The sequence below is a fragment of the Mesoplodon mirus genome, assembly GCF_964341445.2.
Source record: "Mesoplodon mirus genome assembly, chromosome: 20".
Lineage (NCBI taxonomy): Eukaryota > Metazoa > Chordata > Mammalia > Artiodactyla > Ziphiidae > Mesoplodon > Mesoplodon mirus.
The window spans coordinates 30,709,234-30,853,412 of record NC_138996.1 but is presented as its reverse complement, the minus strand read 5'-3'; the positions used below and the strand labels follow the sequence as shown (position 1 = coordinate 30,853,412).

The following is a 144,179-nucleotide window of genomic DNA, read 5'->3' as shown; positions in this document are numbered from 1 at the left end:
CGCAGCCCCGAGCCGGCGCGCCCTCGGGTAGCCGCGTCAGCTCGCGCCACTCGCCGGCCGCCTCGTGGAAGCAGTAGACGGCGGCGTCGCCTCGGCCCTCCGCGTCCCCCGACGGGCTCTGCGGCCGGCTGCCCGCGCGCTCCCCGGCCGGGCCGAGCGCGGCGGCCAGAAGACGGGAGCGGCCGGCGCGCAGGCGGCGGCGCAGCAGCAGGTCGCGCTCGGCGCCCGACAGGCGCCCGAAGACGGCGGGCTCGCGCAGCACCTCTAGGTAGTGGTCGCTCATGAAGCGGTAGGCGGCCTCGCGCAGCTCGGCCAGCCGCTGCCGCTTGGCCGCGCTCAGCACCTCGAAGCAGTTGGCCAAGCTCAGCTGCGGCGCCACGGCGTCGGTGGCGCGCTGCGCGGCGCAGGGCAGCTGTAGGCGGCGCGCGCCGGCCACCACGTCGGCCACGTTGTCGGGCCGCACGCCCGCCATGCGCCCGCTGTACGCGTAGGCCAGCAGCAGCCGCAGCGCCGCCCAGCCCACGCCCTGCACCCGCAGCACGTCCCGCGACGCGCGCGCGCGGAAGTAGTCGCTGCGCGCCGCCAGCACCGCCTTGTGCGCCCGCAGCCGGCGGCCCGACACCTCGATAAGCAGGTCGGGCTCCCCGTGCTCCGGCCCGACGCCGGGGGGCACGGGCGCGGGGTCCCCGGGCTCTTCCGGGGACGTGGGCTCCTCGGCCGGCGGGCGCTCCCCGGGGGACGCGGGATCTTCCGGGGACGCGGACTCTTCTGGGGACGTGCGCTCCTCGGGGGACACGGGATCCTCAGGGGACGCGCGCCCTTCCGGGGACGCGGCGCCCGCGCTGCCGACTTCCCACTGCCTCTGCACCACCCGCCGGCCGCGGCGACAAGAGGGCGGGGAATCGTTCCCGGAGCTGAAGCACAGGGACGCGCTGAGACTGCAGGGTGTCTGCGCCGGGGACGCAGCGCCCTCCCCCCCAGCCGCGTCTGGCGGCTGCAGGCCGCCCTCTCCCGGAGCCTCGGGAGCGTCGCCCCGGCCCCCGGCCTGGCCGCACGCTCCGTCCCCCGGGTAGAGGACGCAGGGGGCCACCGGGCTCTCCATGCGAGCGCTCGCTCCGGCTGCCGTCCCCGCTCAGCAGCCCGGCATGACTTCGCCCGGACTCGGGCTGCCCAAGGTCGATGGCTCCTCCGGGGCTCCTGGCTTCACACGCTTCTGCTGGCGCGCGATCAGATTTCACTTGTGTCCACACTGGTTTTCAATCGCACGCAGCTCCCCTCGCTCCCGCCCGCTCTCCTCTCCGGCGAAAGGGGTGTGTCGACTGGAGCGCGCTCCCGGCTGAACTTGTGAACCTGGCAAGGTTCCCGCCCGGCGGCCGTCTGCAGGGGTCTTTGTGGCTCGGTCTCCGCGCCGCGTGGTGATGATCAGTCCACGGACAGGACCGCCCTGCAGCCGCACGCGCGGCTCTGTCTGTAGCTCCTGCGCTGCGGAACTGAGCCGTCAGGTGCTCCTAAGGAACTGGGCCTGCCCTTTCTTCCTGAGTCAGTGTTTATCCCTCCACATTCCATCACATCTCTGTCTCCGAGGACCAACGAATCAGAGACGGGCTGCAGTCCACACTTCAGAACACTGACTTTACGGCTGTTTTACAGGGAGCCGCCCCAGGGAGCTTTCTTTTTGTGCGTGACTCCCATGTGCGATTAAGGTTTATGGATGGTCAGCCGGACAATATCTGTGTGTGTCCTGGCATCGGCAGCGCTCCTGATGGGCCTGCCTCGACAATGTTCACCTGGAAGCAGGGAGGGCATGATTCAGTCGCCAGGTGGGTGTTAGGAAGACACAGCTACTGCACACACTAGACCGGCTTTCCTCCTTCATCCATCGGGAGCCTTCCTCTGCGACTTCCTTTGTTGGAATATCAGGTGTTTCCATGTCATGTCACCACGCTCTTTGTGTTCCTGTTTATAGGAGAAAGAGACAGAATGTTGGGATTTGCATTTTTCCATAGGGCTATTTTGTGTCAGTGGCATCTACCCCATTTCCCTCCACAATTTTCAGGTTATAGGATTCAGATACGGGGGGAATGGGGATCGTGACATTTCAGTGCTGGAAAGTTTGGTGAATAAAACATATGGGATTATTTAGATACTAAAAAACTGTTCCTCCCCTGATTTTTGAGGCCTATAAAGAAGAACCCAATTCAGCCATGAGCCTTAAATACATTGGGTTGAACCATACGAAATTGCTGGGTTTTGTGTGTCAGTGCAATGGCAGTCAAATATCAACCACTTCCTAATTTCGACCTAACGAGATGTATATGTAAAATTGAGAACTTTTAGTGAGAAAGCATGGCCAGCCTATGAAACCTCAGTTTTATTGTGTGACAGTTTTTCTGAAATCTTTTCCAGCCAACTATCTCAAATTCATTTACAACAAATATTTGGAGAAAGGTGCTGAGGACTCTTCTCTGGAGTTGGCCTCAGAGGCTCCAACTCTGGAATCTGTTTGAACTGCTCATTCCTGGCTTTGTAGCTCTGAAAAACCTCGGAGAAGCAACTCTCCAAATAGCACACGTGTAGCAAAAGAAAAGCCAAGGCAAAACAAAACAAAACCAAAACAAAAAACAAAATCCACAGAACTACTTGGAAGGCAGAATTGAGCACCTGCAGATGAATTATAAAAAAATAATAAATTATCTTTCCTAATTGGCAAAACCTTCACTGAGACTCCCCAGCCTAGAAGGGGGTCTTAGCACAAGGGGAGGGGCAAACTGTGCTCTGGTTTTCCTAAGAAGAGGCTGCAGACAAGAGAAACGGACCAAATACATACAGCTCAGATGTGTCATCGTTATAGGGTATGTTCACCTCTCAAATGGGATAAACTGATACTTAACCACCTACCCTCAACCTCTTCTGATTTTCTACTAGTCGTACTTAATACTGTTACCTGATCCCTATAAATGCTCAGGGTTGAGAGAATGGGTGTGTATAAAAATATACGCTTGCCCTGCTCTTCTTGCTACAGTGTTACGAAAAAGACTTGCCCATTATTCTCAGAAATACAAGTGTCTTAAAGGTGGAGATTCAAGACATTCAATTCAGTCTCTCCCTTCCTCCCCACCTCTCTCTCTGTCTCTCTTCCCCTCCCTCTCTCTTTCTCTCTCTGTTTTCCAGAAATCTTTAACAGCAACCTTTGGGGCATATTCACCAGGTGCAGGGCACTGTCTAGGACATGTGGAAAGGCAGCATGGAGACAGTCGGGATGAGCTGAAGCTCTGACCACGGGCATGTGGGTCACGGAGGTGCCACATGTTTACTCAGCTGTGCCCCAGCCCGTGATGCTGCTGGGGAGGTCCTGCATCCACTGAGATGGAAATGCACTCTGGCCCACAGAGACCGGAATGTGATGACAAACTGGAAACCTGCACAGATTTTATAAGCAAAGCTTCTGGCCTCTTCCCAAACGCCAGAGGTGCTTTCTTAGTCAGCTGAGTCATTCAAGGGAAAGTCAGATAAAAAGTAAGACATATACATATCTTTCCCAAATATACATATAACTGTCAATGTCTGAAATAAAATCAGAGAACTGGCTCTCTTATTTGCTTCATTCTTTTCACACTTTCTCTGTATGATACAGAAGACCTTGGACCTCAGAAAACTAGTTTTTTTTTTTCTTTTCTTTTCTTGGCCAGGAGAAGGGTTTCAGCACTTCCTGGTTCTTTCTCTGGCTTGACTCTCATCGGGACGTGCAGAAGCCCAACCTCTGAGAGTTCTCTTCGTGGAAGTCATCACAGACTCAAAGGAAAGGCAGGGAATAGGACACACTGAAAAGCCTAAGTTTGCAACTCTTATGTTCTCAAAGCTCTACAGAATCCGTTTAAAGCCTGAAAGAATCAGGCTAAGTAGGCATTTTGTCGTAGCTACAAGAAGCAAGAGCTGCATGTCCACAATGACACAAATATGACCCAGGTGGTCAGGGGTCCAAGCAGGCACATCCTTGCCAGCTCCCTGTGTGCCCCTGGCATGGATCACAGACCAGGCTGGCAGAGCAGGGGTTGGCCCGAGACTTGGGCGCAGCCATGTAACCCCATCCAAGGTGTGACACCTGCTCTCCCACTCAGCTGGCTCTCTGCCCCGTGACCAGGTCAGGAGTCCCTGTTCACCCACACAGCCACGGTGATGGTGAACACCTGAGTGTTGTCAGGTGAGACAGAAGACCGTCTGTCACTGTGATGCAGGCGGCAGTGATGCTGGATCCCAAGAGCCGGGAGGCCACCCAGCAGGTCCACTTTGTGAACAAAGCTTCTGCAGCATGACAGGTCCTGGCCCCCGCCCGCCTGGCAGGGTAGAGGGTCAGCTTCCACTGGAGAAATGAGGAAATTAAGCAGAGGGGCCACTTCCTTTTTCAAATGATGTTAAAGAAAGTCAGCATTCGGAGCTATATCTTTTTTCCCCAGCATGGCCCATTACTGTGATTTGGCCTTAAAATGGATGGGAAGAAGTCAGCCCGTTTTGTGTATAACAGTCCTCTGAGCACCACAAGTCTGCCAAGACACTTAGGGTCAGATTCTTTGGATTGGAAGTCCGAGATTTGCAAGGGGACGCCCCCCCATGTTGCAGTTGGCTCCAGCATCAGAGTCCCCCTAAGGGGCTCCTGGAGGACTCTGTGCCAGCACCCACCCTGGTGACGGCAAAATAACTGCAACGCCCCACCCGACTGAGACATTGGGAAGGATTTCTTCCCTGAGCACTGCTTCTGGGGTCTGTTACAGTCAGATGAAAGGCAGCGTCTTCGCCCCGTGTAGCGACAGGAGGGGATCTATCAGTGGAGATGTGGGGTGTAGTAACAGGCTCCTTCCTGACGGTAGTGAGAAAATATTTTAACAGGAACAAGTCTGCTTTAAATATAACTTAGGTAGCATTTCCCCCTGAAGGCTATACATTTCTTCTCCACATTGTAAATACCTAAACAGAATTTTTTAGTCTATGAATTTCTTCGCTCTCAATTTGAATTTTTAAAATAAATTTATTTATCTATTTTTGTTTATTTTTGGCTGCACTGGGTCTCCGTTGCTGCGCATGGGCTTTCTCTAGTTGCGGCGAGCGGGGGACTACTCTTCATTGTGGTGCGCGGGCTTTTCATTGCAGTGGCTTCTCTTGTTGCGGAGCACAGGCTCTAGGCACGTGGGTTTCAGTAGTTGTAGCACGTGGGCTCAGTAGTTGTGGCACACGGGCTTAGTTGCTCCGCGGCATGTGGGATCTTCCCAGACCAGGGCTCGAACCCGTGTCCCCTGCATTGGCAGGTGGATTCTTAACCACTGTGCCACCAGGGAAGCCCAATATGGATTTCTTAAAGATTGTCTATGATTTCCCAAATGTGGACATTATTTTTGTGCTTAAGGTGGATATAAGGTTATTTAAAATTAAATATGCTTCATTAGAATAATATAGGTTGCTAAACAGACTCTCCGTTTCAAATAATCTGTCAGTTTTTTTAATATTAATGAACAGACTTAGGAAGTTTATCTAAACGTCGGCAGCACCTATTGTAACCGATTCCTCCTCGGTGTTCTCCGAGTCACGCCCGACACGTATCTCATCCGTGTGTCCAGCCACACGCTTGTGATAGCAGAGTCCTGGGACCACCACCTGTGTCCCGCCCGCCGCCTGCTTCCCATACACCAGCACGACCCTGTTCACATAGTGACCAGCCAATAACCCCTGGGGTTAATTCACAAAGAAAACCACAAACAGAAGAAACATCATCGAGTCTTAGAAATTTGCAGGGAATGTCAGGATATGTGTTTGATCATAGAATGTGTTGATTCCCTTCAGCTGTTCCTACAAACATTGCTGGTTCCTTCTTCCTTAGGCCCAGTTAAAATGAGGTGGCGGTTCTGGGTGCACAGGGATGCCCGTAGGTGGGAGCGGATGCCTCGGTGGGGGTGGGGAGGGCAGCCAGTGACCTTCACCCCAGCCCTGATTCCCACGTTCTCCACACTCATCACAGCCCGCGGTCTGGCCCTAGCAAGGCCATCATAGCGCCGTGCCTGGAACACGGAGTCCAACGCTGCCACAAGGAAGCATCGTTCACAAAATAGGTTTTCATTCCTCAGTCATCCTGGGAGCTTGGCCTTCTGGCTGCTAAAAGCCGGGTGCCGCGTGGTCTTGGGAGACACGTAGGGCGCAGGGCCCGGGTCCCTGTGTGCAAGGCTCTGTACACGCTTCGGCCGAGGAGACACCCACCACCTGGATGAGAGGACCCCCAGGCCGGGTATAGGCCGTATGTTCCGTGAGGTTTGAGGATGGGCGGGGCTGGTGAGCAGCCTGGTGTGTTGAATAATTAAGAGGGGAAGTGACGTCCTTCAGCAGGTCTGGTGATGTTAACCAGAGTCTATTCTGCCAGATCACAATGTATCATTTTTAATCTGGTTTTCATGAAGGACATTTCTAAGACTCAACGGGCTGTAACATAACCTGAATGCACGAGTAATCATGAAACAGCTCACGTCTATTTGGTCTATTTTACAGGCATTGCTGTCACGTGTGTTACATCACAGGGACATACGCAACCCTCGCAAGCCACCCTTCTGTGGGGTCGTCGTTTTTAGCCCCGTTTTACCAGAGAGGAAGTGAGATGTGAACCAATGTCACCATACAGTTAATCAGCCCCACACTTAGCAGGTGGCAGAGCCAGATGGGGACCCGCTGTCCGGCCTCGGCGCCCACGCCACCCAGCACCAGGCCCAATGCTCTGCGCCCTTCTGTTAACAGTTCTGAGCGTGAAGCACTCGGCTTTGCTGCATCCGTGCGCTGGGCTAGTGGACGCCTACGAGACACTCCCATGTCTGGTCCCCTGCCCAGCGCATCCTGGGAGCAGAATGCTGGCGACTCAGGACGCCCCCAGCTCTGAGAGTAAAGCAGATAGAGACACAGGGCAGGTCGTGGCGGGGATGGGCTCCTGCCGGCGCTGTCTGTGTGGGCCTGATTTAGGGGGTAACGGTGGCTGAATCTTCTGGCAGGGCTTCACTGGAGGAAGTAAAATGAGAGAATTTCCTAAAGAGAAGCTTTTACGTAATAGCTATTCTCAAAGTCCAAACTCCTTAGGCTGGTAAATGAGGCATTGGGCCATCTGTTCCCAAGTCTCCGCCGCCCTCAGCTCTCCCTCCTCTGCCCAGAAGTCCTCTCCATCCTTCGCACAAGCGCAGAACTGCTACCACGCCCCGGTAAAGCCTGCGTGGGGGTGTCTGTGCACGTAAACCCCATGTAGGTGTATCTGTGTGTACAAACCCTACACAGGTGTATCTGTGTGTAAAAACCCTAGAGGTGTATCTGTGTGTACAAACCCTAAAGAGGTGTATCTGTGTGTAAAAACCCTACAGAGGTGTATCTGTGTGTAAACCCTACAGAGGTGTATCTGTGTGTAAAGCCTACACAGGTATACCTATGTGTACACCCCATGTAGGTGTACCTGTGCGCGTAACCCCTACACAGGTGTATCTGTGCACGTAACCCCCGCGTAGGTACAGCTGCATATGCATTCCCACCTCAGGGTCTCTGCCCACACAATCCCTGCCACCCAGAGCCACCTCTCCCCCTTTGAGCCAGAATTCTTGCTCATTCCCAGGCCCCCAGGGACCTGCTGTCAGACACTGCCTTCCTCACTTCCCAGGTCAGCAACTGTGCAGTCCATGTTTGCACAGAATGTCTTATTTCAGCACCTCATATGCATGTGTGTCATCCTTCTGGATTCACGACAGGGAGATGCATTAATCGTTCTAAACTTGGCACAGGGATGGGCTCTGCCAGGGCCCCCAGAAAAGGCTTGATGGATGGTGAGTGAATAAATGTTAACCAGAGGACCTAGAAAAAACAGCTCTGAAAACAACCAGATAAAAATCCATATTATAGCAAGTTCTTGCACTACATACAATGTATGTATGTATGTATGTCTTATCAATGAAACATGATACAGAGCTCACAAAGAAAAGGTTCTTCAAAAGGGATTGGTGTTTGTGGACGCTGGATCAGAGACAGGTTTTTACTGTCTTCTATCTAGCTCTGCCCAGTTTCTATATTTCCTGAAATGAATATACACTGGCTCCACAGTCATAAAGGGTAGTGGGATTAAGTCACAGGGTTGCTCCAGCCCAGCCCACGCCCCACCTTCCCAGCGCCTGGTTCCGAGAGCATGGCCCCCGGCCAGGTCCTCCTGCTGAAGGGTGATGCAGGAGAAAGGCTTTGGCCAGGTGGGTGGGTCAGGGAGCTGAAATCAAGGGAAAGCTTGTCCTCGGGAGAAGGAAGTGAAGCCAACACAGAGCAAAATCTAGAAAGAGAGGAGGGAGTGCCCTGGGTGAGTCACCCCCAGCCAGGGCTTGTGATGTCTGCGAGCTAATAAGTCTGCTTCTGGCTTCAGCGAACATGAGTGGGATTCGTGTCCCTGGAAACTAAAATAACTCTGACTGTAAACAAGAAGCCACCTTGCTGGGTCTCCGCAGGGATTAGACGGGCGTTTGTAAAGAGCTTCGCCCTGAACACGCCCCAGCTCCTGGTAACCACGTGCCGTGAGGTGCCGACCCGGACAACGCCGGTCCCGGCTCACGGAGAAAGCCCCACCAGGACGGAGTGCACAGCCCTGCAGCCTGTACCCAGAGCGGCTCCCAGGCCTCATGGCAATTTTCCATTTTGTCCTCACGATCCACATATGAGGACGGGTAGAGGAATTGCCATGATCTTGATTCCAGACACGAGAAAATGCTGGAGGCCCAGAAATACCACGTTACTCGTCTCAAAAGACCAAACGAAGTTAGCAGCAGACCGAAACCAGAGAGCACTTTTCCCCTTTCCCCGTCTCTGGGGCATTTTACACGAGGCCTCAGAAAAGATGCCTGCGGCTTGTACCCGTTCACTAAGTTAGCGGCCACGTGGGTTCACAGGCCCCACTTCCCACTGCTCCGGAGTTTCAGAAGTTTGGTAGCAACTATGAGTGTCTCTGTGCCCTTAGCCATTACCCATGACAAGCTGTCTGGGGGAAGATGAAGCCCAGGGTAGAGAGATGAAATTGACGTTAATCCAGCAGGACGACTGGGTCATGAAAATCTGCTGAATAGCTTCACTGTTCTCCTTCCTTCATCAGATCATGGGTCTTTGTTGTTAATTCAAGAGACTCAAGCAGCGTTAGAGCTTCATGACTCAAGACAGCCCTTCACTGGTGATGTAGTAACACACCTGAAGTCACCACACTTTAAAGCAGGGGGACATGGGGGCATTGCTGCTGCGCTCAGGGAAGCGTGTGCCTTCAGCCATCACCTAACGTGACATCACACAGACGGGCCCCGCCTCAGTCCCGGCTATGACACAGCCCTGTGCTCCCTGAAGCCAAGACCCTGAAGAACTGAAAGGAAAATGGATGAGGGTAAACCTGTGCATTCACTCAAAAGGGGGGCTCCAAGTTACTTGAGTGCAAATCATGCCCTAGGTTCCGGACGTGCCTTCAGGGAGCAAACCCAGAATATTCTGCAAGAGAAGCACCTGCCTTTGCTTGTGGCTCGAGGTTCGGGAGTTGTTGACAAGTGCAGAGTGTGAACACTGAGATCACACACAGAATCACAGAGACTCTGCAGAGAGGCACATGGATTGCAATCCTCCCTGGAAATTTCTAGCTATGACACCCAATTCTGAGCAATATTTGGGTAATCTTAACTCTTTTAAAATAACTTTATTGTGTGAGTCCACTGAAGTCAGAGGTGAATGTCCCAGCAGTGATGCAAAGCTGGAGCCAGAAGTGAGACTGCCTGGGTCAAACAAACCCACACTTTCCCCAAGTCTTCAATCTGTTCAAGTCCCACCAACGCTGAGAAATAATTAACAATATGCAGTCATTTGCTCATTCACTGAGTGGATGTATGCTGAACACCTACAGTGTTCCAGGAGGTGCCCAGGGTCCTAGAAAGTAGCAGGAACCAAACAGACTTGGCCGAGGCCCCACGGAGCTCCCAGCGTAGGGAAGACAAACATAAGCCATTACTACATGACTTCTAGAGGAAGTACAAACCACGGCAGGAAACATAAACAAGGATCCGAGAAGTAGTGATGGATAGACCTGATGTCTACTTGGGATCAGGTAAGACCCCTCTGAGAGCAAGAGAGATCCAAACACAGGGTGGAAGAGAGAACAGAAGCCTTGCAGTGGAAACAAGCTTGACCAGTTCCAGAAGCTGAACAGGCTGGTGCAGCCAGGAGCCCCAGGGTCAGAGGACTGGGCCCCTCCGAGGCGCCCTGGCATCTTAATGACAACAGGAATCCTCTGATGACTTCAAAGAAGTGAATATGATCAGTCTTGTGTTTTAGAAAGAGTGTTCTGTGTCCTTTTGTACAGAAAGACTGATTAAACTACTTTTAGACTGATTTTCTATCACTGCCCAAACAACCACACACATTAAAATGGATGAACTAAATCTACATGTATCAATGTGCATAAATTTCAGAAACATAATTTTGAATTTTTGAAGGTCTGCCATTTGCAGAAAGATATAGTATAATTTACACACATTTAAACATGAAAAAAATACTATGTCATTCGTGGAAGTGTGGAAAGGACAGGTGTGAATTCCAGTGCAGTGGTTACTTCTGACCAGGAAGGGAGGGAGGGTTGTCTACCTGCTCTGAATCACTTGGCTTCCTGAAGGTTTAAAGCATAAACAGCAAGACGAGAACGTGTATTGTCTCACTGGGATACATGAATATTTTTATTGCATTGTTTACAGTGTTTGAGTATTTTATAATTTACCACTTAAAAATGTTTCTCCAGGGCTTCCCTGGTGGTGCAGTGGTTGAGAGTCCGCCTGCCGATGCAGGGGACATGGGTTCGTGCCCCGGTCCGGGAAGATCCCACATGCCGCGGAGCGGCTGGGCCCGTGAGCCATGGCCGCTGAGCCTGCGCGTCCGGAGCCTGTGCTCCGCAACGGGAGGGGCCACAACAGTGAGAGGCCCGCGTACCGCAAAAAAAAAAAAAAAAGTTTTTCCATATGTTCAATCAGTACTTATCAATTAAATAGTCAATCTGGCCTGCTACTGACCCTCATGGAAGCCACACAATCTGAAGCACAATTAAGTCAAGTCACTCACTAGGTAAGAAGATTCCTAAGTCACTGTATTCTTAATGCTGGAGTAGGTATTCATATGTTTAAAGTTCCAGTCAAATTGAAATATGGGAAAGTTAAATAAAAACTCACATTTTATAATTTTTAAAGCTCTAAGCTCTTGGTTTGATAACAGAGAGACTTGTCCGAAATCACACGCCTATTACTGGCCGGTTAGAACCCAGGTTTCTCTCCTATTAATCTCACTTGTTTATTTACCATTCTTGGCGTAAGTGGAAAGCCAGATAGAACCCCCTCTCTGTGGTCTGTCCTGCTTTGCGTTAGTTACGATATGACGACAGAGCCCCCGCCTCGCCCTCCTGCTGCATCTGTGTCCTCAGGCTTCTCAGAAACGATGCTGTTGACCTCGTACATCCGCCCTCCGGCTCAGCGGGTCCTGGGAAAGGGCCTGAGTCTCGCGTGGAAACCGCAGCCGGGCAGAACCACCTTCTGACTGGATGTCCGGAGAGGAGCGGCATGGTGGGGAGATTACAGGGCGAGGAATTTATCTAAATTCAACACGTGAGCTCTGCCCTCAAAGCGACGAGCGTGGCTCAATGGGACAAGAAGGTAGATGAAATGCTGGCTCAACTGTTTCTTCAGCAGAAATCAAGACAGATGTTCTGATGAGCGTGAGTTCACCCACGTGAGCCTCAAGAGAGGCCATTTCCATCAGGCCAGTCCTGACACAGCCAGGAATGAGCGGATGCAAAGACGACATATTTAAATTACCTTGAGATTGGATCCGAGGAAACGATGTTGTTAGCCTGCTGCCTTTGCAAACCCTTTTAACATCTGACTCAAAAGAGTTTACAGATGAAGGTTGCCAACCTCTTGATTTTTATTGCATTTTCCCCCTAAAATGTGGGTTTGGGGTGAATGGCTGCAGTGGGTTCAGGGTGAGAGAGGTCACTTCAGTCTCAGAAAGATGAGTATTTTGGAAAGTGGCGCTCCCCCCGGCAAATGCCACAGTAGGTCAGGCATGTGAAGACTCTGGGGGGCTTCGCAGGCGGGCGGGGCGGTCCAGTGGTTACGACTCCGCCTTCCAGCGCAGGGGGCGCGGGTTCGCTCCCTGGTCAGGGAGCTAAGATCCCACATGCCCCTGGGCGGAAAAAACCAAAACATACAACAGAAGCAACATTGTAACAAATTCAACAAATATTTTTAAAATGGTCCACATCCAAAAAAGAAATCTTAAAAAACAAAACTCTGAGGCTGTGACTCCTGCATGTGACCCTGGCACCGACATGCCCCCCCCCCCGCCCCCAGACAGCACCTTACCACAGTCTGTCCGTCCGGGGTCCGGAATTCCAGGAGGAGGCGGCCGCTCCCCCAGTGCAAAAGGCAGCTGTAAAGCAGCACAGCGGGGGTGGGGGGATGGTGTCTGCATTCCTGGTCACAGCACAGCTCCCCCCCGCCCCGCCCGGAGCACCTGCTCAGAGCATCCTCACCAGGAGAGGCAGGCTCCGCCGCGTCAGCACCTCACCCGGGGGCCCCAGGCCACACAACCGATGTTCCTTTTGGGGGCCGGGCCATGCATCTCTGGCCATGCATCCGGCCGGCTTCCTTCGCTTTGGGGGTCTCTGGCAGGCAGCTTTGCCCCTCACAGCCCAGCCCTTGGTGACCAGACTCCAGAAAGGGCTGTAGGTTTTAGAGAATCTTCCACAGACACCAGAACGGGCCCTTTCAGAGCCTGAGGACACATCATCAAGCTGCAACACCAACCCACCTTCACCCACAAGCCTATGACCTTCGAGAAGCTGTGCAGGCGGCTCTGTTCTGCTCTTGGCCCATAGCCCTCAGGTGACAGGAGACGGTCTGACCCCTCAACAAAACCCAGCCTCGTCCAGAACATCACGATGTCCAGCAACTGGGACCAAAACGCTGCTGTGGACAATCAGAGAGGCCTCCGGACGCTTGAAGACAAGGATACTGCTCAGAGCCGTCTTACTAGGAAAACAAAGGAATGACCATCAAGGAATATGACCAGCAAACTGCACTATATTCAGTATATGTAGTCAGTAGAAACCCCGCTCTTGGCAGAGGGATAAATTAGGAGTTTGCGGTTGACATATACATACTACTATGTATAAAACAAATAAACGACAAGGACCTACTGTATAGCATAGGGAACTATATTCAACATCTTGTAATAACCTATAAGGGAAGAGAATCTGAAAAAGAATATATATATATATATATATATATATATATATATATATATATATATATATGTATGTGTAACTGAATCACTTGGCTGTATACCTGAAACTAACACACTGTAAATCAACTATACTTCAATAAAAAATAAATTAAAAAATTTTTAAACACCCCGCCCAACACATACACAAACACACACAACAGGGGCAAAAAGACAATGAGAACAATACCAAAAGGTTTAAAAGGCATGTTGATTGTGAGAATTATGAGTGACTTTTTTTTCATAATTTTTGGTATCTTCAAATGTCTATAATGAATATGTATACTTTTAGAATCAGAAAAATTATATGTATATACACATCTCTCTATAGATGTGCATGTGTATATATATATACAAGAATGTGTACGTGCATATGTGTACATTTACATCTCTGTGTGCACGTGTATGTGTGTGCATCAGCGTGTGCCTAAAATAAAATGACTCAAGTTTTGGTTGGGCCCCGAGAAAGAATACTTGGTAGAAAAATATGGTCAAATGAAAGCTTTCTTATAATATCCAGGCTTTTAGGCACAGAACTATGAAATGAAGGATCCATTTTGTTAAATCCCCGGCCTGATTTAGGTTGTAGGTTTGAAGAAAAAAAATGTTGACACTGAAGACGTGCTGTATCTCAGAATTTCCAAGGGTTTGACCAGTCGCAGAATCCTTCCCCAAACTGGGAACGTTGCAGTTGAGAGATGGCAAGCACCTGCTCCAGCCCTTCCCTGTGTTTCACACACACAGGAAGAAACAGAGACCAGAGAGGGTGAGCCACTTGCCCAGGGGCACACAGCTCGTAAGTGCTGTGCTAAATTAGAAGCCACACCCTAGGACCCCTGCCCGCTTCGCTCCCTGCACTATCTCAACTCCAGAAACCTAAACACACTGAGAACAAGTCCAAGACCCAGTGATTTTCATAATTTCTACAAATCCCATAACGCTGCAGGAGGCACGGTTTCTGGGGTTGACGTCACAGAGCTGAGAGCTCCAGTGTTTCTTTGCCTTCGCTGGTGAAACGACCAGACAGAAGGACCTTGGAAGATCCAGCCACCTGTGCACCTTGTCCCGGGGCTGCCATGACTCCACAGCAGCAACAAGTGCCCCCGAGTTCACAGCCTGAGTGACCAGGCCCCGAGGCCACCCCTCACACACAACCTGGGCCACGTCGAAGCCACACAAGGTCAGCTGGATTAAAAGCCCTTGTGCAAAAGCGTAAAAGTCTTCTCAGAGCCTGTAATGCTGACCAAGAGGCTGCAGGTGCCTACAGTTCATTTCAAAGTTTCACGCAGGTATTCCACCTCATTTGGCACATAACTGGGCCTACGTCTTCCATCTCAATGTTTCTCCTCAAAATATCAAACCCTTTACAATAAGTAGTAAGAATGGTTGCACGAGAAAGGAATCAAGGTGCTGTTTGACATAAAAGAAATGAAGACAATTTTTCTTTATATCTTGACTTCTACATCAAGATGATTATCTACATGGATAAAAGTACTTAGTCTTATTCCCTACTCAATCAAACGGTGATTTCCATGCACTCAAAAGACAGGAGTTGGCACAGGTGAGAGCCTCGTGCAAACTGACGGGACCACTACACAGCAGAGCTGTGACATAAGCTGAGGACTGGATCTACTGCCCGTCATGTTTCTATTCCCTGTGTCACCCCGGTGACTTGACTCTGCACTGACCAAAGGACCAGGGAGGGTGAGACTTCTTCCATCACACAAGGTCCCCTGCAGTCAGAGCCCAGAAAGTGCCCGGCCTTTGGGAGACACAGACCTCGATATCCAGGCACCTGGGCCTCATGGGAGGGCAGGCTGAGGGCCACACACAGAGCTGCAGAGTGGGCAACACAGGCCCCAAGGAGCCGCCACAGCCCCCTGGCCAGCCAGGATGAAGGAGCTAGAGGGCAGGGGTGGCTGGAGAGTGCAGGACGCAGCCCATCCTTTCCAAGGTGACCCCTCGATCCAGCCCACCCACACGCTCTTCTCACGGGTGATGATGGCTCCCCGGATGTCTGCATATGTGCCCTGGTCTCTGGATCCTAAACACTGGTGATGACGGTGAGGTGAGGCTGTGTTGAAAGCAGCAATAATACAGATTCCTCTCTTAGGACCCAGACCTCGGATGCCCGGCGCCAACGTGTAAGAAGTCCAGGAACACCAGATGCCTGGCTGGAGGGAGAACAGGGAGAGGCCACGGAGACACTGTGCTGAGCGCCGGGTCCAGCCCCACTGCCCTCATGCTCCCAGCCGGGCTGCAGACGTGCATGTACACCTCCAGATAATCCATTTGAGCTTCCCCGCCAGACCTGCCCAGACCGCAGGTTTATAAGCCAAGTCAACTCTGTTGTTTTGAGCCAGTATGTTTGGACTGGTCCATTATGCACCCGCCTGGACGGGGCTGCCACCAGAGCAGGAGCCCGCAGCAAGCTCAGCGGTCCCAGCTGGGCAGCAGGCAGCCAGTGGGCAGATGCCTCTGGGCTCTGAAGCAGTTGCCAGCGGGGCTCCGAGGACAGGTGGATGGGGTTCCTGGACATGGCTCTGGAGGGCAGGGCTCAGCAGCACTGTGGCCACATGATGCTGGAGGCGGAGGATGCGCTTGGTGGGCTGGAGGATACTGGAGGAGACTTCCAGGCAGGGCCTGGGTGACCCTACTGACTTCTGTCTCCGTGACTTGATGAGACGAGAGAGGAGAGCGGAAGGGAAGGGTTCCGTTTTCAAGTGCGATTTGGAGGAAATATAAAGGAACCAGGCCCCACTGGGTTGCAAGATAAAGCTCTTCCCTTTCCCAGCCCTTCCGATATTGTCAAATTAAGATGGGGCCTCTGGGGTGGGATGGGGAGGGTGGGAGGGAGGGAGACGCAGGAGGGAAGGGATGTGGGAACAGATGTATATGTATGACTGATTCACTTTGTTATAAAGCAGAAACTAATAAAAAAAAATCTAAAAAAAATTTTTAAAAAAAGATGGGGCCTCAGAGCAAAGATCAATCCAGGTGGCACAATCAGATCCCCTGTTAAGACCTCATAAATATCTGAGGGGACACTAGACACAGGCCCTGGAGGTCCAAGGTAGAGAAAGGACTTATGTGGATTTGTGGATGTAGCTTTTGTCTAATGGCTTGAATCCCAACAGATCCATAGAAAACCCACAACGTTTTTAAGATAATTGTACAGGAAGAGATACTGCCAACTTGGAGTAAACGGAACAGATCAGCACAAAGAGAAACCAGGAAACAGGCTGAGAAAACCACTCAGCTGCAAACACCAGGCATTTCTTATGAAAAAAGAAGGATGACTCAGAGGGCAGGACCGAGAACCCAGAAGGCAGAGCCAAGAGCACTGGAGATCACCCCAGGAACAGGAACCCAGCCAACTTGTGCCTGACTGCACTGCAGGGCTGTCACGGGCCAGAGGTCACTGTGTGCCTCCATTCCCATCTGAACAGGACAGTTGAGATGGGTAATTTTATGTGCCAGCTTGGTTGGGCCATAGGACCCAGGTGTTTGGTCAAGTACCAGCCTAGACGTTGCTGTGAAGGTATTTTTAGATGGGATTAATATTCGCATCAGTAGACTTGGAACAAACAGTTCCCTCTCCGCAGTGTCTGGTAAGACTTGCTTCCTGGTTCACAGACAGCATCTTCTCCCTGTGTCCTTACGTGGAGGAAGGGGAGAGGGAGCTCTTGGGAGTCTGTGTTACGAGGGCACTAATCCCATCATGGGGGCTCCACCCTCATGCCTCATCACCTCCCAAAGCCCCCCCTTCCTAATACCCTCACCAGGGGATTAAGGTTCAACATGTGAATTTGGAGAAGACAGACGTTTAGTCCACGGCAGGCGCTAAGTTTGTGGGGTTGGTCGTTAAGACAACCACGCCAACCGGAATGAGCATCCTGTGACCCGTGTTGTGGACCACAGCCCACGGCACCAGGAAGCTCCTGGCCGTCCAATAATACTTGTCTTTCAAGGACCACCCTGACGACTGTAAGAGGAACCGATCAAGGGGGAAGGGCAGTTGTGTGAAGCCCACCAGGAACCACTGCAGTGGGAGCGGGAGGTGACGGTGGCTCAGGCAAAGGCAGCAGACTTGGCATCTGCACCAAGGTCCTCAGGACTAAGACTTCCCGGGAAACGGCGCTAATGGCAGCACAGTGGTTATCGGCTTATAAGACGTGTTATCCACAACACCCCACGGAATGGGGATCCCTCCGCGACTCAGTGCATCTCAGTTCTGTACAAGGCACACACGTCCTGCTCCATCGAGGCCTAGAGAGCAAAGCTCCATCAATGTACATAGAGGAAACGCCACAATGAATTAGGAACAAAAATCATATTAAGTTACAAATCTAGGACATGGTCTAGGGGCCCCTCCCAGCCTTCCTCCCCTTCTCTACTGTGCCGGGCTCCTCTGAGCACCACCTCCCCTGGGCCGTCCCCCCCTGCTGTCCTCCTTTGCCCGGCCTCCTCATCCTTCAGACCCCAACTCAAAATGCTTTCATAGGGGTTTATTCCTTTCATTTAGGCCACTTGTCTGCTTGTTATTACACATGAATTAACATGATTATATCTTTAATGCCTTTCACCTTATTGGAACCTAAGCTGCAGGGGCGGGGGGTGGTGAGGACCTGTGCCTGTTTTAGGTGCCATGGCATTCCCAGCACCTAGAACTGTGCCTGACCTGGGGGAGACATTCGATAAATGTTTGTGAAAGAAAGAAACTGGCTTTTAATCGGTCAAATATTGCAGAAGGCCTGCAATGGCTTCAATTTCCAAGGCACTGTTTAATATTCGTTCTGGCAGGAGTTGGGTTGTCCGCAAAAGGCAAACTCCTGGAAGTTTCTGCTGTATTCCAAAGGTCATTGTTCATTGTTAACTATGTCCCAAAGAGGTGCAGGTGCCAACACTATACTTTTAGCATAATTACAATAAATCCAAGAGAAAAACTGAAATCAAGGCCACAGTGGAGACACTAATCCCTTGAACTCCTGAGAAAAGCAGATTTGCCCTGAGTCACCAGGGGAAGATGTGCAAAATGACGGGGCTGGTTTCTGGTCTGCACGCTGACGGCCTCTCGGGGCACCTCTAAGGCCAACCCCGCGTCTGTCCTCCTGGGTCACAAAGCCTTGGAGGTAGGGAGGCCGAGGGGCATTACAGCTGCCTAAGTAATTCCAGCTTCACTGCAGAGCTATGATTATGGACAATTTATGCTGTCGGCGTTTAGGAAAAAAACTGAAATAGGATCCCAGATGGAGACCCCACAGCACAGAAGGCCCCCCAGTTTCAGTACAGGGACAAAAGTGTACTAAAAAGAGGCCTCCTGCCTTCCTGCTGACAACGTGGCTACTTGTATCAGAACATATGGAAATGAAATCAAGCACTGGCGACTGCCAGGAAACATGTTCAGAGATGAGGTTTCAGATCCTTCTGTTCTGCCAGGGCTGGAGCCAGCAGCAGGCAAAGTCCTCTGCAGGTGAAGGAGGGCCCACCCTAAGGAATGCCCAGACACTAGGACAGCAAGATGACCACACAAAGCCAGGCTGCCCCAACAGCTCAGTCCTGATCTAGGATGGACACTTAACGGTTTTCTCCCCTCCTCCCAAGCCCAAGACTGCCTTAAATCCTGTAAGCAAAATCTTTGGGCTATTTTCATTGTGTTCTAATTATTTTATCAGCAATGCCTGTGCAATTGACATTAAAAGCTGGAAAGACTTTCTTTCTTCAAAATTTTGCTTTGTTACGCCCCAAAGGGAGCGTTGTAATGCCAGTTACCAGAAATGTGCATTCCCTGGGCTGTCCCTGGGCAAATCTGAGTGCGATGGAGAGCTTCCTTCTGCGTTTCATGGGTGGGGGAGGGGGGAGGATTCTAACAATAGGACCCCATTAGCTGGGGATAAAAGGGCAACATCGGCATCCATTAAGGGTCCTAATTAGAGGCTGCGTAACTGTCGGTAGATGAGGACTGGAGGAAGGCGACAACAGGCCAGGCACAGAGAGAACTGGCCCCTCCACTGAGGGCAGCGCAGGGGCTTAAAAACCTGACCGTAAAGCGCCTTCAGCGCTTTGAGCGAAATAAAGCTTATTACATTGATTTGTCCTTTTTCTTTCCCTTAGAACAGATGTGAGGGTGGGTGGAGACAGAGGATGTGGTTCTGTAGGAACCGAAGAAGTGGTAGAATTTTTAAAAACCTTCCTTCTTTAACGTTACAGGCGCAGCCCCTCGAGGGAGGCTGGGGTCCCCCAGCACGAGCGCGGGTCGGGGGTGGGAGGCTTGCTGCGGAAATGCACATAACCTCCCCTCAGGCCGTGCCAGCCGGTTCCACGCAGTCTTTATGTAAATGTTGCTCCTTTTCGTGCCCCCTCGCCCCTGCGCCATCACGCTGTCAGGCACGTTCAAACCTGGGCAACAAGCACTGCTGGCGCGCCGTCTGGTCGGTCAGTGGGGCAAAGCCCCCGTGAAAAGAAAGCACGCGCTGTGCACCAGCCCCAGCACCCCACGAGCCCTCAGCAATCCCGGCAGCATAAGCAGGGGACCCTGGGGGTCGCGGGGGTCCCGGCCGGCGGGCATCGGAGGAGAGAGCGAGAGGTGCCTCCGCATCTTCCTCCCCTCCCCCGGGGACCAGGTCCGGGAGGGACCTCCCACCCGCTTCCTGTGGCTCCGCGGGATGGACGCTCCAGAGGCAGCGCGGCCCGGCCATGACCGTCCGCGAGCCAGGGCCCCGGCAGCCCGGCACCGAACCCAGGTACCCCTCGGAAAGGGGAAGCGGCCGGGCCCGCCATCCTACAGCGTGGCCGCGAGCCCGGGCCGCCTGCCCAAGGAGCGCTCAGCCTGGGCAGCGGGGCGCGGGCGCGGGGTGCGGCTCCTCTCCGCTGGGCTCCGGGCCGCTCCGCCCCCGGGGCTCCCGCTGGGCTGGGCGCGCGGAGGCTCGACTGGCGGCGGAAAGGACAGTGGCCACGCCGCCCCCGGCGCTGGGTCCTCGGAGGCGGTCGCCGCGGGCACAGCGCGGGGGCTGGCCATCACCGGCTTCCGGCAGGAGCGCCCTAGGGAGTCCCCGCGCCGCGACCCCCTCCTCCACGCGGCGCCCGGGAGCGGGACGGAGGTCCGCCCACCCCGTTCCCCACACCCCCGCAGCGAGCGGGGCCACCCCCGGCCACCGCCCCACGCCGGCCCCCGCCCCGCCCCGGCGGCCACCCCCGTCCCGACCAGCGCCCACCCCGGGACCCCCGCCCGCTTATCCTCCGCCTTCTGGGGCGTCTCGCCGCTGCCTCCCCACCTCGGGGCCCACCCCTACCTCTCAGCTCTGCGCCTCGCCCTCCACCCCGGCGCCCACCCGAGCCCGGGACCCGGAACCCTCGCTGGGGTCTCCGACGCGCATGCGCGGGGCTCTTCCCGCGCACCTGTGAGAACGCCCGGGGGCGGGGCGGCCGCCTTCCGCGCACCTGTGCGAGCGCCCGCGGGTTCCCGAGCATCTTCCCGCGCGGCCAGGCCCGGCCCGACGAGTGCCCCCTGCGCCCCTGGCCCGCCTTGGCGGCAGCGGGCCCGACACTCACCGCGTCCGTGGAGGCCGCGCCGGGATCCCCGCCGCTCTGAGGAGTGCGCCGAGGCGGGGACGTGGGCGGGAGGGCGGCCGCAGCCCCCGGCAGGGCGCGCAGGCTCCGGGCTGGAGCGCGCCGGCGCGACCCCGAGTCCAGGTCAGCCCGCCCCGCGCCCTCCGCTCGCTTAACCCTTTCCAGGCGCAGGGAGGTCCCACGGACACCCGGCTCGAGGCGGGGGAGCGGCGCCCACCGCAGGCGCATCCGTGCGCGCACGAGAGGGGCGCGGGCTGCGCGCTGGACCGTGCGGCACCTCGTAGATGCTGAGCTTTAATCCAGCAACCGCCCCAACAAGGAGCGAGGAACAGGTTACCGCCAGCGCTCTAGGCTTTGCCAGCTCTTTTGTGTCCTAGCCCCCGCCCCCCCAATGAAATAATGTAATTTAGTGTTTATGATTTGGAAAATTAGGGATGATGCATTGTTGAAATATTTAGTGGTTAAGAAAACTGCCTGCATCCTTACAGACTCCAGAATAAAAAGGAAAACATTCAGAACACCCAAGTAGAGGAAGCGCTGAAACTTGTTCTTGTATCTGGAGACGTGGCCCCCACCAGCTCCAGGTCCCTGCAGCGGGATCGGGGCGCAGGGCGACGAGGGGCCGCCCGAACCTCGAGCCACGGTGAGAAGGAAGATACTCAAAGACCTGACAGCGGAGAGGGACGAAGTGCCCTCAGACCTGGACTGATTTCTGTTCCTGCGCACAGCTGCTTCCTGCCGGGTCAGCTCTAGTTAAGACCGGACCCCTGATGGTAAATGCTATTTTTAAAGGTTTCGTGAAAAAGTGATTAAATTTCCATAGGCACAGAGAGCCTGAGCCTTTAGTTCTTTTTCTTTTTAAAAATTTTGCCGGGCCTCCCTGGTGGCGCAGTGGTTGAGAGTCCGCCTGCCGATGCAGGGGATACGGGTTCGTGCCCCGGTCTGGGAGGATCCCATATGCCGCGGAGCGGCTGGTCCCGTGAGCCATGGCCGCTGGGCCTGCGCGTCCGGAGCCTGTGCTCCGCAACGGGAGAGGCCACAACAGTGAGAGGCCCGCATACAGCAAAAAGAAAAAAAAAAAAAAAAAAAAAAAAAAAATTTTGCCTTCAACAGTCTCTGCCAGTTAAATGTTATGGGCCCTTCGGTTTTCAGTACCAGAGTTAATACCCTGAGAACATCCTTAAAAAACATCTTTGTTTACTTGCTAAGTAGAATACATCAAGATTTGGGTTAAAGGAAGCAGAAACTGAGCAAACTATCGGGAAATAACTTTTTTTAAATGATTAGTTAGGGACTTCCCTGGCAGTCCAGTGGTTAAGACTCCGCCCTTCCAATGCAGAGGGCACGGGTTCCATCCCTGATGGGGGAATGAAGATCCCACATGCTGGGTGGCCAAATAAATAAATAAAATTGAAAAAAATATATCACTTAACTCTAGCGGAAACAGACCTTTTGGAGGCTGAAATAGTTCCCATCATGCGCCATTTTTATTTTACCCATTGTATGTCAGAAATATTTTAGAATCTACTGGGATATTTTCAGTGCATCTCTCTTTACCTTTTTACATGGAGACCGCATGTAACTAGCTTACCCTCATGATTTAAAGATGTCTGGGGCTTCCCTGGTGGCGCAGTGGTTGAGAGTCCGCCTGCCGATGCAGGGGACACGGGTTCGTGCCCCGGTCCGGGAAGATCCCACATGCCGCGGAGCGGCTGGGCCCGTGAGCCATGGCCGCTGGGCCTGCGCATCCGGAGCCTGTGCTCCGCAACGGGAGAGGCCACAACAGTGAGAGGCCCGCGTACCGCAAAAAAAAAAAAAAAAAAGATGTCTGGAGGGGAGTTTAAATGCATTTCCCCAGCACCCGTGCCATCTTTTCAAGAGATACATTGCGCTGGCCCACAGCATCAGGGCTTCATCTGGCCTCCCCGCCCACCTTTGTGGATAAGCCTCCAGTGACCACCCAGCTTTCCCCAGTCACAGGTGCTGTCCCCACAGAGGTCCTGGTCGGTCCTCTCCACCACTCTGCCAGCTTCCAGTGATCTGCTAATAAGTCATATTTAACTTCTCTTCCCACTGGATTTTACAGTGCTTGGCATATACTAAGTTCTCAATAAATATTTATTGAAGGAATGAAAAAATAAATGAATTAACTTAAAACATCCATGCAACCTCTACACCATCTAGTACAGGAGTGTGGGGAACCCCATTTATTTTCAGACTTTAGATGTTTTATTTTTAAAACTGCACTCTGGCCCCAATATGGTCAATGGAAATTGCAGAGGAACATGACATTTAATTAGGAGTTCATTCAAATGCCAGGGACCTCTAGATTTCCTGAAATTGAAGCTGGGGTATAAAAATGTCAAGAAGAAGGACTAGCTATCTTAAATATTTTTAAAAAACATCCATTTCAAGAGTATTTCAGGGGCTTCCCTGGTGGCGCAGTGGTGGAGAGTCTGCCTGCTAATGCAGGGGACACGGGTTCGAGCTCTGGTCTGGGGGGATCCCACATGCTGCGGAGCAACTACGCCCGTGAGCCACAACTACTGAGCCTGCGCGTCTGGAGACTGTGCTCTGCAGCGGGAGAGGCCGCGATAGTGAGAGGCCCGCGCACTGCGATGAAGAGTGGCCCCCGCTTGCCGCAACTAGAGAAAGCCCTCGCACAGAAATGAAGACCCAACACAGCAAAAATTAATTAATTAATTAATAAACTCCTACCCCCAACATCTTCTTTAAAAAAAAAAAAAAGTATTTCAAGAAAACTATTTTACTGTTTAAATCCTCCACAGCTCAGGGAGAGCCTGCTCGTGCACGGTAGACTTGAAGCGTGCAAACATCGCCACGCGACACTGTGCCCAAAAAATGGAACCAAAGCTCATGGAATCATCCTGGGCGTGATGGTTTACAGGCCCCTGAACGCAGAGTCTGGGGACCCGGGTTCCAGGTTCGGGGGACTCTGAAGCTGCCTGGAGCAGTGGAGAGGGCCTTTGGAATTCGGCCGGCTGGATTTCCAACACCAATTTCACCACTCCAAGTCCTGTGCATTTTGGACAAGACACTGTGCCCACTGTCCTTCTGTGTAAAGTGGTGGTATGGCTGCCCTCCCCACGGGACAGACCGAGATGATGGGCACAATGCACTTCGTGCCTCGGGTCTTAATCTTGGGGGAGCACCACTCACACTTGTCGCTTCTGTCACTGCCCCCCTGGGTGACCTCCAGCAGATATTTTTACGTCCCCAGCTGTGTGCCGCCTATAGAGTTTGCATCGTGCGCCCAAGGGGGACTGCTGCTAAGTCGCAGCTGCTTGTTCCGAGCCCCGTTAGGACCCTGGATGGTGTTTTCCTACGTGTGCTACTGCCAGATAACAGATCACTTCCCCAAAGTTTTAACAGCTCATAAGAGTTCATGCACCACCCCCACTCAGCCTTCCAAAGGGAAAAAAAGAAAAGCAATTAAATTCCAGTAGCTGTCAGGAATTGATCCAAACGCTACAAAGCCCTTTGAGTCTCTTGGCATGAAAAATTAATTAGAATATCTGTGTGTTGTCGTGGAAACCGCATTCCCTGGTTCATCCTATCCATTTTGTACAAAAGGAAAGCCCTCTTCCCCCCAGTGCCCCCCTATATTCACCCAAGCCCAGCCTGACTACTCTCTTCGGCTCTGATGAACTCTGGGTGCGTCTGCATCCTTTCGTAAGCTGCTCCTGAAATACTGGAAGCTCTTTTTCTCATGTCTGAGTGTTTCCAAGTATCTTATAAGCCGGTGCCTGAGAACCCTGTGCTCAGAGTAGAGGATGCTGCCCAGCTCTCTGGAACATCACGGACTCCGGACTGCCAACGGTGCACATAGATGGCACCGTGCACCGGTCGTGTCAGCGCAAACATTTCATATCATACACAGTCCCTGGTCCAAGCTAATGCCTTAGTTACCCTGACTGGAACAGGACAACAGAGGCCTGTCTATTTAGCCTCATGCAACGGCCAGTACTGTGATGGGGCGAAGTCATCCTCAGTCACTGCCAAATCAGTGATCAAGTGATGCCTCGTTGGGCTGAGCGCCACTCTCTACTGCGCTGCACCACAGTCTGCGTGGACTCCATCAGGCGGTCCTGCACGCACTTTTCCTCAGCAGACTGCAAGCTAGCAGGAGGCGACAAATTCTCGTCAATGAGTCAATATTACCATCATTAAATGGACAATAAGTTTATTAGTATCGATCCTAGTAAATCTTCTTTTGGAAAAGAAACAAAAATTTGATAGTTATTTTAAAGTATTTTCAAGGTATGCATTTATAACGTTAGAACAAGTTATCTGCAATTAAATATGACTTCACAGAAGTCTCTATATAGTGTATCTATAGGTAAGTGTAGGCAGAGTTCTGCAAAGTACTAGGTGTAGACACACACACACACACACACACACACACATGCACACGCAGGACCCCAGGAGGAGGGGCCTCCTCCCATTTGACAGCTGAGGAGATTTAACTCTCAAAGGGTGTAATGCAACTCTTCCATTCTGTGTGAGGTGGCGCAGGAATTCTGGCCCAACCCTAAAGCCCTTGCTTATATTCACAGTGAAACACTGTCCTCCCAAGTGAATGAATGACTCCACGCTTCAGAGAGCAAATCCAGAAGGCTTATGAGCACGAGAACCGTACTCCTTGTCCCAGGAATCCGTGTGTTACAAATAAAATTGGTGTCCCAGCGCATCTTGTTGCTTCCTTTTACCACACTGACTTCCGCCCTGAGCCCAGAGAGGCTTTGCGCTGTGAGTTAAAGGTGAACCTGCAAGCTTACACTGCCCTTGCGGGGAGGGGTGCTGCATATGCATCTTGAGAGGAGTCTTGTCCTAAATGTCATTCCGCTCAAGACTCCTACTTCAGACAGTGAGCCTGGAGGAAGTTTCCACACAGGAATGTCATGATGCTTGCCCGTAACTCTAGTAGGAGACAGAGTGGGACAAAAGATGCTCCGGCCAAGGGGCCAACACAGCCTGTAAACCTGGTGCTGATACTGGTGGGGCTGGAGGACCCCAGGACTCGGGCCGTTGCTGTTATGCCGGAAAGGGGGTCCCCAGAACCGGGGTAGGTCTTGTCGTCAAATAATTCTGTTCTCAGTCACATTGCTGTCAGCTAGTAAGGAATATAAGTGATGGCTTTGATGACCTGCAAGGTTACACAGGACAGAAATCCAAATCAGAAGGTATGCGCTGTGTTACTGAATGCCCCGCTGATAATACAGTGACTGCAAACAGTTTTAATTTTTCAAGTCATCTTTACATAGTAAAGGCCTAACTAGTAAATCCTTCAAGGTATAAACTAAATAAGCACCGCTACCTGATAGCACATTCTGGTTCACCCCAATTGAAAGGTTCTTACAGGTGAACTGTGTCCCTCTCCCCCCGCAAAAATAATGTTGGAGTCCTAACCCCCAGGACCTCAGAACGTGACCTTATTTGCAGATGGAGACTTTCTGAAGGGAGCCAAGTTAAAATGAGGTCCTTACGGTGGGTCCTGATTCAATAGGACCAGCGTTCTTATAAAAAGAGGAGATTCAGGGCTTCCCTGGTGGCGCAGTGGTTGAGAGTCCACCTGCCAATGCAGGGGACATGGGTTCATGCCCCAGTCCGGGAGGATCCCACATGCCGCGGAGCGGCTGGGCCCGTGAGCCATGGCTGCTGAGCCTGCGCGTCCAGAGCCTGTGCTCCGTAGCGGGAGAGGCCACAACAGTGAGAGGCCCGCGTACCGCAAAAAAAAAAAAAAAAAGATTCAGGCACACAACAGACACACGCAGAGGGAAGCCGTGTGAAGCCTAAGACAGATCTGAGTGGTGTGGCCACAACCAAGGGATCAGGGACATCAAGGATGACAGCGAACGCCAGCCCCTGGAAGAGGCAGGCAGGACCCTCCCCTAGACCTTCAGAGGGAGCGTGGCCCTGTGACACCTTGATCTCAGACTTCTGCCCCAGGCTGGGAGAGGATACATTTCTGTTGTCTTAGCCCCTGTTTGGGGTGCTTTGTTCCAGCAGCCTTGGGAAATGAATACAGAGGTTTTGTGTCTTCTCTACATAAGCACTGCTTTTCAAACTGTTGTAATGAATCAGTTATTTCTTTCCTGTTTTCAATCTATTATAGCCTGACCTTTCCAAAATACAGTAAAAATGAATTGCTAGAAAAAGAAAATGTTTTAAATGACATGCAAAATGCAAAGCCACGTTCTTAGTGTTCAGTTAGACACACGATCTTTCTGTCCCACTGCTGTACACGTTTCCACACACTGCTTTCAGTTTTCGTCCTGGCAGGTGCTCGGCAGACGGGCAGTGGGCCACATGCCACCTTAGCAGGCCAGCTCCAAGGACGCCTGGGGATGGTGAGTGGGCAACTGTCCCTGGGAAGCTGATGCTTTTTCATGCCCCTGCTAAGACCACAGCACACAGGGTGAGCATTTCCCTGTCTTCCCAAACAATGTCTTATTGTGGAATTAAGCAATGCACCTGTGAAAAATGAGTTGGGGGTTGGCCGTTAAAATGGGCTCTAAACTACTTCCAATAAATCTACGTGGAAATCTAACAGCCGGCCAGGCGGGCCTCTCTCTCCTGCTGATCTGGGATTCAAATGGGCGCCAGGAAAACACTTTTGAAAAACCGCTAACATCAAACTTGTAGGGCCTCTCTCTTTGAAACCCCCAGGCCTTCTTCCAGGAGGTGGGGACACCCTTGATGTGTTTACAAGAGCGCTGGACACGGATTACTTGCTGTTTCCCTCAGGCCCCCAGCTTCTGCTCTCAGCCTCCTGGGAAGCAGGCCGGCAGCTCTTGGCGGGGAAGGATGGGCTCCCCCGACCGGGGACAGCTGCGGGCGCCAGGAGTGTGTCCCAGCAGCCACTTCCCCTCCGCCACCCCACCTCCACCCAGCGGTTTGCTCTGTAGCAGAAGGTCCAGGCGGCAGAGAGAAGGGAGGGCCGGCTGGGCTGGGGCTCCCTCAGACCTCAGAGCCCCCGGCCCATCTCCTGCTGTGTCTCCCCCCTACCCCGGGGGTCCTGTGGCCTCGAGGTCTGAGGCCACAAGGGCAGAGGACTCGGTTGGTGGGAGGGGACACGGGATGGCTTCTCTCCTCACCATCCTGGATAAACAGATAAAGGCCACCCTTTCCTGCCCCACCGAAGGTGACAGTGCCACCCAGCCTGGCCTGTTCTCCCTGGAAACCACCCGTAATCCTGTACGTGCCTCTGCACACTTTCAGCAAGGCCCTGTCAGGTGCTTTCCAAGCCATCAGATAAACTCCTTGTTTATCTGAACTTTCAATACAGAAAAGAGGCTTAATCTCGTGGTGGGGGCGGGGGGAGGAGGGCCGGCCTCGCCCTCATCCCCACCCCCATCCTCCACCCCCAGGGAGCATCTCCCAGGCCTCATGGCCCTTCTGCAGTCACCACTTCTCCCAGCAGGACTACCACCCCAGGGCCCAGCTACCCTTCTCCCACCTCTGCTCAAGGCCCGCCCCCTCGGTGAAGCCGCTTCTGGGGGCTTCCCACCCGTTCTGTGCCCACATCTCTGTTCAGAGCTTCACTGCTGCATTGGTGCGCCGGCCCAAAGCTATCTGGTTCCGGGTCCGTCCCCCCACCAAGGTCTCCTCTGCAAACGCAGCTCCCAGCACACAGGTGCTGCATGGACAACACTTTTTAATCCGTGTTTGTAGCTGCATATCTACATCACACCCTGTCTTCTTTGGCTCAGGCTGCGGTAAAATACGACTGTTTCTTCTCGCTCTTTCTCACGGTTCTGGTGGCCAGGACCAGGGTCCTGGAGGTCTGGATGGCACCCTCTCCCTGTGTCCTCACGCGGCAGGCAGCCAGCACACTCCGGGTGTCCTCCTCTTCCTCTAAGGACACAAATCCCATCATGGGCCCCCCCTCATGACTTCACCACCTTCCTGAGCACCCCCCTCCTGACACCATCCCACTGGGGTACGGACTGGGGGACACACACAGGCCATAGCTCAGCTTTAGAGAAGAGCTGAAGGTCGTACACCATATAGGACCATCTCTGCCTGAGTATTTTGTTCTCTGTGCTTTTTCTTATCTCCCCCTGAAAGTATGTGGTTTTGCTTTTATCACTGGAAAGAAACAGTAAATGTGCTTATTTTTGACAGGTTTGTTTGGAGAATAAGCCCCATGGGAACGCTGCTGAGCATCCAATCCCTCAGCTGTCACCACTCCCCGAATCAGCCCCCAGTCAGCAGGCCTTGCCTTACGCCCCGTCTAGGAACCCCTCCCCGGGTCCTGCTGCCGAGCAAGGCCTCCCCCTGCCCAAGACAGCAGCCAGCCTGTCCTTAGGCCCCCCAGGAACTGGAGAGTCCATAAAAGGACTCACTGGGATCTGACAGGCCCCCCGGGGTCTCCCTGCGGGTGAAACGCAGCAGGCGGGGCTGCGGCGCTCAGGGGCTGGGGGTTCGGGAGCCTGGGCAAGCTTCCTGATCACACCTCCAGTCTCAGGGACCTCAGCCTGCATCCGGGTTCTGGCCTTGTCCTCAGGCACCGGACATGGGCAGGGCCAAGGGGAGCTGTGTGTGCCCGGGGGCAGGGCTGGATGCCCTCGGGGTGCCCTGCTGCCCTGGGGCCCCCACCCCCTCCCTCGCTGCAGAAGGCAGGAGGGTAGGGAGCAGTTCCCGAGCCTGGAAAGACCCCGGCCCACGGCCCACGTTAGCAGAGATCAAGTGAGCCGCCCCAGGTGCACCTGTACCCGCAGGTGAAAGCAGCCCCCCATCCTCAGTCTTCCCCCCGGGCCTAAGGAGGACACGTCGGACGTTTCCTGGTGGCAGGCCTCCCTCCACCCTGGCGGGTTTCTGTTCTCAGCAACAGTGCAAAATGGGGGCGGGGGCTTCCCCAGAGTCCCCGGAGAGCGGCCCAGTGTGGCCCCGCTAACTGCCCCTACATGGTGTCTATTCTTATGGAAACGAGACTTTTTCTTTAGTCTACAGGACTGTATGGTTCCCTGTGGCTGCTCAGACAAACTGCCAAGAATTCAGTGGCTTAAAACAAGATAAATCTATTCCTTACTGTTCTGTAGGTTAGAAACCCAACACGGGTCTCATCGGGCTGAAATCAACATGTCGGCAGGGCCAATTCTGCTTGGAGAGTCTGGGGAGAATCCGTGTCCTTGCTTTTCCAACATCTAGAAGGGCCTGTAGCACCTCCATCCATATCAAAGCTGGCAGGCAGCACCTTCAAAGCTCTCTCTGACTTGTTCTGTCATCAGGTCTCCTTCTCTGGCCCCGACCCTCCCGCCTCTCTCCTATAAGGACCCCTGTGATGATACAGGACAGCCAGATGGCCCAGGATCAAATTCTCATCCCAAGATCTGTAATTAGTTGCAGCTGCAAAGTACCTTTTGCCACACAAGGTAACATATTCACAGCAGTGGATGACGAGCATGTGGACACCTTTGGGGCCATCATTCATCCAGTGCAAGAAGTTACTGAGATGGGGGTTGTTCAAGAAGTAAAGTGAACAGCCCAGTGGGGACAGCACGTCACCCAGGTCAGGGAGAGGCCCACCTGCCCTGAACACCCAGCACAGGGACTGGCCCACTGCACACAAATACCATGTATGTGTTGAAAGGGTGAAAACATCTAAATAAGGGAGAAACGGATGGGCTCGTGAGGATAATCGTGAATTATAGGACCTCAGGTCCAGAGGAGAACAGTATGAAGAGAAACAGCTGCGGGGCTTCCCTGGTGGCGCAGTGGTTGAGGGTCCGCCTGCCGATGCAGGAGACACGGGTTCATGCCCCGATCCGGGAAGATCCCACATGCCGCGGAGCGGCTGGGCCCGTGAGCCATGGCCGCTGAGCCTGCGCGTCCGGAGCCTGTGCTCCACAGCGGGAGAGGCCACAGCAGTGAGAGGCCCGCGTACCTCAAAAAAAAAAAAGAGAGAGAAACAGCTGCTACGTATTGATACCGACTGTATGCCAGGCACTGAATGAAGACCCTCCAGCCGTTGTTTCATCTAAATCTCCTGCCAACTTCATAAGGCAGCTTCTGCTAACTCTGTGTGCAGATGAGAAGACGGAGGTTCTAAGAAGTAACGAGCCCCTGGCTGGATGTACAGTAAACACAGCAGTAAAGCCTGTCCTCTTACCCCTGGTTTGTGTTTCTAGAAAACTAACTGAAATGGAATTCAGACGCAACACAAACTTCACGCACCAGGAAGGTGGCTTCACATAGTTTCCTGATCATCAGTTTGGACAGTGGGATGGACCTTTCTCCCGGGGGGGAGGGGGGGAGGCGGGGGCGGGGATGCAGCACAGAGCGCGGCGGTCGGCATATTCTTTCTGGAAATTCACAGCCCCTGATGTCAACCGTGGACCCTGGGGAGACACGAAGTCTAGGCAGAGGATCCTCGTCTAAACACGTTCTGTGCTTGAGGAATTCAACAGCGCGTCTGTCGTGAGTGTGAGTATGTGGGCAGCCAGAGCTCACATCCGTCGCTTGTGTAAATCTGGATACGCGTACGCTGAGCTTGCTTAAAATATCGTATATTAAGGTGTCTCCTGCCAACACGGGTTTCTCTTTCTCTCTCTTGGCCAAGTATGAATCCATATCTTCTTCAGGCTATAGAGTAGCCATTACAGTGAATCTTGCTTAAAGACTAATTTAAGTAAGGGTGTTTGAATGTGGGCTGTTTGCCCCTGTTCACCCCTGTTAGTCTGTAGGAAAAGTTCTGTTTCAGGACCTAAACAAGGTATTTTTATACTCAAATTAGAATAACACTGCTCAAATGAGACAGACCAGTGAGAAGTCGGGGACATCTGGGAACAGAACGGGAATCCTGTGTGTTCACATCACAAAAGACACCACACTGTGTGATGTCTGCAATGGGCCTCAAGGAAACAAGGAGGAACCTCCGGGACCTGACCTCAGCCCCGGGGATGTTCGGGGCGTCCTGTGCCCTGCGGGGTGCCTGGCAGCATCCCTGGCTGCTATGCTCTGGATGCCTGTGGCGCTCACACCCGCACAGCTGGTGACCAGACACTGCCCCATGGCCCCCGGGGCGGAGGGCCAGTTCACCCCGATTGAGAACCACTGAACTGAAGACAGAACAGGAATCCCATATGTTAGCACCAAAAAAGAAAAGAAGCAATTATTTTCAATGAGCAGAAGAAGATAAAGGTAACTCCCCATTACTTACGGACTGGGGCATCACACGCGCTGTCCCCTTCCTCGCCTGGCGCAGGTGTCCGGCCCTGACAGCTCACCTGCGGACGCCGGGGAAGAAGGCTTCCTGGCTGCTTCTCAGAGGCTTGCACCATCCCTTCGGGGGCTCCGCTGGCTCTGGGCAGGCCCCCACCACCTAGGCCTCAGCTTTGCTGCCCCCAGCCTGCTGCCCACGCTCCACACACGCCCTGGCTTTGCCGTCAGGCAGCAAACAGCATCCCGGACACTCAGGAAGGCCATCCCCTAAAAGGCAGCCCTACATCCTTGGCTGTACACGCCAGACAAGGTGGTCTATGTGACCCTGACTTACCAAGACCCCCTGGATGCAGGTGGACGCAACCGGGTTCGGAATTTCCAGGAGGCAAGCCGCGCTAATGGGTGCTCGATTATCGCAGCAAGTGGCAGGAAACACTGAGGGAAGAGCTCCTGGATCCCCGATTTCTGTGGGCGGCTTTTCTGAGGTCTGTGCTCCCAGCCCTTGGTCTCCCTGCTCCGTGCCCTGGCTGGGCTCCAGGCAGCCGGTCACACAGTCCTGGCCACTCCCCAGCCTCCCAGTAGAGGTTCCAGCCCTTGTCTCCCTCCTTCCTCCTCTGTGAGTCCAGCCCTGTCATCCAAGATCTGGTAACTTCGGGGAAGCACGCGGGCCTATTCCAGTCCCTCTGCTGGCATCTCCTGCAGCCTCAGTGCACCCGCCAACTGGCCTCCCCGCTGCCCGGCCCAGCCCGCTGGCCCTTCTCCGAGCCGGTGTCCATCTGCGGGGGGATGTGAGCACAGCGGTCCTGGCCCCGTGTCTGCGAGGCTGCAATGAGCTGCCCTGGGCCCCGCACTGCAGTGGGGCCCGGGGGACAGGCGAAGCTCCAGGGTCACAGCCTTCCATGTACAGGTGACAACACGGAAGTTTCTGCCCTGACTCGGCCCCTGTCTACCTCGGAACCAGGACTCGGCCTGTTCTTACCAGAACCAGGCAGAAGTGTCACCAGATACGGGCCTGGAAGGCGAAGGAGGCACCAGGAATCCACCTGGAAGGACCAGGATGGCATTTCCCCCATTAAGATGCTGCAGAAATGTGCCTTCATCCCCCGGAAGCTGTCAGGCAGCAAAGAACTCACTAACCCGCTTTGCAAGGGTTAATTCTTTCAGACTCTGAGGGCAGCCCTGCCAGCCCAACAAATGCGCTGCTGGGGCCTTGGGCGGGGGCCGCAGGGGTGTGTGTGCCCGCCCGCAGGGTGGCGGAGGGGATGAAGGGAGAAGAGGTTTCCCAGGGAGCAGGAAACGCCCTGGGCCTGGATTAGAACCGACACACGGGTAAGGAAACCTCCAGAAGAGCACCATGCAATCATCTACTCATTTTTATTTCCACATTCACTCAGGTTTTTTTTTTTTTTTGCGGTACGCGGGCCTCTCACTGCTGTGGCCTCTCCCGTTGCGGAGCACAGGCTCCGGACGCGCAGGCTCAGTGGCCATGGCTCACAGGCCCAGCCGCTCCGCGGCATGTGGGATCCTCCCGGACCGGGGCACGAACCCGTGTCCCCTGCATCGGCAGGCGGACTCTCAACCACTGCGCCACCAGGGAAGCCCTCACTCAGTTTTTTTTTTAAAGAAAATAAGTGAAGTGGCTGCAATCTCCACACACTGCTTCCCTCAGGAGCCGTGACTTGGCATCTGATGGCGGTTCTATGTCAATGCAGAGCTCCCACTACTTTGAAAGCTTTATGCCTGAAAAATATCCAGTTTTATGAAATGCTTTCATGCATGTATAAATCTAAAAGCCACCCAAAAAATGTGCAGTCGCTAGGGCTTAAATTATGTCCATTTGACAGATGAGAAAACTGTGGCTATAATTATCCCTCTGTCCCCAGGATCTAGAACATTTTTATCAAATTCAATATATGAAAATATTTACAGAAAAAGATACTTTGGGACGTGATTTAGAGAATCAAATCAGATGATTCCACTTGCAAAGAATCCCATTTCCTGCAGCGTGTCAGAGAGAGAAGCAGTTACATGTCCTAATTCAGGGAGTCCTCCAGCCCAGCATGAATTCTGTTCAGGCCCGGAGTCCTGTCACCGGAAAGAGATCGTCTGGAAGGAAACCTCCTCTCCGGGCTCCAGGGTCCGGACTCCTGCTCTGAGCACTGCAGGTTCAAAAGGCACAGCGTCCCTCTCCCACGCTGGAGCCAGGGGCTCTCAGCAGGGCCGGGTCCCGGAGTGACTGCTCACACTTTAATTAGAAGATGGGAATAGAATAAAGTGATGTTGAAAGCTTCACCACACAGCTGGAAAGTAAAAGCTGGTAAAGTGACAGATAGGCGTGAGTGACAGCAAGGCTTTCCTAAATACGTCACCAATATTACAATGTAAGTGGAAACCTCGGCTGGCACCATTTTTATTTTTTACTTATTTATCCCATAAGAAAATGTAAGTTGAGTTTTTTGAGGTACTGATGAAGACCAAACAGTCTTTGAGCATCAAGGTTTAAGTAAAAGGCATATCCAAGTACTTCTGTTTTATGTGGACACTGAAAACACGGAGAAACTGTATATTTTTAATCAGTGCAAACAGTATGGAGCTGACTTTAGACACTTCTCTTTATATTTTATATATTTTAATATATTATATATATATATATTTATAATATAAATATAAAAAATATTAAAAAATATATAAAATATATTTTATATATTTTAAACTAATTCAACTCATGATGTCACTCAAAATAAAAACAGGCAAGTACACGTGCCTCTAGAGAGTTTCTCAGCACCGACTTGGAATTCAAAGCACTCTTTCACACGTACATTGTGCCCGTCTCTGGAATCCACATGTAAACTCCCAAACCAGCACGTGGGGATGCCACATTGGAAAGGACCACCTGACCGTCCCTCGAACCTAACTGCCCCTTTGCGTTTCACAGGAAAAAAGGCAACTCACAATATTGTATTTTTAAATAAAAAGACTTTATTCATGAAGTAAGATAGCAGCTAATAGTTTAAGGAAGGCTGGGGGAGATATTTCTTTCACATGGGGGCGCACATGCACCTTGGAAAATATTTGGCAAAGTCATAAAATTAGCATTTTTAGTCACCTGTAAAGTGCTGAGACATTCATCTTGGGTGGACCTGCATTGTTTATTTAAACATCCCGTAAGTAGAACATTGATAGATAACTACACGTGGAGCATAGCGAACTCACGGATCACTCGTGCACGACGCCCACAGACGGGGCCCTAAGTGCCCGTCTACCGACCAAGGGCCACCTTTCCTGTGTCCTGTGTCCGCCGCCAGCACCGGCGCCCACCCTGACCGGCACCGTGCGTCCTTTAGAACATGCATTCAAAGCTAGAAGCGTCCCCGGTCGACAGATGCAAACACAGCAGGAAAGGATGGACCAAGACACCTTCTACATCTCCTGAGACACTAAAACACACACATCTCCAATGTGGATATTTTGGCATTGACGCTTGAGTCTAAATGTTGATAGGCACAGAGGATTTTGGTTCAAAGCAAACATTATTTGTGAAATGTTACAGATAACATAGTGGCTAAAACTTCGTTAATTTTTTTAATAGAAAAATGCGATATAAAAATACTACTTTGTTAAAAATATACAGTACACGCATTATACCACTTTGGAAAACTCAGTTCAACTGAGAAAGCATATAACACCACCCGGCCTGGTATGTGTTACCTGGCTTTCTTCATTGTTACAAATTCTATTCTGGAGTTAAAAGATATACAATATAAATAAAAGTAGTGAATCTGAATCAAGTACAATTACTTTAAGAATTGTTAATAAACCCCTCCACCAGTGAATATGCTGTATTTCCCCATGAGCTCTGAGTCTGCAAGCTCTCTAGGCGACAGGCTACGAGAACAGGTCTGCAGCGTCCTGTGTTTATTAAGGACCACGGGGGTCAGAGGTGCAGCATCCTCCCGGGACCCCCACCCACTCAAACACGGCATCCACCCCCCTTCCTCATGCGCGTTCACACAGGGCTCCCCTGCGTGGGGTGGAGGGAGGCGCTGCCGGAGAAGCCTCCTTGACGATATTGCACCTTTCGGCCCCGAGACGGCTGGTGATTCATGCCCAGGCAGCGCAGATGCGGCAGGACCGCTCCGGGTGTGTGACTTGGCTGAAAGGCCACCCCCGGATCTTGACCCTGGCTCACACGTTCAGCAGGGGAATCTGCCAGACCATGACGGACGAGGCCAGCTCCTCCGGCCGCTGCTGCCTGGCCTTCCTGCTCACCCGCCGGTGGCCCTGTCCCCCGCAGGCCACCAGCACAGAGCTGGCCTTGGCCTTCCTGGCCCGCCGCCCTCGGCCCGGGGAGCTGCAGGGGAGCCGCAGGGGGTCCTGGACCAAGCTCTCCTCTGAGCGGGGCCCCAGGGAGCCTGAGCCCTGGGAAGGCGTCGGGGACCCAGACGTGGAGGAGACGTCGCTGGCCTGGGCGAGGGAGCCGAGCGAAGACCCCAGCCAGACGGCGTCGGGGCCGCTGCGGCTCGGGCAGGGCCCGGGCCCCTCACCGGGGAGTGCGTCCCTCTGGTCTTCATCCTGGGGGTCGGCACCGGGGGGCGGGCTGTCCCTGGGTTTGTCTCTGTCCGCTTTGGGGGCGGCTGTGGCCACGACCAGGAACTTGACGGGCCCGTTGTGAGCATGGTAGGAGACCAGGCCTCGTCCTGAAAGGGCACAGCGCTCAGCAGGGCCCCGCATGCCAGGCAGGGCCCCGGGCACCCCCCATCCACACGGTAAAACCCAGCACTCGACAGCTCAGAGTGAAAACAGCTTCCAGACCACGTTCTCGTGGATTTCTAGTGAAGTCCAAGAATGCCCTCAAAACCATGGTCTAAAATACAACTGTGGTTTTCGTCAACGGTATCTCAGCTCTGGTACTTGCATTGTACTTTGAAAGTGATAAAGTAGCTATTTTCCTGTTCTCTGTATAAATGCCTTCTCGTCTGCTCTAAGATAATATATTTAGGAAAAATTTTCCTAAATCTTGGTTTTAAAAACTTAAATGCTTGAAACATGTCAATGTTAGGAATAAGATGCCTAAACTAGCTTCCTGCCATTTTTCATTTCAAAAAGATTCTGTGGTTTAGAATAAGTTAGTCCTATGGTATTGATTAAAATGGGGGCTCTTCAGTTCAAGGGTGATGTGAATTGAATTTTAAAAGGAGCACCAGAAACTCCCTGTAGGTCTTTTTTATGAAATGCAGACTCCCCCATAACACCGAGACTCCAAGGGCCAGGCGGGAACGGGATGTCCATTTTTAAGCGCCTCGTAGGTGAGGTGACAGAAATGGGGGGTAGATGCCCTTTTCACCAAATGCTTTGAGGCTGAAACAGGGCCCTGGCGCCTCCCTCCCACTCTGGCCGAAGCAGAGGACATCACAGGATTCCTCAGCTGGGCGAGGTGACTTCCTCAATGAGCTGAAGGACAAGTCAAGAACTCCACCAACAGCAGGTACTGGGGGAGGATGAAGGGATGGGGACGCCCAGACACCAGGCATGGAGGTGTGATCTGAAGCGACAGCCCAGGGGAACATCCCAGCATCACCTGGTGAACCTGAATGTGAGTGTTTCCTACACACCTGTGGTCCCCTCCCGGACACACAGCCAGAGGAACCCAAGTCCCTAAAAGAAGGGGTGACCAGAGGAACCCCCACAGAGGCATAGCACGTAACACACAGAACAGGAAACAACTAAATACCCACTGTACGTCACATGGGGAACAAAGCCACGCTACAGAGCAGTGACACGCATGAGCTACAGTCACGTGACCAGCAAGGATGCGCCTCAGAAATAATGTGGAAAGAAAGCAGTTGGAGAGGAATACATACACTATGAGACAATTATAGAAAATGCGAAAATGGCACAATTAAAGACTTCTTTTTTTAAAAAGGTACAAGTTAGCAAAACTATGGAGAAAAACCAATGGAACGGTGACGTGAGACCCAGCAGGAGATCAGCTGTTTGGTTGTCGGGGGAGGAACGTCCCCCCAGCTGTGACATGAAAGGCTTCTGACTCCTGAGCCTTTACCACTCAAACTGCCCATAGTCACCATGTACAGCTTCTGCGTGTATCACAGGCAGGTCGTAACGGAGAGAGCAGTTAAGAAATGAATACACCAAGTTGGAATTCCATGATCCTAACAGGTGGATCATGACAATAGGAATTTATCTAAAGCACAGACCTATTTGCGGTAGACCCGTGAGAGCTTGTTGAGGGAAGGAAAGGCTGCCTGCAGTCAGAGTGAAATACTCCAGTGTTGACAGCAGGAAGAAACTATAGATGGAGATCTTTATTAACGTTTCAATGAGTTTCCTACAAATCTTTTTCTCTGAGAGTTATTACATAATCGACATAAAATTTTAAGATCTTGGTTTTACTTAACTTACGGAATTAACATTTCTCTGTATCATTCCAAGCTCTCTGCAAACATCATTTTCGCTGGCTGTGTTACGTTCTAAAATGGCAACGTGACCACTGTCTTAAGCGTCTCCCTACTCCTAATTTTGGATGTTTAGGCTGTTTCTTGTTCTTTCTGCATCATGGTTTATTCCTAGATTTGGCTGCTTCACGAGACAGACTCCTGAATCGGAAACCCTGACTCCTGACGCAAAAGCATCTTCAAGTCCTAAACACCAATGTGCTTTCCAAAAAGGCTGTGCCCGTTTGAACTCCCCACAACACTGCAAAACAGCACAACTGAGCTTTCTCAGATGCTGGGCCTCCTCCTTTGCAAAACATAAAAAGCATCCATTTTCACTGAGCAAAACTGTATAGAATGATCAAAACCAACAGCTGGCAAAAAAGGTAACGTGCAAACACGTCTTGGGGATAAGGGTCTCCCTGGACCACTGACGTCAGAAACGGGAAGACAAAAGTATGACCTGATGATTCAAATTAATAGACATAATCTTTATAGTAGGAAAGAAAGGAAGGAAGAAAGGAAGGGACGAAGGGAGAGAGAAAACCACCTAAGTAATTTACACTGTTTAAGCAAAGACACAGCTGACCACAGACCCAGGGGCTTGATGAGAGTACAGTACAGGACAGAGGCCTGGGAGATGCAGGCGCTCGGGGGGTATACTCACCAGTCACCTTGGGGATCCCCTGCAGACGAGGGACGGGCAGGGCCACCACGACGCCCAGGCTGGTGCCGACCATCAGCAGGCCGTGGCAGACGAGCAGGCTGGTCACAGACAGCCGCTGGTGTCCTGGGGGACAGGAGAGGCTTGTGCCCCACAGTCTGGCCTCTGCAGCCCACACGCTGGGGCAGGGGCCCTGGGAACTGCCCGGAAACCCTACAGACCCACCAGAATGCTCCCCGGGCAGCCCCGAGCCCTCCCGGCCAGCGGGTGTCACCGGAGCCCTAGCCACACACTGCGACTCCTTCAGCCGGACGAGCAAGAGAGAGATCTGGGGGGCGTCCTGGCTGCACCCCGGCACAGCACGGCCACGGCCTCAGGACACGTGCACGGTGCTCTCAGCACCGCTGGGGTGGCCCTTCCAGAGCCGATCACACACCCCTGGCTCGAACCCTCCATGTAAATCATCCACTTCCAAGCAGAGCTGCACACACACACGTATACACATGCGCACACACGCACATGTCAGACGGCAGCCCTGTGTGAGCAAGAGCCCCCCTAGGCAGGTAAGAGGAGACCTCACAGGTAGGACGGGCTCCCAGCGCAGCCCGTGCTCAGCATCACAGGGGAGAGACGCAAGCGACCACCCAAAGGTTCTGTCGGACGGAGACCACTCACGGCCTCGGTGGGGAAGTCCAGGAAACGCGGATACCAAACACTGGAGTCCAAGGGCTTTGGAGCTTCTGGCTGTTTGCTCTGCTTTGTTTTGTTTTGCAGTCGAGGCTCTGAGGCCCAGAGAGGTGGGTCAGCCTGACAACGTTAGGAAGTGGAGTGAAAGGTGCGTGTCTCCCCGTGACTCTCGTCTCAGGGACTGAGTCTGGGTCCCGAGCATCCCACCCCTGCCCTGACCCTGCCCACAGCACCACCACCTTCGACAGGGGCTTTAAGCCCCTCCTGGCATCTCTGCTCAGCACTGAAGCTGGAGAGCAGAGAAGGGTCATGCGGGCTGACTCCCAGGAGGGACTGGAGGGCACTTCAGAACAGCTGGATCCTTCTGCTCTCCAGAAATGAGTCATTTTCAGTATCTCTGCGTATGATCTAAGTTCATCTCAGATAAAAAGCATGAAAACAAATGGTCTAAACACCAAAGCCAAAGGCAGGTCACCATGTCCACTGAAGTTATTTTATGGTTATTTAGGCAACGGAACACTGAAACCAAATCGAGACAATGGCTACAAAAACTAAAGATCTGGTTTTACCTCTAAATACAGGCATATTTTTTGAAGAAAAGCTAATGTAGTGAGTTCCCAGGAACCCAAATGCGTGCCCATGGGAGCAGCTGGGGCTTTAGAGACGCCTGGGACCTGCGTGTCTGTCTACACCTGGGCCGGGAGCTGTCATTTCCAAACGCCAGGGAGAACTGCAGAAGCCATTTAGAAACACGGCTTTGGGCACAGCTCACAACGATTGCTATCCAGGGGCAGGTGGTCCCATCGTGGGGCAGCCCTTTGGAGAGGAGCTCCATGGACCAGGGAACGTCCCAGGACACACGGGTGTGCCTTCCAGAGCAGAAGCCTCACCTGATGCCACGTGACCTAAAGATTCCCCACAGCTACGCTCGAGACAGAAAGCAAACCCGCAAAGCTGAGACCCTCCTCTCCAACCCTCCTGGAACCTTTGGTGGAAGCAGCTGGTGGAGGCGACTTTTGGAACTGGCTCACTGCTCTATGTTTTGTTTTGTTCCAGGGAAGTACGGCCTCCGCCACTGCCCTGGTGCACGGGGGCAGCAGGTTACTTTCAATCTGGATATCTTACTTTTCAACACCAACGTGGAGAATGTCATGACAACAGGATGGACAGGGGACAGAGCTATTATTTCCCTTTTGCAGCCACTTTCTGAAGCCACCCTCCTGGAAGGAATATAGAAACTGGGGCAGTGGTATAGCCCTGTGGTCCTAGATGTGAATAAATTTCCTTTTTAACACACGAAAGTACTGGGAACAATAAAAACAAGCAGACTCTCATGACGTGGTGTCAGGGCTCGGTTCAGAGGTTGGCTGTGGGTTTTTATATCATTTAAGTCCACCCACACCCTCATTTTGGCAGCCAAGTCCTGCATATAAGCGAAAACTGTTTGTATGAATAAACTGTTTTGTGATTTATTTGATCGTCCTGAAATATTTTGGTCTGGGAAACTGAGTTTCCTTTCATTCTTCTCCAAAAAAGGAATTTGTGAGTTAAATTTTCTTTCACAGAGAATATATCATTTTAAAAATATTGGCCTAGGACTACTAAAGAAGCAAATGAAATACTTTTAATCTACCACTTGCCTTTAAAGAAAACTAATGAGGAAAAGGGAATTTCAAACAGCCCACCTCCACAGTGAGGGTTAACAGATCCTCATAAAATATGATGTGAAATATTTCCAACCACTAATAAAAACATTAAGAAGATCTTACTTTCAAATTACAAAGGATAAAAGTTTACTACTTATTTTCATTCATAAATGCATTCTGAAAGTGACCTTTTATCCCCCTTAGGAATTTTCCCGCCTCTTTGCCTGTAAATAGCATATTAGGAACATCTGACTTTTCGTCCTGTCTCCAGCTTTTACATCTGTGTTACGTTATATGCAGTGAAAATCTGGGAAACTCTCTAGTCTTTGTAAAGAAACTCCTCTCTCCAGAAGTGGATCTTTCTAAAGAGAAAGGACAAAACAATTCAAAGGCACAGAAGGTGCCCTGTGTGGCGTCGGGATGGGGAAAAGTCAGCGTGTGGGGAAAGGTTACGAAACATGACGAGAAGGGGAAAAACTACATGGTCGGTGGGAAAGACCAACGGAAACAACCCCGGGGCTTCTGGGAGGTGCTCCTGGGAGGACACCCCCAAACCTTCACTTCATCATAACAAACGCGAAAGCAGGGAAAACCGGGATGTTTTTCTTTCTAACTAGTTTGAAAGCCTTCAGTTCCAGCGAATGATGGTTTGCTCCATTTTCAAAGTGGTCTAGGATTCATCTTTAATTTCACATATGAAAGTTTAACTGAATGGTAATTAGGGAACGTGGACATTTTCCCATTCCGGAGGGTCTGCAGACAGAGCTGCTGAGAGGTGTCCAGGCTACTCCTTGTGGAAGCACCAGCTGGGGCCTTCTGAGCTGGCAAGCTGCGGGCAGAGGGGCCACCCACTGAGCATCAAAGGGGGAGGAGGGGCGGGAGGGGCGGGGCAGAGACGCCTACAAAGGCTGCAGTTGGCGTGGGGCAGAAGTGAGTTAGCGACAGGAAGGGGCAGGGGGAGCTGGCTGCTGTGTGATGCGCGCTCTCCGGGGACCCCACTGTCCTCTCACACGGGGACACAGGAGCACGGGGAGGCCGGCCAGGTTTATTCAAATGCTCGCAAGAAACACACAAACAGGGGAGAGAGTAGGAGAAGCAGCCAGCCTTCCAAGTGTGCTTGGAAAGGCTATGACTGGAACCCACTCCCGGCTCCCACCCGGGACAGAGACCAGGGAGGCGGGCAGCTTAGCGCCAGATCAACTGCTGGTTAAGGAAGCTGCCGGTTAGCTCAGGATCATCTGCTGGTGAAGGGGCTGCTGGTTAGCGCAGGATCAACTGCTAGTGAAGGGGCTGCTGGTCAGCTCAGGATCATCTGCTGGTTAAGGAGCTGCTGGTTAGCTCAGGATCAACTGCTGGTGAAGGGGCTGCTGGTTAGCATGGGATCAACTACTGGTGAAGGGGCTGCTGGTTAGCGCAGGATCAACTGCTGGTTAAGGAAGCTGCTTGTTAGTGCAGGATCAACTGCTGGTTGAGTAGCTAGTAGCTGCTGGTTAGCACAGGATCAACTGCTGGTTAAGGAAGCTGCTGGTTAGCTCAGGATCATCTGCTGGTGAAGGGGCTGCTGGTTAGCGCGGGATCAACTGCTGGTTAAGGGGCTGCTGGTTAGTGCGGGATCAACTGCTGGTTAAGGAAGCTGCTGGTTAGCTCAGGATCATCTGCTGGTGAAGGGGCTGCTGGTTAGCGCGGGATCAACTGCTGGTTAAGGGGCTGCTGGTTAGTGCGGGATCAACTGCTGGTTAAGGAAGCTGCTAGTTAGCTCGGGATCATCTGCTGGTACAGGAGCTGCTGGTTAGCACAGGATGGCACCAGAGCCCAGGGGACACGAAACCCACTCCTCGGTCTGTTCCCTAACTCATAATTAACCTTGAGTCTGGTTTAAGTTGCTGAATTCCCTTATGATGTGGTTGATGGTTCTTAGAAGTTACACTGACTTTCGTATTAGACAGAAAACTGTGCCACTTCACCCCTGGAAAGCAACGTGCTCACTCAGTGGGGACCAGGTAAGGCTACTCTGACGGGGGGTGGGGGTCTCAGCACTGTTTCATCCAAATACCCTCCCCTGACTGTTCTGGACGAAGAGGAAACAGCTGCATCCTGACGTGGCTCATGCAGCCTCATGACCCGGAGGAGATGCCGCCCTCTGAACCACGGGCTGTAACCACCTCGGGGGCCGGGAAGGTTGACCGACGGCCCCTCGAAACGTGTGTGCTGACCCCAGGCGTCGTCATCCACTGTGTCTGCCAAGTATGATGTGGTTTATGGCAAAGCGCTCGAGCTAATGGTGCTCAGAACAGAGCTCCACACCGGACAGAAAGATGCAGCTCATCACACGAGTCACAGTCCACAGGGGAAAGCACACTGAGACCTCTAGGGAACTAAACAGGGTTCTCAATTCTGCTACAAAAAAGGCATGAGTTATAGTATAGTATAGTAAATTTCTTTTTCAAATTGTGTTCTTTCTGGCCTGGGAAGTCTTCATCTCTAGAACCTACTGGAATTTTATATTCCAGTGAGAGCACGAAAGGACAGTTTACACGTTATTGCCGTATATACGTAAAAAACCCACTTGGGCAACGTCACGAACACAACTCTAGAATGAGGTTTACATACGTGTGTCCAGGATGATGGGGGTCCAAGGACCTGCAATTCCACAGGCTCACACAGGGTGCAAACACGCACTGACACAAGTATCTAAGTGTCAGAGAGGACACAATGAAACACTTCTCACCGTGAAACACTGGCCCAAGGGTAAGACGATTCAAAGAAGGACAGACAAGACATGGGTGTCTGGCCTCCCTGTTACCAAAAATGTAAGAAAATCAGACCAACGTCAGACGCCTTTCTGAGGACCACATTCAAGAGCCACTGCCCGGGCGCAGCAAGAGGACTCTCATTCTAAGTGTCCCTGATTTCTGCTCTAACTGTCCACCTTCCTCACAGCCCACCAGGTCCAGCAGCTACAAACCTGGGAGTAAAATATGAGATGCAGACAAAGCACAAAATCCCCGGATATTGGTGAACTTGGAGGTATTTCGCACACAGCAGGCAGATGTGGGAGAGCACGCCACCCAAAGGCTCCTTCTGCATGGGACGCGGGCTCGGGAGAAAGAGTCCTAAGTCCTGACACAGGGGTAGGAGGCCCAGGGTGGCGGGGGCCCCGAGGAGGGAGGCAGGGACTGTGTGCAGTGATGGTGACAGCAGGCGGGGGCACACCTGCCAAGGGGCCCGGGGACATGGGGCCACCAGGTGTCCCCACCTGACCACATGGTCTCCTGGCTCCACAAGAACCCAGGCGGATCCTGACCTGAACAGTGAAAGCCACGCGGGTGGATGAGAAACAAGGGAGTCGTTAACTGGGGGGTGGAAAGAAGGAAAGAAAACAAGGTGAAGCCGGTGGCCCAGGTGCAAACAGGTTATGTGGTCACGGGTACGTGACCGCTGGGCTTTGCTCCAACGGGGACTGGGGACTCGAGCGCCCTGGGAGGGCTTCCTGCACAGGTCTGTTCACGTGGTGTGGGTGGGAGCCCACGCGCTGCACACCGGATCTTTCTCTTCTCCAGCCGGGAGCCGGGAGATGAAGCCAACGTGGGAAAGGAGGGGAATGCCGTGCGGCGTGAGCCTGGTCCTTAAAAGGCCTGTGCAGATGTGGGCCAGTACACACCAGGCACACACACCTGTACACAGCAAGCAACGCATACACATACGAGTTACACACACACACACATTTGCAACATGCTTATATACACTAGCCACACGCCCGTACATAACAAGCCCACACGTGTACATACTAGCCACACACCCGTACATAACAAGCCCACACGTGTACATACTAGCCACGCACACATACATAACAAGCCCACACGTGTACATACTAGCCACGCGCACATACATAACAAGCCCACACATAAAAAGCCCACGCGTGTACATACTAGCCACACACCCGTACCTGACAAGCTCACGTGTGTACATACTAGCCACACACCCATACATAACAAGCCCACGTGTACATACTAGCCACGCGCCCATACATAACAAGCCCACACGTGTACATACTAGCCACACGCCCGTACATAACAAGCCCAGGTGTACATACCAGCCACACGCCCGTACAAAACAAGCCCACATGAACATACTAGCCACACGCCCGTACATAACAAGCCCACGTGTACATACTAGCCACATGCCCGTCCGTACCTAACAAGCTCACGCGTGTACATACTAGCCACACACCAGCCACATGCAGCTCCCACACCCCACTCCCGCACCTTGGCTGGTTTGACACCCGCTGCCAGGAACACCCTTCCCGCGTGGGGCTGGCGGAGCCCCGTGGAGCCCCCCAACCAGAGAGTCTCTTTTTCTCTGACCTTCAACCTCAGATCCTTGCCCCTGCCCCCTGCCCCAGCACTAAACCGTCTGCGATGGGTGGCTCTGACCTCTAAGAAGGGCGCTTTAGTTCGGGTCACCCGACAGCCCCGAGCCCCGGCCCCGGGGGATGTGGCACCGCCCACCAGCGCCCCAGGGCTCACCTGGCAGCATGTGGTGGACCGGGGTGGCGACGTTGACGTCCTGGAGATGTTTGAGCGTCTCTGTGTGGAAGAGGCGGAGCGTGGACCCTGAGGTGAAGGCGATCCAGATGCCCACGCCGGCAATGGCCATGTGTGAGACCACCATGCCCTCCTCCTGGTGGGCCTCCAGCTGGCTCTGCGGAGACCAAGGAGAAGGCGATGGCGGGTCGTCGGGGGTACAGCACGGAGCTGCATCCCATGTTGCCGTCACGGACCCGCCCTTTGGGCTGTGCATGAAGCCTCGGGTGGCGCTGTCGTCCCCCCCATGCCAGGGTGTCCAGCTGGCGCCGCGGATCTCACCTGCCCTCAACCACCTACAGCAAGGGCACCGTCACCCCAGATCCGCAGGTGCTGAGCAGCGCCCCTGGACACCTGTGGACCATCAGCACCCCCAAACCTGAGCAGGAATGAGGACCACGTCTGCCTGCGAGGAGGCCTGTACAGGCAGCTAAGCCCTGGCCGAGCTCTCAGGGTTCCCTCGGTGTCCAGCCCCGTCCGGTCCCCGGGTGGCCACCTGCTGCCTCTCTGTTTGACCAGGTCCTTCCCGAGCCTCCGGGCCGTGCTCTGCCCCAGGTCTCCATCCTGACAACCCTGCTCCACGGGGCCCCCGAGAGGGAACTTCTGGAACTTGTCCCCATGGTGGACGGGCCGGTGCTGGGCAGCTGTGGTCCCTGCCTACCAGGGATGGGGGGGGCAGGTGGGGTGAAGCTCGGAGACACAGTGAGAAGAAACACTAGCCTCAAAGAAGTCCTCTTAGCCCACAGCAGGTCACAATCCTGCACAGCTCTCTAGCCTGAAAAGAGGTAACTTAAAACCCCCTAGGAAAACAGGCTTACACCTCTGTCCCCTTCCTCAAGGACTGAGAACAGTGCGGGAGGCTCTTTACGACCCACTACGTGGCCAAGGGGGCCGAAGGCGCTGTCCCTGCACGCCTACCCGTGTGGAAAGGGCTCGCCGGTTAGCCCCTCACGCTGCACCCACGCCGTGCGGCACTCCCGAGCTAGACCGAGGCGGACACGTGAGTCTCTGATTTTATAGGAAGGGAGGCTGCCCGTCCAAGGGCACCACACCTTGTTTTAAGTGAAGACTGCAGCTGGACAGGCAGGGCTGGAGAGCGGCCTGGGGGTCGTCCTGAAGCCGGGACTCAGGCGTGACAGTGATTCTGGAGTTCGCAGACGCCCCCGACGACCTGAGTGCCCAGTCCTGCCATCACCACCTGCCTGGGGCCACGCGTTCCCTCCGGGGTCCCCGCGCACCTCCCGGGAGGGAAGACGAGGACCCTGCTCTCGGGGCGGGCAACTGGCTCGGGCCCTCGGCCCCTCCCGCAGCCAAAGCTGGGGGGCCGCCGTTCCCTCTGAGACGCCCGTGCTATGCTCACCTCCACAGACGCCTCCCTCCCCGCATGTGTGCACCCTCCCACAGAGCGACCCCGATCATCACAGGTCTAATGTAAACACGCGTCAGTGGGGACGGGCCGGTGCCGGCGGTTAGGAAGGAGCCCCGGGTTCTTACAGAGTGAGACCTCCTGAGTAAACACGTATGACTGGAAACGCTGGGCCACACGGCAACTCCACGTTTCACTTTTTCAGGAAGGACAGACTGTTCTCCAGCAGCTGCCCCGTTTCACGTACCCACCAGCGATGCGTGCAGCTCTCGACTTCTCCACGTCCTCTTGGCACTTGTTAATGTCCCTTTTCTATCGCTGTCATCCTCGTGGGCGTGACGTGGTGCCTCATGGTTGCTTTGGTTTGCATTTCCCTAAGGACTAAGGATGGTGCACACCCTTCCCTGTGTGGCCGACTGTGTATCTTCTCTGTAGAAATGTCCGTTCAGATCCTTGGTCCGTTTCTGAACTGGACTATTTTTCTTTAGATCGTTGAGCTGTAAGTTATAGAAGCTGTTTGTTATGCACACTTGGCAGATACACGATTCGTAAGCATTTTCTGCCATTCCGTGGGTCGTCTTTTCACTTTGCAGACAGCCTGTGGAGGTGGCTTGGGCTGCCCTGTACCACAGAAACAGACATGGCTTTCCTCTCCGGCAGGCTTCAAGGGGAATAGCTTCCATGCTGTTTTGTGAACCGGTACAGAACCCCTCGGAGGAAGCCCACTGCCGAGACCAGGGCTGCAGGAAGTGGGAGCACAATTTCGCGTCCCACTGCCCCGTGTATCACCGAGCAGTTAAGGTTTCAGTAGCAGAGCGGCCCACCCCACCCACGTGTGCTGAGACTTGGCCTCACAGCTCTGCGTCTCTGAAGAGGAAAAGCCCGGCTGGTCCTTCAGGTCAGCTCAGGACAAAGCGCTCACAGCTCCCGGAAGGCCATCTCTGGCAGAGCAAGGCGGCTTCCAAAGAGAGGTTAAAAAGGGAAGAAAAGGGCTTCCCTGGTGGCGCAGTGGTTGAGAGTCCGCCTGCCGATGCAGGGGACACGGGTTCGTGCCCCGGCCCAGGAGGATCCCACATGCCGCGGAGCGGCTGGGCCCGTGAGCCATGGCCGCTGAGCCTGCGCGTCCGGAACCTGTGCTCCGCAATGGGAGAGGCCACAGCAGTGAGAGGCCCGCGTACCGCAAAAAAAAAAAAGGGAAGAAAAACGTCACATGACACTGAGAAGTCCTTGTGCTACCTGAGCGTAAAGGAGCACAGGTACTCGCTCTCCTTCTGGCTGCTGGCTCTTTCACAGTTACTGTTGAAACTTCTTGTGGAAGAAGCGAGAAAGTCACAGTCTGCTGGTCCTCAACCCCAGTTTCTTTCTAAGAACTCAGCAAGCCCGGGGAGGAGGGAGCCCAGAGCCGCTGCTGGTTGGGGCCCACCCGCTCCCTGCCCTCCGGTGGCTCCGTTCGGTTCTGCCTTGGCCGATCCACTCCCATCCTCTGTCTTGCGGGCCATCTTGTCCCATGCGTCCTGCATGCTGCTTCCCAGCCGTCCTGTGGCCACTTCCACCACTGCAGCGGCTGCCCGGATCCACCATTGTCTGCTCACGGGACTTCGGCGTCTCACAACTGGCTGTTTTGCTTTACAGAAGTGCCTCATTCGGCAAGATCTACCTCAGATTCTCCCTCTCTGTCCTCCACCCACGGGGAGTGGAATTTTCCCGACAGAGTTCTGGAACAACCTTCTCAGTGAGTCTTCAGTCCCCAATCTCACCCCCCTTTCAACTCCTTGCAAAACAAAAATCCTCGGAGGAGACAGATTTCCTGGCGTCTGTCCCTTGGTTAAATCCCTACATGGCTGCCGTCGCGCACAGCATGGCGGGGCTCAGGACGTCACACGCCGATCTGCCTCGGGAACGGAGCCAAGCGCAGCTGCCCTCACGGTCACGGCCTCGGCCTCGCCAGCGCTGCCCAGACGGGCCCCATGAGCGCTCACGGCAACAGAGGCTGAAACCCCGGGAACCGAGGAGGGGCCCGCACGCTCCTGCGTGCGAGGGACCAGGTGCCCTCTGACCACACCTGCGCCAACCCCACGTGCCCACACTCGGACTCACCCTGTTTCCGGGCAAAGGTCCTCCAGGAACCGCCTTCTCACGTCCTGACACACAGCACTCCTCCTCTGAGATGTCGTGCGTTTTTGCCACCTGCTGAAGTCCTTCTCTCCCCGGACAGGGCGGCTTTACGGGCCTGTGACCCTCGGGGGGTCTCAGGCTCAGAGGGCTCCGCACCTGGTATGATGCTCTAGCTGCTGGCATCTCGGAGTCCGGGCTAACTGACATTGGACATGGGGCCCTGCAGACGCCGTAGCCAGTCCTGACCCCAGACCTGCCCCCAGGGGCCAAGTAGCTGGTGTTGCCCTCACCTGTTCTGGCACCGCACCTGGCCTGTGAGTTCTTCTTGGGCTTTGGGTTTTTTCTACAGGACCTGTACTTCTTAAATGCATGACACGTTTGTGCTGGATGATGGATGATGTGAACAATAATTTATCTCTGGGATGCTGGCCATTGTCTCCCACCTTCTCAGAGGCTTGGTTTTCTGTGTGCAAACAGGAACTTCGGGCAACAGGGTGTCTGAGTCTCCTGCCACCTTGAAATCACGCGGATCTGAAGGTCTCTGCAGGGAAGCAGGGCCGGGACCGGCAGAAGGTGTTCAAGAACCGGTCTGCCTGCCAGCTTGGGCCTGTCGCCTCTGTGCCCTGCATTCGTGTCTTTCTATACGAGGACGGGAATTTGTCTCATCAGGAAAAAAATGCATCAACTCAGAAAATGCTCTGCTACCAGTATCTTATGCATTGCATTCTTTCATTCTTTCATTCTATTTTTCTCTTCAACGTCGGGGGTAGGGTTGGAAGGAAAGTTTTTTCTTCTTCTCCTGTCCTTCTGTCTGTCTGTCCTGAGTCAGGAACACTGCACATTGCAGAAAATCGAGAGTAAGGAAGAACAGGTCTTACTTCAAACAGCTCCAGTAATTAAACCGAAACTACCTGTGAAATCGGGGCTCCGAGGAACAAAGCTGTGAGGGCAGCACCTGCAGAATCCACAACAAACCGCCTGCTCCTCAACGTCAGGTTGCTTTCAGAGCTGCGTCCGTGTTCCTAAAGCTCAACGCTTTCTTAAAAGGCATGAAATAAACCCCGTGAAGAAGGCCCTACGTAGCTGGGAAGGAAGAAAGGCGGCGCCCCCCACCCCAGATCCAGGTGACTGCAGCTTCATTACGTGCATTTAACACTTTCGCTTCCCCGTCTGCTTTCCCTGACCTGGCGGGAAGGCGGGGAGTTTTATTCCTGCCACGCTGGGCACGCACAGCCCGCCTGGCTCGGCATCTCTGGGTGAGGTGCTCAGCGCTGCCCCATCAGAACGCCAAGCTGGCACTGCAGCCCCGCTGTCCCCGCTGCAACTGTGCCAACCACGAGAACATTCACGCCCCTGGACCTCAGACCTCACACCCTGCTCAGCCCACCGCAGAGTGAGCGCAGCCTCGTGGCCCCACGTCGCTGGCCCTAGAGACAGGGCACATTCAGGGAGTTTCCCTGTAGCAGCTGCCCTCACCCCAACCAAAGAGGCTGCAGACACATTGCGGTTTCAAGCCTGCAGAGCTGCACCAGTACCCCAACTGTGGTTTCCCTGCCCGGTGGAACTACTGGATAAATTACGTTTTTTTAATAACAGAGTAGATTTTGCTTCTCTCTCTATAAACACATTTACTCATTTTGGTACTAAAAATGCACAGAAAGGAGGCTTTTATTTAAATCCAAATATGTTACTTCTGAGTCTTCAAGATTTACAGCATATACATCCTGTGGAGCATGTGGAAATAACCCTTTAAGGTCATAACGTAATGTTAGTCTGGAATCGCCTTGGTGGCAGCTACAGAAACCATCATTCCGGCTTTCAGTACGAATTCATGGCAAAATTAACGTATTGGTTTTGGAGAGATGTTCTAAAGAAAGATTGTTACGTTATTATTCCTTCTCTGTGAAAAGAAACAAATACAGACTAACAGAATGCTATTTCTGGCTCTTGTATATTTACTCTAATAATAATTGATTCTAGTCATAAATAGCAACCACTACTGGGGCACTCTTTGCTATAGCAATATTACCTCTCATTTTGATGAGGAAGTTGGTTGATCGCCAGCTTATGGATCACAGCCTGAGGCCTAGGTAAGCGGCTCACCTGCGACCACCGTGCAGTGCAGGGTTGAGTTAGGATCTGGACTCTGACCCTCACTACGTCACCGATAAGGTGCGACACTGCAGGTGTACAAGGCAGTGGAACGCAGCCCAGCAGTGGTTACAGCATCTATAAAGTCCCCTGCACAGGGGCCGTGGTTAATGACCCCTCCACGCCCCACTGAGGGCTTCTTATTACTCTGAAGCATGTGAAGTAAAAAGGAGCAGGTGGAGAGAAGTAGAAACAAGAAGTTACCATAAAAATACTGGGCAGGGACTTCCCTGGCGGTCCAGTGGTTAGGACTCTGCACTCTCACTGCCAAGGCCCTGGGTTCAATCCCTGGTCAGGGAACTAAGATCCCACAAGCCACGTGGTGCGGTGGGGAAAAAAACAAAACAAAACAAAAAAAACCGAGGAAAAGCAATTTCACAGGTTTGTCTCCTGCCTCCTATTCTGGACATCAGCCCCATCTCCTCTACGGCTGGCCGGCTGACCGGCTGAGCCCCTGTCACTTGAGGAGGCTCCGTCCTGCAGGCCCCTGGGGAGGTCACGTCGGAAACAACACAGATGGAAGAACAGTTTGCGGTCTGACAGCAAGAGCGCCAGCCTGGAGTCCACGCAGGACCGAGCTCCTGGCCGCAGCACCTCGGCTCCTGGGCGTGGACCTGCTCCCCAAGCCGCCCACAGGGATTCGGGGCAGCATCTGAAGAGGCCCCGGATCCACAGAGAGATGGGCCCACCCCCTGCAACCCTCACCTGAACACACTTCTCTTCCCACTACCTTCCTTGTGAGGGTCGCGAGATTTTCACTTGTAGTTCACTGGCTGCAAAAGCACCCGTGTTATAGGATTTTCCTTAGGGCAGAGCGGAGCGATTTCCTACCTGATGAACAGGTAGGAAATAAGTAGGTCTGTCTCGTCTTTAACAATAGAAGGACTAATATGGCTAAACATATTACACGTGTATCGCATGTTTTAGTAATGTGGCTAAAACATTCAAGAGGTCTAATGAGAAGTGAAATTCATCTTCTCCACGTGTATATATATACATACACATATACACGTGTATGGCTACATGTTTACGTACACCCACGTGTGAGTACACTATCTGTGTGTGTGTATTGTGAGTACGTCGCCTACTTGTAGTTCTTCTTCTGTGAGCTGCCTTTTCAGGTCCTTTGAACGTTTTCTATTAGCTTGGTTTCTTCTTCTTTTTTTTTTTTTTTGCAGTACGCGGGCCTCTCACTGTTGTGGCCTCTCCCGTTGCGGAGCACAGGCTCCGGACGCGCAGGCTCAGCGGCCATGGCTCACGGGCCTAGCCGCTCCGTGGCATGTGGGATCTTCCCGGACCGGGTCACGAACCTGTGTCCCCTGCATCGGCAGGCGGACTCTCAACCACTGCGCCACCGGGGAAGCCCTCTTCTTTTTAATTTAGCAAAAATTCTCTTTATATGAGAACACTTGGTGGCAGATGCAGCAAATATTTTATCAATTTTCATTTACGAGAGTTTCAATACAAACAACACATAGTAGATGTTAAAAAAAAAAAAAAGGTTCTAAAACTTTACCAAATTTATCATATTCTTTACCATGGCAACTTCTAGGTATATGACGTATCTGGAAAGTTCCCTCCACTGCAAAGTAACGGCACTATCCTACTGTTCATACCTTGTAAGTCTGTGGCTTTGTTTGTATTCTAACACCCCTCACTCCGGAATGCCTACGACGGTGAAGAGCTGGGGCTTGAGATGCAGTTCTGGTTTCTTCCAATGACTATGATCTCTACTGAATAATCCATTTATCACACTGACTTGAAACGCCTCTTCAATCAAACACTAATCTTCCACATGCCCCTGAAGACTTACGAGTATGTTCGTACTGAATACACCTTTGAAAGTAACGTTTGTATTAACAGCAGGTAAATAACGGACAATCAGTCCATGGATGTGGCTAGACAAGGGCTGTGGGACTTTTGAGTTAATCCTTCCTTCTAAGCCACACTAGGAGGGGTTTTCTTTCAGCACAGAGCCGCAGGCAGGACACTGCCTGAGCTTTCTACCCGCGAGAGGCGATCCGCGACATCAGCCTGGGAAGTTAGTCGGACTGCTTCTGAAGTGCGTCTTCCCGCACTTGTAGCCACATAAAATGACTTACCTCCACGGCATGAGTCTCCACGCTGATTACAGACACTTGACCTCCAGACGCCGCCCACAGTGTGTCTTCCATCATTAGCAGACTTCGAACTGGGAGGACGCCTAATTTTATCACTGTTTGAGGTTCGGAATTCCAGGATCCATCTTAAAAGAAGATATTTCTTTCAATTTCATTCAAATCCAGTTTCTCAAACAGACATTTCTCCAAAGAGGAAATACAGATGGCCAACAGGTACATGGAAAGGTGCTCAACGTCACTCATCATCAGGGAAATGCAAATCAAAACCACAATGAGATATCACCTCGTACCTGTCAGAATGGCCATCATCAAAAACACAAGAAAATACAAGTATTGGTGAGGATGTGGAGAAATGACAACCCTTGTGCACTCTTGGTGGGAATGTAATAAATTGGTGCAGCCACTGTGGAAAACAGTATAGAGGTTCCTCAAAAAACTAAAAATAGAACTGCTGTATGATCCAGCAATTCTAGTCCTTGGTATATAACCGAACAAAACGAAAACACTAATTTGAAATGATACTTGCACCCCAATGTTTAATGCAGCACTATTTACAATAGCCAGGTCATGGAAGCAACCGAAATGCCCATCGACAGATGATGGATAAAGAAGATGTGGTACCTACGTACAATGGAATATTACTCAGCCATAAAAAAGAACGAAATCTTGCCATTCGTGACAACACGATGGAACTTGAGGGCATTATGCTAACTGAAATGAGTCAGACAGAGGAAGACAAATACCGTATGACCTCACTTCATGTGGGATCTAAGAAAGCCAAACTCATAGAAACAGAGAGTAGAAGGGTGGTTGACAGGGGCTGTGGGTGGGAAAATGGGAGATGTTGGCAAAGGGTTCAAACTTCAGTCATGAGATGAATCAGCTCTGAGGATCTAGTGCACAGCATATGATTACAGTTAATGACACTGTATGATACACTTAAAAGTTGTTAAGAGACTAGATCTTAAATGTTCTCACCACAAAAAAGCAACAGTAAGTATGTGATGTGATGGAGGTGTGAGCTGCCAGACGGCGGTGATCATTTTGCAATATGTGTCAAATCAAGACACTGTGCACCTTAAACCTACACAATGGTATATGTCAGTTATAGCTCAATAAAGCTGGGAAAAAACGTTCAAATACCCCCCTCCCCAATTAAATAAATCAAAATAAAGCCTAAATAAATTCATAACACTGGAAGAAATGGACACAGACACTCCAAATCAAGTTGGGAGGCTTGCTGAACCAGACATATTACAGTAATTTCAAAATTTCAACTAGTTAATAATTCCCATGAAATTTAACCTCTACCGGAGCAGTGGGAAAAACAACTTGAATGAGCAAAGCCGTGCGAGCAAAGCTGTGCTACCAAAGCCGGACAAAGGTCGCAGAGAAACAGAGAATCCCACGATAAACACTCACATGATTCTAAATAAATGTGTATTTAAACACAAATCACATCCAGCAGGAGAGAAGCAACGTGTCCTCGGCAGAGTAATCATGCCCCGAGGTGCCCCTGATCCCAACACCCACCCCCCGCCCCCCGAATCCGCCTTTAGAAGGAACTGCTTCTGCCCATCCAGCCCCTCTCGTCCCAGGGATCTGCAGCAGCTCCAGCCTCAGGACCCCCGGGATGGACGCTCATCCTCCAGGGCTCGCTTGACTGCTGTCCTCCAAAGAGCCTGGACCCCAATGCCTGCAGGCGCTCCTCCCAGGGCTCCTGAACCCCCCAGTCTCCCCACCAAGCTGGCCTAAGCCCTAGTTTTATGGTCTGTTTATGGTACAACCCCTCAGGGTGTAAGAAGTAGGATTCGCTTGAATCTGTGGCCACAGGGGATCAGCCCAGGGTCTCCTGAACCAAGCTGATAATCAGATTCTCCCTGTGGTGATGATGACACTGGGCCCCCAGCCTGGGGGGGATGTCCCAGGCACCAGGCTGGTGACAGCCACACCACACCAAAGGGGCATGCACCTCACTCCACCCTAAAAGAGAAGCCCCGAGGGCCTTGAGCAAGGGCAGGATGAAGGCCTGCACTGAACTCATCACTCTGGGGAACACAGAGAAGCCAGCAGGAGGGCTGACTTTGCAACAACTTCCGCTGCTCTTGGCGGGTGGCTCTCTATCTCACACCCACCTTTAAGGACCGAGCGAGGCACAGGTGCCTCAGGACGAGGGGTGATAAAAGCTGATGAGCCTCGCGTTCTGCGAGGCTCGGTGCAGAGTGAAACTCCCTCAGCCCACCCCAGGCGCGGCGCTGACCCCTGCCACCCTGCAGATGCGCCTGCGTCACGCTCACCGTCTGCTCTGGCGTAGACAGCCACGGCCCCGTTGACCAGACCGGCATACAGGCTCTGGGGCGTGCAGGCCAAGCTCATGACTGTGGATTTCTCGGGAGTGAAGAAGTGCTGGAGCCGCACCTTCTTGGAGCCTTGGCTGCTTTTATAAATGGAAATGCTGGAAGAGAGAAATGTCAGCTCATGGGTACATTTGCTCACAAGGAAAAGCACAAGCCTGCCGAGCAGGAGAGCCACGTCCAACCCTCCTGTCCGTCCCCCGCATCCTGCCACTCCTTCCAGAAACATCCCACTTGGCCATATTGTAAACACTGCTACCACTTTGATCTCTCTTTTTTCTTTTAAAAGAGAAGTTCTGCGTTATTAAACAAACAAACACCTTAGTTCTTCCTATAGATCTAGGAACTTCACATCAGGAAAATCATCGTAACTCTCCTTTACACTCTGACCACCGTTCCGTGTGTGAATAACACAGAACCAGGCTCTGTTTCATTCCAAAGTGTAAGAGTGACGTGCACTTTAAAGCATGAACAAGAATGAAGCGTGTCCACGGCAAAGGGCAGGAAGAACTATAACTTGCCCCGCAAGGAGTTGCTGCCCCCGGGGTTTCCTAGAGTGACTTCCTCACTCACTGGCTCCTTCAAAGTCCTGGACCCAACAGTCTCCACCCACGTCCCAACAGAGGGGGGTCAGGGAGGGGCCGGCGGACTCCGCCGCCTCGCGGCTGGTAAAGCCCAGGGGCCCATGTGCGACGCTCACCTCCCCTCCTCCGTCCCCAGGCAGACGGTGGGGACGCCCAGCACTCGGCCCCCCATGCTCTCGGGCTCCCGGGGCCTGTGCTCTGCGGGCACGTACACCATGCACAGGACGCGGGACTCCACGTTGAAGCACTCGATGACCTTGGGGCAGGAGTTTTGAAAGGAGACGATGGCTATCTGACCCATCTGACTGGTGCAGCTTCCGATCTGGGGGGTTCAGGAGGGAAGAAGTGGGCTGGAAGGGGCGCCACAGCACGTGCACGGCCGACACCCCACAGCCACGGCAAGATCCAGCTCCCACGTGGGAACCAGCTGGCCAACGACGACCAAATAACCTTTAAGCAGTCTGCTCACAGAGCCCCGCTCCCTCTGCAACATGTTTGATTAGGTCATCTTTTTCTTTTAATTTTAATAACAAGAACACAGTTTTGTTTTGGTAAAAGTCACATTTATATCCTTTAAAAACCACAAACCTAGCACCACAGGATGGTAAAGGCCTATCGGTTCACAATTCAAAGTCTGAAAAAGCAGGCTGGTATCAATTTTAAACCAGGCCTTGCCTGAAAGAACAAGGACTTAAAAAGAGACAAAAGGGGGTGAGAATAGATCTCAAAGTGGGTCCCCGGCATTTAACACATCAGGGAGTGTTGTTGTGTTTCTAGAACTTGTACTACCGCTGCCACGATATGTATGAGCCCCCTGTTTGCTGGATCACTTAGGAACACTCAGCAAGGTTTGTTTCCCAACTTAAACCTAAATTTGATTGTCTTTTCAGTGGGAAGGAGCCGGATCCTGTTACCAGGAAGAGCTCTACATGAGAACGCCTGCCTGGTTCCGGGTGGTGTGCACTCTTCACAAATTCCTCTCCTTTTCCATCAATATTGAGGATGTCGTGACCCTCTCCTTATTCTAACGGATTTTCCCCTTCTGATCAATAAACATCCCGCCTTTCCCGGGACAATGTCAAACTGCCAAGCCCGCCCGGGCCAACAGGAAGCGGGGGTCTGACCAGGTGCAGGTCCTGAGATGGAAAAAACCTCCTCTAAAATTCAAAAACCCTGAGGGAAATTCAGCCCATCCCTTCGTTCTGGGCTGAGTGCAGAGAGTTATCAGCTCATCAGGCTGTTTTCTTTCGAAAACTCAACCAGGGACTCCAAGCAGGCCAGCGCTCTGGCTGTGAGACGGGGCGGGGTGTGTGGGGAGTTACGTGGGGTCAGGACACCCGGGAGAGAGCCAGGTGGGGCTGGAAAAAGGACAGAGGGCCCATCGTGGAGGAGGTCTGGCAGCTCCCCGCAAGGGGGGCACCAGGAGACCTGAAAACGCACCACACGCGCAATGCCTCTGGTTTGCACGAGCCAGCAATGTCTACTGCAAACGCAGGACCGTTCAAAGGCAGCGCTTCATTTGGAAGAAACTAATTTTAACTGCTGAGTTCCCAGAGTAAACAGCCAGCATGGTCTTGGAAGAGAAAAAACTCCATGCCGTTTAACCGCTCAAATTGAAAAAATATTTCAGTGATTCTATTAGTTAATGGACATTGGACTGAATTTAATCTGGTTACGTTTTACAGGAAAAAGAAAAGAGAGAAATGTTTTAATGCCTTAGAATTCGACACCTTTTCCAAAAGTGATCAGCCCCCTTTCCTGTTTGTGACCCCATGTTTATAAACACAATTTGAGACACATCAGCCACTAACAATGAGCTATCGGACCACTCAAATCTGTCATTTCTCATCTCATTAGCTGTGGATATGGATTCTTCGTGAACTTGCATTAAAAACAAACAAAAGGGGCTTCCCTGGTGGCGCACTGGTTGAGAGTCCACCTGCCGATGCAGGGGACACGGGTTCATGCCCCGGTCCAGGAAGATCCCACATGCCGCGGAGCGGCTGGGCCCGTGAGCCACGGCCGCTGAGCCTGCGTGTCCGGAGCCTGTGCTCCGCAACGGGAGAGGCCACAACAGTGAGAGGCCCGCGTACCACAAAAACAAACAAACAAAAAGCAGACAAAAGCATCTTACCCACAGGAAACCATGAGCCGTGGAAAACGAGTCTGGCTGATTCTCATTATTTAGGTAAGGCTCAGGATTATAAACGGCACATTCGATCTAAAGGGGAGAAAACAACCAAAGGCCTGAATTTAAAATGGGCCTCCAAGGAGGCAGAAGGCACGTCTTACACGATGACAGCGTCCTGACATAAACCACAGCAACTCCAAAGGCTAAGAGAGGGAAAGATCGATGTTATGAGTCTCAGAAATTTGCTTTTTAGAAGCAACACCTAAGTGTGCTCCGGGTAGCTGCAGCTCTGGGTTAAGGCCACACCGACAGGGCCCTTGCCTCTACCGGGGAGCAGGCTCTGCCAGCGGGAATGGTCCCCATCAGCTGAGGGAGCTCCAGGGAAGCCCAGGTTCCAGGACTGAGTGTCAGCCAGAGACCAAAGTGAGAAAGAAAAATGTGTTTCTTAGAGAAAGACACACCCACACGTCTCTGCAGTCTGTGTGGACACCGGCCGCAGTGCTTGAGTCCACTGCACAGGGACACTGACAAAACGCCACCCGCAGACGGGGTCTGCTTCAGCCAAGAGTGGGCAACATGCTTCAGGCCACTGGAAGGTCTCCAATTATGACCACGTGGAAGCCGAGCTGTCCAGCGAGGGGCACGGAACTGCCGGACCTGAGCCGTGGGGCCTGATCGCAGGGCCTCGGAGGAAGGCCCAGCACTGGCTCCGAAGAGCAGCCTCTGGCTTCAAACCACCACCCTCCTAAATGACTTCTGCACAAACGGGCCCTGGAGGGGCCACGCCCAAGGCTGCCCCGGCACCCCTTCCTGGTAACCGCCCTCCGCCCATCACCTTGAACTCCTGCTGCTTGGCCACGGTCACGGGCATGTGTCCCACGAGGAGGGGGTGCCTCTCTTTCTTGATCTGATTCCCGTCGTCCTCCACGTAGAACCAGCCCAGATGGTTCTCTTCCTCTGTGCCCGCGCGGGGGAAGGGAACAGAGGTGGGCGACGAGCACAGGCCCGGGGGCAGGGGGAGAGTCTGGCCCCTACTTTGGGTAAGACTGGAGAACTGAGCGTTTTCCTTCTGGAAAATAGCACAGCCTCTTCTCACGGGGGAGGCTACAGACTTGCGGCTTTATGAGGTAAGCGCTCTGGCCCGAGTCTAATGGACGCCCACCGCCCCGTTCTCGCCTTGTGGACCAGCCATCGGCTGGGGGCGGGGGCACCGCGAACCATCAAAGCGCAAACCACCCGGGTCTGGTCTGTTTTCCTCTGTCCCTTTTTCAAACTAACTGAGACGTTTAGATTCAAGCACCAGGGACAGTGAGAAGTTCTCTAACATGGCACAAAACCATGGGCTAAAAAAGTACGACGAAGTGAAGAAATGTTTTACTACAAAGCAAGTCGTCCGTCTCAGCTTTGAAAACGTGACGCATCTGAAGATAAATGGGAGCTTATCCTCAGAGCCTATCTGTGTCCCTGTTCACGGGGTCACCCTGAACCTGGCCTGATACACCACTGAGTCATTCAGGGAGGGAGGGAGCCCTGTGCCGAGGATCACAGGCCATCCTGCCACCAGCCTCAGATCACAAGGCCTATTTCTCTTCCGTATTTTATTTTCGGTTAACATTTCGGATTGTTTTGCACCTGAATGAGAGTTTTACACACACATGGATGCAGGACATCCCCGTGTTCTGAGTAACAGACCTGTGTGTAAATAACATCCATGTATCTTATCCCACCCACCCATCTATGTAAACGTTTGATACACGGATCAAAAGAAGGCAAGGCTAAAGGGATGTAGGGACAAGAAAATAATCAGAGTCACTCCCATCTCTGATAGGACCACAGGACTTATTTTTCATGCTTAGAGGGTCTTCTGGGACAATTCGGTCCACTCCTGTGTCACCTGATAGTTTCTTTGAGGTTTATTTCACAGGTGAGGGGTGAGGAAACAGGCTGAGATGAACCATCACTTTCTCATCCCATGGGCCAGACCCAGGGCTGGGTCCTGCCTCACAGGCCACAGACTCAAAGGGCTTTCACTTGGGTTGAACCAGCTCAATGAATACTAATGTTTTGTTATAATAAAAGTGAGTCTTTTTCCCTACAACCCTTACATTATAACACAAACGTCTTAAAAATCACCGCACTAGGGTTGATTTTTCCCACGTGGAAACATTCTTTCAGGTGAATGGATGAACCTGTTGTAAAGTTTACTGCTCAGCCATGACCGTATCCTCTTGGGCGTGCATTTCATCACAGAATAGGAACGGACACTGTGTCTTGTCTGAACATGCCTCACTTAGCTGCGATCAGCTGGCTCTTACCTAGGGCGAGCTTGGCCATCTGCAGGTTGTTGATCCAGGACTCCTTGATGGCAGCGGTGAAGGTATTGAACACGGCAGTGAAGAAAGTCGGCCGGCCGGACCTGCCGGGGAGAAGAAAAGACAATGCATTCCACGCAATGGGCTCCATCGTGTGAAACCCAGTCACGGGGCCTGCCCCTCAGATACAATCCCCAAACCGCGAAGACATGCACGTCATGACAAAGGGCCCTGTTCTTAGCGCTGGCCCGGAGGCTCCCTTCCGACGTTTACTGACTTGTCCTGCTTCCCCGGGAGCTGTAACTGGATCCGACAGCAGTCGGCCGCTCTGATCTCCTCTTCCTTCTTCAAAATAAGTCTCTGTAAACCCGAGGTCCAGTCGTGGGCTACCGACTGGTTCAAGTTCTAGGAAGGAAATACACAAGCACACGTAAAGATGTTAATAAGACAGGACCATCCCGAGGGAGAGAAAAAAAGTGATGCTGAGACATGAAAAACCCAGGGAGACCAGTAACACTCATCTGATCAGGAAAAAAGCACCCTTGGGAGGCAGGTCACGTGGTGCAGGGACATTCCTAAGGGAACTGAGACTCAAGTCAGCCTCCGGATGAACAAAAGTTATACCAAAAGCGCTTCACCTTCTCCGAAATAGGAGAAAATACACGATCAGATCGATTCTTAAAGTAACATCAGTTCTCGCTTTTGGCAGAACTGGGAAGTGGGATCACATGCTGACAACGACTTAGAAATTAAAAGAGAATTTTAAGCCAAGTGGCTTCGACTGTTACCTGATAGTTTCCTTTGAGGTTTCCAACCAGTTGAGTGATTTGACCGATGACATTTAAGTCATGCAGCAAGTTTTGTAAGTCTTGATACAGCTGCCCCGGCCCCATGTAAACTCTGTCTGCAAAATAAGACAACGAAAAGAGCACAAATCTCAAGCGTGTTCATGCCGGGGCTTGAGGAAGGAGACACATGAAGGGAGTCTAGTTCATCCAGATTTTTCTAAAAGTGAACGTTTTCAAGTAAGTAGATGCTTTTCCCTTTCCGACCTTTCATTTTGACCTAATTTTACACTTTACAGAAAAGCTGCAACAGCACAGAGTTCCCTGCACCAGGTCTTGGATGTTAAGCTCATAGAACCACAGAAGCATCGCCCAAAGCAGGAACTCACGTTGCTGCACCACCAACCAGCGTGGGCTCTACTCAGACCTCACTGGCTTCCCCACGGAGGCCAGTTTCCCAGGGACCCAGAGGCGGGTCCCACGACGCATGAAGCTGTCACGCCTCCTTAAGTCTCCTCCAATCTGCTAGGTCAGTGCCACAGGCCATCTCTCCCTCATGACCTTGACATTGTTGAAGGACGCTGGTGAATTAGTCCATCGGATGAGTCACAACTTGTAGTTTCAAAGCACTGTTGATGTAATCACTATTAGTAAAAGGTCCCTGGTCTCTAGAAATGACCTTTAATCGCAACCAAAGTTTCAACAACCGCGCCCTTCCCAACGCCAACGTGAGCGCCCCAGTGAGCCTTCTTTAAACGCTTTTTTAAAACGATGGGGAGGAAGCCTGCAATGAGCTGGGTGGGTGCACAGGCTCCCAGCGCCCGCGAGAACAGCACCCACCGCTGACTCGGGCTGATCATTTAGCCAAATGATCTAAGTCTGGGGGGACATTAAGCAAGCGGTTAGCACACAAAGAGCTCTGAAGCTACTGGAGGGTTTCGGGGGTGAAGTGGGTGGATGGTAAGGATGGTGACTTTCTTTTTTTATTTTTATTTTTTGCGGTACACGGGCCTCTCACTGTCGTGGCCTCTCCCGTTGCGGAGCACAGGCTCCGGACGCGCAGGTCAGCGTCCATGGCTCACGGGTCCAGCCGCTCCGCGGCATGTGGGATCTTCCCGGACCGGGGCACGAACCCGTGTCCTCTGCATCAGCAGGCGGATTCTCAACCACTGCGCCACCAGGGAAGCCCTGGATGGTGACTTTCTACGCACCTCAGTGTAACTCCTGCCTGACCGGTGGAGTCATCTGGAAGCCCTGTGTGAGCAGCCATCCCAGGGGGACAGTGCAGAGATTTGGAGCTGATTTAGAACTCTGCCTTCTGTGTCTGTAACCAAGAGGATCGTAAATGAATAGGTACCTGGAAAGCCTCTTTACTCTTTATCAGAGAGTAGGTAAAGTGCAAGGTTCACACAGAGACGGCAGAACAAGAAAGAAAAGGAAGGAAGGAAGGAAAGCATGGATTCCTCTGCGCAGCTTCTGAACACAGGGACGCCCCAGAGGTGGGCGGATGGTCCTCGGTGTGACAACAAGAAGGGCCCGGGCAGCCCCAGGGCAGCCGCACTCAGACTCCTGGGTCACCAGGAGCCTCCTGCCGACCCAACACACTGGACTGATGCCGTCCACCGCCCGGCCCAGCCTGTCCAAGCAGAGGGAGGGCGGGGTGGGAGCCGGGGAGCACGAGGCCCAGCGTCCAGGGTGGTCTAGAGTCACGTGTCGGAGCAGAGAGGTTGGCAGGCACCCGGGACAGGCTCTGGAGACAGGGAAGGACAGGAAACGGGAGGTCACAGGACTGGGCCTGGCTCCTCCTTAAAGCTGCGTTCACGAGGCCCCACCAGCCCCATCCTATCTCATCAAGGATAAAACCAGCGCTGCCTGAGTCACCCCAGCCCCAGAGGGAGAAGAGGCCGTTTCCTGGCGGGTTAGAGAATCTCCCTTATCAGGACTAGACTTTCTCTGCCTTTACCCGACGTGAAAACATCTCAAAGTGCACACATGTGGTGAGTGTCAGAGATGCTTTATGGAAGGGCATGCTGGGGACACAAACACACAGACAGCAAGTAAGATGCTAATGAACCCAGAGGACGCGCATGGAACACCACAGCATCCACTCAAGTCACACAAAACAGAACAAAGAGCTGTCACTCTTTTCCCAAACGCTACTTTCAGTTCAGGAAAGAATCTCTTTTTCTGGCTAAATTCATATAAACAACAGATCTGCAAATCAAGATTTTTGTAGGGTGGATTTCCCACCATCTGGTCACAATGCCCAGCACCCTGGGTTTCTGGGAGCAGACGGCTTCTCACTGCGCCCGTCTCCATGGAAACCCCTGCAATTTGGCTCGAAAATTCAGGGTTTGAAAGCTAAGTGGAGTCCATGTGGCCAAGGAAACAGCAACACTGTCCAGAGACTCCCCGTGGTGCGGACTCAGGCCCCGGCGGGTGTGGACCGGCTACAGCTCTGAGGCCGAGGCCCCTGTGTCACACCAGCCACCTGGGTGGTGGGAGAGTCCGGGGCCGGGGGTCTCCAGGCAGGAGGCGTGGCGAGGAGGAGTAAGCGGGGTACGGAGACACTGCAGACGGAATCCAGCCCAGAGACAGTGGGCGGTCCTGGGGTGGCGAGGGGGACGCAGGGCGGGGGCTGAGTAAACACCCCACTGAACGAGAGAGGCAGACCTGCCCCACCCAGCAGTCAGCAGGCCTCGGGACAAGCTCTCCTTTCCAGAACTTTCCTTTCATTCAGAAAAGTTTGATATCTTACAAATCAAGGACCTTTTACCGAGGAAGAACGGATTGTTAAAAGTTACACACCTTCAGGGCACAGTCTGGCGACTGGATACGCACACGTCTGTGGGAGCCTCTCTCCCACCCTCCCGCCTGGACCGCGCGGTGGCCTCTGCCCGGCAGACCAGCCCCCGCCGAGCACCCTGTCCCTCTCGGGCAGCTGCTTCCGCCTGGGGAACACATTTCTCTGCTTCCTCTGATGGCGAGGCTGGTGCCTACAAAGGAGCCCGGGTCTAACAGGGAACTTTCCCTCCTTTTCCTTCCAGAACGGGGTCGACCCAAAGTCGCATCTGCAGCTGAAAGAAAGGTTGACGCCCTGCAGAGCGAGCATCAGCTCTGGGCCTGGACCCTGGGTCCAGGGCCCCCCCGTCTGCCTCTGAGAAGCAGCAGAGCTGGCCTCACGTGCAAGGTTAAAGCCGACCCCACGCAGGTGTCACTCCTGTTTGTATCATGAAGAGCACCTCCTCCCTGCCCCTGAGCACTTGCTTCTTGTTTATTCTTCGCACTTTTGTCTTCAGCTGGGTTCACTTCTCCAGTCTTCAGTTTTATCTGCCCTTCTCCCACCCCGGCCTCTGCACTTGACTGTGGAGACCCTCCCTCCATCCCCAGAGGGGCTCAGTCCTCCTCATCCCCTGCAGGGATGCTGCTCCCTGGAGTGTAAGGATGCTTAGGTCTCTTCCAGCTTTTTTTTTTTTGGATGTGGACCACTTTTAAAGTCTTTATTGAATTTGTTACAATGTTGCTTCTGTTTTACGTTTTGGTTTTTTGGCCGAGGAGGCATGTGGGATCTTAGCTCCCGGACGGGGGATCGAACCCGTTCCCCCAGCATTGGAAGGCAAAGTCTCAACCACTGGACCACCAGGAAAGTCCCTCTTCCAGCTTACTTTTAATCATGGCAGTAGCCCCCTCCCTCGTTCCTGAGCTGCTGTACCCACTGCCCCGGCTTCCCCCTTCACAGCCAGATGGCAGGGATCCGGGCACCTGTGTTAGATTTCAGCCTACAGAGGGCACGCAGTAAATGCTTCAGGATGGGAGGTGACACTGGTCCAGGCAGGCTGTCAGGCTGGCCTCCCATTCTCTCTGCAAAGTTCCTGATGGCAAACAAGGGCCCCATTTCCAAACAGGGGCGCCTGGCTCCCTGGAACTGCCATCTGTTCCCCTGCAGGCTGCCGGCGGGGGGTGGGGGGCACAGGGCAGACCACCGCCGACACACACGTCAGCGCCATGTCCACCACGGTTCTCCCTGGCCTGCATCCCTGCCCCACGACAGGAAAGCTCCACAGCTGGACGCTGGTCCAGCCGCTCAGCGCCCCAGAGCCCAGGCCGGTCCTGTGCCCCTGCAATGTGTCTCACTCTGCGACAAAGAGGCCCAGCTACGCGTCTGGCTTTTACTGCCCATTTTAAGGATTAAGTAAGAAGTGGAGAGCCAAGGGCACGATTTTTACAAGACGGCATGTGTCAGTATTTGCACATGAAAAAGTGCTTCCCTTGAAACCAGATCTAGCTGCTTCTCACCTGTTGAAATGTCTCAGGAACCTCTCCTTGGGAAGCGTTTGCTGCTGGGTGGTGAAGGTTTCTCCTTCTTATGTATGTGACTCTCTGAGGGTCCGGCAGCTCATCCCCCCAAGGCCCCTGCGGAGCTGGCACTGTGGCCACGGCCCCTCACACCCTCCACGGCGCCCATCTGGCACAATTCCTTGCAAACTGGGGGCGCTTTAGGGCCCACTTGTGGGAATGAAATGAAGAAAACACTCTACAGCGTCACCTTATTTCTGGCAAAAGGGAAATTTATTTTCTAATAAACCCACCTCCTGAGAAAGCGTGGAGCAGGGTGAAAATAAGATGCTATTAGCACAGAATTTTGCAAAGTCAGTTCCCAGGGTTGGAGGCTTAAACCAACCCAGGGAGCCCAGCTTGCAGGGCCCTGCACTAGAGGTAAACGTTTAAGACCATCACGTGTCACAACTCAAGGACACGGAGGGTGCAAAGCAAAGGCACGCAGCAGGGGCCACGCTGTCTCCACCGCTGAGTAACAGACCCAATCTTGCAGCACTGAGCTTCAGAACAGAGTCGTTCAAACAGCAGAACAGTCACATGAATATCAACGGGGAACAGGACTTCTAACTTAGCTGACGGGGCTTGAGTCCCATCTTCCAGCACATACAGAATTAGCAAACTTTAGTTTGTTAAAAACCACTTTTTTTTAATCTAGAAGGCATTTTGAAAACCATCTACTCCACACTCTCCTTTCACAGCTCAGAGCTAAAAATTAAACCCACTTTAAGGATGAGGAAACTACAGAGGCACGCACTCAACCAGGATCCCAGGCAAACATCTGCGCCCACGGCGCTGACTGCGTCTGCCAGCATCGCCCCTGATCGCCAGACTTGGTACCCAGAGCATCCTGTCCCCCGCCCCCAACCCCCGCACTGTCTGTCCACTTGGCACCTCGACTGGTAACACCCTGCACTTAAAATGGGTGAACTGTGTTCATCTGTATCATTTTTGGGGGGATTCCGCATATAAGCGATATCATATGATATTTGCCTTTCTCTGACTTACTTCACTCAGTATGACAATCTCTAGGTCAACCAGAGGGAAAGAATCGGGGGGAAGGATCGTTAGGGAGTCTGGGATTGACATGTACACACGGCTGTATTTAAAACAAATAACCAACAAGGACCTACTGTGTAGCACAGGGAACTCTACTCAATATTTTGTAATAACCTATAAGGTTAAATCTTACAGGGAAAAGAACAGATATATGTATATGTATAACTATCACTTTGCTGTACACCTGAAACTAACACAACATTAGATTGTTCATCAACTATACTCCAAAATAAAATAAAAAGTTTAAAAGAAGCAACATGTAACTAGGACTATTAAGAGTTTCGGACAACGTGAACACCAGGATGGGCAGTGGCTCTGCGAAGCGCCCTTCCCAGGACACCTGGACCAAGAACATGTCCTCCCCGGGACTCTCCCCACCTGGATACCTGCACCAAGACACCAGCCAGTCAAACTCCCACTGTCACAATCTGCTGATGATACAGACCTGTTAAGGGACGAATGGGCACCTTAATTCTTTCTCCTCAAGAAGCCAGCATTGCCTAGACATTAACAATCACCTTCAGTCTGATCTCCTTTATTCCAAGAGACAGATATTTTACTGTGTTACCAGCAACTGTTTTGTTTTCCTTCTCTGACCTTAGCCTTTGTTCTCCTGGCATCCGACCACACATGTAATGGAAACCATAAGAGTAAGAGGATCCTGGGATGGAGACGGATCAAGGGCCCCCGATTCTACAGCAACTTCTCAGGTCTTAAGGTCTATTTGGGGACCACTCAGTGGTCTCGGTCCGGCCTTTAAGGACTTAGCAGTATCACCAGTTGTAAAGCCAGAGTGAGCAGCTAGATAACCTGGAAGCCAAGTTCTCCCTAAACTCAGAATGAAGAAAAAGATGTACTCTACAGAGTGACACACTTTCTTTTGATGGACAATGCGGACTACGTATCTGCATCTGCCATAGCTGACAGGAGCTCGTGACGACATCTAGGGCTCAAATGCAGCAGTAAACTTAGTCCAGGTTCTTTCTTGCGTGTAATGTTTTACAAATTAAGTCATCCTGCTTTCTGCTTTTTAATACTGCTGACTTGAATCTTATTCTAAGTTGGCTCAGTACGAACCATAAATTAGAAGTGGAACGTGAGAATGCAGTGTTCCCTGTAACACAGCATCTATTTCATGGATCGAAGGCATCCTTGGAGATCTGAACACAATGAGACAATCTTGATCACAGATCCACCTTGGGATTGCTTCCATCGTAATACACACAAAGGCATTATTTTTGTTCACAAAACCAAGACATAAATAGGATTTGCTATACTTCCAAGTAATTTAAACGGATTTTTAAGAACATTTAACACACAAAATCTTCACGTGGCTCTTACTAAGTAAAATTTTAATCAATCAAGTCAACTGGGAGACCACCTCTCCCTCCCGCCCTTTCCCACTCTGTCCCCCTCCCAAAACCACTCCTCGGCTGGTCCCTCCTTACAAAAATCTGTGATACAGTTTGGTATTTCGATGGTTAGTTGAGACGGTATGCACGTTATTTAAACAGGAGCATGATTTTTTCATTAGCAATTCAGGAGTTCAGGAGCATGTGCTCAAGGAACTAGCATCCCAAGCAGACACCAAACCACAAGACCGTTAACATCAGGCGAAGAAGAAGCACGAACAATAAAAGAGACGCCCCATCAGATGGGACCCAACAGTCACCGCGACCTGTTCCTGTAAACCCAAGTGAACGTGCAAGTTCGCTCAGAAAAGCTGCACCTTTCAAAAGCAGCCTCCTTCTGCACGTGTCAGAAACAACACAGTCTAAAAGGTTATTGAACGCACTCTTTTTTTTTTTTTTTTTTTGCGGTATGCGGGCCTCTCACTGTTGTGGCCTCTCCCGTTGCGGAGGACGCACAGGCTCAGCAGCCATGGCTCACAGGCCCAGACGCGCTGCGGCATGTGGGATCTTCCCGCACTGGGGCACGAACCTGTGTCCCCTGCATCCACAGGCGGACTCTCAACCACTGCGCCACCAGGGAAGCCCCACACTTATTTTTAATATTATAAATTTAAATATAACGGCTCATTTTATATATAAAACAATTTATGGAAAGTTCCCATTCACTGTACTCTTAAGTGTTCCACAATTCAGGGGCCGAGGCCAGTGAGTGAGTAAAATTCAGCCAGGCTTTACTTGGATAAAAACAAGCAAAACAAAAAGAAAACAGAAGAAGAAAGTGATGATTATGACACCAAGTTCAAAATCTAGAATCTTCAGACCGTTTAGTAACAATAACTGTATTATAAGACTGTTGAGCAAGTGCTGGGACCCTCTTCCCCCGATTCTCTGTGAAAGGCACAGGCGGGCACCACCTCCGTGGAGACCGAAGGGGAAGGGGCGGCTGAGACCACCACCCAGGCCCACGCTCTCTGGGACCTTCTCTGCATCCACTCAACGCGCCCTCCGGAGAGAGCAGGGCCCCTGCCGCAGCTGCTGGCGGGAAGCGCAGGACAGGACGCGAACCAGGAAGAAGGAATGCATCCCAAGGGCAGGGCCCCCGCCCCCGGACCCCGACAGGGACAGGCTCAGAGAGGAGCCTCCCGGCCGGCACGTATGTCCATGTGCGCCAGCCAATGTTAAGCACAGGCTCTAGGACTGTGTCACCCGACAGATTTACCGTCTTAACCAGGTCTCCTGACACGGTGAGGGGCTGAGGACCGAGCAGGTTACATCAGAGCTATGGCGGCCCCAGACCTGCAAGCGCGTCCGAGATGCATCACTCACTTGGCTTGGTGCCGGCCACCACTGCCAGGCTCTCGGGCGCAGGCACCACGGGACCCCTGCCATTCTCCCCCGCGCCCTCGCTGCCGCCGTATTCTATCACTTCCACGTGCCCGAGAGGGACGCTCCACTTCAACAAATACCTCTGGCCGGTCGATGTCAGGGCACCGCTGTCATGGGAGGTGCTGCAAGGGGCAGAAACCCTCGTGTCAGGCACAGCCAAGGGGTCAGTCACGGGACGCCTCATCCCTTGGAGACTCGAGAGAGACGCCTCTGAACTGCGGGCCTGAGTGCTTCTGGCGTTCTCACCAGGACTGACCATGCGGTTCCACAGTGGGTTTTCACAGAGAATAAATATACCCAAATTTTATAAGAAAAGCCATCAAAAACATATTTATAGAGAAGCAACTAATGAGAAAGGATTTGAAAGATGATACGGACAGGAACCATAGCTGATTCAGGATGGCTAGAAACGGAGTTCGGTTCAGTTTCCAGCTCTGACATCTGCCTGACGTTTACAGAGAAAACCCACCCACACGCCCCTCAGCTCCACCAGCAGTGAGTCAGGGACCCTCCCTGGACTCATGCAAGTCACAGGGCGAGAGGCTGAGCTCTGCATACACATCTGTCCAGAGTGAAGGGGAATTGAAGGCCCCGCGGGGCCGTGCATCTTACTGGACACTGACCTACTGTGCGCTGACCTGCCAGGTGCTGACCTACTGGGTGCTGACTTACTGGGTGCTGACCTACCAGGTGCTGACCTGCCGGGTGCTGACCTACTGGGTGCTGACCTGGTGGGCGCTGACCTACTGGACGCTGACCTGCCGGGCGCTGACCTACTGGGTGCTGACCTGCTGGGCGCTGACCTACTGGGCGCTGACCTGCCGGGTGCTGACCTACCGGGCGCTGACCGTGGCGCACATGAGCACATCATTCAGCATGAAAAGCCGGCGCTCCTTGGTTTTCACGATCTCCCCACGGTCGTTGTAGACGGTTTCTATCACGTCGTCAGAGCGGACGAGGTAGCGACTCCCGCTGCTGAGAAGCTGGACGTTCAAAGACCACCGAGAAAAAGAAGAACAATGAGAATGAAGCCTGGCAAAATACACGCGCAGACGTCAAGGTTTTACGGATTCTTTTTCCTCTACAGATAATCCCTATATCCCCAATCACGCTTCGTGCACGTATGGCATAGAGTTCAAAAAGTGGCTTTTTTTAAAGGAATCTACACAGTGGCAGGGATCTAACTTCCTTACGCGAGCAGTTTCTCTGGCTATGAGATGCTGACGCAGCCACGAGGGCTCCGCTGGTTTTCACCTGTCACTCAACGTGCTCTCTTTCAGTGACTCCTTGGAATACACGCTCCAACCCTTACAGACGGTCACCCCAACCTTTCTGTTACTTATTAGGACACCGTATCAACCGGGAATGTCTGTAAGTGAAAGTCGTTATTCTGTGATTTTACTTTTCCCAAGGACGGCATACGGAAGAAAACATCCTGACTGCTCATGGTTGGCCATGTTTTACTTCTCTGAGCCAAACAAAGTACTCTTAGTTCTCTGGAAAGTGGCTTCATAATTATTAATAAAGTGACATAGGTCATACAGAACTTATTTTAGCCGTTCAGCCCAGCAGGAAATCCGGAGTCCTTGGCCCAGACGTCCACACTGGCCGGCCGAGCTCACGGGGATGAGGCTGCATCCTCACTAGCGCAACAGTAAGAAATGTGTCACCGCCGAGGGCCCTCGGACTGTCGGGGGTTCCCAGACATTCGGGTACCATAGGGAAGCAGGATTTTAAACGACATGAACCACCTCGAGAATATCAGTGAAGGGAATTTTCTGCTTATAAAAATTCCTGTACAAATCCTTTGGAGAATCAGGGAAAACCTAAGCTTAAAACATATGACAATAAAGTTCTTGTAGTTAAATCACTGGATGTCAGTATCCAGTAGGAAAGTACCCCTGCTGACAAAACAAAATTATTTAACACAGCTCGTATCCATTAACCTCTTCCTGTGGAGTAGAGCTTCAGATAAAAACGGCAAAGCCTATGTGAAATTGCATTATGGTGGCAGGAAAATGGCTTTGTCAATATGAAGCTGGGGTACAGCTTTGCTGAGGAACTGCTTGCACGCTGTGTTCTGCGTTCCTGCTTCATGATAAATACAGCCCAGTCCACGCACCGTGGATACAAGTAAGAATGCATGTGAATATCTATGCTTCAAGTAGGACTAAGATGAAACACTGCATTTTGAAAGTAAAATTCGGCTAAAAGAGCGGCTCTTAACCTTTTTGGGGTCCTGGGTCCATTTGAGGACCTAGTCAATTTGCGAGCCCCTTTCCTGAGAAAACGCACAGACTACGAAGGCTCTGTGCACATTGTGCAGCGTTCGCGACCCCGAGGCTCTCCATGGAGCCTCAGTCAAGGACTCTGGGCCAAGGGACTCGCCGACAGGTTCCAGGAGGTTAGTAATAAGTGGCTCAGACAGCGAAGGCTCATTAGCACGAGGCAGAACAGCCTCTGCGCGGAGTGGAAAACTCTCCACCTTGTTCAGGTACCGCTCGTTTATGGCGTTGGCTATTTGTTTGATTTCGCAGCGTTGATCAGCGTCCCTCTTCCTCTCGTTTAACTTCTCTGCAAGTGTTTCAAGCTCCGTCAGCGCCATCTGGAGGGGCAGCCGGTCGGGGTGTCCTCGGGGCGTGTTCTTCAGCATGTCCTTGAGGAGAAACAAGGCAGAGGGGAGGCGGACGTGTGACGCGGGGGTGGGCGCAGCGGGCGGTCACCACGCACCCCCGCCGACAGCATCCCGTGACTCTGGCAGCCAGAGGCTGGCCCTGGCATCCGCTGCTTCTGGGGAATAAAGTAAGCCCTGGGAAAGGGTAACTAACTCAGTGAGTCACAATTTGGCTGAACGTTCAAAGCTCCTTTTGCAAAAACAAAACCGCCTTATTAAACGGGGATGGGAATGGAAACAAGACACCCGTTTCCAGGAAGGGACCCATCCCTACTGCGAGCTCGCCAGGACCTCAGAAAGCTCTGCTCGCTGGTAACGGTCAGGCTGCTGCTCTCAGCGTGAGCCAGACCAGTGGACCCACAGACGGCCAGAGTCCCCTTCCCGCCGGCGGGTCTGCGTCCTGAGCGCCCGGCTCTGAGCCGTTGGTTTGGGCGGAGCGTGGAGGCACTGCAGGAGTACAGCACGGGCACCGACGGCACCGCGGGCGTGGTGAGAGCCAACTCCAGGCTCTGAGTCAACTTTCGAGGGGGACGTCTAAGCGCCGGGTGCAGTCACCTGGCCGGCTTCGCAGAGGAGGGCGAGCAAGACCAAGGCCTCCCTGCCCGGCCCACCCGGCCCACCCGCCCCCGGGAGCTTCAGCAGCAGAGCCCTGTCTTTTTAAGCTTCCTGTTCTCTTCGGTCTGGAAAGAACTCGCCTAACGATCGCACATTCCCCGTTTGAATGAACAACACACACTGCTCCACGCGATGGTTTCCCTGTGAACCACATCAAACCCTACAAGGCAAAATGAATCATCTTCACGGGAGCTCTGGTACCAGCAGGGCAGCTAGGTCGTGCCCGCCCGGATCCCAGCACCATCTGCAGAACCAGCGCCGCACGTGGACGGACAGCTGAGCGGAGGAAAGGGGGGTGCGCGGCGGCTGCCAGGCTGTTACTTATTGGGGTACAATACGGGGGAGGAGAACACGGGAGTCGGGATAAAGACAAAGGCTCCTGGGGGACCACGTAGTGGAAACCGGCAGGCCCAGAAAAGCCAGGGCCACAGCCTGATCCCGAGCTCTGGGGGACGGCTATAGGGTCCTCGCAACTACAGGTGACAGGCCCCGAGAGCTAAGGAGGGTCAGGTGTGGTGAGACGCGGAGAGGCAGGGGAGCGGCTGGGGGTCAGAGGCACGGGCCCCTCCACGCCGCCCCCCTTCACCGCCCCCTCGGCGCACGCGGACGCAGCAGGGCTCGGAGCTCGGCGGGAGGGGAGCGCCTGCCCCATCTTCCACCCACTCCTCTCCGGGACCAACTCCCAGGAGCACCTCACCCACAGAGCGGGGTCCCTGCACGCAGACCTGTACGTACCTCTGACGTACGGAACTACAGAAGTGCAGACACGGCCCCTCTCTGACGCCGACCGCGTTCTCCTAGGAACCGGCCCTGCTCTGTCTGAGCCCCCTGCCCCTGTGAACTGCCTGCGCTCAGACAGCAGGAGGGACCGAACACCTGCCCGCGGGAACCGCGTTCACACAAACCTGGGACCAGCCGTCTGGGTGCTGTGCCGCCATCAGGCTGGGGTGAAGGCTGTTTTCTGCCCTGGAGGGTCGGGGGCTGGCACCCAGGTGGTGCGGGGGTGGGTGGGATGGGACGAGCTGTACAGGAAGCTCTAAGGAACCCGGGAAGGGCCAGGCCAAGCGGCCGCAACTGTCCACGAGGACGTGTGCTTAAACCAAAAGCCTGGAGTCTATCGTAACTGGATTCGGACTTTAAGAATTTTCATCTGTTCCTGCTCAGCAAACTGGAACATTTAGAGGTAAGTAAAAATAAAAATAAAAGGAAGGAGCAAACTTCTTACAAGAAGCAATTTTTAAAATTTGGAGCCGTGTGACGGGTGGGCCCAGCGAGGCCTCAAGGCCTTTGATGCACCCTCCCTGTCCCTGGGGATGATTTCACGGTTCACCTTTCATCACTTTTAATGACCCGGCGAGCCAACAAGTCGCCTGATTTAACTATAGAAACGAGCTGAGTGTTCACTGAGAAACCGGAAGAGGCGGAGGCCACTGCAGATCCTCCTGGGAAATAACCGATTCAAACGCCTGACGCTCATCTAAGGAGGGTGAGCCCTGAGCCCCCACGGCGCGCGGGTCCCAGGTCTCGGGGGCCTGACAGCACATCACACGGCAGGGCAAGGCCCTCCTGATCCGACGATGCTTTATATCTGCGCTCAAAGCCAGTTCTACTCTAAATCAACGCACGTACCTGAGAATTCTTAGTCTGAAAAAACACAGGGTCGGAGTATCTGGGAAATCTCTCTGCGCAGCTCCCGCTCTCCAAGCAGCGGGCCGGCTCCGCGGCTGACCGGCGGCTTTCTGGGCCTGCCCCTCCCCTCTGGGCACACACCTGACCCCAGAGCAGGACCCTGGACATCTGGTGTCTACCTGCCTGGTGACCAGCCCGCCTCCCCCAGTGCACGAGCGTGTGTGGTTAATGAAAACTCACTCGGCTTTGCCCCAGTTCAGGTCCCTGGCCCGGGGCCCCTAAAGCCCTCGGAATTTCCTGAGTGATGGGGGGAGGGGCGTCTGGTGTTCATAACAAGTCTCTCTCACACCCCCAGAGTCTATGCTGATGAGGGGGGTCCCGACGGGCCCAGGAGAGGAGCTCAGCACGGGCGGGGGCCAGAGGGACCGGCAGCTGCAGGCTGGGGTCTCGCTGCCCCCGGCCCTGCCCTGATGTAAGCGACCCGGGAGCGGGGGCAGCTGAGAGCCTGCCGTCTCCACGAGGAGATGCTTGGTCACGGAGGGACGGACGACGGCAAGACGGGACCACTGGCCGAATCGCGCAGGAGGCCTCACCTGGAGCAGCAGGATGAACTGCGGGAACCTCTGGATGGGCTTCATCATCAGGCTGTGCAGCGTGACGCGGTCAGGGCTGGCTTCCTGGCACTGCTGCGGGGTGACAAAGGGCCAGCACTCGCGGCTCCCGCCTGGACGCAGCCCCCGGGGGGGAGCTCGCACCTCCTCCCCTCTATGGAGAGGCTGCCTCCAGACCTGCTCCGAACACCTTCTACACCTCATACACCGCCAACGCACACTGACGTCATTCAGTCTGCAGCGAGCCCTGGCTGGTTTCTGAACTGGAAGCTTCAATGTTTTTATTTGATGTTTTAAGAGCCATTTATGAGCTAATTTCAATACTCTAAGAGTCAAACTAGTTTCTAAGATTCTACAATCACAACAAAGTGCAGCTACAAAAAAAAAAAAAAAAAAGAAAGAAGAAGAAAGTGACAAAATCCTAAATTGGAGTAGCACGGGCCCCTAAAGGCACCTGCCCTGCACCTGGGGCACAGTCCCTGCGGCTGCCACGGCTTGTCCTGCATTGGGACAAACCTCCCCACTTCAGCCCTCGCTCTGCCGTGGAGATTCGGGGAGCGGCTGGGGCGTGTCCGTGTCCTGGCAAGTCTCCCCAGGGGAGGCCAGGGGGAAGGGAGTCCAGGGCCAGGCGCCCCCCTCCCTCCGCAGGGGAGGCGTCTCTGGAAGGAGGGGATGCCCCAGGCTGACCATTTACAAACTGGGGAGGAGTCCCCAGCTCTCTCCAGCCGAGGGGCCACATGGTGCAGAGCCTGGAGCCCGGCTTGACCTTGTGGACACCAGGCGCCTGGGGTAGGACAGGGGACTGGATGGCCTGCCTTCCCAGGCCGCCGGGGGCTGGCGGCCTGACGGTGGGGCTGCGGTGGCCTCCTGTCAGGTACTGTTGGCACCAGCAGGACCACAACAAACTCCTCAGAAAAAGTAGACTTTTTTTTTTTTTTTTTTTTTTTTTTTTTTTTTGCGGTGCGCGGGCCTCTCACTGTTGTGGCCTCTTCCGTTGCGGAGCACAGGCTCCGGACGCGCAGGCTCAGTGGCTGTGGCTCACGGGCCCAGCTGCTCCACGGCACGTGGGATCTTCCCGGACCGGGGCATGAACCTGCATCCCCTGCATCGGCAGGCGGACTCTCAACCACTGCGCCACCAGGGAGGCCCAGAAAAAGTATACTTTAGATCATCCCGTGTTTCCTTTCTCCTGCTGTGACAGGGGAAGGCCAGAGCGCCGACCGCAGCTTTCCAGAGTGGGGTCGAGCTAAGGACGGGCCACCTCCACCCGGGTCCTGCCTCAGTGGGAACCACCATAGCACATGAGAGGGAGGGGTTGTAGCTCAGCCTAAATAAGCCTTCACCCTGGGCGAGGATACCCCCCAGGGTTCACTGTGCAGGTGGTAGAACCTTCCAAGAACACAGTTCAAGTAACAGGAACAGGCTTTGGTCCCAGGTCGTAATGCAAACCGGAGCCTCAGGCAGATGAGACTCCGGCCCCGGGGACTCAGTCTCTGAAGGGGAACTTTATCCTGGTTCCACGGGCGGCGAGCCCTCCGGGCACGTTTACGTCCCAGCCTGTGACGGGCGTCTTCTGACGGGGATGCCGCTGATTCAATGTCACCCATCAAAACCCACCGGGGACTCTCCACAGCTGCCCTTCCCGGGAGGATGGGGAGCCCCCCACCCGATGTCAGAGGAGGAACGGACCATGCAGCCCCCCTACCCACTGCGGGGGCTCATCTTTAGGGGGTCTGCTCACTGCCTGACCCAAAGAAGCCAAGGAGCCCCTGGCCGACTCCAAAGGCCCCTTCTAACCCTGTGCTGAGCAACAGCTGGCCGCCTGGTTTGGGGTCTGAGCTCCACTTTCTGACCCCTCCCACCTATCCACATATGTCTAAGGATGTGCAAATGAAGGTTATTTTCAAAAAGCTATGTTGTCACTAAAAACCTCATCATCCTTTCCAGCATTGATCCAACACCTAGGGTCCTGCTGTTGCTAAAATCTTTACAATAAATAACATTATACATTTAGAGGGAAGGTTTGGTGAAATTTCACTACAAAGTATTTTGACATCAAACCTGTTATCAGAGGGTGATAAAACACACAAAAAAATGTTTTAAGTGCCTACCTTTAAAAATTCAAGGAAAGCAGGTTTTGTAGCACACGTTTTCTTAAGGATGGCCACAGCTGTGCTAAAATTATTCACATATTCACTGTAAGCATCCAGCACCATGGACTTAGAAAACTGAAATACAAGAGGAAATTGAGAAATGTAAATAATGCAGAGTCCAACTGCTTCCTCCCCAAGCTTAACAATAAAAGGGTGGAAACCGTGCCAACGATAACCTCTCGGTCACTGTGATGTTTTCATGGGATAAACTTCACTATGACTGTGTGTGATCACTGTTTTCTTTAAGCAGACTTGCTAGGAATTTTTCAACAGCTGGCTGATCTTATTTGCCAACGCTCTTTAAGGCTGACCTGCTCAAAACTGTGGCAGTTTGGGTTTCAGTTAAGAAATGTTCCTGACTACAGTCATATAAAGATGGTGTTTACAGACATCCTCCTTTAAATTCCTGCTGGCTGGCGCACTGTGGATTTCACCTCCAGGACAGAATGTCCTGCACCTCAGCATGTGGGGGTCCCAGCATCCTGGCCTGACCATCCCCTTGAGATGCTCAGGGGAGGACAGCTGACTGCACCTGTTTCCCCAGGCTGAGGGGCAATGCCACATAGGTCCACTGCCCAATTTTCCCAGAAGCGCAAAGGTTTCCAGAGGCAGAGACATTGGCCTCACTCCCTTTTATTCTTTCTAAGATCCCACACATTCTTGAGGATGGACAGCGATTCCCGTAAGTAGATGTGGGGCCACTTAGAAAAGAAATGCTTTCATCTAAATTATATATTTTTAAGAAAGATTTTCTTCTACATTAAAAAAATGTTCCCAAGGTGAACATGTTAAGAAGGATAGACTAAGAGTTGAAACTAATATATAAAATAGGCAGAAATGCCATAAAAAAGTAAATGTCCAATATCTCTTTTTTGTTTTTCATAAAGATCACTGAAGGCAATTATGCAAATTAATTTTAGTAAGAACTCTCTTTCCACGTTATGTTCAAAGCATACTTTATATACCTCATTAAGCACACGCACAGAATATATAGAAAAAAGGTTTCACGTATCACATTACAGCATTCCTCTAAGTATACGGACACTTAAAAATCTTTCAAGCTCTTGTCCCTTGACAGCACTGCCCTCAATCAACTTCAGAATCCCTCTGCTACCTCTAGATAGGAAACTAGCCAGTCCACAGTGTGGACGATTCACAAATGGGCTGAAGATAAATGGCTCAGACCCACCCAGTGCTGGAGCTCGGGGCTGCGGCGGCTCCTGCTGGGAAAGGTCAGTGCAGCTGTGGGACCAGCTCATGTCCCCTCGCGTCCTGTGTCACCGCGGGGCCCGGAGGCTACGTCCGCACAACGGGCCCCCAGGTCAGGGAGCACAGGGCTGAGGGAAACAGGTGGCTATCTTCCCACAAGGCAGTTCCCAGGAGGGGTGAGACCCTGTGAGGGCTTAAAGCCGACAACCCCACAAAACCGTTCACAAGCAGGGCCCTGACTCGGTGACGAAACCATCGTCAAATTGCCTGTGATGCCTCCCAAGCTTGACGGTGTGTACCCTGAAGTGTTCCAGGGGCAGCTCCACCGGAGCCTCTGGACGTTTCTCTCTACATCCTTCCCCTGGGCACACACGCGTGCTCAGCTTCCCGGCCTCAGACAGGCCCCCGCGGAGAGCTCCGCAGTGTGGGCCGGGGTGCTGTGGGGTGCAGCTGGGCTCGGGCCGACAGGACACCCACCCACCCTGAGGCATCCGTGGGAGAAGGGAGGGGCCCTGAGCCCAGGGGAGCCCTGCAGGCCCTCTGGGCACACCGGCTCGGTTACCGAGGCCACGAAGACGTCTCCGATCATCTCCACCGAGTCCCACTCGGCCACGCGGCTGGCCAGCGCAATCTGGAACATGCAGTGGTACTGCAGGACCTCCTTGACCCGGTAGAAGACCGTCTTCAGCTTCCTCTCGCTCAGGATCTTGGGCTCCATCTCAGACAGCGGCTTCTCGTATTGCTGAGGCAGAAACGCACAAGGACGGCCCAGGCTTTTCCCAGGGTTCACGAAGGAACACAGAGAAACTCACCTGTGCAACTACGGTTGTGTCCAAACAAACCACGCAACTTTTGATGTCAATACACAGACACAATTCTCAGATTCTTTTAAGAATTTTGCCAATTTGAGTATTTTATAATTCATAGGTTCACGAAACATATCCATTATACAATGTGGCATTTAGATACCTCCAAAATCCTCGTAAGAGCATCCACGTAGCTCTTTTCACTGTCGACAACCGAACCCAGAATATATCTTCTTACGACCTGTTGAGAATTTGAAAAGACAACAGTCAAAACCTGCCTCAGGGCTTCCCTGGTGGCGCAGTGGTTGAGAGTCCGCCTGCCGATACAGGGGACACGGGTTCGTGCCCCGGTCCGGGAAGATGCCACATGCCGCGGAGCGGCTGGGCCCGTGAGCCATGGCTGCTGGGCCTGCGCGTCCGGAGTCTGTGCTCCGCAACGGGAGAGGCCACAACAATGAGAGGCCCACGTACCACCAAAAAAAAAAAAAAAAAAAAAACCTGCCTCAGAAAACACAACAGATAAATTTGACTTCTGTTGAGGCTTGTGGACAAAAAAGTTTTTTGTTTTCAAGACAGTACATAAATGAAAACTCCCAAGGCCTTAAAATATATTAGTGCATTAACTACCTACCATTATGGGCACAAAATATTGGTTCCCCATCATTACAATTCTGTTATTCGTAAACCTCAAATTATAAACCACAACTACAGTAACACAATTAAATTATGGCATTAACAACAATTTCATTCACTCATCCAACAATAATGAACTAAATTAACGGATTGTATTTTATGTGCTGAGCATGGAATTACATGGTATTTCATGTATACATTAAGCATAGAAAAAAACCCTTCCAGTCTTGACTCAAAGAATGCTATTACCACACATCTAAAATCATTATTCCAAAGTTATTAAAAAACTTTTGGAAGGTGGAGGTATAGTTTTGTTTTGTTTTGAGGCCATTTGAAGCCTACAAGGCTAAGAACGCAGAGAGTAAATTACCAACATCAATTCCAGGTGCAAAAACTCCTCCAGACCTGAGATGCCTGCATTTCAAACAGTGACATCACTTTGGGATTTGTTTTCATGACTAGAGGACACACAAGCGCAAGTTTCTGGCTGTAAGATGCCTGTTTAAGGCCAATGACGACACTGGGAACTTTTGTCCAGCTTACACACCGTTTGCAAATAAACGTCAAGTGGAGCATAGAAATGACAAGGCTGCTCCTAACCCCACCCCCGGCAGCCCCATCCCAGGAACTGCGACGCCACCTGGCGGCAGAAGGCACATCCTCCGAGGGCGCGCCTCTTGTCAAGTCACCGACATCCACAAGGGAGCGACTCCTCTCCTTACAAAAGGGCTGCTCCTTCACAAAATGAAGGCAAAAAGCAACCTTCAAGGACACTTAAGGAAGAAAGTGATGCGTGTAAAAGGTAGATGAGTCCGGAATTAAAGCACAAGCACATGCGGCCGCAGCGATGACCCTTCCCTCTGAAACGAGGGTGGCACCCCATGACCCAGACACCCCCAAACTGCGGATGGTCAAATTTGGACCAGCCTTCTCACAAAATTCAGATTCCCACACACTGTCTCAACTCTGGGATCAGGATATTTGAGGATTTGGGGGGCGTCTAACCTAGGAATTAAATATGTTTTTTTAAGTCCTGAGATGACACTAATGTATCAGGTCAAAGGACCTGGAATTGGTATTACTGAAAAATACAAAATAAAACCCCAAATCTCCCCCAGATCCCAGGGCTCCCGCAGGTCGGGTCGGCCCCTCAGTTAAACTCAGTGCGTGGACAGCACAGCCAACACGGGCCCCCAGGCCTCAGGCTTCCCGGGACCCTGACCCCAAGGCTGCAGGGAGACCTCAGCCCTGGATCAGCTTTCCTAGGAGGCCATGGGGACCCGCAGGAGACGTGTCTGCGCCAGGAGGTAATTAGAGCAATGGAGGAGGAGAAGGAGGTGGGGGGGGGCAAAGGGGAGGGGAGGGCAGGGAGGGGGAGGGGGAAGAGGAGGAGGAGAAGGGGGGTAAGGGGGGAGGGGGAGAGGGGAGGAGGGGGGAGGGGAGGGAGACGGGGGAAGAGGAGGAGGGGCAAGGGGGGAGAGGGGGGAGGGGGAGAGGGGAGGAGGAGGAGAGGGGGAGGGGTAAATGCGAGGGGGAGGGGAGGGAGACGGGGGGGAGAGGAGGAGGGGGTAAAGGGGAGGGGGAGAGAGGGGGAGGGGGAGAGAGGAGGAGGACAGCAGCCCCTCCCTGTGCCTGGACCCTGGATCAGAGGCCAGACGGCAGAGTATGCTGGCCTCATCCTTCAGCTTCAGTGCCACCTTTCAAGTAAATGACAACCCAGGAAATAAAGGTTTTCCTCCCACCAAACAGGGCACGTAAAGAACGCTTCATATGCAGCATTTTTCCTGACAGTTATGTTACCTTATATCAACTTTGGAAGAAAAAATTCAAAGAGCACTGACATCCAGGTTTAATGTTTTAATGGAAAACTCCCCGGAGAACAAGCAGTAACCAGTGGGGAAAGCAACCTCTGTGAATCAGGGGGTAAGGAGGAAGCCTGCGGGGAGCGGCGCAGAAACCAAAACACAAACCCTCTCCGGCCGTCGTGAGCCTGGCGTGGCGCGTTCAGCCGAGGGCCACCACACGCGTCGCGTCACTGTCTTGTCGGGCCACGAGGAAGACACCGCAGACGCCATGTCCCCGTTTCAAGGGAAGGAGGACGGCGCTCGCGGAACAAGTGAGCAGCCTGGCCGGAGTCTCCCCTGCCCCAGTGCAGGGCCCGGGGTGGGAACTGGGCTGGAGCGGTGGCACCTACAGAGGTGCCCTTTCTGCACCAGGGACCCGTCCTCGCTGTCACCACCCGGCCCTCTGGGGGACAAAACTGACTGGCAGGTGTGTGTGTCTGTTGAGACCCTGCGGGCTCAAAACTCCCTTGTCCCCCGTCCCCTGGCCGACCCGCATGCCCCTGCCGTCTCCAAGTCTCGGCCTGGCCGGGGACGCCCCGCGGCCACATGCATCTGCACAGCGGCCACAGTCTCTCACCCGCAGGCCCCCCACGGGGAGGCTCCACGTGCCTCCCTACCACGTGACCCCCACACTGTCCGGGAAGAGGACCCAAGTCCTGGAGCCCCAGGCGAGGCCTCCCAGGAACATCGAGAGTATTTCTGAGCAATCGATGCCCTTTTTCAGACTTGCGAGGCTAAAACTAGGTGGGCGAGCCAGGAACTTGGGCAGCCAGCAGGGGGCAGTGAAGAGCAGCCTCTCTGCTCCTGCAAAAACCGTCGGCCCGTCCCTGCCAGCAACGCGGCCACATGTCAACCCCAGAAGCACGAGGGAGCTGAGGACACGGGATGCAGGGGGCACGGGACCCGGACATGCCCGCCGCCCAATGCCGCCTGACCACGAGGCCCCTCTGGGCCTGGGTGTCCTCCTGTGACTGTGCTCCACAGGGGCGCACGCAAGGATGAGGGGGGTGACCTGTACACCTGCCTGACGTGTCCCCTCCCGAGCACACGAGCCTGGCCTCTCACAGCCCAGCACCCACACACCAGACACTTCACCAGCACCTTCAACCTGCTCTGCTGCCCCCTGCAACCCAACCAAGTGCCAGCTTCCTACTCCAGCCTGACCTGTGGCTAACAGCCCCTTGGCAGCCTTTTCAGCACAGCTTGTCATCTTTCTTACTAGACTCTGAACTTACCACAGAGGATTTTTATGTGGTTCTGTCTGCACGCCACATCTGTGCACGCGTGTCATGTGTGTGATGCATGCATCTATCAACCACCTTGTATACCTATCACCCACCTACGTCTATCTACCTACATCATCTACTTACAACATCTGTCATCTCTCTCAGTCTCCATGACCGGCATCAGGCTGCCCACGCGGGAAAAACTCAAATCACACCCCACCCAAAACCATCAACCCCTGCCCCCAATCCCCCCAACTCTGTGGTACACCCTTGTCTCTGACGCCCTTGTTTCTGAAGTTTTCCTTTCCTTTTACCCAAAGATAATCAAATGGAAACCACGGAATATCTTCCCTCTGCTACCTACAGTATTTTCATAGATGAAGAAATTCATTGATATTCGGCTAACTTCGTGAGTTGCTGGAAATCTATCTTTTAATCTCAGACTCAGGCACTATGTACACACACACGCACTTTACACAGTCACATCTAGTCCCTTTGTAGAGGGGACACTGTCCCATCAGTGTGAATGAGTATAAATGACCCTCACAAAGAATGCAGACATTCCACGCATTTTCACAATTACACTGGGGCTGATACTCAAAATATTTAGGCCCGCTGCTGGGTTAACCCCTTCCTTGCTGGACCAGGAGAGGCCAGTGGATGAGCCCAGGTGGATGGAATGGCTGCGAGTCTGTGCCAGCAGGTAATTCCCAGCCAGCACACCCGTCCTGGTATAAGCACGGGGGTATTCGCCCTGCGCATCCTACCTGCTGCTGAGACAAGCCTTCGGGCATCGGGGTGAGGATGGCTTCTGGGTGCTTGCAGTCCACGTCAATGAACAAGTTCTGCTCCTCTTCAAGACAGGATCTGTGGTCTTAAAGGAAGACAGAATGTGCTAGTTTCACACTGAAACAGGATATAACATCACAGCGCAGTAAAGCTGCTGTCAAAGCAACACCTTGGGCAGACACCTCAGTTCCACGTCTCCTTTCCGCCCAGCAATGAGTAAAGTAGTTTTAACAAACCCAAGAAAATGTCCTTCCCACAAGAGGAATGTGGTGTTTGTCGATATTTGAGATTTTCAATACTTGAAGTCTAACTTCAAAAAGCCGAGGTGTCATTTGAACACCTAGATGGCAGGGTAGAAATACATATTTCAATTTCTTAATCTATAACATATCAAAGTCAGAAACAAAGAAAAGCAGCTATGACTGACTAAGAACCAACACTCCATAGTCAGGGAAAACGAAGGTAACTTCCTGACTTTCTCCCTTTCTCACTAGAAATCTGAAGAAGCACAACTTCCCCAATATCAAAAACTCTAGACCAAAATTAAATTCATTTCTAAAAACTTAGGTGTAGCTAAGTAATCTAAAGAATTCACAAAACAGCTAGAAACCAGAAAAGCACAGGAATTTTTAGGTAATAGGAACCTAGAGATGATCTAATTTAAAGATACAAAACCCTAGCTGCACAGAAGAACTGTCAGAGGAGCTTTAAAAAGCCTACAGTGTCTATACACCTATTGGAACGGCCAAAATCCAGAGCACTGACAACAGTAAGTGCTGATGCGGATGTGGAGCAACAGGAACTCTCATTCATCGCTGGTGGGGATGCAGGACGGTGCAGCCACTTTGGGAGACAGTTTAGTGCTTTCTTATAAAACTAATCATACTCTTATCACATGACCCAGCAGTCACGCTCCTTGGTGTTCACCCAAAGGAGCCAAAAACTTATAACCACACAAAAACCTGCACACGGACGTTTACAGCAGCTGTATTCACAATCGCCAAAACTTTGAAGGCAACTAAGATGTCCTTCAGGAGGTGAGTGGATAAAATAAACTGTGGTCCATCCAGACAATGGATATTATTCAGCTAAAAAGAAAGGAGCTATCAAGCCATGAAAAGACATGAAGGAACCTTAAATGCGTATCACTAAGTGAAAGAAGCCAATTTGAAAAGACTACAGACTGTATGGGTCCAACTAGAAAAGGTAAAACTATGGAAGCAGTAAAAAGATCAGTGGTTGCCAAGGTTTGGGGGGAGGGAAGGATGAACAGAGGATTTTTAGGGCAGTGAAACTACTCTCTATGATGCTATAATGATGGATATGTTTCCTTATCCATTTGTCCAAACCCACAGAAGGTACAACAGCAAGAGTGAGCCCTGATGTGAGCCATGGACTCTGGGTGATGGTGATGTGACAGTGTAGGTTCACGACTGTAACACATGGACCACTTGGTGGGGACGGTGACAGTGGGGAGGGGAGGCTGTGCATGAGCGGGGCTAGGGGTTTAGGGGAAATCTCTGTACTTTTCACTCAGTTTTGCCGTGAACCTAAAACTGCTCTAAAAACAAAATAGTCTTTAAAAAACCCACAACATCCCAGCGTGAGGACGTCTCCCACAGAGGCCCACTGACGGTCTGGGGGTGGAGGCCTGGCACCGCTATTTGTAAGAGCTCCCGGTTCCTCCCTGTGAACTCCAGGGCTAAGAGCCGCGACTTTATTAGCCCAGGCTTCCCACCTGACAGCTCAGGAAGCTAAGGCCGCAGGGCTCAGGGGTGTGTGTAATGGGTCCCCCTCCCCCCAAACCAGGGATGATCCTGTGATACTCTGCTCACTGTCCCCCTGGAGCTGGCTTCCGGCCTGCCCCGTGCACCTGGACCCCGTTCCCTTGCGATCCTGGTTCAGGGGTCCCGGGTGGGCCCGAGTCGGCATTTCTGAGCAGCCCCCCAGACTCCGGGGCCCCTAACCCCAACCTCTGCACCTGTGGGGCTCTGCCTGTGTGCCCTCCCACGAAGGGCCTCCTCTGGGGCACCTGCCCCGCTGCCAGCTCCCCACCGGGGAGCACACTCTATCAGAATCCACATCCCCGTCTCAGCCCCTGACACACTCTCCATCCTGTGTGAAGAGGCTGGCGGCTCCGTGAGGATCACACCTTCTTTAAAGGCCCAGGTGGCTTTACGGCCAGTTACAGTCTTCCTGGGCCATTTGTAGGGGAAACACGTGACCTTAAAGTCCTCTCCCTGCATGGTTATCAGCAACCCTGCACTGAGCCAGGCACCGACTTTGCACATCAGAAGTTCGTACCGGCAACAAAGAAACATGCTTCTGAAGGACCAAGTCAGAGTCAGGACGGTCATTCCGCACGTAAACCCTCAGCTGCCCGCACAGCCGGGTACCTCCTACCACACCAGCACACAGACGTGCTCAGACGCTGGAGAACCCTCGCCCGGAGCTTGCTGCCGACGTGAACACACCCAGACAGGCTCTATCTTTCTGACACACAAGCGCCATGGGCTCCTGCCCCTGAGTGAAATGTTTCACAAAACCTGAGAATTCTAGAATCCTCTCACCGGCACAGAGGATCCTGAGTCCCCACTTAGAGCCCATCGTACTCAGCCTCAGCCGTGAAGGGTCAGGAAACGTGCCCAGGAGCCCCAGGCACCGTGAACGCATCCCCGTGACTGTGTTCTATTGTCAACGACCCTGCTGAGAATCCAGGGGCTCTGTGGGGGGAGAGCAAGCCCCCGGGGGGACCCCCGATCACCCGACTGCTGGGAGGAGCCAGTTAAGGGGGGGTGCGAAATCCACCCCCTGCGAGAATTCACTCAACTTCCTGCCGCCCCCCGGAGTCTCCGCTGCCCGCGCCGGCCCTGAGCCCAGGCAGCCTCCCCGAGGTCGCTCCCCGCAGACCTGCAGAGACGAAGGACTTCGTCCTGATGAAGGAGCGGCCCCGCTTCACCACAGCCTTCGTCTTCTCCAGGCCATCCTTGGTGCCCTCCTTGGCGGCCTTCACGAGCTTCTGCATCTGCGGGAAAGGCAGGCCGGGTGAGGGTGGGATGACTCGGTAAAGCCTCCTTGTTGCTTTTACTCCATTTTAAAAGAATACTGTCAAGTAGTTTGCGCTTGAAACATCATCTGAAATTGGCTTTTGATCTGGGAGAGCTTTCTTGGCTGTTGTGAAAGTGTGTGTGTGTGTGTGTGTGTGTGTGTGTGTGTGTGGTTTGGGGCTGTTTGGTTTTGATTTCGCTGGTTAAAAAAAAAAGAAGGAAAAACAAATTTACAAACAGAGCCCTTCCTTAACATAGTTTTTAAAAAGTCTCCTGCTGTGTTTAAAAGTCAGTCTTCGTTTTTATTACAAACACTTGCAAAGAGCTTTGCAGAAGCCGAGTGCGGAGAGCTGAGGCCACAGGTGTGAACAGTTTGCCCAAGGTCAACGGACAGACGGCAGGAAACAGTGGAGCCCCTGGCTGGAGACCCACCAGCTGGCTCAGCTGCTGGGCACTCCCCAGCCTCCCCCGGGCTCCCCGTGGAGGCCGGTCCAGCGGCTCACGGGCCCTTCGTACTGATGGTCGCAGGAATGGCCAGATGGAGAGACCTGCCGGGATACAGACAGAGGGACAGCCTGCGGGAGGGGTCGGCAGACCCCCTCCTCCGCGGAGACTGAAGGGTTGGAAAGACCACCGGCCCCCGCAGGTGGTCCATCCTGGTTCCCTCAAGCCAGGGTCCTGGAATAACACTTAGACTGGCCGTTAGTGCCCAAAGCTTCCAATGACGTGCTTTGGCATTTCACCCACATTTCTTATCCTTAGACTCTAACGTCTGAGATATTGGCCACTGGGTACCGAGCGACTGATCCTTTAGAGAAAACCCAGATGGCCTCTTATGACACAAGCCAACACCCTTCGGGTCTGTCTAGGTGCCGGCCTCCCTGCCCTCCTGCGATCCTCCCCTGGGGGAGAGGCTTCAACACCCGCCCGCTCCCCTCCAGGGCTTCGCCTGGCCTCCCTCCGGCGGCCCTTTCTACGGGGGGCCACTGCCCAGCTGCGCGTTTGTGCAGAGCAGCGCCAGCTGAGGGGTTCTCGGGGGCTGAGTGGGCACCCTGGACTTGGGAGCTGTGCCCCTGGGGGGTTCCCACTTGAGGAGCCTGCAGCCTGGTGCCGGACACTCGTAACTCCAGCCCTGAGCGACTCTGCAATCCCTCGCTGTCCCCGCGCCTTAGGCTGCGTCCCTGAGGATGTGCCCCTGGCCCACCACCCACCTCAACGGACACCAGATCCACGTCACACTGCCTGGCTGACCTCGACCCGGACGCCCAGCCGCTCACCACCGCTCTACCCGCCAGGTTAAACGCGGCAAAGCCACTCTGCCTGCTCCGAGTCCTGTATCCCTTCATCCAAACGCGGCTTCGTCCGCTGACAACCCTGGACAGCAGTCCGCTGACAACCCTGGACAGCAGCCCGCTGTCCCCGCTTCTCCGCAGCCACCGCTGGTGCCTTGTGCCGCCTGTGCGCCCCTGCCCACCCGGCTGCCGGGCGCCCCTCCTTAACTCCCTACCACCCCGTCGTCCACATCCCGCCGCCCAGACCCGGGCTGCACACGCTGTCCATGCTCCCTCCAAGGAGTCAGAGAACTAGGGGCAGACGGATGGCCAGGGAGCCTGCAGGGGGCCGAGCCCCGGCTCCAGGTGAAGCCACACAGGTGCCGGGTTCCGGGAGGAGGGAACGGCCGCCCAGGGTCACACGGCTGCAGCAACACGCCAGGCCCTGCTTCTCCTGCGGAGGACGGCAGCGCGTAGCCAGCCCCAGACGAGTCACCCTACCTGCTCCTTGCCGCTCTGCCGCCGTCTGATTGTGCACATTCCCCTCTCTTTGCTGAGCTGGCCTGCCTCGTACCCCTTCCTGGATCACCTGGCCCTGTGCTCCCTGGAAACACCCCCACCCCCAGCCTCCAGATTATCCCAGGGGCTCCGCCTGTTTCCTGCACGGAACCAGCCCGACACTGTGCCGGAGGAGATGCCATGATTCCAGGGGCTTCGCTCTGGCACCGAAAAGCGTGGAACAGAGCCGTGACGTTCCAGAGACGTTTCTGAGTGAACACCTGCCTCAGGTAAGTGCCTTTCAACACGTGTGAACAAATCACAAACGTCAGAAGGACGAAGATCCCACTGAAGGAAAGGTTACTTGACAGTGCCCTTTTAAAACATCTCAAACAGTGGACACCACGACATTCACACCCAGCAGTTCTCGACTTTGTGGTCTCAGGAGCCCTTCACACTCAGAAAAGTCATCGAGCAGCCCAAACGGCTCTGGTTTACCTGCTTCATCTATGTTATACTACATAAGGAGTTAAAATTGAGAAAAATGTTGAATATTTTTATTAATATTCATTAAAAAAATATTAAACCTATGACATTTTGTCTCAGGTAACGTTTGATGAAAAATTACTACATTTTCCAAAACAACAAAAAAAGTGCATTGTTTTGCACGTGGGGGAAGCTGCCTCGTGTCTGGCGTGGAGACGGTGGATCCCACGTCCCAGCAGGCGTAGGTCACGCCCTGGGGCCTCCGTCCACACGTGGGGGGACGGGGGGGACAGAGGCGAAGGATACCCCGGAATTGACAGGAACTCGCCACTGCCCGGGTGGCCCTGGGGTTCCCTGGACCGCACCGTGAGAACCACCACCCCGGCAGAACTGGGAAGCTCTGGGGCTGAGTTTTCTCGTTAAAGGACAGTCTGTTTTTGCAGAAGCGTTTTCAGCGTGAACCACACTACCTTCAGTTCATGTTTGTGCTTTAGCTGCTGAATCTCTACCGCGCCCACCGCGTTTGCCACCAAATGTCTCATCTTTTTCTCATAGTGCTCCTTTAAGCGGGTTAGGTCATGGGAAAGCTACAGTACAAAGAGATACAAGCTTTTCACAACACGCTCTTCCCGGTGCTTTGAGACAATCTTACATTGAAAGGACTTGAGCAGCGTCTGGTGGGTGATGTTCACGCACCAAGGTCCTACTGCCCTGGGCCCCCCCTCCTAGCCCACCGGCTCTCAAGAAATAAACACATGAGTGAGGAAAACACGTCATCAGAAGACAGACTCCAGGTGAGGCAGACTGGAGACTCTTCTATGCTAAACAAGGGCAAGTAAATGCACAGAAAAATGTGGGCACCATCACGCCTTTACGTTTTGGTGAAATGAAAATGATCAAAACTGTAGAAATATATATAAAATGATTCCGTTGTGTCAGCACCAAAGCAAAAGCAGCTTGAATTCAAGATTGCATTGATGGGGGAAATGATTTGGGGATGACCACGTAGATGTTTAAGTCTCCAAACTGACATAACTTTCTCTGCAGCCCACGGGGATGGGGTGAAATCTTGTAATTCACTCCTCACGTGCTCACAAACGTCTCCAATATGCAAACCGCGGCCCCTGATCCTTAATGAGTGTTTCCCATGTCAACCCAGACACGGACACCTCAGCAATTTTTTAATAAAATCTGAGACTATGAGGTGAGTCTTAAACGACTTACAGTGTCATTTTGGCAGCTTCTGAAATACGACTTTTTAAACTCGGAAACTTGGTGCTCCTTAGAGCTGCCCTCGGGACGCTGCCCCACGGCACGGACGCGTGCTGGACCTGGTGAGGGCTCTGCGCTCACGGCCGCCCGGGGCTGGCCCTCCACCGCCTCTGCTGCTGGGCCACCCGGCCCCCTCCATCGGCATTGCTGGCGGTGCATCTGGGAACACGGGTCCAGCTGGACGGCCAAGAGGGCAGAGTCTCCACTCAGTAATCGTGCCCACGGCTCAGGGGCCATCGCCTGACCAGCCCAGTTTGCACGTCCTCCGCCAGGCCCGCTGAAGACGAAATTCACGAGCGTTTTAACCGCTCTCCAAGGCCCCACTGGGTGCCCCATCCTGCTGAAATCAGGCCCCAGTGCCGTATTTAAGATCTCCATTTAAACCTGGAATGTTGGACTCGGCTGTAACAAGCCAAGTGTCACCTTAGTTACCAGCTCCGTTTAAAAGTACAGCTGTAGCTTCATTCGCTGCTTAAGTCTCAGCTGTAATAACTCTGGTGACAGAGACAGCTAAGTTCTGGGGAAAGCTTGTTAATAATATTGAGTAGCTGGGTTGACCACCACCAACTGGTAGAGTCTTCTTGAGTTTCAGGACAAGATTCCAGACTACAGACTACAGACTATGCGAACACTACGCGCTGTAAGCCGCACCGACGTGGAGGCCACGTCCAGGGGCCCAGCGGCCTGGTTACGGGGCTGCAGGCAGGGGGAGGCGTAACTGATCGATCGTGCCGTGACTTATCGATTCTGCTGTGATGACGAGGCACTTGCCACAGCATCCACCAGCGTGCAGCCTGCATCTAGACCTCACGCAGAAAGGACATGGAGCGCGCTGACGTGACCGTGGACGGCAGTGTGAATCACCCTTTTACCAATAGCCAAAACACCCAATGACAAGAGTATTTGGGGTGGCCAGTCACCCCTGGACACCGGACACCTCAGTGGGGTGATTTCCCTCAGCAGAGCCTCTCTCAGGTCCCCACCCTCCAATCTCCAGCCCTGGAATCCACTCCTGCAACCTGGAGCTTCTCCCTGGACCCTCATCTCGGGAGCTTCACACACACACACCCTCCTTCCCTTTAAGGCTGCTCCTGGGCGGCTCGGGCGCTTTCGTCCTGTGACATCCTTTTTTAACATGTTCTATTTTTATATCTTCCTGTTTGTGTCGAGAACACTGAGGTTCAAAACATCCCGTAAAGGACAGCAGGGCTGTGCTGTGTCCCACCCGGCCAGGCTCCATCCATGCAGCGGGCTGGGCACAGACAGCCTTATGTGTACGCAACACAAATATCCAGGGAATGCTTATTTACGTAAGTAATTCAAGATAGCGAACTTGCTTAGGGCCTCTGGAGGGATTTAGTTTATATAAATTTAATTTTCCCATCCTGCCGAGATTCTATGATGTGAAATAAGGGGCGCCTTCTCTTTTGCCAACACCTCGTGCTTTTCTCAAAGTACCTATCAACAGCTTAAAAAACAACCGTTTAAAATAGTATGTGAATGAAAATGACATCTTAGAGTCCCGTCCGCACGTCCACGTGAGAACGTTCTCTCTCTCAGGCGCACAGACCGGACACGTACCTGCTTTTTGTGGTCGCTGCGCAGGAAGGACCGGGGGACCCCGTTTCTGCTCTCTGAGTCACTCTGCTCCCCGTAGCTCTCGAATTCGCTCGAGCTCCACCCGTACTCCAGGGAGCTGTTGCCACCTTCGTCTCCATTCTCAACATCATCATAAATCATTTCATCTGAATGCATAAATGCCAAAAGGAAATTTAAAACGTAGACTCTCACTGGCTATTGTTCTGTTTGTGCAGGTTCGTCATCTGACCACATCGCTGGGAGCTGGCACCTCGGAAAAGCTGGGAGGAACGGAACCTCAGGTGTGGCGCCCCCGCCCCGGAAAGGCGCTGGACTGATGGGCGTGGGGTGGCAAAGCTCTGATAAACCCCCAGCCCCATCCGCGTCCTGAGGACCACTGGTCTATGAGAAGCCACCACAGTTATACCAAATGACGTCTTGCCCATAGAGAACTTCTGACAAAGGAAGATTTTTCTTTAGATAAACGTATGGAATAGAAACAGATTAGACATACAGACAGATTAACAGATCACAGACAGATGGATGATAGAGATATTTCAATATGAATGCAAGTGAAGCTTACCGCAAACAATTATAATTTTTGCTTTCGTGCTAAAACTAGCCCATAGTACCTATAACCTGTTAACTGTATTTAAATATCTTCATCACATCAGTCGTCTTAGAATTAATGAAGAGCACATCTGTATACGCCGCCAGATACGATGCCAAAGGCACTGCCTGCAGAGGGGACACACCGGTCTAACGGAACAGCTGTCACCTTCAGCAGGGGCACCGCCAGCCCGCCTTTTCTTGCCGTTTGGTTTCTGAGACCCCAGATCAGCCCATCTGCGCTGGGAAAGGTCTACCAGGGAGGATCATTTACTCAAAAATGCATTTCAAACTTGGTTTTACAGCAACCTGCCTTTAGTCTCCACGTTATTTGCAGCAGGGACTTAAATAACTACCCCGGAGCACACTTACTCTAAGGACCTGGCAGGTTTATGTAGAAAGAGGGCCGAAGGTAAGCACGGGTCTCCTGTCACGTAGGAATCTCGGGAGGAGGCCTCCGTTAGCTGAGGCCCTAACAGTGCTGGGGACAGCGTCCAAAGCATTTGTGGGATGAATACATGAATCCACGCTTTTAATTAGGAAGTTTGCCGTCGGTTTGAAGAACATGTCCTCTATTGGGCTGGGAAAGTTCCCTCCTATCAGGAGTTTTGAACACTGGAAGGCATGGTACCAAGTACCTTCTAAGCGTGTATCAGGATGAGCGTATGGTTTGTGTCCTTCGCCTGGTTCTGTGGGAAATGACACCTAAAGAACCAGCCGATGTTGAAAGATACCTGAACTCTGGAGACAAACCTCCAGGGTTAGGATGGGCTTTGGCTCGTTTGCCGAGATGCTGCCAGATGTGTTTTCCTGACATTTCATTTGGGGTCCTCTGCATCACGCCTTTCGGGCAAAGGGGGCCCTAAGCTTGTGCTAACACCCTCAGGGGGATCAGAGGGGGTCAGTTCGCTTGCTCACTACTCTTGCCTGCTTTCTATGGGGTTCAGTACCCCTCCCCTTGAACTATTCCTCTAGGGTCTACAAGCGGTCAAGCTCTCCGATCTGCGTCTGAGGTTGCCTGTTTCTCTCTTGTTAAAGGACAGGACTTTGGTTGGATGTAAAGATGTGGGCCAGACACCGAGTTTTCTTCAGCATTTTGGGAACATCCTGCTGTGTCCCAGCCTGTCGAGAAGCTGCTGTTTTTCCCAGACTGCAGTTCCTCCCGGGTGACTGCGCCCTCGCTCCTGTTGCTGTTAAGATATTCACAGTGGGCTGTGCTCGGCAGTTGGAATTGTACATGCCTCGCGGCGGATTCATGCTCAACCTGCTTTGAATTTGTATTTCTACAATCCGGGAACTTACATCTGTAATTCTGGAAAATTCTTAATAATTCCTTCCTGCATGACTTCCTGTATATCATTTATTAGAGGCATGCTGGCACTTCAAGCCTCCATGTTTCTTCCCTTCCCATTCATATTTTTCACATCTGTAACTCCTCCTGCTTCTTTTTAGGGTAACTGAGAAAATTACCCTACCTTGAGGGCTGGGATATAAACATGTGCACACACAAAACTGTACCGCACAGCATCGGTGAGACACCGTAACCTTACAGAACGTGATTACAGACTCACACAGCTGTGCACCTAAGGCTTCTGCCTGCCTGCCTACATCCGGAGGGAAAGACGGTAAACTGCATCTCATAAAACTCCACCCCAGACAAAAATCAAACCTGGCTCAGAGTCTGAATTTTCTCTTGGCACGTCATCATAAATGGCTTCTTCCGGATCTGGAAGAAAAGGAAGGGAAACTTTGAAAACCGACCCCGACCCAGGGAGAACATCCTGCACTTCCTGCGCGGAGCTACAGACTCCTGCGATGCTACAGCTACTCGAGAAGTTAGTGTGATGATAAGGATGACTCACGGGGCCTCACCAAAGCATGAGCACTGTGTTTAGGGCAGAACATTTCCGTGGGATGGAAGGACATCTCTAAACAAAGCGGTTGTGAAACGTATCCAACAGGAGTTTTATGGTCTCCAAGCCAATTTATTCCATGATTTTGCATTAAATTACACGTCTCTACGCGGCTCTTTATAAACATTTTTAACTTTATGCAGTTGATGTGTTCTGATACACAAAAATTACAAAGGTGGCATGCAGTCTCAGAAACAAAGGGACAGCTACACTGCTGCTGTCGGGTAGGAAGCTTTAAAGTCAACCGATGGCTTCATCTCATTTTTCACCCCTGCAGATGAAACGTGGCCACACGCGCGTAGAAAAATGCTGAGCTTTGGGGCTTCCCTGCTGGCGCAGTGGTTGAGAGTCCGCCGGCCGATGCAGGGGACACGGGTTCGTGCCCCAGTCCAGGAAGATCCCACATGCCGCGGAGCGGCTGGGCCCGTGAGCCATGGCCGCTGAGCCTGCGCGTCCGGAGCCTGTGCTCCACAACGGGAGAGGCCACAACAGTGAGAGGCCCGCGTACCGCAAAAAAAAAAAAAAAAAAAAAAATGCTGAGCTTTGAGGACAAAACCTCTCAAACTGCATTACGTGAAACGTTAGCATCCTAGGAAACTGTAAGGTGTTTTCTTTAAAAAAAAAAAAAAAAAAAAAAGGAGGGATCCTCCCCGGGCAGATACTCCGTGTGAGTGTCAGTGGTCCTCCAGGAGATCAATGGGGTTTGAAGTTCATGCACGTATTCGTAAGAGCTCCATGCCCTACAGGGAGGCCAACCAAACTACAGGGTCCTCCATCCTGGAACCCACGAAGGTGACTGGTTACTAACCAACGCAAGCCAAGATGACATAAATACAGCCTCGCCCTCCTCTGATGTGCGGCCACCGTCCCCTCCCCACATTCCCAGGACCCAGCTTCTTCTCGTGCTGTGCTCAAGCTCCCACGTCAGAGAGGCTTGCTGTCCCGGAACAATGTTTCTCGACTGTGACCACGGTATTTGCACCCCCATTAGACAGCGTGGGGGGCTGCTGATGTACAGACCTTACTTTCAAATACAGCTGTTCTACTAATAAAAACGAGTCATGGGAGAACGTCAGATTTTACTTGGGAAATAAAATTGCTTGAGGTTAGTGAGGTGACAACTTAATCCTGTAAGGATCCAGAGGTAATAGCCCCTTAGTAGAAGCATCTACTTATGCTGAGTTGTTTGTTCTGACAATGTCATGATTAAAACCAGAATGAAACATTCCAGGGGAGAATTTAATAATTAGGAGAGTAAGATGGTTCTACCTTGTAAGTCAATCATATAAGATAATTATACAGAAATTAGTGAGCCAGTGGATAGTAAAAGGGATAATTAGAAAAGCCTCACTTAAAAAAAATAATAAAAAACAAAATTAGCTCTGCTTTCTACACCACACATGGAATAGAAGGTCTGCTGTACCATCTGGTCAGTGGCCTGCCTTAAGCATCCACCACTCCCTCTTCAAAATGGCACCATGAGAAATCATCTCATTGGGGATCACAAGAAAGAATGTCTTGTTAATGCCTCAGTCCCCAAATCTCTAACTTTTATGACAAAAACCAAGATCCGTACTAGAAAGAATCAATCAGGAAGAGGGAGATGCTGGGATGCAGAGAGCAGAGATGATCTGATGGGAGACAAAGTGACAGCTTCACGGGGCCCTGGGGAAGCATCTACACAGTCAGCTCTGGTCAGTACTTCAGGTGAATGGACGCAGGACAAGAGAATAATTGGCTGAGGCTGACAAATATACACTGTCCCAGGGGGGCTCAGGGGTGGCCCTCCAGACTCCCGTCGGCCGTGGTACTCACTTTCCATCCAGGCTGTATTGGCCGGATCTGCAACCCACCGGGCGAGGGCACTGTCCTCCTTATGGACTGGACCTTCACTTAAAGAAAACACACCAGAACATCAGGATGTTGACAATCCCTCTAGTGATTAAAAAGTCACTGTGCATGCAAATTGGGCACTTTCCCAGGTAGCATTACGGGATATGCCAGGTTCAAGAGTTCCTCCACAACCATGTATAAATAAGTGCTTTTGAACGCCTACCACACACACACCACATGTCTAGCACAGCATCCAGTGCAACAGGACATGAAGAAATGCAGTCCCTGTCCCAAGAGGCCTGACTCATCCTCCTGTTTCTCAGATCTTGAAGAGGGTCCACTATGTGCCCCAAACGATGCTGGGTTGTACGGACACACCCAAGTGAGACTTGGGCCTCTCAGCTCCAGCAACAGGGCAGACTTCAGTACAGCACTTTCAATATTGGATAGAAAAACCAGGCAGGAGATCAATAAGGAAACAGAGGATGTAAACAGCACTACCGACCAACTGGACCCACCAGACCTCTACAGAACATACCCTCCAGGCTTAAGAGCTACAATTATAAAACTCTCAGAAGTAAACGACGAAAAAGCTTCAGGACATTGGTTTTGCCAATGATTTATTGGACAGGACAACAAAAACACAGGCAATAATATGAAAAAATAGATAAACTGGGCTTCAACAAAATTAAAAACTTTTGTGTCCCAAAGGACACTACCAAGAGAATGAAAAGACAACCCACAGAAAGGAAGAAAATTCATGAATCACTTATCTGATAGGGGGTTAATATTGAGACTATATAAAAAAATACCTACAACCCAACAACAAACCCAATTCAAAAATGGGCAAAAGGACTTGAATAACATTTCTCCAAAGAAGACATGCAAATGGCCAATAAGCACAGAAAAGATGCTCAACATCATTAGTCATCAAGGAAACACAAATCAAAACCACCACGAGGTACCACTTCACACTCACCAGGATGGCGATGATTTTAAAAAGCAGGAAATACGTTTAGTAAGCTTAGAAAAATTGGAGCCCTCACACACAGCTGGTGGGAATGTAAAATGGTGCAAGCTGTGATGGAAAAAAGTTTGGCTGTTCCTCAGAAAGTTAAACATAGGATTACTGTGTGATCCAGCAATTCCACTCCTAGGTATGTACCCAAAGGAATTGAGAGCGGGGACCTGAATAGATACCTGTACGCCAACGTTCACAGCAGCGTTATTTACAGTAGCCAAAAGGTGGAAATGACCAAGTGTCCATCAGTAGATGGGAAGATAAACAAAATGTGGTATATACACACAATGGAATATTACTGAGCCTTAAACAGGAAGGAAATTCCAACACACACGGCAATACGGATGAACCGGGAAAACATGGTGCCGAGTGAAATGAACCAGACACAAAAGGACAAATACTGTACAATTCCAATTATATGAGTTACCTAGAGTAGGCAAATTCATGGAGACGGAATGCAGAATAAAGGTTACAGGAGCTGGGAAGAGGGGGGATTGTGGGTAGGGTTTCTGTTCGAGATGATGAAAGAGTTTCAAAAGTAGATAGTGGTGATGGTTGCACAACAATGTAAATGTATTTAATGCCACCAGATTTTAAACTTTAAAATGGTTAAAATGGCAAATTTTATAGTATATATTTTTGCCACAATTTAAAAATAATGCAATATACCAAAAACCACAGAATGGTCCACTTTAAATAAGTGAAATGTACTATGGTATGGGAATTATATCTCGATAGAGCCGTTTAAAAACAAAAAAATAAACACACCTACCATGCACCAAGCATGTTCCCATGCTAGGTGGTAGGTGCTCTAAGACTTGGTAAAACCTGGTCTTTGTCTTTGAAGAATTCAATCTAGTAGCAGAAAGGGACACAGAAATAACAGTGAGAGCACAAAGCCATCAATTAGAATGCAGGTGTGTGCACACAGCTCTGGAAGCGCAGAGGAGGACAATTTCATGAAATGAGACATTTAAGCTGGGTTTTGAAGGGTGAGTAGGAGTTTGCCTAGGGGAGGGGATTTTCCTGGGAATTTCGAGCAGATGCAACAGCATTTGTGAAGGCAAGTGGCATGAAAGAAAGGCTTATAATCAAGTCAGTTTCAAGAATTTTAGATGAAAGCTGGGTTAGACAAAGTTAAAGATCCTTTCTCCCCCTCGGGATTCTGAGAACCTTTACAAGGTTAAGTACTCTGAACGTCTCTGGCAGGGAGACGGGAGTGGCGCGTCATCCAGCTCTCTGTGGCTGTGGACCCGCAGTTTTCTCTTTTTCTGCAAAGCATAATGTTAACGTCTTAAAGAGTCCTAGTGTTCAGGAAGACCCGATCTGGGGTCCCTGGGCGAGAGGGCAGAAAGACCACGGGGTGGGGGAGGGGCCTGGGCAGTGAGAGCCTTGGAATCACTGCACACGACATTTCAGGAAAAGGTCTGGGACCCAGAACATCCGTGGAAAATTAGTAAAGATACCTGTTGGTCGGATCCTCAGAACTCAAGGAATTCAACTGGCTGTCTTCTGTTCCTTCCTGTGTCTCTGCCAGGAAAGAGAAAAAGTTCACATTGTTTTATGCCCGAAAGAAATGTTGAGGAAGTTGTTTTTTATCCTCAAAATGGTTTCGTATTTTCCTTTCTTATCAATGAGAGGTTTACCTTATTGTGAAGATGATCAACTGATAGATTTAAGATTTTCAGTTTTTAGATCAAACGTATTCAAAATAGGATTATGATGAAGAGTGACACCCAAAGGTCTTATGAAACTACCTGAAATAAAACGGTGCCCAAAGAAACCAAGCTAGAGAAACACCATAATTCTCTCCTGTTTCTTAAGTTTTCATGGGAATTTGCAATTGTGATTTACTTGAAAATGTGTCTACATGACAAGCTCAAAAGATTCCCAAGGAAGAAGTACTGACGTTGGTGGTACCTGACAACCAAACTCCCTGTTTCCCTCAATTGTCTTAACTGGGAAGGAAAGAACCCTCTTACTGAAGTTTCACACAAATATGTCCTGATCATGCTTCTGTGACACCAGTGTCCTCGGGGCTACTCCTGCCCAGCAGGACGTCCACAACTGGGACAGTCCTCACGGTGCGTCCCAGCACAGAACACGGAAGCAGAGCAGGTGAGAGAAGGGAAAACTCAGCCAAGGTGCCTTTACTGGGCTCATAGGTTCAGGGCCCTGATAAAGGACCCCAGAGAGCCCCCAGCCCTTCCTCCAAGGGAGGACACAGAGAGAAGACGGTCTATGAACCAGGAAGGGACCTCTCCAGACACCGCACCTGCCGGCGCCTTGACCTTGCACGTCCAGCCTCCAGGCTGTTGTCCAGAACCGACTACCCTTCTCCAGAGGAGGGATGGTTCGTGTCTTCAGCTGCCCTCCTGACCTGGATGTGCGGAGGGTGGGAGGGGAGGAGGGAGTGGCAACTGCCCACGGGCTTCGGCCGGGACAACAGTGAGCCGCACACTCGGGCCCCGGCTGCTCCCACAAAGCACCACCGTCTGCACAGCTTATGGACAACAGCCTGGAGGCTGGACGAGCAAGGTCAAGGCGCCGGCAGGTGCGGTGTCTGGTGAGGTCCCTTCCTGGTTCATAGACCATCTCTCTGTGTCCTCACTTGGAGGAAGGGCTGGGGGCTCTCCGGGGTCCTTTATCAGGGCCCTGAACCTATGCATGGGGGTCCATCCTCATGACCTCATCACTCCTGACACCGTCACCTTGGGTGTTTGTTAGGTTTCAACATGTGACTTTCGGGGAGACACACACTCTCCCTTTAAACCTAAAAACTCAAGCCCTGAATAAGCAGCTGATGCTGAAGCAACGCAGCCAAGGGTCATCTGTGCAGATGACGGAGGCGGATGCTTAAACCACGTCCTCGAAGCTACACACCTGCTCCTTCCCGCTAAGTGGAGGTGAAAGCCGTGACTCACTGAACCAAAACCCCGGTCACGGAGCTGGGCCCCCTCAGCACCGCGGCCCCCGACAGCCGATATCACAGGTGCGGGGACAGGCTCCCTGCACCTGCCCGGCTTCCCGAGGAACCTCCTGATTCTCCCGACTCCTGCTCCTCTCCCGGGTCCTCAGTGTGCCTGCTACACACGCACGCACATGCACACACATGCCCCAGGTGTGCAGTCTGCCCTGAGAGACGGAGAGCGCCTTCTGCCCTCCCCCCCCACCCCCCACCCCGCCCCGCGAGGTGAGGCACAGGTGCGGCAGCGCTACCTGCGGGGCCCGCGGGGGTGAGGACAGGGCTGGAGTAGGCGGGCAGCAGCAGGGGCAGGCCGGAGGGCACGGCGTAGCCGCAGGGCACAGGCACCGAGTACCCGCTGGGCACGTGCAGGCCCCCGCCCTCCCCCTCGGCCTCCGGGTCCGGAGGCGGCGGCTGGTCCTCATGGAGGGGTGTGATGTCGATGACGGAGTAGGGGTTGACTCTCGTCGGGCCCCCGGGTCTCAGTGGTTCCGCCAGGGCGTCTGTGTCCGCTCCCGTCCCATTTTCGTGTCCTGAGGGTGAGAGGAGACCGTGGCAGACACCCGGCCGTCAAGGGCACGGCCGACACGCCCTGCTGGGCTGGGGGCCCCCAGGTGACCCCCAGGCCTGGAAGCACTGTCCTTTGGGGCATCGGTGGGGTCAGCGCAACCTTGGGGGCGGGGCACGCAGCCTGGCTGAGCCCAGGGAGTCTCCTCCAATGAGGCAAATGGGTGACAAGCTGCCAGAAGTGGGAGGTCACTAACCACGTGGACAGGTGGTGACGGTCCCAACCAGACCATCGGTGAGTGAATGAAAGTCACCAACTCCACCCCCAAATTTTAAAATATCAATTAAACCTCTACATTTCATCTCAAATGGCATTATTTTGAAAAAATGTTTTATGCAACACAGTGACAAACTGGTGAGGCCATTTTTATTGAAAATAACAATATCTGTGTCCTCCGAAATATAAATAGAAAGGTAGGTAGACAAGACTGAAAATCATGGAAAATAGAAAACAAATAAGAGAATCTCAGCCATACTTGAGTCATTTCAGCTCACATCGTATCACAGAAACATCACACATCTCGGGCTCCCAGACCCCACCTTCCCCAGGACGTTCCAACCCGCAGGTGGGCCGGCTGGTCGCTGGGTGGCCCAAAGACGCACCTGATCCGGCCGCGGTGTTGGTGGCGGGGACAGTGGTGTTGGCGGCGGGGCTGTCTGCTCCCGTGTCCCCGGCCTCGGGGGCGCCCGGAGCCCGTCTGTCTGCTTCTGGAGCCTCATCTACGCCGTCGAGATCCAGCTGTTCCCCCTCCTCTTCCTCATTGTTGTTAGTGTCGTACTTAGCTTCATTCTCTGAAGTTTAAGGTAACGTAAACCACAGTGTTAGCATTTGTTACCGGGAAAACAGCTTCCACGCTCCTAAACACACAGCAGCCAAAGTCAGCCAGCGATAAGCACCCAGATGGGCACCCAGAGGTGCTGGCGGCGCCAGGACACGCCCTCCCCCCATCCTCCACCGGGCTGGCCCACCGCCTTTCTTTTGTGTGTGTGTGTGTGTGTGTGGTACGCGGGCCTCTCACTGCTGTGGCCTCTCCCATTGCGGAGCACAGGCTCCGGACGCACAGGCTCAGCGGCCATGGCTCACGGGCCCAGCCGCTCCGCGGCATGTGGGATCTTCCCGGACCGGGGCACGAACCCGCGTCCCCTGCATCGGCAGGCGGACTGTCAACCACTGCGCCACCAGGGAAGCCCTGGCCCACTCCCTTTCTACTGGGAAGAGTTTCGTGCCATCAGGCTTTGGGGCAGCGATCTGGGTTTCCTCTCAAAAGGAACCACAACTCACAGTCTGGAAAGAAAAAAGCAGGAGAGACAGAAAGGAAGAGAAAAAGCACTTCCCACATTTTACACCTTGGACTTAGAACCCCATTAGTAAAAATCAACTTGGAATAACATTAAATAAACCACCAGGCGAGGAGCAACGTGTAATTCAGCAGTTCCTACGCGATCAGTATAATGATTTCACCCCTTCTGTTCATCCCGGCGGGCGGTGTACCATCCTCACGGTTAAAATCCACAGCTGTGGGCTACCCGTGTCACCTTGGTCATGAGAATTCTTTCCAACACTGCTCTCTTTGAGGGAAAGTGAGAGGGGATGCAAGAATTTGCTGATATAAGGGCTTTTACATGACAAACAATAAGATCCCTCATGCAGACTTTTAAAAGAAAAAAAAAAGTCAGTTGAATTTAAAGGATCAGAACATTGTACCTGCCATAATCTCAAATCACTAGGGGGTGACTTTCTTTAAAAATCTTTTTCAGGAAAAAAAAATGCATACGCTGGAATTAAGATGTGAAATGGCATTAAAATCCTCTGTGTCTACCTGAGTTTTCTGTACATTATGTATATAAATACTAAATAAATTACACTTACGAATAATTTGTTCTAAAAAGAAATGGGTGAAGGTGGTCACGGGAGAGCCTGTGTCTCGGGTCTCATGGCTCGTGTTTCATTCCGTCCCCTCCAGATATTTTAGAACCTATTTAGTGCGAGATACTGTAAAGCTTTTTTCTAACAATCTTCATAAATTCACTTGTAGGTGTATTTTATCTAATTCTCGAAGTCCGGCAGTTGTGCGATACAATCTCAAACAAGAGGTTTGACAAGAGGAAACCCCAGCGTGTAGTTTGGAGTCCGAGCTCTCAAGAATCTCAACCCTGCCCGGCGTGATTTGTTGTTACTAAGTCAAAACATAAGCTATTTTTTCCCCATCACTTTTGTCAGGGTATTTGACTGGTATTATTTCCCTGTCACATGCCTTTGGCAAACATGAATTTAAGGAAATGATGACAAGTGTATTTAGAAAATGTTCTGGAAAATTTTATTTTTCTGTTGAAGAGATGTTTTGCTCTAATATGTGTTCACCGGTTTATTTCAGTGAATAAACTGAGTACCTAATGATTTAGCAAAAAAAGAAGGAAAGAAAAAGGCAGGCAGCTGCAGGGAAAGCGGTGGGGAGGGGAAATCCGTCAGTCCCAGCCCAGCCCGGCAGCTCGCAACTCCTGGCAGAAGTTAGGACCAAAGGCCACACACAGTCCACACAACTGACCAGGAGCCCCGGGCATCAGGATGGACTGGCTGGGGTCCCTGGCACTCCCAGCGGGAGAGCGCTGGCCGCAGGGGTCACCCCTCCTCTGTGAGCAGACAACCCTCCAGGACAGCTGAAAACCCAAGAACACCTTTTAAAGATGCACCACAAATTAACACATTAAGGGAAAAAAAATAAAAGAGTATTTGTAAATTCAGAGATCCGGAGCTAGGCATATTGTTCCTGGGGCTTGTAAGACCATAGCTGATTATAATATGCAAGCTTAACCCGAGATATGTTTCTCTTTATTTCAAATGAAGGGTATTTGTTTCTTAATTCCTTTTACTGTTATGAAGGCGAGCTTTAAGAAGCACCAGGCTGCGAACAGCCCCACCAACAAGGGGCTATTCACAGCCGTCCTCTGCTGCCCCTAGGCTCTGCGTGTCACAGCTGGGACCAGGTCCCAGAGCAGCAGGGTCGCGGAACAATGCCGCCCCCGTCACCCGCTGGCACACCACCCGCTGTCCTTCACTTCTGCCCGAGCTTGTCACTGTCACTGGGCACCTGGTGAGGACTGTCCCGAAACAGCAGGAACATGGTGACATTGCTGACTTCCTTTCCCCACCACGACTCACTTTTTTTTTGTTTTGCTATTAATTATAGAAAAGCTTTAGCTGGTAGTGACTTTACCATCATCAAAGTGTTGAGTTCTGCATCCTGAGACATACTGGACCATCTTGTAATACAGTGTTTACATCCCGGAGCATCTTCTAACTTGACTCTCCAAGGGCCTCCAGGGGCCCCGCCTCTAAGAGCTTTGCGGATGTTACCTCCTGAGGGCGGGGCTGCTCCAGCTCTGTTATCCCAAAGGAGAAGGAAACTGAGGCCTGGAGAGATGCACACATGCCCCTGGTCATCCGCTTGCACACCTCAGGGACCACGCTCAAACCCGAGCAGCCATGTGCAAAGCCCTCGAAGCCGCAGGTTTCTCCGCCGCACCCCACTTCCTCCCAAATCCTGCTTTACCCGGACGATTTGACTTGTCGTCAAGGAAGCTTCTGGAAAAGGCACAGGTGCCTGAGGACAGGTAACGATGGACATGGATAGAGTTACCTCACCTGAACACGTATGACACTGTGCACAGGGTACTATGCAGCCACTGAGAATGACAGCTGTGAAAGCTATGTGGTGACATGGAAAATACTTGTAAAGTTTCAAGTATGACACAAAAATGTATACTCAACAATCTTAAAAATGTAAATTCAATGGCTGCAATTATGCAGAAAAGAAATATGAGGGAAAAGACAGAACGGATGAAAACACAAGTGTCCCAGTGATGCTGGGGAGAACGGACCTGGGTGATTTCCAGCCCCTTTGTCATGTTCAAGGGAATTTTTTAAAAAAGATTTTATTTTATATATTTTTGGCTGCATTGGGTCTTTGTTGCTGTGTACGGACTTTCTCTAGTTGCGGCGAGCGGGGGCTACTCTTTGCTGCTGTGCTCGGGCTTCTCCACACGGTGGCTTATCTTGTTGTGGAGCACAGGCTCTAGGCATGCGGGCTTCAGTAGCTGCGGCACGCGGGTTCAGTAGTTGTGGCTCACGGGCTCTAGAGCGCAGGCTCAGTAGTTGTGGCGCACGGGCTTAGTTGTTCCACGGCATGTGGGATTTTCCTGGACCAGGGCTCCAACTCGTGTCCCCTGTATTGGCAGGTGGATTCTTATCTACTGCACCACTGGAGAAGTCCCTCAAGGGAATTTTTAAGAGGACAGTTTCATTTTCACAATGGGGGAAATTATACCTAAAGCATCACTGAATCATCAAAAACGACGCCAGGCTGTTATCCCCATTGCTAATCGTCACAAGTGTTAACTACCCAGAAAATCTTGTATCAGAGTATAATCATGTTTAAGGCATGGTACTAACATGTTTAAATCGTGGTCTTAGCCCTGGGCTGTCAGCCAGGAAACAGCCACTGGCCCGGGGAGATGATGGAGCTGGTCCTCTCCCAGCATCCTCAACACCCCACGTCGGTGGGACCTCCCCAGGCTCCCCAGAGGAAACCTCCCAGGCGGCCCATGTAGAAGGTGGTCCACGTAGAAGGTCCACGTAGAAGGTCCCACCTCCTCCCAGCTGCGAGTCATCTCCCAGCTAAGAGGGGCCCTGCCTGGGGACAGGGTCGGGGGGAGTCACCCGTGAACAGCCTGGCAGGACCGGCTGCACCCCAGGAGCGACAGGCCTCGCCGGTGAGACTCGATCGCGACCGTGAAGACAGCAGGCAAGCAGGGCCCGGGAGCACCTGGTGCTGGAGCAGCAAGGGGTAGGGTGGGAAATGGCCCACCGCGGGGAGAGGACGGAGGGTGCTCGTGGGAAAGGCGGTGAACTCTGCTCAGCCCTTAGCGCCCCTCCAGCCCCCCGAGGGACTCTTCGCTCTCTGCGCCTGTCCTCTTCCGTCTTTATTGAGGTATGAATGACAAATAAAAACTGTGTATTTACGGCGCAGACTGGATGATTTGATCCACCTGTACTCTGTGAAATCATCTCCGCAATCAGCTAGTTAGCCTCCAACCCACACAGGTACCGTCTTCTCTCTTTGCTTTTCCCGCAGGCAGAACATGTAAGCTGCCCTCTCGGCAGACAGGCCTAAGCATCTCATCCCTGCGGCTGGACCTCGGACGCGGCCTCCTGCCAGCTGAGTCCCCGCACAGGCCTGGCTGCCACCTCGTGGTGCCCGGGCGTCTGGCCGTGTGCCCTGGGCCGAGGCCTGTCCCAGGCTTGCAGGCCCGCCTGCCAGGACGCGGTGCTGCTGGGCCAGGCCCTCTCCTCCCGGGACCAAGTGCAGAGGTGCCTCTGGGGGTGAAGGTGGACGGGCGTTTCTGCAGAACTTGGGGCATGACTGGGAGGCTGAGTCCCTGGGGGGTGGGCACCGGCCAACACCGGGCGTTTGCCGAGAGCAGGGCAGGCAGGCGTGGCCTCCTCTGCGGAAAGCAGACCCTGTGTCCTGGAAGGACGACGCACCTGCCACCAGGTTTGAGCAGCACGCACGTCACCCACAGTCCTAAAAACCAGGTGCAGGTGCTTCTGGGCCTGCCTTTTGTATTCTGATGCCCCCAACAGCCGATGCCCCCTGAGCACCTCGGAGCCCAGCAGCTCCCTATCCTGCATGGGTGCCGAGGATGCTGGTGTCCCTTAGAAACAGCGAAACGGCACAGAAGACAGCGATGGCTGGTTTCAGTGAAAGGCCAGGAAGGAAGGAGCGGGAGGGCAGTCAGAGGGTAGGAGGGAGCCCACTGTCCGGGCCACGCTCGGGAGCGTGCGGCCAGCACCAGGAGACGGCCCAGTGCACAGGGGGCCGTGGGGACCCCAGGCCTGTCCCCGAGAGGCCACGCTGCCCAGCATCGTCTGGGCATCACCTCCTTGACGGGGATGAAAAGTGGTGAGCGGTGTTGGTCTGTCTCGCTTTCAGTTCCAACAATCAAAGTCGGGTCTAGCCTGGAAGACCCCAAAGGCCAGCCACTCACACTCAGATCAAACTGCAGCCCAGAAACAGGCCCCAGAACCCCTGGCAGACCTGGAGGGAGCCAAAAAGGAGGCTGTCTTAAGCTCCGCTGGCAGGTGCCCAGTGGCCGCAGAGTTCGGCCTAAATCTTGTCTCTGAAATGGGCCGTCACACCCCTTACCACCTCCAGGGGGTTCTGATGGGTCGGGTGAAAGTAAACACAGGAGACCCACTGCAGGGACGGGTGGTGGGGCTCGGCCAGGACCCCCAGGCCTCTGCCCCTAGGGTCTGGGTAGACCCTCCTCCTCCCCAGGAGCTCCTAGCCCAGGCCCCACCCCAGAGGCCACGGGTTAGTGATGCCCAGAGCATGGAGCCTGGGAAACAGCCCCAACTCACCTGCCCCGCCACCGGCCTGCAACCTGTTACCTTCCCGGGCGGGAGCCGGCGGGCCCGGCTGGTCCATGCTGCTGCGTCCACCTCGATCCTGGGCTCGGAGGATCCGGGACCTGCGAGGATGAAACACGCTGTCAGGGCCGGGGGGAGGGTGGCCCTGGACGCCTCTGGGCACCCCGCCGACAGCCTGAGAGAAGGAACACGCAGATTCTATCCATAGCAGCAGCGAAAGGTCTAAGGACGTGAGGACCGCAAACCGCCTCGAAATAACATTCAGGGCCAAGCCAAATGGAGACTGCTGGTGTCTTGACATCACCTTGAATTGCAGCCAGGGGTTGATTTTTGCAGCTGGATTCAATGGCCGGACCCCTCCCGGCCCAGGACGCCTTGATTCTCTGCTTAATTTCACACATGTTCTAAGGGGAGAAATGGACACGAAAGTCCAATGGTTTTTCTTCCTCCTTCAACTAAATCTTTAACAGTTTTGAGTGAAGGATTAATTTCTGAGGATGAAGGAGGAGGCTGACCGTTTCCTCAAGCCCTTTCGAGCCAGCGGGTCAGTAAACCCTTGGGTCCGGGCCGGATGCCTGCATCCTGCTTTGTTTTCTTTCTCTTTTCTGCTCTTCCTGTTTCCTCGCAGGCTGGTCTAAGAATGAGTGTGAACCACCAGGCCGTGAGAAGGCTAGTCCTGCACCCCTCCTCATCCTGTGAACCAAGGTCCTGTTTATGGGTGTTGACACCACCAACACCTGCCTGGATTCTTCCAGAACGGTCGCAGGAAAGCAAACCTCACTCGGGAAGCCACACTTTGCAGAAGCACCTTCCTGGTTCTCGGGGTCCCAGATGAGGCCCAGGGAAGCCCCTCAGTGACACCCTAGCTCCACGGACGACACATGACACTCAGTGACGCCAACTGAGGCAGTTCACCCTCTTGGAGAGAAACTGCAGTGCGGTTTCCAAACCATTTACGACAGACACGTTCAGACCACAAGGGTCAGGGAACTCGAGTTCCGGAGAACCTGGAACAGTAAGCGGACGACCAAATCTTTCTCCACGGGGAGACATGCCGGCTCCTGAGAGCGAATGTAAAACGACTGCTTCCGTTTCAGTCAACAAACCCTCCACCAACACCTGCCACATCCTGGTCTGCGAAGTCACAACAAGGGGACACGCATGCACACGTGCACGGCCACATGACCGAGGTGTGTGTGTACACACACACATGCTCACACACGTGCACACATGTGCAGAGGTGAGTGCACACATGCTCACACGTGCACACACGTGCAGAGGTGAGTGCACAATGTTCACACATATGCACACATGCAGAGGTGAGTGCACACACATGTGCACACACATGCACAGAGGTGAGTGCATGTGTGTGCACATGCGCGCGCGTACACACACACACACACACACGGAGGCCCAGGGGGCTGCAGGGAAGGAACAGGAGGGAGGATGGGAGGATTCGGGGCCTCAGAAGCACAGAACCGGGGCGATGTCCGCCGCCGTGTCCTCTCGCAAGAAGTAAATCAAAATACCCGAGTGCGTATGTAACATCCCGTTGGATTCACATCGGCTTCATGTGGCGCCAGGCCAGCAGTGACATGACACAGACACGCGGACCGCGTCCACGGTGCTGAGCCTTAGGTGATGCCCGAGAAGGAAGCAGGTGGGGCCGCTGGGCGGCCCTGGACCCGGTGGTTCCCAGGACCCCACAGGCAGTGCTGGGCAGGACAGACATGGGTCCGCAGGAGGAAGACAGTGCAATCCCCGCCCTGGGAGGAAGTGAGGAGGAAGAAACTGGTCGGGGCTCCGGGGCGATGGGGGCTCCCATGTTACTTTCCATCCTCACCACTGATTGAGGACGGAGGCTCCGCCTCGCTCCCCCAGCATGAACCAGCCAAATCCAGAGCAGTCCGAGGACCCGCCAGGTCGGTGAGGACAGGGCCCAAGCTGCCAGGGAGCTGGGCGTCAGAGCAGAGCACGCCCCATGCACCCCTCTGTATGACCCCAGCACCGTCCCTCGCAGACACTGCTGGCACGTTGCCCGGGCTCGTCCAGAACAAGTGGGACGCACAGGCATGCGGGACCTGACGGCCACGTGGCTTTCCGTGTCCTATAGATTCGGGTTTCTCAATCACGTCATTTACTCACCTTAAACCATGCTGGACAAATCTCATTACTGCTACTTGTTTCTACTGAAAATGCACAAAACAGAGTCAAATTGACTTCTCGTTTCCCACTGCTAACGTGTGGGACAAAACAAAGAAAGACTATGTCTGTGCTTTTTCTTACTCTGATGCCTGATCCTATTAAACCACCACCGCTCACCCTCAGAGCGCTCCCAGGATGCCAAGATGGACCTCGCAGCCATCCTAGTCATCCTACCCGAGGGTGAGAAGCTGAGAGAGCGCGGCTCTTGTCTCCAGAGGCAGACCTGGGACTGGAACCCAGGCCCCTGGTGCCTCGGTCTGTGTGTGTGACTGCGTGTGAATTTCAGTCAGAGCACGACACTCAGGGACTGTTTTCTTCCAAAATCAGCATCCATGGGAAACTGCCTTCCTGGAAGCTCACACACACACACATACACAGGATCTGCCTCTGGATTTGGGGGGCCTGGGTGTCCGTGATCTGAATTCCACTCCATGCAGGCATCACCCAGCACTGAAGTTTCAGCCCCTGGACGTCCCAGCAGCCCTAGGAAGCCTGCTCCCCGAAACTGGGCACCTGCCCTCTCCCAGTTGCCCTCCAGGTGTTTTTAGGGACGGGATGAAGCCCGATCGGCCCACGACCGACCTTGGGACGGAGGTCAAGTCTCGCTTTCACAGGGCTCCTCCCCGGCAGACGAGCAGCAGGAAATAATGCCAACCTGGGCTGCAGGGCCGTGGGGATTATCACTGTCATTTTCCAATTTAAGCATCCTAAGGAGAGATTTCATTGTGCACTCAGGTTGTGGTTTCCAACAAAAAGATGACACATAGGGTAGAAGCAGCAGCCCGGAGAGACGGGCACAGAGATGGTCCCTGCAGTGCGGCTGTGACGCTGCCGCAGAGCCTGGGCGGCGACGCAAGGGCCCCAGTCACTTGATTTTTTTAATTTCATGGAAATAGCCTGAGCCTTTGCTCCAGTGAGGTTTCCAGCATCTTGGCCGTCTCTGCAGAGCTGCAGGGAGAACACCGTGGACGCGTGGACACTCTGAGGGGCGGGACCCGCCGCCCCTCCCAGCAAGTATTCCCCGAGCAGGGGGCTGGGATCCTGGACTCGGGAGCCAGTCCGGGGAGACCCTGCTCGGGTCCGACCCTCCGGCTGGACAAGCTCGGTGTCCTCGCTGTGAACCGAGGTGACAGGGACATCTCTGCCGGCGGCCATGGGACTGGGAACAGACAGCACTGAGGTTGGTTCCCCAACTGCCACCCCAGCCTCCGTGCTGTCCAGTCACAAAAATTTGGGGGACAGACTGCAGGCTGAGCCTGCCCCCGACCCATTCAGCTGGGACCCGTCGAGTCCACGCACCAGGGACTGCACCACGGTAGGTCAGGGGCACCCAGCGTCCCGCACGAGGGCTGGCTGTCCACTTGGAGCGCAGCGGGAGCCAGTGCACCTCAAGCCCAGGGACAGAGCCTGGGGTCAGAGCCCGGCGATGCAGGGGACGCAGGAACCCTCACGGCTCACGGCCGCTGGCGCTGGGTCCACCGTTGCCTAAAACCACGAGCTTCCCAGCGACCTCACGTCAGGAAGGTTCTGTCTCCACATGGAGATGCAGGAAGGAAAAACGAAAAGCTCACAGGACCTACGGTATGAGTCCTGTTGGAAAGGCTCCATCTAGGTTTAACCAAACAAACTCCAGGGCAAACAAGCACACCAACCCTTTGCACTGAACATTGTCATAGATTTTTAAGTGGACATAATGCTCACAGAATCAAGAAGGAAGGAAGGGAGTGGGGAGAGAAGGAGGGGAAAGAAAGAAAAGCACAGCTTCTCCCTAAGCCGAGCACAGAACTTAGCCGTCAGGGGCATCTATCTTGTGCTCATCGAATCTGGACCGCAAAGGGCACAGCAGTGCAGAGCACACGTGGGGCCTCGCTGCGGGTGTGTCCTGGTCCCGTGTTTCTCTGCTCACGTCAGACTGAGGCCACTTCCACGGGGCCTCTTCCCCTCCCCTCAGAAAGGAAGTGAGTAGAAGGGATTTATTCCGTGTGGCAATGGCCATTACACAGCATCCAACCCACAGATGTTCACCTGCTCACCATCTTTTCCAAATGGTCCCCTGTCCAGCGGATCAGCCCCTCAGAACTCCTGGCGGGGCGCTCCCCTGGACGGAGACTGGGAATCGTGTCCCCCCCGCCCCAGGCAGCGCACGCCCTGCCGTCCACACCCACACTGCCTCGGCCCTGCTGCCCTGCCCGCAAATCTTTACGAACCAGCTCCCTCCTGCACACTCCTGACCCGAACTCTCACCCTGCGAACAGCTCCCGGGTCACCTATGCATGTGTGTGTGTGTGGTTTGTGTGTGTGTGTGTCTCTGTCTCCCTGTGTCTCTCTCTCTGTATCTCTGTGTGTCTCTGTCTCTCCATGTCCTCTCTCTGTGTCTCTCTCCGTGTCCCTGTCTCTCTATCTCCGTGTCTCTGTCTCTGTATCTCTGTGTGTCTCTGTCTTTCTCTGTATCTCTGTGTGTGTGTCTCTGTGTCTCTGTCTCTGTCTGTCTCTGTATCTCTGTGTGTCTCTGTGTCTCTCTCTCTCTTTCTGTGTGTCTCTGTCTCTGTATCTCTGTGTGTGTGTCTCTCTGTATCTCTGTGTGTGTCTCTCTGTGTCTCTCTGTCTCTCTCTGTGTCTCTCTCTCTCTGTATCTCTGTGTGTGTCTATCTGTGTGTCTCTCTCTGTCTCTCTCTGTGTGCCCACCCCCTGGGGAGTCCACGTGGCTTGGGAGGGGGATACAGCCCTGGAGCCTCCCCAGACACTGTCCCTGCAAACACCACAGGCCGCGACACACGGGCCCAAAAGAATGAACACGTGGAAGCTTGGCTGATGCCCAGGCCATAATCTGCACTTTTATGGGGTGAAAACATGCATTTAATTATTTATTAGGGCCTCCTAATAAGGAACAAAACGCAGAACTGTGCCTGACACGGGGTCTGCTTTCAGAAGAACACTTGTGGGGGACAGGGGTGGACAAGGGGGAGGGGGAGGCGGGGCGATGCTCCTGCCCCCACTCTCCCTTACCTTCTCTGCCCCTCACTCTTCCATCCCTTAAACACCTGGACAACAGGCCTGGCCTGGCCCAGACCAGACTGGCCTGGCCTGGACCAGACTGGCCTGGACCAGACTGACCTGGACCGGACTGGCCTGGACTGGACTGACCTGGCCTGGACCAGACTGGCCTGGACTGGACTGGCCTGCACTGCTGCTGTTCTGTGCCAGGTCCCTCCAGAATCCAGCAGGCCCTGCCCCCAGCCGCAGGTCCACATCAGCCGGGATGCATGCGCCCCGAGCCAGACTCAAGCATCAGGAAGACAGCTACCCCGCTGCCCCCCGAGGACCAAGGCACCCAGAGACTCACAGCACAAACGCTTCACGCCCCACGGACTCCTGAAGCCTGCCCGCATCCAAGGCCCCCAACACGGCTGTCCATGGCCACACAATCCAGCCTGAGAGCCTTCTCTCAAAACCTCAAAACCACCTAGACAAAAGCACAGTCGCTTCATTTCAAAACTTACCAAGGACGAAGTTAATTCTGCCTTTAATTGGCAGTGTCTCTGAGAAATGTTTTCATCAAAGGGGGTATTATATTCATAAAACAAAACAGAACAAAGTTACTCTTGTGAGGGGGTCATCACCGGACTGGCCTCTGTGTCTCCGTGTGTGACATTCTGTGCCCTCTCAGTCAGCTGGTGGGCATCTCTTCCTCCGATTAATTCTTGGGCTGCAGCCTGTCCTCTGTCTTGTCCAGGCCTCCCTGTCACATCCCCCGCCACACATGCTCCTCCAAGGACAAGCACAGAGCACCCCAGCCGCTGGCAGTTCAGGACTTGACCAAGGACGCAGAGCAAACAGGCACCAAATCACCCCAAGGAATCAGGGGAGGAGGGCGGCAAGGGGGGGAGACAGCAGGGAACGCCCCTCCTCCTCCTGTGACCCACACACGCAGCAATTTCTTGCATGAAGTGAACCCCAACTTTCAGAAACAATCCTTACAGACAAGGACATCCAGCCTCAGGAATGGAAGGAACTTGGGAAAACCCTGAGGCTGACGTCCATCCCCCTGCCTTCCTTGCAGGGGCACCTGGGTCAAGGTCAAGGGTGACGGACTGTGAGGGCCCTGGCCGAGGGGCTCACATTCCAGCAGGAGTTCCCGTTATTTACAGGAAACACAATGAAATTCCTCCACAGAGAAGGAAGTGTGCTGTGCGAACGTGTAATTACATCAGTCGGATGCAGACGAAGCCACTGTCCCCGCAAAGCTCCCTGGAGCCTTTCATCACGCGTCCAGGGGGAGCAGCTCAGCCCAGGTGTGGGGCTGCCTGGCTCCACCTGGTCCCACCCTACAGACGCCGTCCCCTGGGATGCTGGCACTGCCCACACACCCAGCACTGGCTTGGGCCACACTGTGGACCACTGGGGGGCGGGAAGGAGGGCTGTGTCCAGGCAGCATCTGCAATCACATCTGCCCTGCTGCAGGGGGGCTGAGACTCCCCTAGGACGGGAGGAAGGAGGGCAGAGCCGGAGTGCAGCCTCAGTGTGGGGAGCGGAGAGAGCAAGACTGAGGGGAGAGCAGCACAAGGCGAGGGCAGGCCGAGGAGGCGGGCCTGAGGTGGGGACCTGTCCAGGGCGGAGCTCTGTCCTCAACTCGGAAGGCGCCACGGAAGGTGTTTGATCAGGGACTGATGTGGCCAGAGTTGCCTTTTTAAAAGGTCACACTGGCATCGGGTGGACAGGGCATCGGGGAGGAGGGCCAGGTGGATGGAGGCCATCCCCCAGGAGGCTGTGGGGCAAGAGGCTAGGCTCATGACCATGAGGATGATGGGAATGAGGAGGGGGAGGCAAAGGAGACGGCACAGAAAGCGCAACTATGGCAGCCAAGCTACAGGGATGGGCGCCTTCTGTGAATTTTCCCGCTTTCTTCTGGTGGTTGATGAGCAGTTTCACACCATCGTGGTCAGAAAAGATGCTTGATATGATTTCAGTCTTCTTAAATGTATCAAGACTTGTTTTGTCGGCTAACGTGATCTATCCTGGAGAATGTTCCATGTGTGCTTGACAAAAATGTCCATCTGCTGCTTTTGGATGGAATGTTCCGTACATATCTCATAAAATTCACTAAAGTTGCAGAACATAAAGATGTCACAAGAAAAGAAACTTATAAGCCAATATCCCTGATAAACACAGATTCAAGAATCCTCAACAAAATACTGGCAAACCAAATTCAACATTATGTGAAAAGGATTTATTCCAGCAATGCAAGGAAGGTTCAACATCTGCAAATCCACCAATGTGATGCACCATATTTTTTCAAAAAATGAAGGACAGGGGCTTCCCTGATGGCACAATGGTTAAGAACCTGCCTGCCAATACAGGCAACACGGGTTCGAGCCCTGGTCCAGGGGGATCCCACATGCTGTGGGGCAATGAAGCCCATGCACCACATCTATTGAGCCTGCGCTCTAGAGCCCACAAACCACAACTACTGAAGCCCACGTGCCTAGAACCCATGCTCTGCAACGGGAGAGGCCACCGCAATGAGAAGCCCACGCACCACAACGAAGAGTAGCCCCCACTCACCACAACTAGAGAAAGCCCAAGTACAGCAATGAAGACCCAACACAGCCAAAAATAAAATAAATTCTAAAAATATATAAAATAAAAAATAAATTTATAAAGGATAAAAATCATATTATCATCTCAATAGATGCAGAAAAAGCATTTGACAAAATTCAACACCCATTCAAAACAAAAATTCTCAACAAAGTGGGTACAGAGGGAATGTGCCTCAACATAATAAAGGCCATTTATGACAAGCCCACATCTAACATCATACTCAAGAATGGAAAGCAGAAAACTTTTTCTCTAAGATCAGGAACAAGACTAGGATGCCCACTCTCACCACTTTTATTCAAAATAGTATTGGAAGTCCTATACAGAGCAATTAGGCAAGAAAAAGAAATAAAAGGCATCCAAATCAAAGGAAAAAGTAAAACTGTCACTATTTGCTGACGACATTATATATAGAAAACCCTAAAGATTCCACCAAAAAAACTGTTAAAATAAACAAGTTCAATAAAGTTGCAAGATACAAAATCAATATACAAAAATCTGTCGCATTTCTATATGCTAATAATGAACTGTCAGAAAGAGAAATTAAGAAAACAATCACATTTACAATTGCATCAAAAAGAAAAAATCTAGGAAAAAATTTAACCAAGGAGGCAAAAGACCTATACACTGAAAACTATAAGACACTGATGAAAGAAACTGAAGAAGACACACATAAATAGAAAGATATTCTGTGCTCACGGACTGGATGAATTACTATCATTAAAATGTCTATACACTACTCAAAGCAATATACAGATTCAATGTAATCTCTATCAAAATTCCAATGGTTTTGTTTTCACAAAAATAGAACAAACAATCCTTAAATTTGTATGGAAACACACAAATAGCCAAGAGAAAGAAGGACAAAGCTGGAGGCATCACATTTCTTGACGTGAAACTGCACTGCAAAGCTATTGTAATCAAAACAGAATGGTACTGGCAAAAAAATAGACACATAGACCAATAGAAAAGAACTGAGAGCCCAGAAATAAACCCATGTGTATATGTTCAATTAATCTGCAAGAAAGGAGGCAAGAACAGTTAAAGAGGAAAGGACAATCTCTTCAATGATTAGTGCAGGGAAAACTGGACAGCTATACGCAAAAGAATGAAACTGGGTCACTACCTTACACCATACACAGAAATTAACTCAAACTGGATTAATTACTTGAATGTACAGCCTGAAACCATACATCTCCTAAAAGAAAACACAGGTGATAAAGTCCTTGACATCAGTCTTAGTGATGAGGTTTTGGATTTGACACCAAAAGCAAAGGTAACAAAAGCAAAAATAAACAAGCGAGACCACATCGAACTAAAAAGTTTCTGCACAGCAAAGGAAACCATCAACAAAGTGAAAAGACGACCTACAGAATGGGAGGAAATATCTGCAAATTATCTATCTAATACGGGGTTAATGTCCAAAATACATAAAGGAGTCATACAACACAACAGCCGAAAAACCACCAATCTGATTTTTGAAAACACGGGCAGAAGAACTGAATAGACATTTTTCCAAAGAAGAAATTCAAATGAAAAGATGCTCAACATCACTAATCATCAGGCCATCAACAGACAGACAAGAAATAACAAGTGTTGGTGAGGATGTGGATAAAAGGGAACCCTCTTGCACTGTTGGTGGGACTGTAAATCGGTGCAGCCGCTATGGAGAACAGTATGCAAGTTCCTCAAAAATATAAAAACTAGAGCTACCATATGACCCAGCAATCCCATCTCTGGGTATTTATTCAAAGGAAGTAAAAACAGGATATCACAAAGATATCTGTCCACGCCCCCTCTCTCCCTCTCTCCCTCTCTCTCCCCCCACCATCTAATCCACCAGCAAATGCTGTCAGCTCCACCTTCAGAGCACACCCGCAATGAGGTGAGCCGTCTCTCCCTCCCTCCGTGGCCACCATCCGTCTCTTACCTGAGTTTCTGTAAAAGCCTCGTACCTGGCCTCCCTTCCCCCATTCCTGCTCCTCTGTAACTTTCTCGAGGCTGCACCCAGCAGGCCCCGTGAAAGCAGTCAGCGTTCGCACCCCTTTCTGTCACCTGTTTCCTCCCCAAGGTGGAGCCTTGCCTCAGCCTCCATCACTCAGCACTGCGGCCACCAGCCTTCCTGCTGCTCCCAACACACTCCTGCCGCAGGGCCCTTGCACGGGCTGCTCCTTCCGCCCACAATGCTCTTGGGTGGACGTGAGCGCGGCTGTCACTCTCCATCAGGTCCTCACTCGAACATCACCTTCCCGGTGAGGCCTTACCTGACACCTTTGTGAGTAGCAGGCCCCTCCCCCCAGCGCCCCCAGGCCTGTCTCCTGCTTTATTTCTATCATCATCTAAAGTACTATCTGCTTTCCTGAAAGTCTATAGTGTCTCCCGGGCACAGGACAAAGCCCCATGAGAACAGGACCTGGTCCATCTGCTCACTGCCTAGTCTTGGGACTGAGGGCACTTGGTAGTCAGCACCCAGTAGGTGCTCACTAAATATCCATCAAATTAATAAATCCCTTCCAGATTTGCTGCATCACGTGACCACCTGCACCTCTTCCCATCTGTAAAAAGGTTGTTCCTTTTCTTTAAAGTTTAAGTACAAGAACTTGATTTTTAAAACGCATGAAAACAAAATGACGTTGAATGTATTTCATCAGGGGAGAGACGGAGGCCTAAGGCGATGGCCTAACATTGGATTCCCTAACATTGGATTCTTCCCATCTGTAAAAAGGTTGTTCCTTTTCTTTAAAGTTTAAGTACAAGAACTTGATTTTTAAAACGCATGAAAACAAAATGACGTTGAATGTATTTCATCAGGGGAGAGACGGAGGCCTAAGGCGATGGCCTAACATTGGATTCCCTGCTGGAAGCTCCGGACAGACGGCAGGCGCGCCCAGGGAACGGGGCCACGGAGCACGCCCAGGCGCCGGCAGGGAATGAGCCGTGGGCACAGCACCCTGGTGTGAACCCTCCTCACCTTCCCCGGGGTCCCCACCCTCCTCCCACAAAGGTGGAGAAGGCGGCGGCTCTTCCGGGGCGAGCAGGACATGAGGCAGGGTCCCGATGCCCTCCTGTCGGCCTAGACTGGCTGCGGCGGCCGCACACCCTGCAAACAATCTCTCCCGCCTGCAACTACCTGGGATTCATTTCCAAAATACTTCTGTCGTCTGGCAGATGCTGCACCTTTCATTCCTTCCTATTAAATCACCAGGAGCAGCACGTGTCTAAACGCTCCTGCAGAGCAGAGGCCAGCGGCAGGCCCAGTGGGCTCCCTCCAGACCCCGGCTCTGGACCTGAGACGGGGACTCTGTCCTCCGCAGAGCATGGACCCCAGCAGCCTGAGTCTGATTTTAGTTCCAACTGAAAAGCGATCTAGGGCACGCCAGCCGGGACAAGAACTCTGAGACGGAGGCCCATGCCTGGCACTGCTCTGGGAGAAGGGCCCCACTGGCTGAGTCCCTGGCCACGGAGGTGACGTCCAGCCCAAGCTTCCCTGATGGACGTGAACTGGTGCTGCCCATGTGGCCGCTTCCCAGCAACCTGAGGAGTCAAGTGCTTGAGAACAAAGCATGAGTCAACATCTTATCACTTTTGCAGCAAGAGGGCCGGCCGGCCAGGGCCAGGGGCCAAGTCTACATCCTCAGGAGGGAGCAGGCGGCCAGCCCCACGACGAGCTCCAGCCCGGAGCAGGCGCCGCTACCCGGCCAGGCTCAGACCTGCACACACAGGGAGGGAAGAGACACGCCAGATTCCTGCCCTTAGAGTTCAGCATTCCTCACCCAGAAGCAGGCTCTGGCTCCCAAAATGGGATCGCAGTGAACTCTGGAACTCCTGGGCAGTATCTACAGTGGTCCACACCGCATCCCATCCCCACCACTAGGCAGATGCCTACACTTTTGAGCAGCCCTTGCAAGCTGCTGCTGAAGCAAGGCAGAGCCTGGCCCGAGGGCAGAGCAGCCAAGCAACTCTCCTACATCCTTCCGGGGGTCTAAGGCCTTCCAACCCCAGTGGAGATGGGCACTGAGCACGGCCTCAGCACAGACGCTACCCCTTGTGCTCGATGTTCTCCGTTCCTTCAAGTCGGAAACCAGCTAAAGTCACCCCATCTTCCCTTCAGAGAACTAAGGCAAGTGACAGAATAAAACACTAGGTGTGCACAGAACACTTTCATCAAAATAAAACTCCTCAGCCTTTCCAGTACCGTCAGCTCCCATTCTCCACCCCACTGAGAAATGACTCAAGTTCAAAGTTCGTATCTGTTTGACTTTGGACTCTGAATGTCCACAGTGCTTTCTTAAAAAAAAAAAAAAAAAAAGATGATGTCCACACATGAGGCTCTGGTTCCCCACAGCCTGCTGGCCTCCAGCCCAAGAAAAAGAGCGAAACCTCAGCCCAGGAAGCAAAGCCTGCCCTCAAGACCCTGACACACCTCGCGTGTGAAAAGGTCCGCTGCTCCATGTAGCTATCAGTGTACAGAGTATTGGGGAATCCTCACCTATTCCTTTTGTTTTCTTCCTAAATGCCCAGTTCAGGGTCACAGGTGACTCACTGAGCCAAGACCCTGGAGTCTCGGACAGGCCACCAGGTCACTAGCCACACACACCCCCCCCCCCCCGGTGGAAGGCTAGCTCAGCCATCTGTGTGGGAGCGCAAAGCATCACCCTCACCCACCCATGACCTTTCTTCACAGCTCCCTTTCCCAAGGGCACTGCAAGGCTGGAGAAGCTTTTGGCACTGCATTTTACTTCAAAAAGTAATTTCTAGTATCAGAACGTAGCTCATGGAAGAGAAACACTTTAAACCTAAAAAAAAAGATAAAAACTTTAAAAAAATCTTTTGAACATTCTTTAATGAAACCATAAAACATCAACAACTCAGAGAAAGCACCTTCTACTAGCAGGTACGCATTACTTTCATGATATAAAGAAGAACAGGAAATGAAAGAATAACACCAGTGCCATGACAGCTCATTTTTATAATCAAAGTTTTGAAACCGTGCACACAAAAACAAAGCAGCAGGGCTTCCCTGGTGGCGCAGTGGTTGAGAGTCCGCCTGCGGATGCAGGGGACACGGGTTCGTGCCCCGGTCTGGGAGGATCCCACATGCCGCGGAGCGGCTGGGCCCGTGAGCCATGGCCGCTGAGCCTGCGCGTCCGGAGCCTGTGCCCCGCAACGGGGGAGGCCACAGCAGCGAGAGGCCCGCATACCGGGGGAAAAAAAAAAAAAAAGCAGCAGCAAAAACAAACTTTGATGTCTGGATCTTTGAAAAGCCTGAGTTGGGAAGGAGAGACAACGAGGGGGGGGTATGGTGGGTAGGGGCTGGTGGCAGATAAGAGGGTCCTTTGCCAGCTCTCCTGTGCCTCACTGCTCACAGCCATCACCCCAGAGCTGGCCTTGCCCCCCACCCGCAGACCTGCACGCCCCTCTGTACCGTAAAGCTCCCAGAACTTCCCGCCTCGTTTTCTCAAATTACACTTCCAGAAGGCTTAACTGAGAGAGCAGTAACCCTACCCCATAAATGTTTAACATCTATGTTCCCCTTCTATCTTGTTTCACTCCACGTATGTTTCTACCTGTGCAAACTATGAATGATGTATGACGTATAGATGAATATGCTCTTAATATCCCAAGATGTGAATTTTTCACTGCAGCTTTTCTATCATGCCTTGTGCAATAAGAACATTGTATTTTTCAACAGGGGTCTATATTATTGATATTACAGAGTAATACAGCCAAACTCACAGCATTTTTATTTTGCTCTAACTTATGCAGAACGTCCTTATTTTAAAGCGCATTTCCACACACTTGCGTTCCAGCAATTTCCAAAGTGAGTAAACAAATTCTGTGGGGACCTGACTCCCCAGGGTGGGGTGAGCGGTTCCAGAACTCAGCCCAGGGTCCAAATGCCACCAGAATCCCTCGATCTCCAAGAATTCCCAAAGAGTCAAGAAGTTCTTCTAACCCCGCCCGAAAAGCTGCAGAGAAAACGCGGCACGTCAAAATATCAAGATGACAAATTTGGTAAAACGAGAAAGTCAAGTTCGACTTTTAAAAGATAAGAAGCTATATTGAATAACTTTGGATTTTACCTCATCCCTAAATGTCTATAACTGCTTTGATAGAATCTGGCCTGTATGGAGAGACTAATCTATTACGAAATACCACTTTCTATGAGTGACTTTTCTTATGGCGTGAAATCAGGAAACCATAAAGAGTCACTGAGTCACCTAACTGCACATGTGGCCACTAAATCATATCCCAAGGCCAATCAAGTAAACACTGTGCGAGCTTAAGGGGTAAATTATATTTTAAAATTACACAGAGTACATCTCATCTTTCCATTATAATAAAAGTTATTTCCTAGAAAACAATTGTCCAAAATATATTTTTAAGCAATAAATGAACAGTGAAAACGTTATCCCTCCCAAAGTTCTACCTGAAGGGATATCAAGTAACTCTTGCACAAAATCCATAACATTGATGACTACTTTATTTTTACTTTGTGGCTCAACCAAAGAGCTAAAAATCCATTGCATTTTGAGTTAATGAGAATTTTTACCTCTAGTAATTGAAAAGAATATTACATTGCACCAAGTACGTCTGCTGCTTTCTCAGAATGTTCACGTCCTATTAAAAGCTGAAACATTTACTCAGATTTTTACGTTCAAACCGAGGGTCTCCCAGAGGGGAGGTGTGGCCAGGTGGGGATGAGCAAGGCACCTGCCGACCACTGGCAGCACACCCGCTTCAGTCTCCCCGGCAATGGTAGATGGGGGGAAGGGTAGGAAACACGTACGGGTTTTTAAAGTACAATAGAAATTATTTTCACCCTAAAGTGGGCCAAGGACTTTTTCCTCTATCGGAAAATATACATGACTGTTCCCCACCTAAACACCCCAACTCGCCACTCCTCCTGCAACGTCACTGGGGCCCCGGCCTGGGGTCCCTCCTGCACCCTCCTGACAGCCGGCGGGGTCTCGACCCGGCTCCCGTTACCGCCGGGACTCGCGGTAAATGGAGGCTGGTCCCGGGCCTCAGCTCCGCCACCTGCACGGTCCATGCCCGGGGGCAGGGTGCGCCCCGAGTGGCCCTCGCACAGTCACCCAAAACCTGGGGAAGGCGGGCAGCCTGGACTTCAAGGAGCGGTGGGATCTGGCCAGTTCGGGGGAGTTAGGCAGAAGTGCAACTTTCAAAGGAAAAAAAGGAAACTCCGAATCCCCGCGATAGGTGGGTTCGCTGGAGGCGCCGTTCAAGGACCCCCGCCCGCCTCCGACCCGGTCTCACCCCGCAGGACCCCCACCCGCCATCCGCCATCCGCCCCCTGCCCGCGCTCAACCCACAGGACCCCCGCCCATCCCCGGCCCACACTCACCCTGCAGCCGGGACAGGACCCCGGTCCGCCGTCCCTCCGAGGACCCCTCTTCCCTCCTCTTGTCCGCGGCCCCGGGATGCGCCCGGGCCCCGCCCAGCCCACAGGGAGGCCGGCCCACCCGCACGCCGTGATTGGCCGGATTGCGCGGTGCCGGGCACCCATTGGCTGCCGTGCCTGCCCTTTCCTCGGCGGCGCCCCGCCCCCGCGCCCGCGCATTCCTGCGGAGCCACGTGGCCACTCGCACCCCCTCCTTCGGCTCAAAGCCCAGCCTGGCTTCGCCCACGTCGGCTGGGGGCGCCCGACAGGACCCCTAGACCCGTGTCTTTTCCCCACGGAGCCCTCGGGCTGCTCACTCGTGGGCAGGGGGGCGCCCGGCAGGGCACCCCCGGACCCCCAGACCCCCATCACTTCCCCGGGGAGCCCTCGGGCTGCGCGCGCGTGGGCAGAGTCCGCCAGGCAGATCACACCCCTAGATCTCCCCACCCCCCTCGCTGTCCCCAGAGCACCCACCCCTTCCCTCCTCTCGCTGGCCCTGCCAGCAGGGGCGTTCCTGGCTCTTCAGAAGGTCAGCTGCCCCAAGGCCCGCCAAGTGTTTGGAGTTTGGAAATGCAATGATTTCACATATTGCCAAGACAATATTTAAAGCTTGCCTTTTACTGGAAAGCGCTCATTTTCACCTTTCCCTTGACGGTGAACATGGGTTCTAGAATTCCGTATCTTGTAAGAGCCAAAAAGCAATGCTGTAAGAGGGAGAGCTTGACCCTGCGTTTTCACCCTTCAGCGCTTACTGGGCCTAAAAATCATCCTTATACTACGAGCCCATTTGAGGTTAAAAATCCACGCATATGCTTGGTTCCTCACAGAAGCGTCTAAGATAAACAAGAATTCCCTTCTGTGCTGTTGGAATTGTTTGCCAGGAGCATTTCTTTGTTTTATAATTTAAAAAAGGAAGCATAGGGCTTTCCTGGTGGCGCAGTGGTTGAGAGTCCGCCTGCCGATGCAGGGGACACGGGTTCGTGCCCCGGTCCAGGAGGATCCCACATGCCACGGAGCGGCTAGGCCCGTGAGCCATGGCCGCTGAGCCTGCGAGTCCGGAGCCTGTGCTCCGCAACGGGAGAGGCCACAGCAGTGAGAGGCCCGCGTACCGCAAAAAAAAAAAAAAAAAAAAAAAGGAAGCATATTATTGCTCTAATTTTTGCTGTAGGACAAAACTCGAGACAAAGCATCTTTAACAAGAATACAAACCAAAATGACAGCTGAAGAATGTTGCCTGTTACCTGGTGAACAAGGTAAACAGATGAGTCATGCCCTAAGCTCCTCTCCCATCTCCTGCCCAAATCTCTCAATCATAGAAGTAATTTAAAGTCAGAACGTTAGAACTGCCAGACACCTTAAAGATCTAGGGTACCATTCACTAGGTTTATAGAAGGAAGACAATGTAGCAAAATGTCAGAAAGCTAATTTGAACGTTGAGTGCCTTTAAAGCCCCCATGCTCTGTAAAATTTCTTTCCCTGCAAATTGTGATTCATATAAATCATAGCTACCATATAAAGACTACAATGGTTGGGAAAAAAATAATAGTAGGTAAGGGAATATTTTAGCAATGTTTATTATTAGCATTCTCTGATTTTATGGAAAAAGACTGAGCTGTTTTTAAATACTATTTCAGACCTATCTTAGAGCACCCTGGGGGCTCTTTGAGTAGCTTATTCAAAGTTCTCCTACCCAATTTTCTTAGTAGCCATGGTGGACAGAGGTAGAAAGACCAAGTGAATTAGTTCTGTTCACCACACAACAAGAAAATCCTGTTACATGTTGTGTTTCTGATCTAGTGGAGCAGAGATAAGAGGGAAATTATACTGTATATGGATGAAACAAGGGATTGGGAGTCGATTTGGGGATCCTATTTTGGTTTCTAACATTAACAAAATCCTGTGTGACTTACACAGGTCTCTGAGCTTCCATCTCACCATCTAGAAAATGTGACTAATAATATCTACATCATAGATAAGATGTTTAAAAGGGAGAACTATACAAAGAACGCAGTATGATGTCTGGGAAGAGTAGATGCTCACTAAGCCATAATATAAGTTGGATCTAACTTTTTTTTTTCAGGAGCAAGAAAACATATTGAATCACTATTTCTAATAGATGGCTCACAATTGCATTTTAAGAAACTTAAGGAAGTTCAGGAGGCTGCTATTGTCATCATTTTTCACTCAGAAATCATGTTATTTTGGACCATGGGGACAATACAGTAGCAGCATCATAACTAGAAGCACAGAGTGCAGCTTCCCCATTTCCACAATGGCTGTGTTGACCCCCTAAGCTCAGGGCCACCAGGAAGGGCAATGCTGAAGTGGGTGGGGCATGGTGCTGGGGCAGAAAGAACTCTGACTGAAGCCTTCAGTGCTGTCTAGTTTATTCTAGTGTTCTTCAGATATAGCACCATTCCCTGTAAGCCCTGATGTGGAAGAGGATCAGAATTTCCACTGCAATTTCCTCTTTGACCGGTGGGATATTATATACATATATGGAGAGAGGGAGAGGGAGAGGGGGAGAGAGAGAGAGAGAAAGGGACTGAATATGAGGAAGTGGCTCACACAGGTATGGAGGCTGACAAGCCCCAGGATGTGCCATCTGACTCAGGAAAGCCAGTGAACCAAGGGAGCCGATGGTGTGAATCCCAGTCGGAGGACAGGAGAAGATGACCTGAGATGACCCAGCTCATCAATGAGGCAGAAAAATGGGGACTTCCTCCTTCCTCCGTCTTTTGTTTTTTTCAAGCCCTCAGTTGATTGGACGATCCCCACGCACATGGGGTGGGGGCCATTTACTGAGTCCACGGGCTCAAACGCTAATCTTCTCTGGAAGCACCTGGAAAAAATGTTCAATCTGGGTAACCCATGGCCGTCAGTTGCCCCATAATATTAAGCATCACAACTACACATTGTTGATGGGAGTGTAAAGCGGTACAATCATTTGGAACATTTGTTTTGCAGTTTCTCGTAGGACAAGCACAGCAACCCCCCTCTTAGGTATTCCTTCAAGGTACAGGAAAACATAAGCCTGTAAAAAGACCATAAAAAGAATTTTTTAATTCGTTAACAGTTCAAACTGTTCAAAACAGTGCACATAGTTCAAAACTGGGAAAAGTCAAATTGCATCAAAGGGTGGCTGTAGCCACGAGGTGTGGTCTGGTCCCACGGGAGAGCGCTGTGTGTAACAGTATCAGAAAGGACGGTAACAGAAAGGAATAAACTGCACGCAGTGGCTGAGATGAACCTCAAACACACTGCGTTGCATGAAAAGAGAACAGACCTGGAGCACACCCTCTGCCCAGAGCTGCGTGTCCATCTCTACAGAAACGACCGCCGTGGCGGGTGTGTGCGTGCCTTCGCTCAGCCCCAAACCAGCGGTCTGGGCCGGAGGTGGCTGGCGAGTGGGAGGGGCTCCCAGACCCTGTGCCCTGATCGCGGCCTGCCTGCAGCATCTCCACTCCGCCCCGCCCCTACCCGCGTCCCCTCCGAGGGCCGGCAGCCCAACGGGACACGAGGGGGCGGGGGAGGGAAAGCAAAGCCAAGAAGCGGCGACGAGGCGGAGGAACCCGGCAAGATCAGTGAGGCGGGTCCCGCGGCTGCTGTTCCTGGCGTCACGGGAATCTGGAGGGCGAGAAGGAAGCATTGTTCCAGGCGGAGACAGGGCTTTTCTGTTCCCAGAGCCCTTGCCGCGAGGCCCGAGCTGTTTTCTCGCTTTGCTCCGTGTCCAGCGGGGGAGACGAAGGGCCCCGAGAAGGGCAGGCATCGCCCACCAGCCGCAGACGTGGGTCGGGAGCTGGGTGCAAGGCCTCCATCCCAGGGCTTCAGGTTCACATGCAGGCTCCCCTGAGGCTGGCAGGTGACACCTGGACTTGTGTGGGCTGGAGCGCTGTGTCTCTTCCCTCCCTCCATCCCGCCCTCCCCTCCTCTCCTCTGGTAGGACGGTTCAAAGTTTGGGGAGCTGAAGTGGAAAGGAATGTCCAAGAAGGGACAGAGAAGGAGGACGGGTGAGTTCTAGAAGCTTCTTTCCTGCTCGGAGAGCCCTGGTCCTGCCCAGAATAAGCTCTGATTCTCAGCAGGGTGAGCACAAGGGTCGTCGGTGCCGAGGAGACACGCAGTCAGGAAGGTGCCATGATTCGAGGAGCCCAAAGGAACGCCCCGCACCCCACTCCTGTGTGTAGGTACATCTGTTTTTCTGACCTGGTGGCCTGAGCTTCTCTGCCGGTGAGAAGTAGGGCACCTGCAGCCCCTGCCATCCTGTAAGAGGCTAGCATGCCTCAGGGTTGGGCAGTCAGCCACCTTGACCTTATTATCGTCCAGGACTGCTAGGAAGAGCAGGGGGAGGGGGAATGCAGGGGGTGGGGGAATGCAGGGGGAGGAGGAATGCAGGGGGAGGGGGAGGACCGTGTCTGGGCTCTGGGAATTCTGGTGCCGAGTGGTCCGAGCAGCGGAGGAGAGGAAGGAGGCTGCAGTGGACAGAGGGGCTCAGACCGACCCCACCCGCAGTCCCTGCTTCTAGTTCTCCCCCCTGTTTCTGGAGCTGCGTTACCCAGGATGAACCTCGAGGATGTTTCCTTTGCTGGGGTTCATTCCCATCCCCACAGGGATGATCCCAGCCTTGACCATCCCACGGGGCTGACCCCCCGACCGCCGCTTCTCCCTCTCAGCAGGACGCTGACTCCCATTGTATCTAGAACTGCTGAGGCAGAGGGTGACCTCCCTTTGCCCACACCAGAAGGACGTGAACGCCGTTCTCGGAGACACGTCGCCCCGCTCCTGCCCAAGGCCCCCGCGGTTACTTTGTAGTCCAGGTTCAGACCTCTGCTCTCTCTCTGCTTCCATCCACCCCACAGATCCGCACCCCAACTTCCAGACCTTCATCACGGTGCCTGCAGGCGGGCCCCACCTCTGTTTCTGGGACCCTTCACGTGAACTCTGAACGAGGGTGTGTGTCTGCAGACCCCGACCTGAGATGCCCACCGCTTCAATTCCCAGCTCCCCTGCCCGCTGCGCCCCCTCCCGCCTGGCTGTTGTGACACAGCTGTGACCTAGCGGACAGATGTGTGTCTGCCCCCAGTGCCCGACACAGAGCTCCGCAGTCCCCTGGGACTTCCTGGGTGATGGGAGCATGTTTGATCTAGTGAGGCCGCTCCAGGATGGCTCAGAAATACTGAGCCAGGATGAGAGGCTTGGAACTTCCAGCCCCACCCCCATCCTCGGGGAGGGGAGAGGGCTGGAGATTGAGTTAACAATGGATCGTGCCTACGTGATGAAGCCTCCAAACAAATTCACAAACTATGGGGTTCGGAGAGCTTCCAGGTGGATGGACACATCCCCAACTCCCCGGGACAGAAGCTCCTGCCCCCGGGACCCTCCCAGACCTTGCCCTCTGTGCCCCTTCATCTGGCTGTTTGTCCGTATCCTTTAATCTTATCCTTCAGTAGGTAATAAACCAGAAAACATAAGCAGTGTTTGCCTGAGTTCTGTGAGCAAATCACTGAACCCAAGAAAGGGCTTGTGGGGACCCAAGTCAGAAGTGTGAGAGACCTGGGCTGGTGTGTGGAGCTGGGCATCGTGACACCAAGCCCTCTACTGCAGGACGTGATGGTAACTCCGTGTGGATGGTAGCACACCCAGCTGGTGTCGGAGGATTGGTGGACGTGCGGAAAAACCCACGCGCTTGGTGTCAGAAGTGTTGTGAGTAGAAGTTCTTTCTCTGGCCATCACTCTGCTGAAACATCTGGCTGAGGACCCGGTTGGTCCCCGGCTGCTGCCCCCAGGCAGCGAGCGGGCAGCTCTGTCTCTGTGCCGAGCTCTGCACCCTGAGGCCTGGCTGCTCAAAGCTGCCTTCTCCCTTACCTGACGCGGTGCCTTCCTGGTTAAGGTGTTTTCAGACCTGCCCGTTTCTCCGCCTACACTCTCTCCAGCCCTACAGTCAGCTTTCAGGATCAGAGTCTGGGCTGTGTCATGTGTCTCTGTGTTCCCTTTTTAAGTTCATCCTCCTGATGGCCAGTCTCTACACAGCAGCCAGAGGATGCACAAAGCAGATCAGATGCAGTCACGCCGAATCTCAGAGACCTAGGATGGTTCCCTCCTGAACTCCAGCAGAATCAAGTCCCAACCTCTACTTTACAGAAATGTAAGCTCAGGTGAGCAGACGGATGCAAAAGCAGGTGGAAGGTGGCTTGTGCCTCTGCCTTGCTCTTTACCTGCAGGCTGCAGTGATCAAGGGCAGCTTGGAGTGTATAATTGCAGCTGACCCTTGAACGGGTTTGAACTACAAGGGTCTGCTTATGTGTGAATTTTTTTTTCAATAAGCGTAGTACCTGTATTTTCATTTTACAGATTTTTAAGTTGACTAAGTTTGGGGAAAGTTTGTGTTTGATTAGAGATCACAATATGTGGAATCAAAAGAACTAGGGGTTGAGTCCTGATCCCATCCAGACTGTTTCAGCTTCCTGCCCTTGGCTGAGTCATGGACCATTTCCTTTGTTTTTGAGGCAGAGATAGCAGTACCCATGTTTTCGATGGCTTGGGGGTCAGTGCTCCCACCTCCCCATTGTTCAAGGGTCAGCTGCATTGGTTTCTGCCTTTCCCACTAGACCGTGTTAGCAGATCACACTACAGTTTAATTCTTGTAGTTATTCGAAAGATTAATGAGGCAGCTCCTGGAATGATAAAGTGGCGAATTCTGACAACACCAAGTGTCGGCAAGGCCGTGGGACGACTGGAATTCTTGTATGTTGGTGATGGGGGCACAGATAGGACATTGTATTGGGAACACCACCTGCAGTCTCATAAATTAAGTGTATAAGTGCCATCTGACCCAGCCATTCCCCTAGGTATTTATCCCAACTACATAAAAAGACTTGTACAAGGAGTGTTCTTGGCAGCTTTATTCAAAACAGCCCCTATGGAGACAACCCATCAATAAATAGGTGACTAGATAAACAAATCCTGTTACATCCATACAACGGAATGCTACTCGGTAATCAAAAAGAACAATATTGATAAATCTGCAAAGGTTAACTGAGTGAAAGAAGTCAGACACGTAGGGCTGTCTATTCCCATGTATATGGAGTTCTGGAACAGGCAAAATAATCTACAGTGAAGTCTAGGGCAAGGGGGGGATGGCTTAGGAGGAGCCCCCCCGCCGGGCACTTGGGGTGATGGAGATGCTGGCTGGCGTACCAGTGACATAGGTGTATGCATTTTTCTAAACTCATCTCACTGTATATTTAAAATGAGTCCATTGACTTTATAGTATGTAAATTGTACCTCAAGGGAGTTCTTTTTTTTAAAATACATTTATTTATTTTATTTATTTATTTTTGGCTGCGTTGGGTCTTCAATGCTGTGCGCAGGCTTTCTCTAGTTGCGGCGAGCGGGGGCTACTCTTTGTTGCGGTGTGCGGGCTTCTCATTGTGGTGGCTTTGCTTGTTGCGGAGCACGGGCGTGCAGGCTTCAGTAGTTGTGGCTCGCGGGCTCAGTAGCTGTGGCTCACAAGCTCAGTAGCTGTGGCTCGCGAGCTCAGTAGTTGTGGCTCGTGGGCTCTAGAACACAGGCTCAGTAGCTGTGGCGCATGGGCTTAGTTGCTCCGTGGCATGTGGGATCTTCCTGGACCAGGGCTCGAACCTGTGTCCCCTGCATTGGCAGGTGGATCCTCAACCACTACATCACCAGGGAAGCCCCGAGTTCATTTTTTTTAAGTGAGTCAGATATCAAGGTAAAGAAGAGGCAGAATTTGAAGTGAGTTTTTTCTTTTTTTTTTAAAGAGACTATTCTTTTTAATATTTTTTTGATGTGGATCATTTTTAAAGTCTTTATTGAATCTGTTACAATATTGTTTCTGTTTTATGTTTTGGTTTTTTGGCCGCAAGGCATGTGGGATCTTAGCTCCCTGACCAGGGATCGAACCAGTACCCCTGCATTGGAAGGCGAAGTCTTAACCACTGGACTGCCAGGGAATCCCTGAAGTGAGGTTTTTTTTTTTTTTTTTTTTTGGTACGTGGGCCTCTCACTGTTGTGGCCTCTACCTTTGCAGAGAACAGGCTCCGGACGCGCAGGCTCAGAGGCCATGGCTCACGGGCCCAGCTGCTCCGCGGCGTGTGGGATCCTCCTGGACCGGGGCACGAACCCGCGTCCCCTGCATCGGCAGGGAGACTCCCAACCACTGCGCCACCAGGGAAGTCCCTGAAGTGAGTTTTAATGTGACAAAGAAACACTATGAATGTTAGAGTTCATCATCCTTGTGGCCTCCTTTCAGACTCTCAAGGCTCTCCCTCCTTCCTCTCTAATTAAACTTACTTCTTTGGGGGCAGCAACATTTGATATAAAATTTAAATAATTTCATGTTCAATTCTATTATTTTTCTCTTTGGTTTACTTATGTGGATAGAAACACTGTGTTTTATATTATAGTTCCAAATGCATGGTAATGTAGCTTTGTTAGGTTTTGTGTGCTTGCCTGGGTATAAAGCAACAATCAGAGCAATACTGTCACAGATATTAACTTCAACTAATGATCAGGATAAGTTCTGTGTCACAAACCACCTTCAGCTAGGGACACTCAGTCTACCAGACACTCCCCCATAAGGTGCCAATTTTACTGGCAAGCCCTTAGTACCAATAGATTCAGTTTTCTTACTACATTCCAAATCAGAGATTTTAATTAGCTTTTATCACTTTTTACCTTTTTTGGTTTTCACCTAATTATCCCCCAATTTAAATCTGACTGAATTATTTAACAAGCAGACAACAAAGAAGCTATTCTCAAAAACAAAGAGCCCTACCCTTTCTGGTCCTTGTCCCCTGCTGGGTCAGATCCAGCCAAGATTTGAAAGCATTTGTGGAAAAGCTATGACTCAGTGTATGCTCACAGTATTGTTGTTTTCCTATTTCCTTCTCCAATGAAACTTAGACAAGACCACCATGTTGCCGAAGATGAAAAAAATCAACAAACTAGTTCGAGGGGGAAAATGATACCATTTTCTAAAATCTCCTAAGCATTTCCTTTTCTGAAAACAGACATGGGAATCTTAATTGAAAATGATAAGCTAGTTAAACATTACTCATAAGAAGCAACATCCTGTGGTAATAAAATGTGCATTTGGCTGAAAATAGAAAGATGTATGTCTTCACCTTAGCCATGCTTCAACTAGTTGGATGACTGGATAAAGTGTTTAATTTCTCAGCCCTGTGAGTTGGGATGGATGATCTCACACTTCCCGCCAGTAATACAACGGGGAATAGATAGCCTCTTTTTCTGATAAGGGGTTTAATACCCAAAATATATATAAAGGACTCATACAACTCAGTAGCCAAAAAAAACCAGAGAATCTATTTAAAAATGGGCAGAGGAACTGAACAGGCATTTTTCGAAAGAAGACATACAAGTGGATAACAGACATATGAAAAGATGCTCAACATCACTAATCATCAGGGAAATACAAATCAAAACCACAGTGAGACATCACCTCACACCAGTTAGAATGGCTGTTATCAAAACGACAAGAAATAAGTGTTGGTAAGCATGTGGAGAAAAGGGAACCCTTGTGCACTGTGCGTGGGAAAGTAAATTTGTGCAGCCACTGTGGAAAATAGTATGGAAATTCCAAAAAAAATTAAAAATAGAACTACCATATGGTCCAGCAATCCCACTTCTGGGTATTTATCCAAAGGAAACAGAACTGCTATCTGGAAAAGATATCTGCACCCCCAAGTTCACCACGGCATTATTTACAATAGCCAAGATATAGAAACAACCCAAGTGTCCATCAACATATTACTGGATGAAGAAGGTGTAGTGTGTGTGTGTATATACATATATATATATATACACACACACACACACACACTTATGTACACATATATGTGTATATACAGAGATTGTATTGACAGTTGCCAGAGATGAGGGTGAGGAATGGGCGAAATGGGTGAAGAGGGTCAAAAGCTACCAACTTCCAGTTATAAGTTCCAGGGATGTAATGTACAGCATGGTGACTAAAGTTAACAATATTGTATATTTGAAAGTTGCTGGGAGAGTAGATCTTAAAAGATCACAAGAAAAACATTTTGTAACCATGTAAGGGGATGGATGTTAACTAGAATTACTGTGATGATTATTTCACAATATACACATACATCAAATCATTATGTTGTACACCTGAAACTAATACAATGCTATATGTCAAATATATCTTTTTTAAAAAATTGAAAAAAACCAATAAAAGTCAAGCCTGAACTTCCTTGTAAATGTAATGAAGTCTTTCATGACACAGGGGAAGAACAACAGTGGTGGTGGCTGTGCTCTTATCCCCTGTATCACTATTTACTACTTGTACTACTATTTATTGCTTGTATCACTATTTATTACTTACACTATTTATTGCTTTTATCATCACTATTATACTACTATTTATTGCTTGTATCACTATTGTATCACTATTTATTACATATACTACTATTTATGGCTTGTATCACTATTTATGGCTTGTATCACTATTGTATCACTATTTATTACATATACTACTATTTATGGCTTGTATCACTATTTATGGCTTGTATCACTATTGTATCACTATTTATTACATATACTACTATTTATGGCTTGTATCACTATTTATTGCTTGTATCACTATTTATTACTTGTATCACTATTTATTGCTTGTATCACTATTTATTACTTGTATCACTATTTATGGCTTGTATCACTATTTATTACTTGTATCACTATTTATTGCTTGTATCACTATTTATTACTTACACTATTTATTGCTTTTATCATCACTATTATACTACTATTTATTGCTTGTATCACTATTGTATCACTATTTATTACATATACTACTATTTATGGCTTGTATCACTATTTATGGCTTGTATCACTATTGTATCACTATTTATTACATATACTACTATTTATGGCTTGTATCACTATTTATGGCTTGTATCACTATTTATTACTTGTATCACTATTTATTGCTTGTATCACTATTGTATCACTATTTATTACATATACTACTATTTATGGCTTGTATCACTATTTATTGCTTGTATCACTATTGTATCACTATTTATTACATATACTACTATTTATGGCTTGTATCACTATTTATGGCTTGTATCACTATTTATTACTTGTATCACTATTTATGGCTTGTATCACTATTTATTACTTACACTATTTATTGCTTTAATCATCACTATTATACTACTATTTATTGCTTGTATCACTATTGTATCACTATTTATTACATATACTACTATTTATGGCTTGTATCACTATTTATGGCTTGTATCACTATTGTATCACTATTTATTACATATACTACTATTTATGGCTTGTATCACTATTTATGGCTTGTATCACTATTGTATCACTATTTATTACATATACTACTATTTATGGCTTGTATCACTATTTATGGCTTGTATCACTATTGTATCACTATTTATTACATATACTACTATTTATGGCTTGTATCACTATTTATTGCTTGTATCACTATTTATTACTTGTATCACTATTTATTGCTTGTATCACTATATTTATGGCTTGTATCACTATTTATGGCTTGTATCACTATTTATGGCTTGTATCACTATTTATTACTTGTATCACTATTTATTACTTGTATCACTATTTATTACTTGTATCACTATTTATGGCTTGTATCACTATTGTATCACTATTTATTACATATACTACTATTTATGGCTTGTATCACTATTTATGGCTTGTATCACTATTTATTACTTGTATCACTATTTATTGCTTGTATCACTATTGTATCACTATTTATTACATATACTACTATTTATGGCTTGTATCACTATTTATTGCTTGTATCACTATTGTATCACTATTTATTACATATACTACTATTTATGGCTTGTATCACTATTTATGGCTTGTATCACTATTGTATCACTATTTATTACATATACTACTATTTATGGCTTGTATCACTATTTATGGCTTGTATCACTATTGTATCACTATTTATTACATATACTACTATTTATGGCTTGTATCACTATTTATGGCTTGTATCACTATTGTATCACTATTTATTACATATACTACTATTTATGGCTTGTATCACTATTTATTGCTTGTATCACTATTTATTACTTGTATCACTATTTATTGCTTGTATCACTATTTATGGCTTGTATCACTATTTATGGCTTGTATCACTATTTATTACTTGTATCACTATTTATTACTTGTATCACTATTTATGGCTTGTATCACTATTGTATCACTATTTATTACATATACTACTATTTATGGCTTGTATCACTATTTATGGCTTGTATCACTATTTATTACTTGTATCACTATTTATTGCTTGTATCACTATTGTATCACTATTTATTACATATACTACTATTTATGGCTTGTATCACTATTTATTGCTTGTATCACTATTGTATCACTATTTATTACATATACTACTATTTATGGCTTGTATCACTATTTATGGCTTGTATCACTATTGTATCACTATTTATTACATATACTACTATTTATGGCTTGTATCACTATTTATGGCTTGTATCACTATTGTATCACTATTTATTACATATACTACTATTTATGGCTTGTATCACTATTTATGGCTTGTATCACTATTGTATCACTATTTATTACATATACTACTATTTATGGCTTGTATCACTATTTATTGCTTGTATCACTATTTATTACTTGTATCACTATTTATTGCTTGTATCACTATATTTATGGCTTGTATCACTATTTATGGCTTGTATCACTATTTATGGCTTGTATCACTATTTATTACTTGTATCACTATTTATTACTTGTATCACTATTTATTACTTGTATCACTATTTATGGCTTGTATCACTATTGTATCACTATTTATTACATATACTACTATTTATGGCTTGTATCACTATTTATGGCTTGTATCACTATTTATGGCTTGTATCACTATTGTATCACTATTTATTACATATACTACTATTTATGGCTTGTATCACTATTTATGGCTTGTATCACTATTGTATCACTATTTATTACATATACTACTATTTATGGCTTGTATCACTATTTATGGCTTGTATCACTATTTATGGCTTGTATCACTATTTATTACTTGTATCACTATTTATGGCTTGTATCACTATTGTATCACTATTTATTACATATACTACTATTTATGGCTTGTATCACTATTTATGGCTTGTATCACTATTTATTACTTGTATCACTATTTATTGCTTGTATCACTATTGTATCACTATTTATTACATATACTACTATTTATGGCTTGTATCACTATTTATGGCTTGTATCACTATTTATGGCTTGTATCACTATTTATTACTTGTATCACTATTTATTGCTTGTATCACTATTGTATCACTATTTATTACATATACTACTATTTATGGCTTGTATCACTATTTATTGCTTGTATCACTATTTATTACTTGTATCACTATTTATGGCTTGTATCACTATATTTATTACTTGTATCACTATTTATTGCTTGTATCACTATTGTATCACTATTTATTACATATACTACTATTTATGGCTTGTATCACTATTTATTGCTTGTATCACTATTTATTACATATACTACTATTTATGGCTTGTATCACTATTTATTACTTGTATCACTATTTATTACTTGTATCACTATTTATTACTTGTATCACTATTTATGGCTTGTATCACTATTTATTACTTGTATCACTATTTATGGCTTGTATCACTATTTATTGCTTGTATCACTATTTATGGCTTGTATCACTATTTATTGCTTGTATCACTATTTATGGCTTGTATCACTATTTATTGCTTGTATCACTATTTATTACTTGTATCACTATTTATGGCTTGTATCACTATTTATTACTTGTATCACTATTTATGGCTTGTATCACTATTTATTGCTTGTATCACTATTTATTACTTGTATCACTATTTATTGCTTGTATCACTATTTATTACTTGTATCACTATTTATGGCTTGTATCACTATTTATTACTTGTATCACTATTTATTACTTGTATCACTATTTATTGCTTGTATCACTATTTATGGCTTGTATCACTATTTATGGCTTGTATCACTATTTATTGCTTGTATCACTATTTATTACTTGTATCACTATTTATTGCTTGTATCACTATTTATGGCTTGTATCACTATTTATTACTTGTATCACTATTTATTACTTGTATCACTATTTATGGCTTGTATCACTATTGTATCACTATTTATTACATATACTACTATTTATGGCTTGTATCACTATTTATGGCTTGTATCACTATTGTATCACTATTTATTACATATACTACTATTTATGGCTTGTATCACTATTTATGGCTTGTATCACTATTGTATCACTATTTATTACATATACTACTATTTATGGCTTGTATCACTATTTATTGCTTGTATCACTATTTATTACTTGTATCACTATTTATTGCTTGTATCACTATATTTATGGCTTGTATCACTATTTATGGCTTGTATCACTATTTATGGCTTGTATCACTATTTATTACTTGTATCACTATTTATTACTTGTATCACTATTTATTACTTGTATCACTATTTATGGCTTGTATCACTATTGTATCACTATTTATTACATATACTACTATTTATGGCTTGTATCACTATTTATGGCTTGTATCACTATTTATGGCTTGTATCACTATTGTATCACTATTTATTACATATACTACTATTTATGGCTTGTATCACTATTTATGGCTTGTATCACTATTGTATCACTATTTATTACATATACTACTATTTATGGCTTGTATCACTATTTATGGCTTGTATCACTATTTATGGCTTGTATCACTATTTATGGCTTGTATCACTATTTATTACTTGTATCACTATTTATGGCTTGTATCACTATTGTATCACTATTTATTACATATACTACTATTTATGGCTTGTATCACTATTTATGGCTTGTATCACTATTTATGGCTTGTATCACTATTTATTACTTGTATCACTATTTATTGCTTGTATCACTATTGTATCACTATTTATTACATATACTACTATTTATGGCTTGTATCACTATTTATGGCTTGTATCACTATTTATGGCTTGTATCACTATTTATTACTTGTATCACTATTTATTGCTTGTATCACTATTGTATCACTATTTATTACATATACTACTATTTATGGCTTGTATCACTATTTATTGCTTGTATCACTATTTATTACTTGTATCACTATTTATGGCTTGTATCACTATATTTATTACTTGTATCACTATTTATTGCTTGTATCACTATTGTATCACTATTTATTACATATACTACTATTTATGGCTTGTATCACTATTTATTGCTTGTATCACTATTTATGGCTTGTATCACTATTTATTACTTGTATCACTATTTATGGCTTGTATCACTATATTTATTACTTGTATCACTATTTATGGCTTGTATCACTATTGTATCACTATTTATTACATATACTACTATTTATGGCTTGTATCACTATTTATGGCTTGTATCACTATTTATTACTTGTATCACTATTTATGGCTTGTATCACTATTGTATCACTATTTATTACATATACTACTATTTATGGCTTGTATCACTATTTATGGCTTGTATCACTATTTATGGCTTGTATCACTATTTATTACTTGTATCACTATTTATTGCTTGTATCACTATTGTATCACTATTTATTACATATACTACTATTTATGGCTTGTATCACTATTTATGGCTTGTATCACTATTTATGGCTTGTATCACTATTTATTACTTGTATCACTATTTATTGCTTGTATCACTATTGTATCACTATTTATTACATATACTACTATTTATGGCTTGTATCACTATTTATTGCTTGTATCACTATTTATTACTTGTATCACTATTTATGGCTTGTATCACTATATTTATTACTTGTATCACTATTTATTGCTTGTATCACTATTGTATCACTATTTATTACATATACTACTATTTATGGCTTGTATCACTATTTATGGCTTGTATCACTATTTATTACTTGTATCACTATTTATTGCTTGTATCACTATTTATGGCTTGTATCACTATTTATTACTTGTATCACTATTTATGGCTTGTATCACTATTTATGGCTTGTATCACTATTTATTACTTGTATCACTATTTATGGCTTGTATCACTATTTATTACTTGTATCACTATTTATGGCTTGTATCACTATTTATTACTTGTATCACTATATTTATTGCTTGTATCACTATTTATGGCTTGTATCACTATTTATTACTTGTATCACTATTTATGGCTTGTATCACTATTTATGGCTTGTATCACTATTTATTACTTGTATCACTATTTATGGCTTGTATCACTATTTATTACTTGTATCACTATATTTATTACTTGTATCACTATTTATGGCTTGTATCACTATTTATGGCTTGTATCACTATTGTATCACTATTTATTACATATACTACTATTTATGGCTTGTATCACTATTTATGGCTTGTATCACTATTTATTGCTTGTATCACTATTGTATCACTATTTATTACATATACTACTATTTATTACTTGTATCACTATTTATGACTTGTATCACTATTTATTGCTTGTATCACTATTTATTGCTTGTATCACTATTGTATCACTATTTATTACATATACTACTATTTATGGCTTGTATCACTATTTATTACTTGTATCACTATATTTATGGCTTGTATCACTATTTATGGCTTGTATCACTATTTATGGCTTGTATCACTATTTATTGCTTGTATCACTATTGTATCACTATTTATTACATATACTACTATTTATGGCTTGTATCACTATTTATGGCTTGTATCACTATTTATTACTTGTATCACTATTTATTACTTGTATCACTATTTATTACTTGTATCACTATTTATTGCTTGTATCACTATTTATGGCTTGTATCACTATTTATTACTTGTATCACTATTTATGGCTTGTATCACTATTTATTGCTTGTATCACTATTTATTACTTGTATCACTATTTATGGCTTGTATCACTATTTATGGCTTGTATCACTATTTATTACTTGTATCACTATTTATGGCTTGTATCACTATTTATTGCTTGTATCACTATTTATGGCTTGTATCACTATTTATTACTTGTATCACTATTTATTACATATACTACTATTTATGGCTTGTATCACTATTTATGGCTTGTATCACTATTTATGGCTTGTATCACTATTTATTACTTGTATCACTATTTATGGCTTGTATCACTATTTATGGCTTGTATCACTATTTATTACTTGTATCACTATTTATGGCTTGTATCACTATTTATTACTTGTATCACTATTTATTACTTGTATCACTATTTATGGCTTGTATCACTATTTATTACATATACTACTATTTATGGCTTGTATCACTATTACTTGTATCACTATTTATGGCTTGTATCACTATTTATTACTTGTATCACTATTTATTACTTGTATCACTATTTATGGCTTGTATCACTATTGTATCACTATTTATTACATATACTACTATTTATGGCTTGTATCACTATTTATGGCTTGTATCACTATTTATTACTTGTATCACTATTTATGGCTTGTATCACTATTTATGGCTTGTATCACTATTTATTACTTGTATCACTATTTATTGCTTGTATCACTATTGTATCACTATTTATTACATACACTACTATTTATGGCTTGTATCACTATTTCTGGCTTGTATCACTATTTATTACTTGTATCACTATTTATGGCTTGTATCACTATTGTATCCCTATTTATTACATATACTACTATTTATTACTTGTATCACTATTTATGGCTTGTATCACTATTTATGGCTTGTATCACTATTTATGGCTTGTATCACTATTGTATCACTATTTATTACATATACTACTATTTATGGCTTGTATCACTATTTATTACTTGTATCACTATTTATTACTTGTATCACTATTTATGGCTTGTATCACTATTTATTACTTGTATCACTATTTATTGCTTGTATCACTATTGTATCACTATTTATTACATACACTACTATTTATGGCTTGTATCACTATTTCTGGCTTGTATCACTATTTATTACTTGTATCACTATTTATGGCTTGTATCACTATTGTATCCCTATTTATTACATATACTACTATTTATTACTTGTATCACTATTTATGGCTTGTATCACTATTTATGGCTTGTATCACTATTTATGGCTTGTATCACTATTGTATCACTATTTATTACATATACTACTATTTATGGCTTGTATCACTATTTATTACTTGTATCACTATTTATTACTTGTATCACTATTTATTGCTTGTATCACTATTTATTACTTGTATCACTATTTATTGCTTGTATCACTATTTATTACTTGTATCACTATTTATTGCTTGCACTGCTGTTACTTGCACCCAGCTGATGCTGAGGGATTGTTTTGCCAGGCACCGCAGGAAAGCGGGGCGGATTCCTACTTCATCTCTGCTGAAACTGGCCCCCAGTCTGCTCCCTTCTCCCTCCATGAAGCCCCAGTTCTAGAAGGTGGTCCAGCCCTTCTCCTTAAACCCACACTGATAGATACTGCCCCCTGAACGAGGTTCCTCACTGCCCTTCTCCTACTGGTCCACAAACTGGAAGTACAGGGCTTGGTGAGTGGAGCTCTTGGCTTTCAGCTGCCACAAGTCCCTCGTGCAGTCAACAACCTGCAGGTCCATACAGGCCACACCTGTGCTCTCAGAGCTCCCATCTAACTCGGGGCTTAAGACTTGTCTCCGTTGTAGCCCCCGCCGCCTAGCGGTTTCTTCTTTCTCTGAACCCCTATAGGTCAGGTTGTTTGCTTATGTGATGCTCTAAAACGCACTTTAAACTTGGGTTGTATGATTTTTTTTTTTTTTTTTTTTTTTTTTTTTTTTTTTTGCTGTACGCGGGCCTCTCACCGCCGCGGCCTCTCCCGTTGCGGAGCACAGGCTCCGGACACACAGGCTCCGCGGCCATGGCTCGCGGGCCCAGCCGCTCCGCGGCATGGGGGATCTTCCGGGATCGGGGCACGAACCCGTGTCCCCTGCATCGGCAGGCGGACTCTCAACCACTGCGCCACCAGGGAAGCCCGGGTTGTATGATTTTTAAGGCCACTTCCGTTCCTGAGGTTCTGATCCTCGGAAGAGCTGGCTGTCAGTTTAAAATATGAGAGTAAGTCGAGATATTTGCTTTCCTATATTAAGTCATTAAACACTCGTCGGAGGCATTGCCCCAGGTTTCAGGAGGAGGAAGCGGGCATGAGACACTCTGTGTCCCCACCCAGACCCTGTTATTAGTCGGGCCAGGTTTCAACCCCGGACACTGACCGTGAGCAACTGAACGTCTCCTAGCGGCTCTATCTCTGTGAGCAATCTCATTTTAAAACCTCATAAGTCAAGGATCACAGCCACTTCCCTCGTTTGAGGCTCAAACTGAAATCATGGGTAATGAGTAAATCCATTGCACCTGCCCTCACTAATCAAGGTTATTTTAAGACTTCATGTCCTCCAAGCGGCAGGGAGCCTAAACAGTAAGCTGTTTGCCTGAGCTGTTTTCCAGCAGCTTGGAGGCTCAGCTGCCTCGAGCTTAGACTGAGCTGGTTGAGTCTGGATAGGAGCACTGATCCCTCAACTACGCCTGCCTAAGCACTGGTGACCTTGGGCAGGGCTGGCGCCTAGTTACGCCTGCGCAGAAGGACCATTACGCACCTTCTTCTCATCCCTTTCCCTGCGCCCTCCCCGCACCGCCCAGGCCCCACACCTGCCCCACGCCCCACCCAGCCTCAGCCCGCCCGCCCTCCCACCTCAGCCCGCCCTCCACGTGCCACACGCCACCCGGCCTCAGCCCGCCCACCACGTCACCCACGCCCCCCACCTCAGCCCGCCCAACACGTCCCCCACGCCCCGCCCCCCGGCTTCAGCCGCCCCCACGTCCCCCACATTGACCCCACCGCCTCAGCCTCTGCCCCTCACGTCCCCCACGCCCCGGCCCCCTTCCTCAACCCGCCCCCCATGTGCCCCCACCCCCAGCCTCAGCCTGCCCCCCACGTGCACCACACCCCCACCCCACCTCAGGCGGTGCCCCACGTGCCTCACGCTTCAGCCCGCCCTTACGTGCCTCTCGCCTCAGCCCGCCCCCCACGTGCCCCACGCGCCACACGCTTCAGCCCGCCCCTACGTGCCTCACGCCTCAGCCCGCCCCCACGTGCCATACGCCGCCCAGGCCCCACCCCTCCCAACCGCTTTATTCCTGACCGGGCGAGGCCTGGCTTTCCCTGAGGTGGGCTTGAGGCTCCATTTCTTCTCCTGGTCTGGCTCTGAGTAAACCTCTCCTTGCTTCCAACCTCAGTTTGCTGTGCGTGGAGCAAGACGACCTTGGTTTGGTAACAGATTTGGAAGCCGGCCGGGAGGGAGTCCAGAGGAACCTTGGCCCGAGGGTCGTGGCCCCTCTTGGGTACCGGGAGCCGGTGGCCGAGCCTGAGCCTCGGGTCCCTTAGCTCCAGGGCCGTCCCCCAGTTCCCCACCAGGCACCCCGACGTTTAGTTCATGTTTCGTTTTGTGCCAGAAAAACGGTTTTGGGGTTTGGATAGGAGAACATCTTCTGGGTGAGTGAGCTCGTTAAAGAAACGCACCTGTGTCTCCATTGTTGACCCGATGGTGGCTGGAGGCCCGGCTGGTGGGCGTTTGGGGGACAATAGAAAAAGTCGCGACTGCTGAGGTACTGGGGCTGGAGGCTGGGGCTCTGGTTTCTCGTCTCATGTGTTCATGTCCGTCTATGTCTGATTGTGTTTTGGCGGCTGTTTGTTTGTTTGTTTTTCCGGTACGCGGGCCTCTCACTGTTGAGGCCTCTCCCGTTGCGGAGCACAGGCTCCGGACGCGCAGGCTCAGCGGCCATGGCTCACGGGCCCAGCCGCTCCGCGGCATGTGGGATCTTCCCAGACCGGGGCACGAACCCGTGTCCCCTGCATCCGCAGGCGGACTCTCAACCAC

General features: G+C 51.0%; 2 protein-coding genes and 1 long non-coding RNA gene across 5 annotated transcripts in view; 1 reads left to right on the top strand and 2 right to left on the bottom strand.

Annotated features, from left to right (window-relative positions):
• Window positions 1-1,102, bottom strand: part of KBTBD11 (kelch repeat and BTB domain containing 11) — a gene marked incomplete at its 5' end in the record, with an annotated part of 2,747 nt that extends 1,645 nt beyond the window's left edge. Inside the window, one exon of the mRNA XM_082608716.1 lies at window positions 1-1,102. This exon is cut by the window's left edge and continues 1,645 nt beyond it. Coding sequence (XP_082464842.1) covers window positions 1-1,102 — 1,102 coding nt within the window.
• A 33,948-nt stretch (window positions 1,103-35,050) lies between these two features.
• Window positions 35,051-123,167, bottom strand: ARHGEF10 (Rho guanine nucleotide exchange factor 10). Of its 3 annotated transcripts, none has more exons than XM_082608790.1 (29): window positions 123,079-123,167; window positions 107,904-108,013; window positions 102,089-102,277; window positions 101,173-101,451; window positions 99,420-99,483; window positions 96,915-96,991; window positions 94,856-94,912; window positions 92,581-92,744; window positions 90,198-90,314; window positions 87,336-87,450; window positions 84,404-84,510; window positions 80,097-80,174; window positions 79,690-79,869; window positions 77,877-77,993; window positions 75,748-75,840; window positions 72,722-72,892; window positions 71,074-71,219; window positions 70,177-70,358; window positions 62,048-62,163; window positions 61,537-61,664; window positions 61,263-61,363; window positions 59,783-59,904; window positions 58,951-59,037; window positions 56,933-57,138; window positions 56,176-56,333; window positions 53,861-54,003; window positions 46,070-46,244; window positions 39,214-39,336; window positions 35,051-36,791 (listed from the first exon to the last, which is right to left on the bottom strand). In XM_082608790.1, the coding sequence occupies exons 2-29, from the start codon at window positions 107,968-107,970 to the stop codon at window positions 36,280-36,282; spliced, it is 4,074 nt and encodes a 1,357-aa protein (XP_082464916.1). In that variant the 5' UTR covers window positions 107,971-108,013; window positions 123,079-123,167; the 3' UTR covers window positions 35,051-36,279. The 3 variants fall into 3 exon arrangements, with proteins under 3 accessions (XP_082464916.1, XP_082464917.1, XP_082464918.1); XM_082608791.1 differs by having other exon boundaries at window positions 107,934-108,013; XM_082608792.1 differs by lacking the exon at window positions 90,198-90,314.
• Window positions 123,168-127,209: 4,042 nt separating this feature from the next.
• LOC309795916 lies at window positions 127,210-128,897 on the top strand. Its single transcript, XR_014292385.1, has 3 exons — window positions 127,210-127,294; window positions 127,971-128,062; window positions 128,716-128,897. It is a non-coding gene; the product is annotated as an uncharacterized lncRNA (long non-coding RNA).
• Window positions 128,898-144,179: the final 15,282 nt, after the last annotated feature.

Excerpts from the sequence above, each read along its gene's own strand:
- ARHGEF10 (XM_082608790.1), bottom strand. The coding sequence starts at position 107,970 with ATGGACCAGCCGGGCCCGCCGGCTCCCGCCCGGGAAGGTAACAGGTTG. Across the intron at positions 90,315-92,580 it reads GCAGCGACCACAAAAAGCAG|CTTTCCCATGACCTAACCCG; the intron begins GTACGTGTCCGG and ends TTTGTACTGTAG. Across the intron at positions 79,870-80,096 it reads CTCTTACGAGGATTTTGGAG|CAATACGAGAAGCCGCTGTC; the intron begins GTATCTAAATGC and ends TTTCTGCCTCAG.